General features: G+C 43.3%; 8 protein-coding genes and 1 non-coding gene across 27 annotated transcripts in view; 6 read left to right on the forward strand and 3 right to left on the reverse strand.

Moving 5' to 3' along the window:
- Positions 1-7,387: 7,387 nt before the first annotated feature.
- TRNAV-AAC (transfer RNA valine (anticodon AAC)) lies at positions 7,388-7,460 on the forward strand. Its single transcript has one exon. It is a non-coding gene; the product is annotated as a tRNA-Val (tRNA).
- A 393-nt stretch (positions 7,461-7,853) lies between these two features.
- Positions 7,854-21,070, forward strand: MYNN (myoneurin). Of its 3 annotated transcripts, none has more exons than XM_064457958.1 (9): positions 7,854-7,973; positions 8,579-8,877; positions 10,833-11,635; positions 13,557-13,716; positions 14,399-14,577; positions 14,861-14,944; positions 15,380-15,466; positions 17,213-17,511; positions 19,232-21,070. In XM_064457958.1, exons 2-8 carry the CDS (start codon positions 8,612-8,614, stop codon positions 17,479-17,481), a joined length of 1,848 nt encoding a protein of 615 aa, XP_064314028.1. In that variant the 5' UTR covers positions 7,854-7,973; positions 8,579-8,611; the 3' UTR covers positions 17,482-17,511; positions 19,232-21,070. The 3 variants fall into 3 exon arrangements, with proteins under 3 accessions (XP_064314028.1, XP_064314029.1, XP_064314027.1); XM_064457959.1 differs by having other exon boundaries at positions 17,213-17,503; positions 19,478-21,070; XM_064457957.1 differs by having other exon boundaries at positions 17,213-21,070.
- Positions 14,880-36,272, reverse strand: LRRC34 (leucine rich repeat containing 34). Of its 4 annotated transcripts, XM_064457968.1 has the most exons (12): positions 35,191-36,272; positions 34,462-34,583; positions 33,426-33,550; positions 33,216-33,280; positions 32,360-32,443; positions 30,639-30,767; positions 28,758-28,853; positions 26,932-27,086; positions 26,684-26,839; positions 25,128-25,254; positions 24,652-24,851; positions 14,880-19,560 (listed from the first exon to the last, which is right to left on the reverse strand). In XM_064457968.1, exons 2-12 carry the CDS (start codon positions 34,575-34,577, stop codon positions 19,524-19,526), a joined length of 1,290 nt encoding a protein of 429 aa, XP_064314038.1. In that variant the 5' UTR covers positions 34,578-34,583; positions 35,191-36,272; the 3' UTR covers positions 14,880-19,523. The 4 variants fall into 4 exon arrangements, with proteins under 4 accessions (XP_064314038.1, XP_064314042.1, XP_064314040.1 ...); XM_064457972.1 differs by lacking the exons at positions 33,216-33,280; positions 34,462-34,583; positions 35,191-36,272 and adding an exon at positions 34,062-34,132; XM_064457970.1 differs by lacking the exons at positions 33,216-33,280; positions 34,462-34,583; positions 35,191-36,272 and adding an exon at positions 33,724-33,805.
- On the forward strand, positions 35,127-40,881 carry LRRIQ4 (leucine rich repeats and IQ motif containing 4). Its single transcript, XM_064455886.1, is given in 8 exon segments — positions 35,127-35,145; positions 36,134-36,304; positions 36,307-37,226; positions 38,155-38,328; positions 38,643-38,739; positions 38,742-38,787; positions 39,439-39,688; positions 40,756-40,881. Coding segments are annotated over 8 exon segments (1,803 nt in total).
- A 3,337-nt stretch (positions 40,882-44,218) lies between these two features.
- Positions 44,219-77,229, reverse strand: LRRC31 (leucine rich repeat containing 31). Of its 6 annotated transcripts, none has more exons than XM_064457965.1 (11): positions 77,213-77,229; positions 57,389-57,653; positions 55,438-55,695; positions 54,028-54,177; positions 53,446-53,613; positions 50,795-50,962; positions 49,738-49,905; positions 48,810-48,977; positions 47,570-47,737; positions 46,223-46,390; positions 44,219-45,048 (listed from the first exon to the last, which is right to left on the reverse strand). In XM_064457965.1, the coding sequence occupies exons 2-11, from the start codon at positions 57,399-57,401 to the stop codon at positions 44,729-44,731; spliced, it is 1,749 nt and encodes a 582-aa protein (XP_064314035.1). In that variant the 5' UTR covers positions 57,402-57,653; positions 77,213-77,229; the 3' UTR covers positions 44,219-44,728. The 6 variants fall into 6 exon arrangements, with proteins under 6 accessions (XP_064314035.1, XP_064314032.1, XP_064314033.1 ...); XM_064457962.1 differs by lacking the exon at positions 77,213-77,229 and adding an exon at positions 58,214-58,395; XM_064457963.1 differs by lacking the exon at positions 77,213-77,229 and adding an exon at positions 57,809-57,920.
- SAMD7 (sterile alpha motif domain containing 7) lies at positions 66,746-87,684 on the forward strand. Of its 2 annotated transcripts, XR_010373915.1 has the most exons (10): positions 66,746-66,912; positions 75,093-75,196; positions 75,922-76,048; positions 76,190-76,326; positions 77,439-77,517; positions 79,992-80,671; positions 81,946-82,067; positions 82,860-82,970; positions 83,894-84,398; positions 84,478-87,684. XR_010373915.1 is itself a non-coding variant. In XM_064457967.1 (9 exons), the coding sequence occupies exons 2-9, from the start codon at positions 75,094-75,096 to the stop codon at positions 84,164-84,166; spliced, it is 1,632 nt and encodes a 543-aa protein (XP_064314037.1). In that variant the 5' UTR covers positions 66,746-66,912; position 75,093; the 3' UTR covers positions 84,167-87,684. The 2 variants fall into 2 exon arrangements, 1 of the variants encoding a protein (XP_064314037.1); XM_064457967.1 differs by having other exon boundaries at positions 83,894-87,684.
- A 5,874-nt stretch (positions 87,685-93,558) lies between these two features.
- Positions 93,559-112,899, forward strand: SEC62 (SEC62 homolog, preprotein translocation factor). Of its 2 annotated transcripts, none has more exons than XM_064457973.1 (8): positions 93,559-93,693; positions 101,461-101,569; positions 101,958-102,063; positions 104,328-104,538; positions 106,138-106,230; positions 109,760-109,820; positions 110,727-110,846; positions 111,446-112,899. In XM_064457973.1, the coding sequence occupies exons 1-8, from the start codon at positions 93,658-93,660 to the stop codon at positions 111,910-111,912; spliced, it is 1,203 nt and encodes a 400-aa protein (XP_064314043.1). In that variant the 5' UTR covers positions 93,559-93,657; the 3' UTR covers positions 111,913-112,899. The 2 variants fall into 2 exon arrangements, with proteins under 2 accessions (XP_064314043.1, XP_064314044.1); XM_064457974.1 differs by lacking the exon at positions 93,559-93,693 and adding an exon at positions 96,398-96,510.
- An 11,092-nt stretch (positions 112,900-123,991) lies between these two features.
- GPR160 (G protein-coupled receptor 160) lies at positions 123,992-127,753 on the forward strand. Its single transcript, XM_064457982.1, has 2 exons — positions 123,992-124,146; positions 125,714-127,753. Exon 2 carries the CDS (start codon positions 125,768-125,770, stop codon positions 126,785-126,787), a length of 1,020 nt encoding a protein of 339 aa, XP_064314052.1. The 5' UTR covers positions 123,992-124,146; positions 125,714-125,767; the 3' UTR covers positions 126,788-127,753.
- A 3-nt stretch (positions 127,754-127,756) lies between these two features.
- Positions 127,757-141,187, reverse strand: part of PHC3 (polyhomeotic homolog 3) — a 35,697-nt gene continuing 22,266 nt past the window's right edge. For 4 of the 7 annotated variants that reach the window (XM_064457975.1, XM_064457977.1, XM_064457976.1 and 1 more), the window contains 2 exons: positions 141,140-141,187; positions 127,757-136,617 (listed from right to left, as the gene is read on the reverse strand). The exon at positions 141,140-141,187 is cut by the window's right edge and continues 184 nt beyond it. In XM_064457975.1, the coding sequence (XP_064314045.1) occupies positions 136,463-136,617; positions 141,140-141,187 (203 nt within the window). In that variant the 3' untranslated portion in view covers positions 127,757-136,462. Of the gene's footprint in view, positions 136,618-140,884; positions 140,986-141,139 lie in introns of those variants that run through there. The other 3 variants (XM_064457979.1, XM_064457981.1, XR_010373916.1) reach the window with 2 other exon arrangements.

Raw genomic sequence — 141,187 nt, forward strand, 5'->3', positions numbered from 1 at the left:
GTAGTTCAACGTTAACTCTACTTGCACTGTTCTTACAAAGCCTGCATGCACTGTCACCTCTGCGAACAGCTTTTGGAAATACTTAGCAGAATTTTCAGTAAGTGAAAACACTCCAGCTTTTCTGTCAGTCATTTCAAGCACACAGCAAAGCGTACTTTAAATTTACACAAAAAGTCATACCGACACGTGAATCTACGCTTATTCACTTAAGTTTGTTCATCTTTGCACATAAACCTCTTGATCTGAATTAAATCTTCCTTGCTGTGGTTTGTTGTGCACTGGCACGTCACATACGACCCAAACAATCATGATTGATTTTAAATTAATGCAAGAAAGCTAAAACATAAACTGGAAAGAACTTAACGAGACCAACGCAAGACAAAGTACTGCCGCTTTCATATACAGCAAGTTCTTCAGAGAGCGGAAAAGTGTTCTTGTTGAGATGGGGAAGGGTAACGGTGTTGAGAGGTGACTGAAGGCAGAGTCCAAGGTAGAGCCAGGAGTGGGACACAGCTCAAGACCCCCACACATCACAGAGCACCGCAGGCAGAATAAGTCACAGCTGAGATTTCATACTTGGAAATGTGCGCTTGAAAATGTCGTAATGGGGGAGGTACGCTAATCCCCCCGGGGTCCCCAAATCCATCAGTTCTTGAAACGCCCTCAGAAAAGGGCTATTTGCACAAGCATGGTAGTATTACACCTCCTGCTGTCCCATCAGTCCTGCGGGATCTCCCAAGGGATTTCATCCACATTGTGCTGATTTTTTTTTCTAGGTTCTCCACAGAAAAGGAGTGATTTCCTACCATCCCAAAGGGACAGAAAACTCCAGGGTGTTCAGGAAATAGCACACTAGAAAGATGGCTGTGCAAAAGAAAGGCAACCCCACGCACACGGTTGTACCCAGAAGCCATTTTGTACTGCTAAGGTGATCGAAAGAGCTTTGGACAAAGAGCTTTCCGTGTCCCCAACCTGATAAAACAAATGTCGTATGACTGATCTCAAATGGTGAAAACGTTCACCTCAAGCAGATGCAAGCAAGGCATCCTTCAAAATTCATCACCTGAACATTTGTTAGAGAGCCTCCCAACGACTTGGTGTTAATTTGTGAGCACCTGACACTTGATAACAAGCCACCCAGGACACACAATCCTAACTCCCAAACCATCTGAATGGCAGCCCAGGGTATGAACCTCAATAATATGCTTTCATAATTTTATTGAGCACAAGCACTCCTCTTCTCCCAAGCGCCGTCACCTTTCTCCGTACCACTTTGTGGTAGCATTGATGATAAACAACTCAGCGTGCACAAGCTCCAAACCAACAATCAGCTTTTTAAAAACAAACGAATCTGGAGATATTAACAAGAGCACTTAGTGCTCTGCAGGGGAGAAAATCCGCTTAACACCAAGTGATTCAAGCACGGCGCCGAGGTGGACCTGCTTCCCCAGGACACTGACTACTACTCACCGCCAGCTGGGTTCTGCTTGGAGGAGATTCCCTTGACACACCGAAGCAGCTGCCACTTGCAAACGGTTTTAAGCTCTTCTGGGAAGAAATTGCTGAGAACTTCTCTTTTGATCCCCAAAATGCCACAGTGGCCCATTTTTCGGACTGTTCCACTGGGGCAGGGAAGGCAGCTGCAGGCTGTTCGGAAACAGCAGCAAGCTGTAGCAACAACAGCTACCTTTGTTGTAGTCTCTACAACAATACCATATTGCACAAAGTTTTCCTTGCTACCACAAATAAATAGAAACAAAAGTAGACCATGTTCTCAGTTTCTAAACATTTTTTCTCTGACACATGAATCTCCAGAGCGTACACTTTTTCATGCGTACAGAAACTTGGCAGTTTAAGCTTTTCGCCTCTTTCAGAAGTGACAGCGGGGAAAAAAATCCTATTGTAAATGCCACAGGAACAGATATATTTAGGAAACAAGACTTTTCTCAGGGAAACAAGACACTTGTAAGACAAGGAGAGTTTCAGTTGAAAAAATAGTCTACTAAACACATTAAATGTCTTGCTTTGCATGTTTAGTTGCAAGTCAGAAATGAAGTATTTGATGCTAAGTGAAAGCTGTTGCCCAGAAACGAGATAAAACAATGAAAACACAGAAGTTACTTTGAAGCAGGGAAGATCATTGCCAGTGGCAGAGCCAGCACTAATTTTAGCTAGATTGGGTTTAGGCGACGTTCAGATTCCACTACTGGAAAGGACCTACACATCCTTACATGCGTGATGTCAGGCTCCACCATTTCCACGTATTCTAATGACAGGAGGTTTCCTTCAAACAGAATTTTAAAAAGCAAGTACCTGAGTTAACTCTCACCTTCTGTGGATTGAGGGGGAAAAAAAAAAAAAAAAGAAGGCCACAAGATGGCACTGGTCAAACGCTCAGGAAATCATTGAAGGGTTGGCAAAATGTGAGCGTTGAGTCATGCCCAAGCCCAGTTTCTAGGGCCATGTTTGTCCCCCGGCGAGGCGAGAGCTGCGGTGGGGCAGCGGCAGGCACTCGGCTGCCATCGCACACGGCGCGCACACGCGTGCCAGCGCTTCTGGTATATTATCTCTCAGCGGCTGGTACTGGCTACGGAGGCACGGGAAAGGTTCGGCCTACGGTCAGGACTAGCGGCAGAGGTAACCGTACAGCCCGTTTCCACGACGGTGAGCGGCGCGGGATGGGATCTCCGCCCTGTTTCTTCAAGGAGACGGAGCTGCGGCATGCGTGCGGCGGGCGGGCGGGTTTGCTGCACGGCAGGGCCAAAGCCCCCTCCTCCTCTTCCACACCTCAGCAAAACATTTGTCGCCGGGTCCCAGTACTTGGAGACTTGCATGGGGTATTTTTGCAAATTCAGCTCCCTGCTTCTAAAACCGATGAGTAAAATTCAACGTTTCGAAGTTTCCATCGCCGCAGGGCTCTCTCCCAGATAAGATCAGGGCAGCCCAGCCCTCCCACCGCCCGTCCCCTGGCAGGGATGGAGTTGGGGGGGGGGGGGGGACCCGAAACAAATCTCGGCCGGGACTGACATTTTGAGGCCTCCGGTAGTGTCGGTTTAACCCCCGCGGTCCCCATTCCCCGGCTGGGGCCGCCCGGGCCCGGGCCCGCACCCCGACGCCCGCCCGCCCGCCTCAGCGGGGCCGGGGCCGCCTCACGGCGGCGTGAGGGAAAGTGGGGACTGGGGGGAGGGGAGGGTCCGCCGCGAGCCCCCACCGGCGGGAAGCGCGAGCCGGCGGGGTCGCGCCGCGCGTGTCGGAGCGGCGCCGGCCGCGCGCGCCCCACGGCTGAGGGAAGCGCGGCGGGTTTATCCCGGCGGCGCCGCTCCCGTTTTGCTCTGCTGGGGTCCCCCGCGGGCGCGGGGCCGCCTCCCTCCGTTCCCGGCCGCCGCCGCCGAGGCTGACAGAGACGAGCTCTTCGCGGCGGCAGTGGCGGGGAGCCGGCCGACCGCGGCCTCCTGGGGGGTCGGGCGGCGGCGGCGGGAACCTCCGCGGCGGGTCCCCGGGTGCGGGGGGGACACACGACGGGACACGAGGACCCCAGGGCGGGCCTGGGTGAGGAGCCCCCCTCGCTGACGTTTTTCTTTAATGGCAGACCCCCTTCTTTCCCCCACCCCCACCCCCGGGCTACTCCCCTCGTCCGCTGAAAGTCAGCGAGTAAAACAGCGGACGGGCGCGGGGAGCGCAGCGGCAGCCATTAGGGTTAGTCATTGCAGGGCCTCCCCACCCGCCACGCGACTTGGGGGCGCCCCCGACCGCCTTCTTAAAGCCTCTAGGCCACGCCCGCCGCGTCCCCATTGGTCGGACGGGCACCCTCCTCCTCCGCCATTGGTCGCGGCGGGGAGAGGGGGCGGTAGCGAGAGAGTGGCGGGAGTTTGGAACTCTCGGGCCATTCGTCCGCCGGCCGCACCACGTGCTCCCCGGGCGCGCGCCTGGCCGTGCCCTCCCCTCTCCGCCCCCTGCCCCGCCCCTAGAGCCTGAGCCGCGCCTGGGCCGGGCTTAGGGTTTAGAGTCGGGATTTAGGGTCTGGTGCTTGAGATCTAGGGCCGGCGTTCGGGGCCTGGCGGCTGGATTTAGGGCCCGGGACCGCGTTCAGGCCCTACCCGCCTCAGTCGAGGACCCCTGGGTCAGACCAGGCCCAGACCCCCCCACACACACACACAGTGCCCCCAAAGCGGGGCTGCACCAACACCCCATGCTCTCTTGGAAAAGCGTATTTAGCTCTTCCACCACCTCTCTTTGTGAAGGTGTGCATGTTGTCCTGGTGCAGGGTTCCTGCTCCCCGGTGCGCTTGCCTCGGGCGCCGGTTGCCTCGCCCCTGCTGCGTCATCTTCCTCAGAACAGCCTAGGCATGTTTGCTTTTTGACCCTGAGATTTCCAGGGAGAAGCAAGGCGTTTTCAAGGCTGCACGGTTTTGCAGGTACAACGGAGTATGAAGCAACAGCATAGAGCTCTCCATCTTTCTAACTTTAGTTGTAGGCATACCGTACAGCATTGTCCTGGTAAAGAACCTCCTCACCTACTCAGAAAGACATAGCCGTGGACTAAGAAGGAATTAACCGTGCCAGACATGATTTTTATTGGACTTTCCAAAGGCACAGACTTCCCCCTAGCAGCTAGCTTCCAGGTAGCTGTAATGTCAGGTTCTTTTCTATGAAGCATTAAGTAAAATTTGTTATAAAATTGCATGTACTTTAGAAACATTTTCTGTGCACCCTGTTAGTCTCAGCCTCCCTGTACCCTGTCACGGTACTCTGCATCAACTGGAGGGCACTCAGGGAAGCAAGGAGCTTCTGGCCAAACTGAAAACTTCCTACCAGGAGTAGCACTGACTTCTACCTTAACACCACCTGGGACCATGCAGGCTATCTCCCTGTTTAAGCGTTCAGCTTAATTCCAGGCAAAAGGCTGAAATGACCAGAAAGGACTGGAGTGGAAGTAAGTCCTTATGCCAACATTGTGGTGATGATTCATTCATGATAGAACTGGAGCAGAGCGTGTCAATCCCTGGCGACTCTATGCCAGCACTAGGAGGGGAAAAGAGGGTTTCAGGCCAACAAATCCTTTGTTTCTTGAAGCAGAATTTCATGGCCAGGTGGTAAGTTTTTTCCACCTCACTAGGGCTCTTAGTCATCTCTTCCTCGAGGCTCAGGCCCACATAATTGTTTCTTTTATGCCTTGTACAAGCAGCCCCTCAGCCTTGGTGACTTGTGAAGCTCTGTGAGATCACAGCTGTCCAGGACAAGCCAGAGAACACCACGGGGCAAACAGTAGCCTTCAAAGATCGGTAGCTCTGGGTGCCACTGTAACCGGAGTCCATCACACAGCCTGCGCTGAGGCCTGAAGCGCAGAGAGTGAGCACAGCCTGGATACACACACCGCCGGTACCTCAGCGTGCCCGGGGAAGAGCTCTGCCATTTCTTCTCGGCTAACCAGCGGGTGAAGCGCTGCCTCAGTCAGAATCACTGTCTGCTCGCTACTGTTCATCTTCACATCATTGTCACAGACATGCTTCCACACAGCCTCCCCACCTCCCCCAGATGTGACAGCCCCACGCTTTTCTGGGTCCCTCCAGGAATCAAACAAAACACAGCAGCACTGGACAAGTACTCTTCCACCCCAGTCTTCATGGCAACACCAGCGTCTCCCCTCAGTCCAGGTAGTCTGTCTGGGGACCTCCCAGGTAAAGGACGTTAGGAAAAAGTACTTCATGTATGTTTAATTTATGCGTGTTGTTTTGAAGAAATACTGGAAAGAGATTCAGCCTTTTCGCAGGCCAGGTGACTTCATCAGCTGCGAGAGCTGAGACCATTCAGCTCCTCGGAGAAGGTTATAGCATGTTACCTAAATAGGACCTTCCTTCTCTAATGGTGGTTGTCAAGCTGTGCCTGAACATATTGTTATATCAGTCATAATACATATTCATTAGTTAATTTGTATTTTGGGTTTTATTAGTTTATTTACAGTTATTAACATTTAAACCTCGGGGACCGCTGGAGACCTGGCAGGAACAAAACAGGTGCCATTAATACAACGGGCGAGCGGGCAGAGATGTGGCTGCAATGTCAGCCTTTTCACACCGGCTGCTACAGTTGCGCACAATGGATCTTGTGATCGTGCTGTGCCGCTACGAACACAAGCGCATTCCCACACGTGTCCTTCCACATGGACCTGAGAGATGTTGCAAGCGTGAAAAGAGCTAGTAGGATACTCGGTTTTTTTCTCGAATGCTCTTCTGTGGCACCTCTTTATGCGCACGTCCTTGCAGCTATTAGAAACCTCTGCACGACAGCAGCAGTGTTAGGAAATCTTGCAGCTGCCGCTGCCAAACTGAACAGAACATCGTCGCTGCTCGCTTCCAACTTTCTCCTGCTCCCCATTTCCCTTCCCTGCCACTGCTTTCTTCTGGAGCCTTTCCTCAGTCATTTCTCTTGGCTTTTCTTGCTCCTCCTCCCACCATTTGGGGTCTGACTTGCGTTTCCCTTTGCAAAGGATGGCAAAGCTAAGTTCCCTGATCAGGAGATCCAGATCCAGATCAAGATCAGGCCTTTCAATGCCTGGCGTACTAGAAAATCCAGGGGGATTAGTCACTTCCTCATTCTCCAAGCTCCAGCTGGAGCGAGAGGCCTGCAGAAGAGACGCAGCCTGGTGTAGCACACCCTGCGTTCAGCTCCCGGCTTGCCCGCCCGCTCTCGCCGGCTCTTTGTTGTGCTGCTGCCCTGCGAGGCTGGCAGTGCCAACCCGCTCTCTTCCTCCTCTTTGGCTGGGGCTATCTCATTCCGATTTCTGATAAACCGCCCCGCTTTGTCCCCGCAGGATCCACGGTGCTTTACATCTCTCCTCTGCAACCCTGCCTGGTGCGTCCCGCTCATCCCACCTGCCTTTGCCAGCATGGAAAGATCTTTGTCGCGCTCTGCCCCTCTCCTTTCCCTGGGATTTTCAGCTCCTTTTGTTGGTCTCTTTCTCCCTGTCTGTGCTTCAGTCCCAAAGTCCTTCCGGCCGCTGTAACCACAGCAGGAGGTAGATTTGGCATCGTAAGCGATAAGTGTTTCAGGGTGACACTTTGGTGTGAAATATCGACCGGCGATGCGGCTTTTTATTGACAGGTGTGTTGAGAATCAATCAGAGCATCCAAGGGAAGATCGTAACACTAAGGTTTCTCGGCTGCACCACTGCTGTTCTTCCCGGCGGGTGTGGAGGGGGGCAGTGGGGGACAAACCCGCGGGGGCCGCCCGGGGGCATTCGGGGGGGCTGCCGGCACGGCCAGGCCGCGGCTCTGCTTTAAACAGGCCTGGCGCTTCGGGCGCCGCCGTGACGCAGGACTGACGCCAGAAGGCCGGAGCGGGGCGATACGCCATTAGCAGGGCCGCCGGAAAAAACACTGCTAAGCGGGGTTTCCGTAGTGTAGTGGTTATCACGTTCGCCTAACACGCGAAAGGTCCCCGGTTCGAAACCGGGCGGAAACACCGGCCGCGAGAGGCTTTTTTCCTTCCCCCCTCAAACTCGTTTTTATTCACTACCCGGGGTGCGGGGCGAGGACCGACGCCACGGGAGCTCCGTGACATCACTCCCGCCCGCCGCTGGTGTAACGGGACTCGGGGTAACGCGGCGCGGCGACCTCCCCGCCGAGCGCGACTACATCTCCCGGCATGCACAGTGCCCCGCCACGCCAACGGCCGGCCCTGCCGCCGCGCGCTGCGTCATGGGAGATGTAGTCCGCGCCTCCCCGAGCTACCCGGGGCGCCGTTCGTGGCCCGGCCCTGCCCGTTCCCCGCGGCGGAGCGGATCGCCGGCCCGTTCACGCTCCGCCTCCCGTGCCACCGCTGCCCCCCGACCCCGAGCCGCCCCCCGGGAGCGGGGCACCGGAAGTCTCATCCCGGAAGCGGCGCGCGGGGCGTCATCAGAACATGGCGGCCTGAGGCGAGGACGCTTCTTCCTTCCTCCTCGTCCCGTCCGGTCCCGTCCCGTCCCCGCCGCAGGTGCGTGGCCGCTGCCGCTCCTCTCCTTCTGCCGGCGCGGGGGAGCCCGCGGCGGCCTGCGGGGCGGGCGGGCAGCGCCCGGGCGACATAGGGGTGGCGGGCCCGGGCCCGGGGGAGGCCGCGGCGGGGGTGGCGGGCGCTGCGGGATCGCTCCCGTCCCCTCCCGTCCTTTCCCGTCCCGGGGCGCCCGTGGCCGCAGGGGACTCCCCGCACCCGGGTCGGCCCCTGCCCGGCCCCCGCGGAGCGGAGCTGTGCCCCCGGGGTGGCCACCTGAGCGCCCTCCGGGCCCGGCTGCTCGTCCCTGCAAGGCGCTCCTCGGAGTCCGGTGTTGACGTGACAGCTCGTAGGCTTAGGCGAGCTAATCCTCTGATCCGGGTGGGGAGTTGCGCGTCGGTGCCCTCTGCCCCTCGCTCTGCCTCTAAAATTAGCAGCTCCCCAAGTTCAGACGGATCCACCCATCTCGCTGTACCTCCTACAAAAGCGCCGCTACACAACCCGTTCTGTGGGATTCGAGTGCTGAGGCTTTTGTAGTCGTTAACTTACCCTGCTAGGGGGGAGACAAAGTTAAATCTTGCATGTATATCAGGATTTTTTTGCTTTCCTAGATCGTAACGAAGAGGCTGCAGCTCGTTACCAAAATGCAGTATTCCCATCACTGTGAGCACCTTTTAGAGAGACTGAACAAGCAGCGAGAGGCCGGCTTTCTTTGTGACTGCACCGTGGTTATCGGGGAGTTCCAGTTCAAAGCACACAGAAATGTGCTTGCCTCTTTCAGCGAGTACTTCGGTGCGTTTTACAGAGACACGTCCGACAACAATGTTGTTTTGGATCAGACTCAAGTGAAAGCTGATGGATTCCAAAAACTCCTGGAATTTATTTATACGGGAAATTTAAACCTTGACAGGTAACATATGCTATATTAAAGGGGGAAGGAAAATAGGGAAATAAACTTTGTGTTAAGGCAGTCCTGGGTTTTTTGTTCTTTGTCGTAAGTTCTGGAAGAAAAAATAGCAGTGGGTACGATGCGTATTAACACGTTGAGGATCGCCTGTTTGTATGTTTTTAAAACACCACATGGTACATGCCAAATCAGTATTGTTGTCTGATATTTCACTGATGGATAGTTTCACTCTCCGAGTCTTTCTGTCTGGATTGGAAGGGATTGACAGTCTGATGCAATTACCGGGAGAGGGAAGGCTAAGTGTGTTCTTTCTGAAGTTGCATTATAGAAGTCTGTTTTTTGAGAGAACAGATAGAAACTGTATGTACAGTAGAAACTAAAGCCTGAGGAATGCGCAAGGATAGGCACGATTTAAAAAAAAATAGTAGTTTGTTAGAATTTGCATGATCTGTTACTTAAAATCATACGTCACAGCGTCCAAAAGGAGTCACAGGAAAAGTGTTTCCCCCCTTTACTGTCTTGGTTTTGTGCCCGCTGTGTTGCTCCATGTGGAGCGAGGATTCTTTGCAGTGCTTTTCTTTCTGGGAAAGAAAGGGATTATCCCTCATGAGGGAAGTGTGACTACTTAGGAGTATGTAGGCCAGGATTTTAACTCCTTTCTCAATGTCTGATGTTAAATGCATTTTAAAAAAGCTGTGTTGCTGTTGGCATCTGAAAACTCATATCTGATACTTCAAGTACGTATATTCGGGGTGGTGTTTGTTGGTTTTGGGTGGGTTTTTTTGTTTTTTAAATTAGCTGCAAGTGTTAGCAGGAGCAGAGCTGTGAAATTAACGGTGGACGCTTTGCAAATTCCATATGAGCAGGAGCGTGCAGCATTCTTGGTGTCCACCTGGGACTGCAGTGGGAGGGTTTCTGGATTCATTCTGAGCAGTTGAGATCCCTGAAGGAATAGGAAGGTGAAAGTACGGTTCTTACCCGGGGAGAACTATTTGACAGAAGATGATGCCTGTGGGTCTGCCCTGTACACCCATCATCTTGTTCTGTATCCCTCTGGGCTGCTGCTGCAACTGTCTGCGAATTCTGTTGTCGTCTGTGCTGGTGGGTGCGTGGGTGACACCGGGAGGGCGTGCTTTGAACTCAGGGCTGGTGTCATACACAGTACTAAAACACTTTTATTCATGTACAGGGAGTAACTGGGTCTAATTACTAACTGTTTAATTACATTTACTGCGCAATAGATTGATGGTAAACAACACCATCCCAACCATCTCTCTTTAAAATGCTGTAAATCCATAAATGGATTGATGGTACATATTGCCACCTTTTCTGGACCAATTTTTTCTAAACCATCAAGGCCTCCATTGCAGGAACCGAAAATAGAGCGTAGTAGTTTAATGAGGACTTTCTTGGTGTTCATGTTGTCTGTGAGCAGCTGATACAGAATCAAGACTGTCTGCAAATCGTTTTATAAAACAAGATTAATATCCGCCTCACAGAAACGCTGAGGCAAATGTGCTGCTTGCAAATTACATAAGGCTTTTGGGCAGAAGGATTATAGAGTGATAACTTATGCATTTTTATTCTCCAGTGTTTTATCCCTTTGTGCTGTGATTTCTGAGCTTTTTGGACCGACAACCCTGTGTCTAGCCTCACCACCTTAGAACTGGACTTTTAGCTTAAAATTCTACAAAAGGTCTGTAGCGGAGAGCAAAATGCTTGGTTCTGTGGATCTGCAGACCCCACCAGGCATGGGCCGGCAGATCAGGAGCCAGTGTCGTACTGTCTTATGGCACTGCAGCACTAAGAGATCAGGTCTTGCTGTGCGTGTTCCCAAAGTTACGCTTTCTGACAGTGTAACTTGTCTGTAGCTGTGCCGTCTGTATTTGATCCAGTTGGTACGGAACAAATGCTTGCTTTGTCCAGAATATTGTCACCCAAGTCTTGTTTTCTTGCAGCTGGAATGTTAAAGAAATTCACCAGGCTGCCGACTATCTCAAAGTGGAAGAAGTGGTCACTAAATGCAAAATCAAGATGGAAGACTTTGCTTTTATTGCTAATCCCTCTTCTACAGAGACATCTAGTATCACTGGAAATGTTGAAATGAATCAACAGACTTGCCTTCTGACTCTCCGAGACTACAATAACCGGGAGAAAGCAGATGCTCCTTCTGCAGAGTTGGTTCAACCACAGGCAAAAAAAGCCACTTTGGAAAAGAAATCTCCTCAAACCAAAAAGCGAAAGAAGAATTTCAGCTCCCCCAAAAGCGTCCAGAATAAATCCGTACAATATCAGAACGATGTGACCGAGAATGCATCCATTGAGATGTTTTTAGATGCAAATAAGCTGGCCACCCAGATAACGGAACAGGCTGCCCAGGGCAGCGATAACTCTGAACTGCAGCTGGCGTCTGTAGTGGAAAGCGAAACGCTGGCGGCGCAGGATATCCTAGTTCAGACTATTGCAGCGAAACAGAAACGGGGGAAGCCTCAGCAAAGCTGTGCACTGAAGGAGCACTGTATGTCTAACATCACCAGTGAAAAGAACGCTTACCAGTTGGAGAATTCCGGGGAAGAGCTTGACCAGAAGTACTCCAAAGCTAAGCCGGTGTGCAACACGTGTGGAAAAGTCTTTTCGGAAGCCAGCAGCCTCCGCCGACACATGAGAATACACAAAGGAGTGAAACCATACGTGTGTCAGCTCTGTGGGAAGGCATTCACCCAGTGCAATCAGCTGAAAACTCATGTAAGAACTCACACAGGTAAGCCGTTGGCCTTGTCTTCATGGACTGTGGAGACCTGTAATCGCAGCCCGTGAATACAGGACTAAAAAGATCTTTGCTTTCTGACTTCTTCCTCTACAAGTTTTCTCTGCTGCTAGGACACGTGCGGGGATAGTATCCATATCCTGGTAGCGTGGAATGTTTTGATGTTTTTCAGTACAAAAATCATAGTCTAAATACCCAGAAAGGACTTTATTGGTCTGAACACCTTGATTTCTGGAAAGACTGGGAAGACCTGGCTGTGCTGTAACTCTGTAGAGTGATTAAATGGGATGGAGTGCCAAAAACTATTGCCAGTAAAGCTTGAAAAGGTCACTGTACTTGATATTGAAATTTCTATTGTTTGTGGGTTGTTTCTTTTAAGCATCAAATCCTAATATATGTTTGATAACAGAACTGCGGGGAAAAAAGGAATCTTGTGACAAGTAGGTAACTTCACCCATAGGGCCTTCAAAAAAGGTAGGGGAGGTGGCTGCATTTGGGATTTTATTTAGTAAAATGTGCAGCTGAAACGTATGAGGGTGTTACGATCTCTTCATTCAGTAGCATTACCAGAAGTTTGTGTTGTATCGAGAGCTGCTGAACAAAGCATCAAAGAGAAATCAGTTACGAATGCTTAAACATTAAGACAATGTGGCTGACTTAAAAAGATGATGAAGAGCAAATTGCCAGAGCCCAGGAAGGCGTATGGGGGAAGCACTGTACTTGCTTCTCTTTTCGTATGTTCTTCCCTAGAGGTGGAAGACTTGATGCCGGGTTAGTTGGTTCTTTAGGCTGATCCGGCGTAGCTGCTCTCCTGCTATTGCCTTTGCTGCTGTACTTAGCCCAGGGAGCAGCAGAGGGACCTGGGTTATGTAGTTTTCTTCCTTTTGTGGCTGGCATTCAGAATTCTGAAGTAACAGCGAATCAGATAAAAACATTGTTTGCTTTCGCTCTTTTTCCCCTTTGGAAAACTCTGAGCCGAGGCCAGCAGTGGAGCTCTTTCCAGGAAGCTGTGAAGACGCGAAAGAGGTGAAGTAGGAGGTGTTGAGGTGCAGCTGCAGGAGAACGCCGTGCTCCTTCAGTAACCAAGGGAGAGGATTTCAAACGTTGTCAGGCAGTGACAAACCAAAGATTCGTGTGCGAGATGGAGCTTGTGAGCAGTGTTCAGGGACAGTTTGCTCGTAGGAATGGCAGCTGCGCTTTCTACTTTTGAGGGTGTTGTATTGAGAATTTTTGCATGACGAGGTACGGAATTTCACTGTGTTGGTTGCTAGACGACAGGTTAGATGTCTAACACTTTTATTTTTGAAGTTTTTATGTGCACAATATACTTAAGAATTGTTGAGTTCCTGGTTTGGTTGTGCACTGCCGTAGAAATGCAGAGGCAGGCTCTTCTGTACAGTCATGTAGGGCTGCAGAGCCACGCGATCCGCTGTGTGAGATGGATTGACCACTATTGACTACTAAGAAAACATGAATACGCAGAGAAGTACCTGTAGCGTCCCACATCAGCCACTAACGAGAAATTAGTGAGCACTAGACTGTGCATTGAAGGCTCATTGCTGTTTGGCAAAGGCAGATGATTTACCGGTGGCTCATCCTGAATACTCAGAATCATGGACAGACATCACCAGCAAAAAGTCTGAACATGTAGTAGTAGCATTCTTAAAGTAACGTGGGGGAAATGGCATAATTAAAAATACTAATTATCCTTTTTCTACTAAAGGTAAGGCGTTCAAAAGTAGTCTGTTATCCACTGCATTCCTGGCACATTCCACTTCAGCGGGCTGATGATGGGATGTTCCGAGGTGTTATTTGTAAGCAGTTTTAGAACAGTTACTCAAACTTTGGTCAGGTAATGGGTTGCAAAGCTTTTGTATGCAAATGCAGAGAGCACAAGGGTTTTATTTTTCACTAGGGGAGAAGCCATACAAATGTGAACTCTGCGACAAAGGCTTTGCTCAGAAGTGCCAGTTGGTGTTCCACAGCCGGATGCATCACGGAGAAGAGAAACCATACAAATGTGATGTCTGCAATCTGCAGTTCGCTACTTCAAGCAATCTGAAGATTCATGCCAGGTGGGCAAAAGTGAGATCCTGCAAATGCCTATCCAGGTGTTTGTTTAAACAGAATAATTTACTCCGGTGTGAGTGTGTGTTACATGTTTGCATAATTTGGTCACTTCTAATCCTTTTCTCTTGGGTCTTCTCTCACACTGCATCACAGAATAATTACACCGACGTACTTCTCTTTAGGGAAGCAATTTGCAATTTATGAAAGTTACAGCACGCGCGCTGGTATCCTTACGGCAATGATGCGGGTTTGGTTTGGTGTTAAACTGCTTGTAGCACCAACGGGGAGAGAGTTCCTTGATGGGGAGTGAAGCAGAACAGTTCTTGCCATTCACATGTCTTTGCATGTTTTGGCAGGAGCAGGAATTACATTCCCTTGTTAGGAATCATCATTTTATCTTTCCATGCATGATATGCAGAGCGTGCTGAGTCCTCGGGGCACACGTTACGTGTGCAGGGCCTGTAGTTCGATTTGGCTGCCATTGAAATCGTGGATGTGCCAATTCCCAGAGTGAACAGGCAGTGATGTTCACTCCGTGAGAAACTGCCAACTCCAAACCGAACTCATATTTGTTAGGAATGGGTTTTTTTTTTAGTTCGCAGAACATCAGCACAAGGAACTTTGGGAATAAAGTGCTGTTGCTTCCCTTTCTGCCAGGAGCTCACTGGTGTCTGTGTTCGTTGGCAGGAAGCACAGCGGCGAGAAGCCCTACGTGTGTGATCGGTGTGGGCAGCGGTTTGCTCAGGCCAGCACGCTCACCTACCACGTCCGTCGCCACACGGGGGAGAAACCTTACGTGTGCGACAGTTGTGGGAAAGCCTTTGCCGTCTCAAGTTCTCTCATCACCCATTCCCGAAAACATACAGGTGAGGGGAGACAGAGCGCTGCGGTACCAGAATGGGCCTGGCAAGGGCAGACTGCCAGCTGCGGAGGGGTTGGAGACAGGTACCGACCCCAGTCTAACAATCTCTAGATCGGGAGTTACCCCTGGAGCTGTCATCCGGCTCCTTTCTCGTGTTTTGTTACCTTTGACTCCAGTGTAGGGAGCTCTTTCTCCCATTGGGCGTTACCTCTGTTTCGTTTGGATTTGTTCTTTATGTGTATTCTGGGTTATGTATTGGAATAACAAACTCCTCCTGTTTCCTTTAGGAGAGAAGCCATATATCTGTGGCATTTGTGAAAAGAGTTTTATTTCCTCTGGAGAGCTCAATAAACATTTTCGGTCCCATACAGGTCAGTTTCCAGGCAGGCTGCTTCCTGCGCTATAAATAATATTCTATTCTACCTTTACCCTTTTGCCTTTAAAATACACCATATTGTGCTGTACTTGAAAGTAGCAGAGCTTCTTAATTTATCTATCTCTATGTTAACATAATTTAAAGAAAATATTTGTGAAATCTTGTTTAATTGCCTTTTCAGACTAAAATCTGTTAACAGCATAGGTGCTGATGCATGATCGTGGCTTTACTTCTAATGTTTGGGGGGTTTTGCTTCGTTTTAATCTATTATTCTAGAAACAATTTTATTCTGAGTATGGACACACAGACAAAGTAAGAGTTACAAAGTTGCATTTTAAAATACGACACTGAAATCCATTATCCTACATTTCTAACTGTGTTTTCTTTCCATTTCAAGGTGGTTCTAACTGCCAAACCAATTTTTTTTCAGGTGAAAGACCATTTATCTGTGAAATGTGTGGAAATTCTTATACAGATATTAAAAATCTTAAAAAGCACAAAACAAAAGTTCACACAGGTGAGTTCCTTGTGCAAAGAAAGGTTAAGAAACTACATCAACTGTTTTGTCTTTAGTGCTGATTAACCTTTTTTTCTTTGCTCATCCAGGCCTAAAATTAGAAAATAAAAGATTTTAGAGCCAAAAGCATCTGCTTTAGAGTTACCCAAACCTTTTAAAGCATAAAGTACATGCTTTAAAGTAGATTCAAGACAAATTGTCAGGCATTTGCATTGCTATCGCAGACACGTGTTGAGCAACATAGAAGTGAATTGCTGCTGACAAGAATTTCTGCATGTGAATATTTACTTTCTTGTCTTAGTAACTTGTCAGAGTTCCCACGTGAAGGCATGGTCTGAATTGTAGGAAGTTTTTTACCTCTTCTGAATATGTCAGAGAGGTGTGTCTTTATGAGGGTAATTAACTGAGGTGAACAAGACATACTGATTACAGGAATTACTTTACATCCTGAAGGCACAAATATTTTTAATGTGACAGGGAAAGGGTTTTTTTTTATATATATGCAGTCAATGTCAATCCAAATCTGAGCTGGATTAGCAAATGCAAGATCAGACAGCCAGCAAAACGCTCCCAGCTGTGAATACTGCTCTAAAAAGACTTTCAAATACATTTAATTCCTGTTCTAGAAACCAGATTTTGATTAGGAAGAACTTTGACATATGTTACTTGCCTGTGGTCCAAAGCAGAGGCGTTCAGATAGCCGGCCTCTTTCAGTGCTGGCTCCGTACACCTCGTTATCTGTCCATCCTTAAGTGTATTAACCACCATGCCCTTGCCTCTGTCATGTGGAAAAAGGAGTAGTAGGTGTCTGTGTACGTCTGGACTGGGAGGGAGAGGATGAGAAGGCAAGAGTCACGTGCAGAGGCAGCTTTGAATGTCAGAAGCTCGAGAAGCCCTGTTTAGGCAGGCCCCAGTGCAGCAGGAAGGCGGTGGAAGCAAGGGTGAGGCGAGAGCAGCAGTGCGGGTCGGGAGGGCCTGGCGGAGCCTGAGGGCTGAGCTGGGAGAGCGGCCAAGGCAGGTCAGCTCTCACGGGGAGGGAGAAGGCAGAGAGGAGAGCTTCACTGCTGAAGTAACCCGCTTCAGAGCACACTTTGATAGAGGAAGGGTCAAATACCTGATGTGGCTTAATCAGAAAGCTGTCCAAGAGCGGTGGCAGGCTGCATTCAACCAGGAAGGCCGTGAGGAATCCACTAACAGCGATGTCAGTTAAGAATAGAAAGTAATTTCTCAAGTGACTGGATAAAAACTGTACTAGCTCTGGCTGGAATGGAGATAAAAAAGGTTTTCTTCCAAAGAACTTTATGGGTAAATGATGTATTGTACATTGTTATCTCAGTTAAAAGAGGATGCTTAGATGTGGCTGTGGTTCTTAAGATTTTTCTGGGCTGGAAAGTGTCAAGGAAACTTTCATAATTACATTTTTTCCAAAGCTGCTTCGCTGTGATGTTAAGGATTTGTTATCTTCTGTACCACGTCAAATAGAGATCAGGCTGGAACGCATCATCGGTCCAGTTGTCGTGCTACAAGCAGCAGAGGATGTGATTCTCAGTGCTTACATTGTATTTACAGCTCATTCTGGCTTGGGGGCACGTTGAAGCCATGGATCGCCCAGCTGCCCAGGCAGTCTCTGACACACCAAGTGGTTGTTTTGACAGTCATTTGAAAGGGAATTTTCAGAATTTGCACAGGAGCTTTTGAACATTTCTTTTTTTTTTTTTTTTTTTTTTCCTCTCTCCCTTCCCCCAGGATCTGAAACTCCCCCTGATTCTAACGCACTTGATAATTCTTTCAATGAACAAGAATCCATTCAGAGTCAGAAGAGTCCTTTATCGGAGTCCATAGATGTGAAACCCTCCGAGATGTCTTTAGCACTTCCTCTTCCCATTGGGACTGAAGACCATCAGATGCTGCTTCCCGTGACGGGTGGTCAGTCGCCTTCATCAGAAACATTACTAAGATCTGCTGTGACTGGATATTCAGAACCTCAGTTTATTTTCTTGCAGCAGTTATACTGACAGCACAGCCAGAGCCATCAAGGTAATTTGGTAGTGAACTTGCATACGTTTGGTAAAATGATCATAAGCAAGCAGTCAGGCTTCTTAAATCGGACTCGTTCTTCCCCCCGCCCCGTAAAGACACTTGTAAGGCATTTCCATCGCGCAGTGCTGTCTTTTGGTTTTCGTTGAATTGTGCTCATCTACAATCAAATTTCCATTTGCAATTAACACTGATTTCCAGGAGACGAAACCTTTCCAGCAACACCTGCCTTAAGAATTCTCTGTTAAATATGTTAATGTATTTTGGAGATCTCCTCCCATGTTCCTGCTGATGGGATGTGTCACACAGTCATTTGAGAGCAGACGTTTTAAGCCATATTTGATAGTTTAAGAACATTAACCCAGAGGCGTAAGGGGGAAAATCATCATTTGAATGTACTGGCAAGCTTGTACTCCTGCATGCCAAGGTGATACAACGGTACGTGATGGAAGGTAGGCCGGTGCTCTGGTGAGGTGCTTGCAGAGGATTACTGCTGGCTGCCAGAAGTAACCATCTTCAGCTGAGGTCTGACCAGAGGGAAGGCAAGTTTTGTGTATATTTTCCTGGCAAAGCAGGTAAAGGAGAGTTAATTTTTCCCTGTAGTGGGGGAAGTCAGAGGGTTCTGATGGCATAGATACTACTGGGTATTCTTTCCAACGCATCACTCTTTCCTTTTTTTCTTTCCTTTTTCAAGTGAATCGAGCATTGTTGCATCTTATCCCACATTTATTTTCCCATCCCTAAAATGCCCTGGTTTTGGCACAAACGCCAACATTTGCTCAAAAAGAGAGCTGGAACACGCATGTTGTAGGTGAGATGAAAAGATGCCTTGACATAATTGTGAGGCATGAATCATAGCTTCATAATTCTTTTTTACAGTAGTGCTGCTTCTTGTCCTAGACGGTAGGTGCAGAAGGGGAAATAAATCCTGCCCTTCACTGTGAAAATAATAAGCGAATGCTACGTGAGGGGGCACTAAAGAAGAACACAACAGAGCAGATCGATGCTCTTCCAGGCAAGGTTTTGTTAGAGTATGACCAATTTGGTTTAAGTGAAGGATTTATGTATTGCTTTACCTCTTGTGTCACTTGTCCACAGTAACTGCACACAACTGGTATCTGGCAAGACTCATGTAAAGGTGTGTTTTATTACTACCGACGTAAATTATTAAAAAGCCACATTTTTAGTGTCTTGGTAAGGTCATTAAAGACTAGTTGACAATAGGAGTGCTTTTATACTCCGTTTTGCCAGTTTGTGCCATTAACATAATGTAAGCATTATTGAAGTAATCATCAAATAGTAAGGAAACAGTCATTACTGTACCAACAATGCATTTAAAGATATTATTTGTTGGTCATTTACTTGGTGCTAGCATTTTCTCTCCACTGATGCCTTGTGTCCAGACACTGATAAATAGAAGAGCATGGAGATACCTCTTAACTGGTTCTGTTCTACATGGAGTAATAATTAATCTGCACCTTAATTAAACAGACCTGTGAAAAATTTCTCAGAGGGTTTCATTTAAATATTCTGCAAACAGTCCCTTTACTCCTACAGATTCTCCCTCCCCGCCTCTTCCTGTATGTTTGTACTTGTGAAGTAGGAGACCTTTCGCTTCTTTGTGTTGATCCTCTTAGTGTGTGGCGTGTTTAAAACTCTGCTTCTTGATTGTATTTTATGTTGTAATATACGGCCAATTTGCTGATCAAGTCTCCCACGGACAGCAAGGAGTACAGCCATGTCCACCAGGAACATTATTAACACAAGCATCTCCAACCCCATCTGCTGAAGCTAATTACTGCCACACCTGCCTGACCTTGATGTGCTTTGCTCATCTGTACTACAGCGTTTATGAACAGCTGATGTCCTTCATAATGCTGGCAAAGGACAATGGATGAAGTTCTCCATTTGGTTTTTTTTTTCCCCCCGTTTGTTTGGCATTTCTCCCTTTTCTCTCCCCATTTTCTTTTTTAGCTTCCGTTGCTGATGTAGCACCTGAAGGATTACTTAGGCTTGCCATTTAAGACTGAAGAACCACAAAGATCGGGATCTTGACGCTGTAAAACAAAGCAAACTCTGTGTAGCTTGTCCTGAGATTCCTCTGTACTTTCTCTGAAAATAGAGCAGAAGTCTTGGGATAGACGTAGGCTTAGTCATGAATACCGAAACAAGAACAATACCGTACAATTGATAAATTTCATATTTAAACAGCTTTGGAAGATAGAGTAATGATATGCTGCTCTTATTTGAGGAAAAGTATCTGAAGATTGGCAGATCCAGGATAAATGGCCACAAGAAAGAACTAGCTCTGGAAAACAAAAAAATTTTAAAAATCACATTCCTACAGAGAAAATGCATTCCATAACGATGTTTGTTTGGACTGTTTTTATATTTCTAAAATTATAGCTTATTAATGTATTCTTAGATTTCAGACTTTTTTAAAAAATACAGTGCTTAGATTTATACAGGATTTGTTTAGATACTTATAACAGTAACACTTGCTTTATTAGTCATTTAGTTTTCTTTATAGACAAGATGATAATCATTATTTTTTACAAGACAACAATTTTAACCTTTCTTAATAAAATACACAGGCTCGTAGTTTTATCTTGGAGCAATAATTTAGTGACCTGCACTCTTGAGTCCCCATCTGAGAGTCTTGATTTTTATCCTCATCTTTCATGAAGATATCTCAGCTGCTGAGGTATGATCTCTGTGAACTGTATTCATTTACTAGAATATAGATTTAAAATATATATATATAAAATAAAATTGTAGGTGTGTTCAGGCTGGGTGCTGTAGGACCTGAGGAAGCAGGTCTGTACTGTACCTTTTGCCAGTAGATGCATGGAAGTCGGCTGCCCATCTAATTCCTAGGCTTAAGGATTCTGAGTTTGTTTTGGAGGTACAAGGTTTATAACAGTATTGATAATTTCTGGGAGGGATTAATGTGGGAAGGCATGGAATCTTTTTAGGCAGACATCTCCGTCTTGAGACCTAACTGCAAAATGAAAGAGGGCATTTTAAGAATTCCACTAGCAGTAATTTAGGAAAAAAACAACATGATTTATCACACTGTTGTTTCAGTACCATTTCAGTCAATTTTGCACTGAAGTCAGTGCAAGTTTTGCCTCAATAGGTTATCTGTATCTAGAAATTTCTGAATAGGCTGTTCAAAAATACTTACGCAAGAATAGCTCCTTGTATGACACTTGCTTCCAAATGTGTGCCTAAATGCGGGCACAAAGCACGACAACTTCTCTGAAATCACGTGTTCCAAAAAAAGCTTTCGAGTATGGACAAATCCCATGTTGAGGATTTCAGGCTGTGTTCTTGGAGAGGCTAGCGATAAGCCTTGCAGGATAAAGTTCAGAAAAGGACTAAGAAATTATTCTTTTTGGTTAAATTATTTTTAAAACATCTTTCATGTATATACAATTTTTCCTCTGTGATTTGTACATAGCTCAACTCTCAATTTTATAATCCCCTGGGAAGGGAGGGAGTTGTACATATTTAGCCTGAAGTGTTTTATGTTAGACTTTAATAAACTTTTGTAATTTTCCCTCACCTTGTGTCTCCTGTCTATAACTGCAAGGGGTAGCAACAAAAGGAGGAGGGAAGCAGTCTAACATAACCACCGTCAAAGCACCCTGTCAGAAGGATGCAAGGTAGCCCTTTGCGCAGCACACTGACATGGCAAGGATTACTATGTTTTCTTCTTGGCAGTAAAAGCACCTGATTTTTCTCACAGAAGATATTTTGGGTCTGTTCAAACTAAGCAAAAATGTTATTCTAAATACAATCTAGTATAACTACTCTTAGGTTATTTTTTTTTCCACTTGTTTTGAGGCATTTGGGGGGGTTTGGGTTTTGTTCGGTTGTTTTTACAGGGTGCTTTAAGGATGTACTTTTTATGCCAAAGGAGATATTCAGGGAATTTCTTTATTGGAATTTGTATTGTAACTTATTTTTAGTAGATTAATTTTACAGAGGGTGGCTTGGTGGCTAGAGCACACAGTAGGACGTAAGGGACCTGCGTTGTACTGTTGGCCTGCTGGCTCAGTCATTTTACTCCCCTTTAGATTGGGGCAAAAATGCTGCCTTTCAGCAAGTTACGGTGAGTTCTGGAAGCTGAAACAATGGTTTCCAGAGCAGGACTGTGCTTGCTTTTGCTCCTAGAATAACTTACTGAGAAGACCATGGTGAAAATTTCTAGCCCATGTAAATTCTCTCATTCCAGAAACACAAGGTACATCTTCTAAGAATTTTAAGGTTTGGTTTTCAGAGAGAGGAAAGCAATAAATGTCTCTAGTGGAGACTTCTTTAAGCAAGACAGGTTTCTGCATAAATAATTATTTTAGTTTGCCAGAAGTGTTTATACCTAGTTCGGTAAGAATTACTCTGCAGTCCTTTCTTCAAAGGAATATCGGAGTGAGCTATAACACCTGAGCTATTTTTAGGGATATTGCCGATAACACAGAGTGCTCTTTTGGGCCAAGCATCTTGCTGTTAAACAAGGGTTCAGATAGAGTAAAAATACTTCAAAAACATACGCCAGTGATTTTTAAAGTAGATGCCATTTATACTGTTATATTTTGTGTATGACATTGCTGCCATCTTACCACACGTACTAAGAATAAAACACTGCTGTTGGTAGAGTTGGGGCTGACTTGGTAGATTTGGTTCCCTGTTACCACGGCAGATTAATGAATGTCATTCATACAAGTTAATTAAGGCTTAATTTGGGCAATGAAATTAGCCCAGACTTCAAATAGAGGACAAGGGAAAGAAAGGACAAGGGAAAGACAGAGACATGGAAAAAATACACCTTGGTCTGAATCTTGTAGTGGTTTTTCTGGCATGAAATTCTATCACTAATGTCTCAGTACTGAAAGTACTCTTTTTAGACTAGCAGAGTGTGACCTGCAATGATCCGGAGCAGCAGCACTCAGAACATCAACTTTGACAACACAGGCCTATCTCATTTTTTAAAACCTTATGAATTTTCATAGCATGCAGATTCTTCTCAACAAACACGTTCCTCACCTTGTTCTCATGGCTCTGTTCTTCTGTGCAACAATAGTTAAAATACAAGCTGCTCTCCAGAAGCGGGTTTTCACAGTGTGACCTACGGACTCTGTGCTCAGCAAGATGACCACAGGTTAAGGTGACCCTGTGTGGGCCCCAAAGCTAATTAATTTCTGGTCTCCTGCCCTCACCTTTTGGGTGTTACATCTGTTAAGCTGTTCTGTGAAGAGAACACAGGGGAACCGCTGGCCTGGAGGGTGAAGGAAGCCTGGTCAGCTCTTAAACACTGTCCCTAGCAAGCAAGAGGGGACAGAAGGAGCCTCCATGTCAGCTTGTGCTTAGTAGAACAGACATACCTGCTCGGCAGGCTCACCTCTAAGTCCTTTTAGTGATACTTAGCGCTTTTTGGACCAACAGAGCCTGACTAATTTGTGAGAAGAAACCAAATCGACACTTAGAACAGCTAACAGTACCAGTGTGGTCATTTCAGCTTGGTAAGGGGTATCCATACATCTCCCCATTTCTACGTTACCGCTGTGATAATACAGAATCAGAACCTATCGCTGCTGTTTAGGTTATTACTGTTGAAATTACTTTATCTTTTTCCCCTCATACTTCAATCTTGTAGGTCTTGCCTGCATGCACATACATTCAAGGATTATTCTGTTACTTATTCTACACTAATTTTTAACAGGCACATTTAGACATGCCCAAGATTGCATTAGCGGAAGCCTTTGAGCAAACCTCTGCTGTCCTGTTTGGTGAGTTTTTCTCTGTAGGCGCACAGATCTAGTCACTCCTACAGGTAGGAGCAGGGTGGGTGTACCAAGGAAACAAGCCGAATGATTCCTGAACTTCTAAGAAGCCTGCATCCAAACCATTATACAATGCTGAACCACCATTACATGCATACGTTGTCTTATTCACGTGTAGGAGTTGCCACATGGCTATGATGATATAAATCTTTTTAAACAGTTTAAGAGACAGGAACAAACAATGAAACCAAGTTTGGTTTTTTTCATTTGTAGTACAAGGAACAAGTACATGCCACAAGTTAATCAAAATACCATTTATATAGCAGTAAACTAGGTGCACTAGCTTTAAAGTTCCAGCATTATAGTGGCTTAATGCTTAAGTTCAACTAACTTGGTTAACTAAAAAAAAAGGTGACTCTTGGATACAGACAAAAGCACGCCATTACTAAGTAAAAGGAGAGGGTCCATAGAGCACAGTAGGAACAACTGTGTTTACCTAAATCTCTCAGCTTCAACAAGAACCTTGTTCTGCAGCATAGCTGATTCGCTGTCAAGCAAAGCTGCTGCCCAGCAGCAGTCCTGGGCTTAAGTCCGTTCTGTCTGCCTGGCTGTATTCCAGCCTGCAGAGAGCCAATAACGTTACCTGTGGGTTCTCCCTGCTACGTGGGAAACCTGACTGCAGAGACCACAGCCCAGGAAGGGCAACGACAGCTCTTCCTCTGTGGCTCCCATGTGGAAGAGGACCCTGCGGTCGTGATACTCTATCTGTAGGCTCCGCTGCTCCTCTGAACCAGCCCCTGCATCTTTTTTAAATAAGAAGCACTTTATAAAAATCCTGATCTGAGATGGTCTCCTAAATAGAGCGGAGCAGTTCAGCTACCAGGAGTTCAATTCATGCATCTGCACTGCTGCAGCCTAAACTCTTCACATGACTCTGGTCAGCAGCTGTTCTACTCCCTGTTACTGCTGAGCATACCTAGCATCACTCTTGGTGCGCTGTGCCATGCTCAAAATGCTTTCCTCTGGGTATTTCACTAAATTCATCTGTCATCTGGGAGCCTGGAACCACAGCTAATCATGGTAAGGTGAAGGAGGTAGTGTGCAATACAAATGACTGCAGCAAAATGAATGCATTTTCCTATTAATGGGCTTTTAATAGCTTGGGTATTTTTAGCTACACATTTTAAGGTCACTGGTTCGATATTTTACCTCTAATGACACTTCAAGTGTTTTTAGATTCCTTCTAGACTAAAGATCCTGAAGAAACAACCTGCAGCAAGTCTGATACTGATATAATCTAATTCAGTAGAAATAGGATAGGAAAACTGCAAGGCCATGGAGGCATCCAGCTGCGACCTCACTCACAAGTATTCTGAAACGGCTGCGATTGCCAGACTGGCATTAGCGTCGTTGTTGGTCACCTCCCCACAACTCGGGGTCCAGTAGTAATGCTTCTTCAGGCCGTGGGAGAGCTCAGCAAGGCGAACGTGCCCATCCACTTCATACGGTTCCACGTCTGTACAATTAGGTTTCAAGCGACCCGTCTGAATTAATTCTGAAAATGCCTGAAATGAATAAGAACAATAATCCAACATATAATATTACACGTTTACTGCAGTGAAGGCTCTAGAAGACAACAGACAATAGGCAAGTACTTGACCATTTCAGTATGCTAATGTCCAGTGAGTCCCATTACAGCACCACCGTATTATGTTTTTAAAAAACAAAACGCCAGAGTAAATCAGGATCTTGTTCACAAATTGCTGTAGTCTTCCCCATGATCATAAAAACAAATTAGAACAAACAAAACCCAACCCTATTAGAACAGTTCACCCACTTACCATACAGGTGGCTTCATCAAATTTGTTCCCCCAAATGTAAATATAGGAAAGTTCCACGTTTGTTTTCATTGCATCTGAAAGAGCTACAAGTCCTTTGCCACTTATGTTGTTGCTTACTACTGACAACCTAATGAACAGAGACAATAGTTATGCAAATGTGTGCCAACCACTGATTCACATCTCTTAGTTGAGAGTTTAACTATGATTTATTCTTTATATTATTATATATCATATATCGACATAAAAATGATATTTATTATTAATAATGTAATTATGTATTTGTATCAAGTCCAGTCCTACTACGAAATCTTTTCCAGGTTGCTAAAGCAGTTTGGACTATGGGCTTGTACTATTTCTCAGGCACTTCCCAGACTATTGCAGCCAGCTTGTTCACTATTTAGCTCTTCAGTGTCGGTGACTTAACTGCGTGGTGGCCAGTCTCGTCTCCAACCTGCTTTGAAGGCCGAGCCTTGGCACTTAGCCAAGCTAAGCTTTGATCTTTGTGGAGTGGCAGTTATTTTTATAGTAGTGAACCTGGAAGGCTTTCAGAGGCACCTAGCAGCCGCCACCTCCTCAGTCTGCTACTTAAAACTAATGGTTTCAGGTAACACCTTTGATCAGCTTTTACATCCTGCCGGCGCAGGGTTTAATGCGGGCTACAAAATATACCCTGATGGAGAGATTACAGCTTTTTTGGGTTCACCCGGAAGCCAACTTAAACAGAGGATTTTCGTACATGCTGAAGATCAGAATCAACAAATAGAGTGCCTTATCTCTGCATGGAATCCGATCATCTTACAATTCTGAAGATGTACAGCTCTTGGTTTGTTTTCATTTGTGCACCACAGGGACTTTAAAGGTGCAAAAAGAACTAGTGAGATCTAATTGCCTTCCCCTCTCCTTAGAATGACTGTAAAACCTGTGAGTCACAGGTAAGATGAACCGCTACAAAACTGATTTAAGCGTCAACCCCAAAAACCCCTGAAAAAGAAGAACAAGTGTATGTCAGCTCACACAGCAATGGATACAAGGTGAAAAAAAAAAAAGTACAAGGAAAAGGGGATAAAATGAAATATGAGCCGGCCTGGCAGCGTGGGAAAGTGGACATGAGGCATTAGCACATGAGACTGAGTGGCTTTTCTTGGCCTAGTGTTTTACTCCTTTAGCTCACCTGAAGCTACAGGGGACTTAATTCAGTTACCCAAGCACAGGCCTCCTGTGCCACCTGACCTGCCTGGTCTCCAAGCTGCAGGGCTCTGAAAGGACCCATGGGCCACTGGCCAGCGCCCCAGGCTGCCTCACAGGTCTTGGGGCATCTCCAGTGGCAGGAGGTACCTCTGTTTAGGCAAAGGAATCCCACCCATTCCATCTTTCATGGTTTTTTGTCCTGAGAAAGAAAAATGGACTAAAAAGTTTAGAACTTCCAGACTTTTCCATTTTGACGGTAATGTCAAAGCACACAGTTTTGATGTCCCTTCAGCCACCGCGAAGTCCGAGCTTCTTATACTTTGAGTCGTTAGACCTGCAGTCTCTGGAGGAGTTATGTAAATACTAACGCCTGAAGAGAACTGTTGCACAAAGCCAAGGCTTCGCTCAGGTAGATGGCTCCATCATCTTCTATTCGGTTTGCACTAAGATCTAAGATTTCCAGGGTTTGGTTCCGTTTCAGTAGCTCTCCCAAAAACTTTACACCATCACGGGTTATTTTATTACTGAAAGAGAGATGCAGACATTTTTTTCAAAGGATGCTAAGGAAAATGAGTGCCTAATGTTAGACAGGGCTCTGTCACGTGGTAACTCTTACCAGCTAAGGTCAAGGTATCTCAGGCTGGAGTTTCCGTTCAATGCTTCACACAATCGCTCTACACCGAAGTTTTTCATTTCATGCTTGCACAAATGTAGTTCCACAAGAGAGGAGTTATTTCTCAACATCAGAGCTACATGAACTGTGGTCTCTTCCTAAAAACATACACTCAGTTTTATTAAGCTGTGCTTTAGGGTAAGATACGCTCTTGCTTCAGTAAAAGGGAGATGTACAACTAACAGCAAGATTTGGTCATCTGTAGTGTCCTATTTTGTATATTGCAGCTTTGTATTAAAAATATCTGTTGTTATTATAATGTATTATAAAAGACATATTAAAATAAATAATAGTAATAAGAATTAGAATAAATGGCAGCTTTTTGTATTAAAAATTAAAAATAATAAAAAATTATAAAAATTTAAAAATAGCAACGGGATTCAACACGTTATGATCATGCTGAAAATAAAAAAACCTGAAAAATACCAGAAAGATCTTTGCAGATTTCCAGCACTATATATGTCCCTGCAAATATCAGGAGTGTCAATGTTTAAATCACTATGTCTAATCAGTCCTCCCAGTCATTGCTCTTAAAAAACTGAATGTTTGATTCAGTCTTCACTAACATTTAAAGTATTTTGTCACGGTGCTAATCTATTATTTCATAAAAAGAAACAGGATTGCTATGGAAAAAAATATGTCCTGTCACCAATAACACAAAGTAAGGTCGTTCTGGAGTTGTCACATTTAGTTAAGAAAATAACTGAGTGAATACTGTGAGGCAAAAATAAAGCAACAACCCAGAGGCCTCAAAAAATGATAGAGTTGAAGGTGGGAACGATGGCAAATAGATTCTCCCACAGATATGGACTAGGGTGTTAATGGCCCATATTTTCAATAGCAGTAGTTTACATTTATTTCTAAAACTGGGTTTAGGCAGATCGAGCCCTGTCTTAGCAGAAAAGAAACAACTAAAATCTGTTTAAACTGTTAAATTCACCTTTGGGAATTTAGGAAGATCCAGCCTTCCTGGCAGTTTAATTTCGTTATCCTGTCACTGGGAAAATACTGTGCCTATCACAGACGTCCGACAACTGCTGCTGGCCTGGTGAAGCCACCACCGCCCCCAGCTCTGTGGCCAAGACGCCAGCAGGACCAGTGATGGGCAGGAGCTGCACGCCCGCAAGCAAAAGCCCCACAGCTCTGAGCGCCTGGTCACATCCAGGGGCCTGTGGCGCTGCCCCCAGCAAAAGCTGCCTTGCAGGTTCTCTTTCAGCACTGGATTGTTTTGGTGGGTTTTTGTCTTTGTTTTGGCTAGCAAATGCATCCTAGGTTTTACATTGGCCAGGTTCATTCTTGTTAAATTCATGCTTCAAGTTCACAATGAAACAACAGTGAAGCGTGCCTTTCTTCTCGAGGCTGCGGGCTCTGGCAGTTGCCCATGTATCGCACTGCTCAGATAAACAGCAGTCTTTAGTTCTTCTCCTCATTTCCTGCTAAACAGCGTTTCTCCCTCAGCTTGCTCTCCATGCTGTAACAGCAGACTGAATACTCGGCTCTCCACTACCAAGCCCTCTCCATTAGCCCATTATTTAACAAAATCATAGGTACCAAGGAAGGAATTTTAAAAAAAATTAACCTAGTTAAACAGGGGCGGCCCGTGACTGCACAAAACTTGGCACAGAAAAAGAATATTTCTGCAACCATTTACTTCACTTCATAAGGAAACCCAGAGAGCCATGTAGTTCAGCTGTCCGTAAATACATCAGTACTGACTTTATTTGTGCTTCTCTCTCTGACTAAGCTGACACTACAGTCTACTTACATACCTCTTGGCTGTACAGTAAAGGACGATTTAGGTTTATTGCTTTGACTGATTTGTTCTGAGTCAGGGCTGTTGCTATGGCTGTTAGACACTGCGTACCCTGGAAATGAAAACAAATAAACTCTTTAGAGAAACCTGTCCAACGTGTAGCTCAAGCTACCAAGTTCCTCCGACTTCTTAGAATCAATTGTCAGAAGATCAAAAACACCAAATGAGCTCAGATTGGAAATACTATTATTTCTGCCTCCAGGTACTCTGGAGAGATGCAAGTGCAGCAGGCAAGAGCTTACAGACACAATGTACATTTTCAGATAATACCAATGCCAACTCCCTATGGGATAATAGAGTGGAATTAACTAAAATTACAAATGACCATGAAATTTGGTAACTCAGAAAAAAAGAAAGCAAGAACAATGCATCTCAAAGATACTTGTCCATTTAATTGATCCCATTTTTTGGTTTTTCTAATTTATGGATTAAAATCTGCTTGTGTGTGTTCCCTGAGGTCTTTGGTAAAGGTCTTAGGTAACATTTATCCACTAGGTAAATTGATTCCAAACGTGAATTAACGTGGTACAGAGCAGTGACGGCCCGATCAGGTACAGTATCAGGTACAGGTACAGGCCAGTTCAGATTTTTCTATTTCCTTCTCGTTTGCTCACTAATTTATGTTTACATTATTTTCCAGTTAGGCTGGTCTACTCCCAAAGCTATTTCATTTTAAATCAGTTTTCTATCAACTCCCTAGTGAACATAAACATATTAAGGTTTTAAATAAATCCTACACTGGCTACATTTTCCTTGTTTATGTTTTCATGACGCCCTTCACGGTTTCTGAGAAGTATTCCCCCTTCTAGTTTAGGAGCAAATTCTGTAACTCCAGGAAATAAATATAATAAAATTTTCACCAGACCCCAGCTTGCTCTCTCTCCCTGCCTCCAGGTGACAGTAGTAACAGTTAGGTTACAGTCAAACTTACTCCTTCTGCCCAACATATACTTTATTTAATCTCATGACAGGATCAGCACCCTTACCAGGAAGGTTGAGAGCAGCCCACCTTAATGTCTCGCTTGGTTAGAGCATTCTCCTGGAGGGCAGGATGCAGGACTGAGTTCTCCCAGGCAGGGAGAAGAACCACTACCACCTCCCAGCCCCTCTGATGTGATCACACATGGACACACCATCAGTCAGGTGCTGGGGCCTTGCACCGGGAGGAGGCTGACAGCTCCAGTCGCTACCTCCTGCCGTACCCGGAGGGTTTTAAAAGTCATTTCCTGACTGGAGTGGGAAACACCCTGCTTAGCGCATTGACCCAGTTCTACCCCCCTGACTTTCCCTGTGCACTGTGTAAGAAGTCTCAGCACCCAGCTCTAGGAGGCAGCAAGTTATCCAAGATCAAATTGGGTGCCTTTCTACTCAATTCAGGACTCTTGTGCCTGTGTCCTTTATGGATCGAGCTCTGACAGCAGCAACAGAATTATGGGCCTGGGTGACTTTCAGGCGTTAAAGCATTGCACACTTCAGAAGGAAAAGAACCTCCAGGGAACAAGAAGTAATTTCTTCCATGTGACTTACTACCCAGGACTTAGACAGCATAACAAAACTGAACAGCAGAAACAAACCTTGGAAAATGTGAAATCCAAGCACCTGGATTCCTAGGGACGTCATGGCTCTAATATATCATCAATTATTACTTCGTGGGTGCTTTATGCAACATGCCTTTCCAAGTACGCAGTGCAATATTATATTTTGTGTTACCTCCAGCTATCACAAAACATAAAATCAATGACAAGAGATGGCATTTTCCCCTAACTGACCACTGCAGGACCTTTGTAATACCCCTGAAGGCTTATGTCATTGCTGATAATGTTACTGGGTTACTCACCATATCGCAGTCTCCAAGATCCAGCTTCTCTAAGGTTGAATTAATTTGTAGCATGGAAGCAAAGAACATCCCACCTTTGTCTCCTATTTTGTTTCCAGTCATTCTCAAATACAAGAGAGTTTCATTCCTCTAGACAAAATAAAATAAAAAAAAATCAATTCCTTTTAAGTGGCTTGAAAAACAACACTGTCCTTTTCCTGCGGATCCTGCTGGTTGTCACACAAAGACAAAACATCCCTCCAGGAGAATCATGTCTAAGTGATAACACTGACTGAGCAGTTGGCTCAGGCTCCCCACAGCAGAGTTGAACGTGTGAGACTCAAAGAAAAAGTTAAGTATTTGTAAACTTTGTTTCTCCCAGGTTCACAGATCTCACACTCATGAAAATACCCAGGTAGGTATTTCTGCCTAAACTGGCAGCTGAAATGCAAATTAGATCAAAACTGATGTAAATGTAGTAAGCGTATTTTAAACAAGAATATAATTTGCATTATTTTTTATAGTCTTTTAAATAACATGACCAGTCAAAGCTCAATGAAGCCGGTTGCCTTCAGTAGGACCACTTGGTGCTGAGCCAAACCGGTGTGTAAGTCTTTGCTGGGCTGGAGACTTCACTGGCAATATAAAGTTCTGATCAGAGGTCTAGAAAAGCCAGAATCTTTCCCCTCACCCTCCACAGAATGTCAATGGATATGAAATATCTATTCACTGTTAAAGCCCTAAATGCAATGCAGAGTAGTTTTGTATTTTTAATTCCTCAGTACCACTCAGTAATGACTCATTACCAGAGACTATGATTGATTAAGTGACTCCAAAAGAAGTAGTTCCGTGAGCAGCAGAACTAATGAAGCCTGGTTCCACACGACTTTTATGTCTTCCACATGTCCCCAGTACTGCCTCCCCAGCTGTGGTACCTGGCTACAGCATCTCCTTCCCTCTCCCTCCCTCAATCACACACCCCTTCACCCCCAGACCCCGCCTGGCCGGGCAGGGGGAGCCCACGCTGCCGAGGGCCTGCCTGGCTGGTTGGGTCGCGCCAGCCATCTACTCAGCAAACCCAGCAAATGCTGCCACCGGCCTCCACAAGTAGCTTTGGGGGCTGTTTGTGAGCCCATCTACTGTACAACCTTTGTGTTTTGGAGGCCTGTGAAATTGAGCTGAAATCAGTTCAGAGTTCAAAGACCGTGAAGGAGGAACAAAGTGCTCACCTGAGTCTCATTTCACAAACACAACAAATCTTACACACAAGCCTCATTTCCTTGGGAAACCACATTAAAAGTAACAAACATGTTTTTGTGCTGCTGCTGTAAGGCAAAGTTTTGAAAACATGTCTTAGACATCTTGAATCCAGACAAATATTGTCATTAAGGTACAGGCAAATCTAACACTTTTTTTTTTAAAAAAAAAAAAAAGGAAAAAACACGATGACATTGTATATCCTATAGCATAGCACTTTTCACACAGAAAAATCCAGCTGTGGTAGTTGTGATAATTAAGTGTTAATGGCAGCACAGTGCAACTTCCTCATGTGTGAAATCTGATTTCTGAAGCCCGCCTTAGGAAAACAAGCAATCCCTGTGATACAGCAAAATGCTGAATGGGCTGAAGACAGAGGGCCCTTTCAGCCAGCTCGGATGCTGGCAGGACAGCTAGTACTGCTCATCAAAAGAAAAAATATCAAACTAGATGCCATTGTCCAAATCTCCCAGACAAATACTCACGTGGAGTGCTCTCGCTATCAGCTCTGCTCCACTTGTGCCAATGTCATTAAACATCAGGTTAAGGTACTGCAGAGTGGAGTTTTCCTTAGGAACAAACAAAGCAGAAAGCAATTAGATTTTTTTTGCAGAGCACACCTGCATTTTTCAAAAAGAAGATGCATCATACATGTGCTTAAAACCTCTGTCCTTCACTACATTTCAGGTAGCCCCTGATTTGGAGAAGTAGTTAAAGAAAGAATGCCAAAGTACGTCAGATAATGACAGAAAGGCAGAAAAACGTGTAGTGTGTAGGTCCTCACGGGGCCTACAGAAACCGCATGCTCAGCATGACCAAATGAGGCTGGTGGTCAAGCTCAGATGCAGACCTTGAGGCATTTTGTGAACTTAATGGCCCTCCCTAAGCTCCAGGAACCCAGGCACTGAGTGGCAACTCACCATTTTCCATCTGTGTTCTGGTGCTTACAATGACAGAAAGGCAGCATTAAAGTTTCCTATGCTTAGACCTACAAAAATACTAACAGAGGTGATAAAGTATCTAAAACAAAGGCCCTGGCACACTTGACACTACCATTACCTCCTTTGCTGAATTGAACTGTAAGCCTAAAAGCCCCACGGTTTATTCTACCTTTCTTTTTTAGTGACACCCTAGCCAAATGTCCAATGGTTTTCTACCAGACATTAAAAACCTCCCCAGAGGATAAATTCTGAGATTCCAGTGGGATGGATTTGGATTTGAAAGTCAAAATGAATGGCATTTTGCCAAACCAACGCATTCTTGTCTCCAATTTACCACAAATAAATATTATCATAGCCAAATAAATTACAAACTGCTGAATGATAAACATAATTTTGGCACCTGGAGGAATGTTCCCATGTGCTTTGCTCCAGCATCAGTCAATACATTACACCTAAGATCCAAACCTGGAAAAGATGAAGAATGTGACAGATGTGTATCTACAATGAACTGTTCTCTAAACAAAAAGAAATGAACTAAGGCTGAAATCAAGGCTGCTTATGTTTTCTTATATTAGCACAGCAATGTCAAATGTATATGAAAAAAGCTTACCTGTGACAAATACTGTATCGCGTAAGACAGAGGCAAGAACTCGAAGATCATCATCTGTAACTCTCTGCACAGGCACTAGATGATTATTTCCAGCTATTTTTAACGTGATCCCTTTTGTCCCTCTGCTGTAACATAAAAATATAAGCACATGGGGAGAAAAAAAATGATACAGAAAAATGAATTCTCTCTCCAGATAAGAATCGTATCCATGCCTGCCCTCACTGACGTGTTTGCACGCAGTCAGCTGCTGCCACTACCTTTGGTAACACCATGACAGATGACGTGATTCAAGCTGTACCTCAGCACTGTCCTTTTTTGATATTCTGAAGACAATGCACAGCTGCAAGACCACGCTTAGCACACATGGACAGAAAGCAGGGGGATGCAAGATGAGGCGAAGGCAGATGGAAATACAGGCTATTCTGGAGGTTACCTCATGGTCTCCTTTTTCACTTGCTCCCTTTCCTTTATTTACTCTATCCTGCCCTCAGGATCAAAACCTAACACAAGCCATTTCACTACACTGTATTTTCTCAGTTTTTCTCCCCAAAGGACAATTAACTTTGACCTCAGGAGCATCCATGAGAGGAAGCCCCACCTAACCACATAATGAGAGAGAATTTGGGTAGTTAATACCTTGGCAGGATTCAGAGACAGTTCAGGGAAGCATTACCAGCTGGAGACTAACTGAATGCAGCTGAGGCTTTTTAAACGGGAGAGAGACAAAAGGAAGGGAGTCAGGAGAACTAGACACTGGGTTTGGCTTCTTTAAGGGACACAAAGGCACCATCCTCTACATTTTTCACTTTTTTTGATTTCACTGCTTGTAAAGCTGCCCAGAACGGATATATAGCTACAAACTTCTGCCAAGATAATGTCAAGATGAGTCAAACCAGAACTGCAGCAGTAAATGCTAAATATGATTTGCGTTTAAGCCTGAAACTGCATGAACTTTCTCATTGTTCAATTCGTTGTCCTGCTATCTTGTTTAACGCTTTCAGAAGCATCTGAAATATGCTGATTGTTATTTCCTTACATTTTGTCATTTTTATTGGCTTCTCGAAGCACATCAGCAATGAAAGGGTTTTCAGGTTGACCCAGGTTTTGGCAGGCCCGCACATAGCGCTGGTGGAGATCTGGATGAACTGACATGACCTGCTGGAAAACAAAACAAAGTGTTACCGCATCATTAGGGCAGCCTAGCAACACCACCAGGGACGCAAGATCTTGTTGTGCTGGGCTCTGCATAACAATAAAAATGGGCTTGGTCTGAAAAGGGTTACAACGGTCGGTATGCAACACAAGAATAACAGAGAGATAGGAAAAAATGTGGATTTGTGGATGTGTTTCTGATCCACCATCGCGTTGCAACTGAGCTAACAGAGAATTAATATTCGTACAAGCAGGTCTTTTTTCCCTTTAGAGCTGCTGGGCCCCCCACCTCCGCAGGCCTACCTGAGCCAGCCACACCCGCGTCCTCTCCCCACGTCAACCCACGGTGAGAGGCCCACGGGCGAGCTCTGCCCCACGGCCGAGCCAGGCTGCTCCAAGGTTAATAATGGTTGGAAAAGGAGCCCATTTCCAAGGAGGGCATCCCTGGCCCTCCGCCGAGAGGAGCCAGTGCCCTGGCAGGAGGCACTGCTGCCGCCCCAGCCCGGCGCGGTGCTGAGCCCTCCCCAAGGCGGAGGCCCAGCCGCAGCTATGGTGGCCAGCCTCTGTGGTGAGGTGAGGGCAGTTTTGGCAGCTCACCCCCCGGAGTATTTACCTAGCGGTCTGCCCGTGGTCTCCAAGGAGCCTTTGCAAAAATTTCCGTGGTTACACGGATTAGCAGTTACTTCAAAGGTGCCTGTGCCGGTCCTTTCCACCGAATAAATCCTCCTACCGACTTCCCTTCTAGGCAGGAGGGCGTGGGCTGGGATCACACGCTCTCCTGCCCCACAGCGTGTGGGACTCACACACGAGTCCTGAACTCAGAGCCAATAAAAAAGGAAAATACCCTTGTGCAACATCTGAATTGGACTGGGAAGCCCAGCTCTCCCCACGGTGGTCACTCGGTTCTTCCTCCGTGTCCTGGTGGCACCTGGAAATCACCCATCTCTGGAAACGTGACGTCCTCCCGGCATGGTTATGGCAGCAGAGAAAAGGGCATCAGGTGGAAGGTGACTGACAGCTGCTTCTCAACCTCCGCTTTCTCTCTTATCATTCCTTAAATGCCAGTTGTTTCTTTCATCCAGACGTCAGAGCTCACTTCCTTCCCACCTCTGGCTCTTTCGCTATCAGCAGCAGTACAGCTTCGAGGATTATCAGATATCAGATTCACTGGCATCTCCCTGGCTCAGAAACCACCGGAGAAGGTGCCACCTTTTTACATCAGGACTCTTCCAGTTTTGCAGTCAGCATAGCTGAAGACAGATCTCAGCCAGTGTTTGTAAATATAGGCCTTCAGGATTCAAGGAGGTTACTTCGTCTAGCTGCTCTGACTTCCCAAGGTCACCCTCTGATTTTGGCAGTTGGGGCACTTCAGGATTCAAAGATATGGTCCGGCTGTATGTACTGCAGGATTTGATCTCAACACAAGCAGCTTTTTGCAGGGGTAAAACTTGAGACTAGAACCTGTCCCTAAATGCTGAATTCTGCCAGTATTTATTAGCATAGGAAGATACTATTGATTTTTTAAAATTTTCTTCTCTTCTGAAATTAAAAATAAGGAACAGAGACGGCTGAATCTCGGCAGAGCCAAGAGGCCAGCACAGGGAGCACTCATTGCCCCAAAGCTGACTCTGTTGGTTTTGAGGATAACTGTGGTCAGACTGCACAAGAAATACCAGTGAATGAAGTGCCAGAGGATGAAGCTCTTTCTCCCACATGTGTCACAGACAGGAACCCTCTGTTCTGCGAATGCTCTTGCTGGGGGTCTTGAGTCTAGAATATCTGGAAGACCTGCACATGGAAAAGAACCTGGTTGTAAGCATCCCCAGAGACATCAATCGCTTGAGGCACATGAAGATCCTCTACTTGGATCAGAATCACATACAGGACATACGTGAAAAAACGGGGATGCTGAAATGTCTTCTAATTTTAGATTTAAGTAACAACCCCCTCTCTTGTAGATTGCTGCCGGTTATCAGCAAGTTGCCGTCCCTTTGTCAGCTCAGGCTCTGTAAAACAAACTTGCACGAAATCCCAGTGCAGATCTGTGAATACCTCCATCATGTTGAACTGCTTGGCTTTTCTGACACTAATCTCAGAAGTCTGCCTAAAGAAATAGTGAACCTGACAAAACGCAAGGAAATTTACCTCCAGAAAAATAGATATAAAAGTTTTCCCAAGGAGCTTTGTCATATTGCTAATTTAGAAATAGATCTGGAACAAAATCTAATGAGTCTCATCCCAGAAGAGGTAGGCTTTTTGACAAACTTAGTTAAGCTATTTTTAGCTTTTAATAGCTTACCCTCCATTCCTCCTACACTGCAACACTGCCAGAAGCTGGCTGTGCTGGATCTGGCTCATAATCTCCTGCACAAGCTTCCCCCAGGTTTGAAGAATCTCGCTGAAATGAGAGTACTCAGGCTGTCTGGTAACAGCCTGAAGAAGTTCCCACACCAAATCTGCTGCTGGCCATCCCTTTCCTGTGTTTCTCTGAGGAACACCGGACTGCACGCAGCACCCGAGTCCTTCACCAGATTAACCGGTGTCAGGATACTAGATCTGAGTGAAAATTGCTTTGATGAGATTCCTAAAGGAATATGCACTATGAAAAATCTGGAAATATTGGCCCTGGATGGCAACCACATACGATAGGTATTTGTTCCTTTGTTTTCATTTTTATTTTATTGATACCTCCCTTTTGCAAAATCTAAGTTCTTCATTACAGCTGAGTGCCACTTTTCCCTACTACAGTGAGAAAGCCTGTTCTACCTCGTACGCAGCTGAGCCTTCGTTATTCATTATCACTGACATCTGAGTATTCAGGCAGGGAGAAAAAGCAAGAATGTGGAAACACTGACCTTTGTTTTGAATTGTAAAGATGAAATAATGACTGGAGAGAATGCTTCAGTCTTTTTGTGTCTTTTTTTCTGTGTACACTGGAAAATAAGAGCTGCATTTGTGTAGAATCAAGATATCACAAACTGAAACAGAGCAGAGGGCAATTTAAAAATGAATGTGATATTGTTAATGTCTTTAACACCATTAACATTTGTTGTTCATTTGATAATGAGCAATTATGTACCCTGAAGCTGTGCTATTATAAGTGTAACAGTATTCATGGACATACTCATTTTAGGGCTTAGAATACACCTTCCTTTTTATATAATGCAACGCTTCTTTTCCAAGGAGATTTTCACTTGCGTGATTTTCTTCTTGAAGGTTACATTTACAGAAGTAGTAATTTCTGCAAAAGAATCACTTTCAGATTTTGTTCATTCAAATTACTCTCCCCTGCTCTGTGCATACAAAGGAAATGAAGAAGCAGACTAATGTTTCTGCTAAGAAATAAAATGAACCGCATAAGAAATCTTTCCAGCAGAGGAAACAACATGGAGTTTTTTTGCCAAGATTTCCACCATACTGTGAGGTATAATGTTATATTAATGAGCAGAATATTCTGTGTTCATCCATCAAGAGTAATGCAGCTCCGCAGCATTTCCTTGGAGATTTTTCCCTCAAAACAAATCCCAGGGTTTACTGTTTAATTGACATAATGTATCTTTTTAATGACTGTGTCTAGATACCTGCGGAGGTAAAAGAACTGTCAAATTTGAAAAGCCTTTGCCTGTCTGAAAACCAATTCAGTATCTTTCCAAAGGAAATCTTTCTCCTAGAGTTATTAGAGAGATTATACCTGGGACAAGATAAAGGAATTAAATTCACAAGTCTGCCAGAAGACATCAGCAAATTGCAGGTAGGAGCAATAGAAGGGGGAAGATCTTGGTCTGCTGTGGCATCTGTGGCGCTTCCGTGGATTTCCGCTGCTCCCACATGCAGGACTGAAGGTTCTCCTAATCTCTTTAGGTACATGGTGCGGCATCAGGCTGTCACAATAGGAATAACATCAAAACTCAGTGTTTGAAACTCATGTGCTTGGTAGTCATCCCAATGGTAGCTCAGATTATAAACCTTACTTCCGCACTTACTGATATTCTCTGTACATTGATTATATACCAAGCTAAAGAAAAAGCCTTTAATTATTAAAAGCTATGCGCACATATTTTCCAGAATCTGAAAGAACTGCATACAGAGAATAATTGTCTGAAGTACCTGCCTGCAGCCATCGGCTGACTGACCCACTTGAAAATACTTGACTGTCCCAACAATCTCTTAAACAGCTCCCAGACTCTGTAGGCCAAATACAAGGTGAAAAATAGTCATTGTATTTGTGACCTTAAGGACACAAGTACCAGTAAGTATTTTGGAAGAAGGAGGGAGAGAAACAAGGAAGGAATGCAGTGCATCATTCAGGGCTCATCCTGTAATTGTAAGGGAGCCAAATAGGATAAAAGTTAGGAACTGGGAGGGTGGGGGAAGTGCTGTGCAAAAGCCAATGGACAGGAGGTCCTCCCCCATGACCCACCTCAACCTCAGGAGTCCAAGGAAACGGGTGTTCCCCAGAGCTCAGCTCCAAGCAGACCCCCTGATGTGAGAAGCCCCGCTAGGACAGCACCAGTGACTCCACGGGGGTGGTGCGGAACCAGCTCTCTGGTGGTGCTCCCCAGTGCAGTCGTTCCATCTTTCCCAGTTCATTGCATTTCTGTGTGGCTTAGTTCACTAGCACTGTTGGAGTGCCAATTAGCAGGACTTTTGAAAGCTGGATTTGGCCACCTGGCTGCCAGGTGAATATTCTTCACGTAGTGAAGTAAATGCTTTGCTAGGAAAGCCCAAGTCCCATCCTTCTACATTTGGGAGCAGATACTTTGAATTTTAAGTGCTCTGGTGAGATGTTCGACACACACATTCATTACAGACATTGATGGAAATGTTTGTGCCTCATCCATGTGCTGTTTACTGGGAGCACGCGGGAATGCTCCCCTTCATTCCCGTTGTTTGTGTTTGCTTTTGTGTGTTCGGGTTTGCAAAACCTGCTTGTTCAGAAGAATCACCTCTCCCAGCTGCCCAAGGATTTGGACAGTCTTCACTAGCTGGAACTGGTCCTTGTGGATGGGAACCCTATGACAGACCCTCCGACTGAAATGTGCTGTCAGGGAACATCTGCCAGCTGGGAATACTTATGGGAAAAACGGTGTAAAAAGGCAATGAACTTAAAAGTAGGGGTGTTAAGAAAGCCACCACAATATATATACAAAGCTGTGTTTTTAGTCATAGATTTGTTTGCAGTTAGACAGATTAGTTTGCAGAACAACCTACAGGGTACTCTAAGCAAGATCAAAAATGTCTTAAAGCACTGCTTGCATCAGCTATGCCAGAGTAGTACTTCTGTCACTGATCAAGTTAAGGTAGGATATAGGGAACCATCAGGAAATACAGCACTGGGCATCATTCAGAAACGTTCCAGAAGGTTGTCACTGCCCCGCCAGGTCATAGCAGGCACAGAACAGCCCTTACAGCTTCCAGTGGAAGGGGAATGGTTAGTGTGTCTAAAAACAAGGCAGATCCTCTAATTCAAGGCATTGCTTATAGATGAAACTAACTGCAGGTGGCATTTTCCACTCTTGCTGACTGTATTTTGACTGTAGAGAGTTGAAGATCCATCGTAAAAACACACTGAACAAAACACACTTTTTTGTGTGGTTTTGTTTGGGTTTGTGTTTGGTTGTTTTTTTCCCAAAAGAAATGTTCTTTCTTCCCAAGAAGATCCCACTCCCAAAGATCTCGATCCCAAAAGAACATCAGTCTGTATCACCAATGGACCATGGAATTGCTCAGAAAAACTACAGAGCAAGAAGGAAGGAAAGGCAAATCCTCAGTCTTTGATTCTTCTAAATTATTCCTTTCTTTCTGTAACGTCTGTAATTTCTTTATGAATGAATGTGTTTCTCCCAAACGGCTCTTCTGAACTAAAAGGTGACATTTAAAGATTTGTAGATAATTTACTGCTCTAATCAAAGGGTCTGGAGGACTACAGTGCTAGTGTCCTCCCTGCTAAGAAATTCCTCTTGAAAAACATAACACACAGAGTAAAGGAAAAGCCAGGTGGCCGGCAGTCTATCTTAGCTGCGAACAATGTAGTCTAATACTGAATAAAAGGGGTTTTTTGGAGACCACAATGTGCCTGGCTTTTTGTGTCAAGAATATCCACCAGCAATACTGTTCCACATGACTGTCTGCTTTTACCCTTTCCCTCCAGGTAATCGGATTGTTCTCTCTTTTTCAGATCCAAAGTTTGTGGCATGGGTTGATGAACCAGAAGGCAATTGGACCTTTCTTGACACTTAAGAATCTAATGGAAAAAAAAAAGAAAGAAGGAAAAGAAAGCAAAAGGGAGAAGAGAAGCCTGTAAAAGGATCAGAAGCCAAAACTGGTATTAGGGCACTAAACTGCACAGAGCTCTTTTCACTTACAAGAACAGCAAATGTGAGCAGAGATAAGCGAGTAGGAGACAAGCAGTATTAAAGCATTTGAATCAGGGAGTGTTATAATGAAAACAGGTGATTTTTTGAGTTTTGTTTCTGTGTTTTTGTCAACATTGACTCCAGCTGATTCAGGCAGATTCTGAAGCATTCTTGAGATGTCTCTTTCTGAATGTTCGTTATCTCAAAGCATTAAGGCAGCTGATTAACTGGAAATTATTCTGATCTGTAGGAGTCTGGTACAATGTCATGTTCTTTGTTCTGAATCCCGAAGTTTTTCACACGCAATTCTTAGAAATCTGTTTTCCAGTCAGTGAGGTACAGCCGTACCTAGAGTGAAACAACATTTGTGGCCCCACCTACTATCAGTTATTTAATGAGTTCTACATTCAGAAATTATCAATACCTTGGTTGGAAATAGGGAGGAGGATTCCAGGCAGTCAGAACATAAGCAATCCTACCAGAACCTGCATTACCATCCTGTCTTACAGAGGTGTAAAAAGCTGTTTTATAAGTATCTCTACACTTTTGCAAAACTGTTCACTGATGTTTTGACAATCTGTAGTTATAGTATTTGGCATGACTGCAAGCTGTCAAATCCTTAGCTCATCTCTGAGAGAGCTTGGTGACAGTTTGTAAAACGTCTGTGTACGACAGGCTTATTTGAAAGCAGAGTCTGCAGAACGCAATATTCTGCAATGATTCTGGGTCCTGGCATGCCGTAACACCATTGTTATTCAAAAGAACCATGACAAACGCTTCTTACTATAATCCTAGCATGCCAAATTTATACACAACCATGCCTTTCCACAGCACTTTACAGATAAGTGTTTGTCCCAGGCAACTTGTCTAGTTTTTATTCTGTATTGCTCAGTTACTCCTTAAACCCCTCCAGAGTTTTACTTGTGGCATACATAAAGGTGGGACCGGCCACTGTGGAGATTCAAAATGCACGAGTGGGTAGGAGCAGAACCCTTTACTCAGTTTAACTGGCGGGTTGGAACCGCAGCCCTGCTCTCCCTCGCCTTGTCTGCCTCGGAGAAGCTGGTGGCATCCGGAAGGAGGTGGGAAAGGCAAGGACACCGAGACTCAGCTCTTCTTAGAGCTCCACCTCCAGGTAGTGCTCTCTGGATGCTGCAGCTCGTCTGCTTCTAGGGAATGGATCTTATTTCCATTTGGCTCTTGGATCAATTGATACTGAAATCTCATTAATATGCTTGTTGGCAGGAGAGAGCTGGCAGTGCAGAAAAGTGGGATGTCTCAGTTTTGGTTTTCCATTTTACTACATAACTGATGCTGTTTTGATTATCTGGAGATGTCTCATGAAATTTTTTCACCCAAAGTGAAGGCAAAGAGGAACAGAGAAAAGGATGATTCAGAGACTACTGAGGAGTCAATCACTGGAAGAGAGAGATTCCCTGGAAGATTGGCAGATAGACAGGACATTTAATAGAAGTGATTTAATAAAAGCTTTTTAGTGGCACAATAGGTATGTCAGAATCATGAGAGGGCAAAGGACTGAGAAGGGGATCACGAACAGCAAGTGGAGAGGTTGCTAGCCGTGAGTCTGTACTGTGCTCTGGAGCTGAGAATGAGGAACCCAGCTGTGACAAAGCAAGAAACCCCAAGACTGAAGTCCAGTTCAGCCAGTAAGATCACAACAGATACCGGACATTAAATATGGGCCAGCTGCTTTACTGAATTAGAGAGAGAGGTTCAAGTGGGAAAGGAGTGATTCAGAGAAATTCTGGAGGTCTTCCAGAACAGACGAAGGACCAATTTCCCAGTTGGACCAAAGGCAGGTTTGAGGAGGAAAGTCACAGGAAGGCAAGTAATTAAGAGAAGAGGTTGTTGTGCTGCTGTTAGAGATGATGGTACTTCCACATCAGAATAACTCTCCTGGCTTGAGTCACTGCTTGAAAGACTCTCTTGTTACCCCTGTATGAAACAGGGGCTCTTTGCTTCATTTCAGAGGTTGAGGATCTCTGTAGAAAATAACCGATCCCACACTGCAGCAATACCCTGCTACCTCTGACAAAGACACTCCAGTTCATCTCACATTTCTCAGAGCTGGGGGAGCCAAGTGCACTTTTCAAGTGGAACTGAAACTGGAAGCAGGAAGTCCATAGAGACCCTCACAGGAATTCATGGATTAAACGATCAAGAGGTATCAGCACAGCATGGTCAGCTGCTGGTTATAACCCTGACCCCAGCTGGAAGGGTCATCCAGACTGAAAGCTGAATATTGATCTGCTTCTGCATGGGAGAGGTCCTAGCTAGTTAGGAAAGCACCACTGAATGATCCTGTTGTGCCTCTCCTCCAGGAGATTGCTGCAGCATGTAGATATACTCAGGGCTAATTGAGCAGTACTTTATCCCTCAAGCTGCCTCAGGATTTCTCTAAGACTCCTCACTCAGTGGGCAGATCTAATATCTTTACTTCCTAAAATACCTTACCAATGAATAATCCCCCTGCAGTCTTTGAGCTCACGTGTGGGTTAACATGCTCCATGACATGAGTGACTAAGACAGAATTCGGCTCTGTGTAAGCAAATACAATAAAATGCCAAAACCAAAATTATCAGATGAAAAAAGGAGGAGCCGCTTACATGTCCTGAGTTGGTGCTTTTTCTAACAAGTCTTGGGCACAGAGCAGGGTGCTCTGCTCTTAGCTAGAAGCTGCCCTGTGGCTTTGAATAATAGATTTTGCTTATTTTCTTCATCTTTAGGGTAAGGATAAGAACACTGTCTACGTCTCAAGGTATTGTGAAGGTTAATGGATTAATCCTGAATGCAGGAAGCATGAAGGCACTGCAGGGACTCCCACTGGCTTTCATATGCTCTAGATTGGACTCTTGGATCTGGAAGTTTGGTTTTGTACTGCATGTCATAAAAGGGTCCATACAGAAAGCACAGTCTGGGTAAGGCTGAAACAGCTCAGGATGAGAAGGAGCATCTCTGAAGTATCCTGAAGTCTTTGCATAGCCTTATCCAGAACGCTTACGGATTGCTCTGTATCCAAAATCCTTGCTAAGGTAGCAGGACGTATCTCTGGTTTAACCTACCACAGCATTTCCCTTGCCCCTGAGACCTGCCAAGACACCAATCAACTGTTTCTTACCTTGATTTTTATGCTGATTCTGTACACAGGACTTGTTTACACTATGGGATAGCATCAAGGGCCAGAGCAGAGGCAGAACAGCTCCTTCTGTATTTTCCTTACTGGACTAATACATAATCCTGAGTTGTTGGGATGCTTTCCAAATGTCACAATTATGTAGATTTAATGCAGTCACAAAGAGGCAAAAGTTTTGGGAGAGGAGAAACTAAAATCTAAAACATAGAGGTTTCAAGTATTTTCACATCAGAGGCACTTTCCTTATATACACGAGGCCAGATTCACGTTGCCCACCGACCTGCACAGCACACAGCCCGGCCACTTCCCTCCATGGGCAAACCTGCAGTGTGTCCATCTGAAATCATCACTGCTCTTTGGACACTAGTCATTGCTGTATTCACAACATGAAGATTAAGCATATATAGTAGTGTCAGCCTAGCAGTGTAGGCATGGCCCAGAGAATCTGAAAGATATGTTATTAAATTGTATCATCTATTCATGTAGAAAGTTAAATAACAGCTTTACATAATTATGGAACTATCTCAAGAGCTCTCATGAGATGAGATTATGAAAAACTGGGCAGCCTTCTAAGCCAGAGATACATAATACTTGGTTCATGTGCTGCTTGTGAAAGGTCTTCCAGAAACCTTCAACCTCCATCAACAGTCAAAACGAATGTCTCGTTTGTTGTCTTGATTAAAGCTTTCCAGTTGTTTCCGCTGCGATTCTGAAAGGACCCATCTTTGCATGCCCAGCTCTGCCAAGGCAGGCAGCTTTGTCAGTGATGCTAACAACTCGCTGAACCACATCCCACAGTCACGGCAGGACGATGGGCGAAGACTGACGTCCAGCTCTGAGAGTTCTTTGAATCCCGCTAAGCCTTGACAGAAAACGACCCACCCTTCGTCAGAAATGTTGTTATTATAACTCAAATCCAGCTTCTGTAATCTGGCTAGATGGCCGTCCTGCGTCAGTAATGCTGCAAGAAATGAGAGACACAAACACAACTAATACGTCCTGGCAATTGCTTTAAAAGCTTTCTAAATAATACCCTATTATTTAAGGCCTTTCAGCAGTCACACAGCAAGATTCAATTCCTCAGCAACATAAAATCACTCACTGTTGATCTCAGAAAGTTCGCTCTACCACAGCTGAAGGAGTGTACAACATTTAAAACACAGGCAATTCAAAGGGAACAGAACCGTGCGGTTAAAATTATGTGAAAAGCTTTGAGTCAGTTGGAAGTAGGTTATATCAAGTGCCAATTAAAATAGGCAGACAGGCTTTACAGGGAGATTTAGAGAGAGGAAAGAAAAACTAGATGAGGTTGCATGATTACAACAGCCTCCTCTCACTGTGGGAGGGTAATGGGCCTTATATACCCTAAAGGGAACTGGGATCCTTAATGGATGATGGGCAAAGGAGACACCCATCAAGGGTGATGTTTGTAAAGTCAAAAATATTCAGGCTTCATCTCACCAGCCTTCAGATTACAGGGCCTTAATAGCTGTCACACAGCTACTGCCAGTCTTAGACACTCAAAACCTGTGAGTCAGGCCCACAGAATCACAAGGATGATTATAAAATAAACTGGTTTTAAAAGGATCCTAAAATTTATTCCTTCATTGGGTTCCTATTTTCCAGTATTTCTCAGCAGCTGCTAAGAGGTGGGCTAAAAATATTTCTGGTTTAATTCTCCCGTAGTAGTTTGACTCGAGAAGCACACCTAATGGGCTGAGAGCTGGTAGTGCCTGTATTACCGGCTGCCAGAATGTACATTTCCCATAAATTACTGAACCCAAAACCAGCAACTGAGCAAAATAAAACTCCTCACAGGCAGCTTTAAATATCCGATATGAAAAACAGACATAAAACCTACATTTGTCTAAGTGTTTTCTTTTTGTATTAATATATAAAACTCTGCTAAAATGATTCTTTGCATGTTTAGCCTGTTCAGGTTTTGCACTGTGCATGTATATGACACACAGCCTTCAGCAAAATGAAAACCCTTCCTGGGAAAAATACTGCTGTATTTTCCATCTTTTCATTTGATTTATACAAAAACATGCTCAGCACATAGAACAAGTCCCTTCTGAATTGTGGTCTAAATGCCCTGGCTCCTTGACTGCTAGTAAATACCATGTTATACATACTTAGAAGTGCCAAATCTTCAGCCACCAAGTTGCAGCTGCTCAGTCTTAACACTTGAATCTCCGTTGCAAGCTTTAGTGCTCCCAAAAGCAGCTTTAGGTTCCCACCAACGCACTTATTCCAAGAAAGGTCTAATATCTCCAGTTCAGGAAGGTGAAGGGCAGCCTCAGCTGAAAAGATTAAGACCGGCAACTTCTGCTTAGTAAGAGAAAACAACATGGCCTCAAAAGACACCTCACCGGCAAGTCACCTGTAAATAGGCTCCTAACAGGCTGCTTACTTGTGCTTAGAATGACTTATCTTATCTTAATAAAAGTCAGAAAAAAATATTTCCTGTGCTCTTTAAAGAATATAAGAAGGGCCTTCCTATAGAATCTTTGAGGACTCTCTGGAGGGGTTTCTTGTCTTTCTCTTTATGTTATTGGCTTAACCTTGTCCCACTGAAGTCAATTCAATATAACAGCTTGTTTTAAACCATTTCATATCAATTTAAAGACAGCATTTTTTTTCTGTGAACTCACCATGCAAGGTGAAATGCTCTGTATCTTTTGACAACACCAATTTCCATGATGTCACTCTTACATAATTGCAATGATATAAATATAGTAGTGTTCGTGCAGGGACCTCAGACTAGTTTAGCTTGCTGCTGCTTCTGCTGCAGGCAGACAAGTTTTACTATAGGTCGCAATGTCACTAGTAAACAGTACAAAATATAAGTGGACAATGCACAGTAACTAAGAGATCCCTCTGTACTTAGATTTCATGTGCCATATGGAATACCTAGCAAAGGGACAGTGTGGCTGCTAATCCACTGAGATTCGCAATAAGTAGGCAAAAGAGGCTGAATTTACATATCCTGTGTTAAACTGGACTTGCCTTCATGGCCTTGCAATATCTTTTCCGCTACTGCAGTCATTGCCTCAGCTCCTCCGCTGCCCCATGCTTAACTCTATCCCAGAAAGCTTCTACTGAAACTTTCACCCACAGTGAGGTGAAAAACATTTAGTGAAAACTTTACCCTGCTAAACTGCAAGTGCAGTGTTACGGCCAAACACTAATTACAGCATAACATGAAATCATGTTTTGTTTTGTCTTCCAAAATTAGGGAAGCTCACTATCAGACAAAGGACTAAAAGGACTTCATCCAGTCAGGTATAACGGAGGAAGACACACAATGGTCCTCCCTTGCAACCAGGTACCATGAAGTACAGGCTTCACTACAGGCTTTTTCACTCAGGACCTGTGGTATAATGTAACCACAATCTCTGGAGTTCGGCCAGAAGAGAATGAAGTGCTTTGTCCCACAAGGATACACAGAGAACAGACACACTTGAAAAAAACATTCCTACCTAGTGATGAAAATGACTCTTTGCTCAAACCACAATTGCTGAAGGCCACAGATTTCAACTTTGGTAAAAACCTGAGCCTGCCCAGAAGAGGATCAGATGAGATTCCTACATTTGTATTCGAGGATAAATTCAGCTCTTGAAGACTGGATAGTAAAGGTATCATCTGGGCTGTGAAAACATGAAATATTTATTAGACAGTCACCGATCCAGAACAAATATGTAGTTGTATATTTGCCTGACATAATTTCTTTATAAACCAAGGCCAAGTTTTTACACTCAAATTTATGGTGAGCAATGTTTTACTCCATAAATAGCCTTGTCATTTTCAGTAGGAATGCTTAAGAAATTAGGTCTTACATACTGTGTGGAAGGTTGTCAGAACACAGCTTCCTGTTGAAATTTGCTAGGTGAAGTAGGGAATTTAACATTAAATGAGAGTGGGGTTATTTCCAAATGTCGTCATTGCTAACTGAAACTCCTTTATATTAATGTGATTATTCTCTATGGGTCAAGAAATTAAAAATAAGTCATGATTACTAATGGTCAACATTTCCCTATGCTTCAGCGGCAGCTTTTCAAATTATCTTCTTTATCATGGAAAGTAAGACGTGGGCAGTAAAGGATATTTTGTTGTTGTTGTTGTTCTCCAGAGTAAAAACCAATATAAAAAAGTTATGATAATGCACACAGAAAAACAAACTGTCTCATTGATTGAATAGGAGATATATTTTTCTTCCTAATAGTATTTATGAGTTGGATCAATTCAACCTGGAGACTGCAGTCTTCAGCTTTGCTATAAAACAGAGAGCAGCAGCAGTGCAAGATCTCCTGACATCACTCTCCACTTGACTTAAAGTTCACCAAGGGTGTTTTAGGCAGTTACGCACCTTGGATCCACGTCAATTTATACTAGAGGGGAACTGTCTCTGGATATTCCCAAAATTACTGATTATCAAAAAAAGCAGTGCTTGGTGGCGGTTCCTACATTCACATCATGGGTCTGAATCATGGCGGATTCAGGTTCCACATGGGATCAGGCACTATGAGATTTCCTTTGATACAGCGAAACACCATTCCATATTGACAGAGGAAGCTAACCTCCACACTGCACTTTCAGAGCTGCCTAATGAAAATATACTGAGATCTGCTAGACTAGGTTAGGCAGAATCTCTTACGCCTTTGAGATATTTTCAGAAGTCAAAACCTACATTCTTAATGGATTTCCTCAACCTGTTCTTACACAAAACGGTCATGTCCTCTTCTGTTACACAGCACTGGTGGAGATCAAGGACTTCGAGATTCTTCAAGCTGGCCAGATGAGCTGTTGAGTCTTTAAAGCCACCACCAATCTCTTTGTTACATGATATGTCTAGTTTTCTTAGCTCAGCAAGGTGTTGTAAAGCAGTGCCTGAAATGGGAAAGGAAGCATGCTGGTCACCAGCTGCTACAATAGCACAGGTCACAGCTTTAGTGTTTATTTATTTTAACATCAAAGTTTGCACAAGGTATTGAAGCTTAGGCTCAGCTTCAGTGTATAATCACAGCAGACATACAGTAATATTGCAAAGCCTCCCTATCTATGCAATTCCATTCTTCTCTAAAAGAGCAGGTGAAGGTGAGGCCAGCTCATCCCCCAGATCCATTCAATCCTCAGACTTTTGCAGAAATGACTACTGGATGTGCTAATTAGTGCGATTAATTAATTGTTTCATGGGTAAGACCTCCACTAGGGAGACACAGATAATAAGCCCATTTCATATGGCTTCACTGGACACTCATTAAGTGACAATGGTGAATTTGGATTCCCCTCTGAGAGTAGTATTAGCTTGTTAAAAGTTAGCTAGCCTGTCTGTGCCCTTGCCTATGTTCCATCTGGGGAGAGAGGAAGCATTTCCAGAGAGCCATTAATCTACCCTAAGATGTGTCTCAGATAAATGGTGTGGAGGGTGACTCTCCCCACTGACTTTCACATGCTTGAGCTCAGGGAAGATAAATGCTACTCCTGCTGAAAGTCTCTGTAGTCTTTTATCAATCCTCAAACAGCAAATAACGATTGCCCATTAATACTGCCAAACCATCAGCAAAATCCCACCTCATTGCCTTTCTTAAATGGTTTTCAGATGTACAATTTATTCGGAATGAAAGTCTTTCTGAACATAAAGTCTAACCTAAGCCCTGGAGGCTGTCTTGCGTTAATCCACACATATGCAAGTTTAACTCTTTCAAGCCTGGCACATTTTTCAGATCCTGAGCAATAACCTTCATGCTGCCACCGATGTGTTTGTTGATAGAGATATCTAATACTTCGAGGTCTGGGATCACATGTAGAATTTCAGCTGGGGAAAAAAAAAACCAAAAACAACAGAAAACCAGAATTGGTGATTGTCTGGAATATATACAGATGAACCCGAGAAAAATATAGCACCATGACAAACAGGAAGAGGTAAGCTGAGTTTGCCTATATGTGTGGTTTAGGTTTACTAAGTTCCTGTTCCACCTAAAAAATACAGCAAAACAAGGATTGGATAGTAATCAAGAATATCAGTGAAAAAGCTGTATGAAAATAAAGATGAATAAAATACAAGGACAGTTCGAAAAATACAGGGGAATAAAAAGCAGGAATACAAAAAGAAATTAAAATTTCTAATGGAAAGATATAGGACTGTATGCTGTATATGGCCATCTCCTGCAGTGGAGACCAGAGCACAGGGGCTTCTCTTTAGGGAGAAAGCATCTTTTAAAACACAGATTCAGATCAAAAGACCATATAAGATTAAGCTATGGTGAGAGGAAAGAGGGGAGGGGTGATCAGCGGTTGCCAACTCAGCCTAAATTCCCATCCCTTAGGCCTTCTTTCATATCCCATGGCTAACTACATGTTCTGCTGCTTAATTTTAAGCAATCAGTGTTGGAAATTCTGGCACACATGACTTGCTCAGGGTCTCAAAGGATCCAGCAACCCTGGACCACTGAGGCAGCCAGACTGTGGTTTAGACCTAGCTATTATTCTTCTCACGCCTACCTCACATGATTAGAGAGAACAACTTTCTTCTTGGAAGAGAGTGCATTATATCCCAATCCTGTGTGGTAAATACTATTATACTGCAGAGCCTGAAATAAATTAACTTTCAACCAATATTGAGCTCAATACAGCCATAATCTAAGTCAAACAAGTTACATTTTTGTGAAGCCAGTCTCTCAGTCCCGCTATGTGGATACACATACCAAGGGATTCTCCGTCCTTTGCTGTCAGGTTACAGTCTGTAATTTTCAGAAGTTTCATCTTGCATCCTTTCTGGAGTTTTTTTGTCAGGAGTGATAGTTTTCCACCTATGTTACTGTTCCATGATAAATCCAGTTCTTCAAGTTGAGGAACAATTTCAAATGCCTCTCCTGTAACAGAAGCCTAAGATGATTCATTCTAGGTGTCAATTTCAGTGCAAGACAAAAATACAGGGTTTGAATATATTAAGGGGGAAGGTCAGCCACTTAATTCTCAAATTATCATATTTTATAGGACTCTCCAGGAAAATTGGTGTATGCCATGAATCGTTGCTACTGCAGCAATGTTGTATGAATTCTCATCTTGTCTAAGGAGCAATATAGATCACAAGTCATTGTCACAGCACACACAGACTGCTCGGCCATCATTGTAGACCTGTGCCAGGACCCAGAAAGTCTAGTCTACAGGGAAATCAATACAAGTGACAAGCCTGAATTTACTGTCCTGTATAGTTCTGTTCTATTTTAGTTGGCAAACTTCTGATGTCCTCTGCACTGTGTCCACAGGTCATTCTGGAGGAGGAGGTAAAAGAAATCCTCTCACAGCTATTTCTGAGACTTAAAAGCTCCACTTCTGACAGGAATTTCTGACCCACTGCATAAGGAAACAAGAGGAGCATTGTTTTGACCCAAAGTAGCTTTCCCAAGATTTCAAGGCACATAGTCCTGCTTTTGATTACATTTAGAAGAATCAGCCTTTTCCAGGCTTGACGCACCTTCCAATGCAAACTGTGTTGGTGCTTCTTTGTAATACTAACATCCCACTGCAAAATCCAGCTTCCTAACCTCCTTTGTAGAGGAGGGAGGCAGATGTATATTTACATAAACTCATTCCCAAGAAAGATCAATCAATCAGACCACATGCAAATGCAATTTCAAAGTGTCACACAAAAATTTTTGATCTAAGGTCTCGTCATCCATCTAATAAATGAGAATTGTATTTTAATAATAAAATCCTTTCATGCCTTTGTGTTTTCATAATTAAATCTTCACAAAAGATTTATAACGGAAAAATAATTATTTCTCTTGTTTTAAGTGAATATCCAGGTTTGAGAGAAAACGACATGTCTTAATTTTTATTTTTGCATTTATTTTAAATTATTGCCTCAGTCTTGAATAGTGAGCAATGCACTACAGTTAGGAAGTGGTTTTGCCTCTGCAGTGTAGCCTGTTTGTTTGACATGGGGACTATCATTCCAGACACATTTTCCACCAGAAGATAAATAAAGGACTATAACTCCAGGAGTGGTTTCGTACCACCTCTCACACTCACAGCTCTGAGCAATCACACAAGAGAAGTTGATGTTATGGTTATAGTTGAGGCACTGATTTCTGAAAAGAATGCAGAGTCCACAAGTGGCCACATTTCCACAGATAGATGTGGACAGTATGGACAGGCAGTATGGAACTAAATACGCATGCTGTTTTCAAAATCGTAGGCAAAACCAATGCAAACTGGCTATTGCTATGCCACATGTCAAGGGCATCACATTTTGACTGTAAATTTGAGTTCTATGATCAGTTTTGTGTCTGTCTCAGCAGAGGCCAAGCCAGAAGGGGGAAGGAAACAGCACAGAAGAACCAGGCAGAATAAATCAATTGGAAACATAACCAATAAAACTCAAGAGGAAAAAAAGTATTACAAAAGGGGTTGAAAAAGAATGAAATGAATTTGAAGAAACCTGATAGAAGATGAAACAAAGATTTTAGCCTCATTAGCAACAGACCAATTATTTTCACCAGCTTTTGTAGAGATGCATTTTTTGTCCCCAACAGGTAGCATGACCCACTTTTGAGCTACCACCATACATATAACTTTATTTCTGAACATTTCCTGCAAAAAGCCTGGATATGAATGACATAAAAATCCAGCTTTATAACTCAGACCTGTTTTTAGAACTTGCAGAATATGCAGCAGTTTGTAGAATGCCTAGTTGACTGAGTCTACCCTTCTTTTAGATACGTATCACAGGCTCGCCCCAGAGTAAACTCCAGGCCCAGAGGTAAGTGACTCAGCGTGAGAACCTGAGTGTGTAACACCACCTTTCAAACCATTAGATCTCATGGTTTGCAGAAAGCAGGGTTGCAGGCACTCCAAGCAAAGAAGCATGCAGAGGAATAAGCTTCTCCCAGACTTGAGGAAACAAGTTATAAAGTTCCAAAGCAGCACCGGTTTTAAGTCTCCTCCAAAAGACCATCCATCTTTTTGTGCAGGCACTGCATCTGTCCTGCAGCATCAAGACCTGAGCCGACCCTATTATGACTAACTCAGTGTGTTTCAGTTCTTCTGTCTACCATTAGATACGAAAGCCAGCCAAAAAAAATTCTAATCTAAATTGAAAACATGCTTTCCTGCAAAATAGGACTGAATTCAGTTCCCTTCTGAATGTGAAACCTTTATGCCCTGAGGTATGAACTCAGCAGAGCTGCTCAAATGTATAAGGTCACTCATAAGCCCAAGTTCTTTCTACTGTTTCGCAGCAGGAGTTTACACTGCCCAGTGTGGAAGCAGCAGGGGTAGGATGTAGGAAGAGATGAGTTGGATTACAGTAGACCCAAGCTGTCTGGAAGTAAATGCAAATGAAATCCTGTACCTAAGGAGGTGATATCCTCAGCTGTCAGCCTGCAGTTGTTAAGTCGAAGGACTTTTAACAGGTTCACATGATGAAGATGAACAGCGAGAGCTTTCAAAGTCCCACCAACACAACCATTCCAGGACAGGCTGATCTCTTCCAGCTCTGGGACAAATGGCAGTAAAGAAGCTGTAAAAAAAAAAAAAAAAAAAAAAAGAAAAGAAAAGAAAAAGCATATTGTGTTTGTATGTTATCTGCACAGCCTGGACATCAATATGTCTTATACAGAGATGCTTTCTACAACCAAGATAGCATTATAAAGCCATGACAATTTGTACCTCAGTTTTCTTATCCGTAGTTTGAGTGTAAGGACCTTCATTTGCTTCACAGATCTGTGTGATTTTTATATTTTTATAGATATATATTACATAATTTATATAATTTATAATTAACATTTCTCAGGGACCTGGGACCGCCAGATGAAATGTTAAATAAAGCCAGGCCTGTATAGAAGAAAGGGAAGGGAAAAGAGGAGAGTGAGTAATAGGCAAATAAGAATTAAGGAAATGTATGAAGTGACTAGTTGAATAAAATTGTATTTACCCAGCTCTGTTACATCTGCTGCACTTAATGCACAATTATTTAGATCCAGATTCTTGCTGTTGGGCTTCTTTCCCAACTTCTGCATGAACTGGTTAAATCTCTGCTCACCAGATGGTGACTCCGCTTCAGAAATGAGATGTGAAAGTCCATCTGAGTAACAAAGAAATAGGGCCCTGGTTACCTCTGCTACGAAGACAATGTGTAAAACCTGTCTGTGGCTGTTGGTTGAAGACTTTAGGAAATTAACTACATCTGCCAGTAAACTGGGCTCTAGTTTTGATCAATATGGACCAATAACCTGAGTGATAAGATCACTAGAGACCAGATGACTACAAAGCTCCTGATGCAGAGTGAGAAAAGAATCTCCTGTTGCATATCTCCATGCTACCTTATGCCAGTGACTTTGGACATTTGCACCACCAGTTCAAGGACATGAAATTCGTGCAAAACTCTGAACTGCAGCTATTCTGTGTGCGCAAGTCATATAACCACCTCTGTGTGCCTGCACTGTAACCACACCACTACAATATAGTCCTTGCTGTGGCCCTGCAATTTTGTGGTGAACCTGCTGCTTCCTTCATGACAGCCTGTGCTCACTTTCATACATTGTCCGTGTAAAGCAGTTCCTGCTTTTCTTGGCTTTGCAAAGGAACCCCCACTTACCTTCTTCTTCCACGCAGTTTGTACAGCAAGGGAAATTGCATTTACATTCATTGCTAAACCCTTTAACAAATTAGTAATTCCATCTAATGCCCATAGCTGGAAAAAAAGCAGCCAAAAATGACACAAAATAGCAATCCCACTCTCAGTACCTGTCCCCTCATTGTTTCCCCAAACCTACCCAAAACTCTTAAGACACAGGATGGGGTCTAAGCCTCACTTTCCAGCTCCTTTTTAAAAATAGACTCTTTGTGTGGATGTAAAGAGTATTCTTGTGTGTGCCAAATAACATACATGATTAATTTCCACTCCCTTCCCCCCCCCTCACCAGTGTCGAGTGGTAGGAAACATCTGCTCTTGTTGTCTTCAGGTTGCTTTAGCAGCAGGGCAGACAGAGACCGATCTTAAATACAACAAGCCAAGCTACTGCGCAAAGCTGGGCTTTGAAGCCAAATAAGCTCTGCAACTAATGAGCTGACTCCAGCAGTGACCTCTCACATTGGAGATCAAGAGAGAGGTCACCCAAAAGCTCTATCCCTCCTCAGCAATATGGATCTCACTCCTTGCTTGGCACCTATCAAATTAGGGGGTACATCCTTGGTAACATTCCAGTCAGAAGCAAATCCTGGCTAAAGGATAAACTATGGGCAGCAAAGTACAGCATTTTGGCTAGTGAGAAAAACAACTGATTTTCTATGAAATTAAAATATATACATATGCACATGTACTTCATTGTTGTACCAGCATTACCTTCTACAGAGAGATCCTGCTTCTCACTCTGATCATAAGCTCCAGAGTTGTTTATTTCTGTTTCTTCAATTTCCCTTCTGTCCTTGCCTTCAGATTTCCCAAAGTCAAAGCCCTTGAAGAATTTTTTGATGGCTGAAGGCTGCTCTTCTTTTTTTCCAGGAAAGGATCTCCTTTCTTGGAACTGTTTTATAACAAAGTCAAATGGGGAACTCTCTGAGATGTCCTCTTCGTGCTTATTCTGGCAGCTCTGAATGTCACCTGTCAGGGGATCAGCAGACATAGAAGGCATTAGTTTTAGTAACATTTATTCTTGCTTACCCTCTTTCATAATGGCAGATGCACTGAGAATTTCCTACCATTCCCTCTGCACTTATATCAGAAAAGCACTGTTTAGTGGACCAGACTCTGAACTCAGTCCTCCTCCTTCAAATGGAACTAACTAGTAATGCTCAGTCTTTGAATTGCAGAGCCAGTGGTCCCAGTTCTCAAGGATACAGGTATCACTCTCTGCTGCCTTGTTAATGCAGACTGCTCCTAGGGCCACCCCATTTGGCCACTGAGCGCTGAGGGGCTAACCTGCTGCTTCCCCTGTCACTTAATTCCTGGGTTCAGTTCAGCGTCTTGTGGCCACATTAAAGAAGCAAGGCTGAGATGTCTCTGTTCTGAGGGGAAACCAGGTTAAGTTTGGCACCAAAGTGATTCTTCATGCCAAAGACCAGTCCAGCCGCCAGGAAGGTGAGAGGAGGAGGCTTGCAGCAGGGAGTACAAGGACATCCTTGCCTGAACAATGTCGCAGACTCCCAAGTTCAGGGTGGAACACACAAATGAAATGCCATTAACCTTAGAGCAAAGCTGAAGTGATAGTGCAGAAAACAACCAGATATCATAGCTATGAACACTGGGAGTGTGCCAATGCTGGAAGGAAACAAGCCCCCAGATAGCTTGTTTGGAACAGCTCAGTACTATAGTGCCTCAGTTTCCGTGGCTAATTCAGAGGTAAATTAAAGTTTGACTTTATAACGAATTATACACATTCTTTCCTTATTGCTGTTTATACTACACAAGCTGTAGTATCATCTGATGATTCTGAAGGTGCTTCCTTTTTCTCTAAACTATAATTTTATCCTTTTTCTTTAGTTTTAATTCTAGCATTCTCCCACAAACACATGCTTTTAACTGTGCAATCAGTCAAAAAAACTGAGCAGACATTCGTTGACTTTTGCTTTGTGAGGACTATGTGGAAAAGGTATGTATCAGGTACTACTGTGTGCCATTGGCTGCCGGGGGAATGACCTGTGCTCAGACCTTGATCCTGTAACAGACCAGAACTCATGAATGGATTTCTGTGCTCACACAGACTCCCCCTTTCCCAGTATGGACCCCACACAGAACTCATTCCACAATTCTCCAATATCCACAGAGCACATGAACTCAATCATTTTAATAATAATCTGTTATATATAAAGTTGCTGGCATCAATTTTCCAAAAAAGAGAAACCTGTGAAGAAGTATCAGTAACTCTATGCATTTCACATATAGTTCTCATATTATTATAGCAAAAGCCAGGTCAGGGGGAAAATGTCAAAGTAAAACAAATGTAGTTTTTATATGCACATATGTTTCTTTTTGTGTGTGTGTATATGTAGATGTGGGTATTTATACTGATGTATCTACACATAGGTATGTAAATTTTCTTACTGTGTTGGAAGTTATCTGCCATGATGCAAGTGTTCAAGGGCAGAGCACTTACAATTACGAAAAGCTGATGCATTGTTTAGTGTTGCTCTTAACAGCTTGCCACAGGTGTATTTCTCGTGAGTAAAGTACTAAAATTATACAACACAATGTACACAGCTGCACAGGCACAGTTACTGAGCTGCAAAGCAATGCTGGTTACTCTGGCTGTATTCTCATGCTGTAGAATAGTATTATTTTAAATGAAGAAACATACCTGTCTCTTCCATTGGTACACCTGGGGATCTGTTTCACCTTGTACAGCAATTTCAGGGCTTGTAGGAGAAGTGAGCCATGACATGCAAACAAAATCCCACTTCTTTCCCTAACAGGGCTTTCCACGTTGTTTTCTTTCAAGAGTTTCTATCTCCGTCAGTTTGATAGCAGCAGCTCTGCACAAGTGGTTTGTGGGCTCTTTCCTGATGGCTCTATTCCTCTGCACTGTCTCCCAACGTCAGCCTGCTGTCCCTGGCCTCTCTTTCCTGGAGGGGGATGAGAAGACCATTTAAATGCTCTGATCATGTCCCAGCTTATAGCACTCACAAGGCAGAAATCAGGAAGTGGCAGCACAGCCTTCGATACTGCGCTAACCACTGCTTGTCCCCGAAACAGCTGTTGTTAGAAGAGGCTGAGTCACCTTGTAGATCAGGTTACAAGACTACCTGAAGAAAAGCTCTTTGTTTTCCCACCCCTTTTGTCCATACTGGTCAGAAATACTGCTGGAGGCTGAGCGAAGCTGTGCTGCCAGCAGGATGTTGCATAATTCAGTAAAAGAAAGGAATACAGAGGACTAATGCACTCCTGTTCATTTTAGGGCAATAGGAGATATGGGAGGACAGGTCCTGCTGTGTACAACCTGCTTGTAGGCAACAGCATGATACAACTTTACGACGCGATCATTTGATACATCGTATACATACACTGAACTTCCCTATACCGTTTTTTGTCTCTCTGGCTGCCCTAGAATCTGGTTTTCATGATGGTGAATGTTACTATTTCTAGCTTAAACATACCCATGGCTGTTTATCTTGAATCTATTTACCTTTGATGATTCTTTTTAATGTATGAGGTCTTCACTTTTGTAGGCTAAACTAACCAAACTCTTCTTGTCTCCCCTCATGTGGCAAACTCTCCATTTCCCTTATCATTTCCTGCTCACTTTTGTCTGCACCCACTGCAATATAATTTATACTTCCTCAAATACATGGGACCATCCACCAATATGTATACACTAAAGACATACGCAAACTGGAGTGTGTTTGGTGGGGAATGATAAAGCTGGTCAACAAAACTAACAATTCCTTTGAAAGCAGCTGAGCAGACACCAGCCGTGAGGGCAGGCTTGACTCAGTGTGTCAACACACAATGATTCAGTCAGGGTGGAATGAGGCACAGGTGCTGCTAGGATAAGATTAAGAGAAGAAAAACTTAAAGTGAACATCAGGAAAATCCTCCTGCCCGTGAGAAGTACCATGCTGGGAAACATTTACAGTAGGAAAAAATGCACAAAAACACTGCGATGAACCATCTCTCCCTGCAGGAAAGGAGGGCACAGTTCTATCCCCAAACAGAAAGGATCTCTAAGTTGGTTTTAGGGTTTTCTGACACCAGGAGTGGCTGTCCTGTTCCTGTTTCTGAAACTAGCCTCTCTCTACAGACCTGTATCCCCACTGGGAAAGATCACCTCCCTCTGTGCTAATTCACTTCACACGTTCAGGCATCTCAGCCACGCAGAAGGTCTGAGAGATCAGCCACCCCAAGCATTTCTGTCTGTAAGGAACTCATTCAATTTGACAGCTCCTTTCCAATTTACTTGTTGTGCTTAACAGTGGAGTGGCCAGGGATGAAACAGAGACAAGGGCCACGAACATGTGCCACGCTCTGCTGGTCCAAGACACTCGATGCCCACTGCAGTTCAATGAGAGCACAGAATGGGAATATCTGATAATCTCCCCTCCCTGGAGCTGGGGAAATCCCTAAGCATGTTAAGCACCGATTACAGTGGTTAGGCTGGACTAACTTGAATGCTCTGACATCAGTGTGTTAGGCAATGTGTTGCCCATTCAGAAATTCTTTCCCCGCTTTAGGCTGTTGAATGATAGTGAAAATACCTCGTGGCACCATGACGGCATCCCTGTAATCCAGTGAGAAGGCAAATGTAGTTTTGCAGTGACCTAGTTTTGTCTTCCTAGAAAGCAAATCTTTACCTTTCTTTGCAGCAGCTATGTGGGAAAAGGGGACAGCAGGGTTATCCCAAAGCAAAGCAGGATAACTAGAGTAAGGCAGCTGCACCGGGCTGAAAATATGAGCATTACTTTGCAATAGCCTAAGCTGTGCCGTGGAAATGCAATATATCATGACGGCCAGGCCCAGCCATGTCCCTGTTAAATGCTAGACTGGGCCTTGCTGCAACAGTTGCTGCCTCCTACATGGCATACTTTGGAACACGTGTCCTGCTCCTGCCTTGCGGACCCATGCGTCTGCTTCTTGCAGTACATCTTGGACAGCACAGGGCAGGCTTAGCTTTTGGAGTTTAAAAATAATAAACGCCTTCCCCTTTCTATCCAGTTAAATGGCTTGTGACCATCTGCCGAGCGCTCAGTGTCACACTTGTTTATATCTACTCTTCTCTCTGTGTAGATCTGGGGCAAGGCTAGCAGCAGAACCAATTTTGGAACAAAATAGTTAAAGTTGCATCCCACACAGCATCCACTGGTGAGAGATTAATGTGGATTTTTGTACTTTGCCTCATTGTGACTCCTTAATCCGGCATATATTCCAAAGAAATAATGCCATTAGAGGATTAGTGCTACAAGTTCATTTGAAAAAAAGGATTTGCAAACATTGAAATCCTATATTCTATGTACTTAATCACTGAGTATCATTTTGGGGATTTCCTCTCCCATTAGTAGTGTCTCTTTCAATGAAAACAAAGTGAAGTAGCAACTCTGTTTTGGATGGCCTTTATTGTTCATTAAAGGAAAACAAACCCCCAAGCATCTTGTTAAAATAATACACACTAAACACACTGGACTAAACCCATCCTTGCTGTCATACAATTGTTGCAGTTATACCAGGGAGGCACTTGGCCCAATATTTATCTAGAATTTAATGATTCTGGATATTCATCTGCTAGGGATTTTTAATATTCTGAGTCCTGTAGCATGCAGTAATAACAGAGTGACCCTTGTTTATTCTAAGGCAATTTCCTTCCCCAGCTTCGTTCATACCCAGTGAAGCCACTGTTCTCTCTGTGGGAGAGGATGGAATCACTGCCACATTATTCTTTCTCCCTGTCCTTAGCACACATCTCTGCTGCTCTGTGTCCTCTTTCCACGTAACTGTCACTGCCTGCGGTAGCCTCCGTGGGCTCCTCTTGCTTAGCTCGATTTGTTGCAGGCTAGGTGTAGTGGGCAGTTGCATGGGCCAAGAAATTGCTGGGAGTGGAAAAATGCTTACTGCCCCATTGCCGGCTTTGCCAGATCCGGGTGACTTGCTCTTGGGCTGTGCTGACTCAGAATACATGTGCCAGGAGCTGCTGCCAGATGCGGGCAGGGGAAGGGTGGCCTGCTCCAGTACCAGGTTCACTGCCCTCATCTTTCTGAGCCACATACATCAAACCGTGCCCTCCACAGCAATCTCCGTCCTCTCTCTCCTGCTCTGTCCCTTCCCTTCATCCTCTGACTTTGACCCCATTCTGACCCCTTATTACTGAGGCAGCAAAATTCAGCCTTGCCTGCACAGCTGAGAAGCCTTCAGCTGCCACTGATGGTATGCTGCTAGCGCCACAATATCTGTGTCATCCACTAATTTGATGTTGACTCTCTTCACACCCAGACAATTCACAGAGCAGCAGGGACCAGCTTCAGGGCCAGACAAAAATCTTCAGACGAGACTGCACACACTAGAATGGCTAGAAGGACCATTCCCCGAGGATCAATTAATAGATGCAGTTGCACTCACTAGTGGGAAGGGCTCTGCAGAGCCTCGGATAGGAAATGTAGCTTGGGCTTCCAGGTAGGGCTCAGCAGCATGCTGCCATCTGGATAAACACTTTTTTCCATATATTCTTATACTCCTAGAAATACTGTGCAACACTGACACTTCTCTGGGGCAAACTCATTCCAGACTTCCCTGCACTGAGACCACTGTGCATGCCTGAGGATTCAATTGGGTCCAAAGTATCCAAATATCCTCATCATTTCCCACAAAATAAAATATTTGACCTTCTGATTTAAATAGCCCATCAGCCTACAGTAGTTCCTCAGACAGCTGTTTAAAATACATTTCACTGGGTTATGAAAACTATATCCAACCCCCTCATTCCTTATTTATGTACGACCACAGACTGATCACAGGGGGCATTTGAAAAGGCACTGAGAACTTACAAAACCAGCTAAAACCTTGGGTTCAGAAGTGCGTACACCTCAGAGCATCCTTAAGCAGCCCCCTAAACTCAGTGAGACTTTGCATGGCTGGAAAGGCTGAGGAAGATTTTGACATTTCACTGTTTTTACACCTTAAAACATAACAAAAAGTAAAGTTATGAAACTCTGGTGCTAGCGTGCAAAGTGGGCTCTGCCTGACCTGAGGGTGCTGCACACTTGGCAGGACAATCTTGCAGGTGCATGTGCTGGATGAACTGGCCGTGAGCAGAGGTCTCTGATAGCCCCTGTTGCCATTGATTTATTATTGCTGTAAGAATTTCAACCTTGCATATGCCAGCATGAGCTGCTAAACGCAAACTGCAGAATTCTAAAGCATGTTCTTTTTCTCAAAGCCAGAATTTACCTTACCTACTATGAAACAAGAGCAATGCTAAGTAGATTTTTCCAACTTCTATTTCATATTGAACACGCATTTTGATTTCCATAAAAAGCACGATTAAAAGATCCATCACAGCAGATATTTTTAACACTCTGATATCGAGTTACTCTTTTTGAAATAGAACTACACAAATACAAACTTAATGTTTCATTCTCTATTACAATATACCAGTCTGTCGGAGAAGATTTTCAGGGCTGGAAAATGCTTTTTGGTTGAACTTATGCCAGGAATAATCTCCTTTCAGTTAATCATTTACATGAATGGGTAATCTGCAGAGTTCATGCAAGGCCTGCAAACTATATTAATTACTAGAAACCTAATTAGAAATCAACAGAGTCAAAGGATCAGTGTTACTCCCATACGGTACCATCTGGTACAATGGGTCTGCATAGTTCAGCAAAACTCCCCATTGCATTCTGTGGAACTTCAACCTGAACACGTGTTGCCAGAGAGAGCGAGTTTATGCTGATACTTGAGGTAGTTCTAAAGCATTTTTAGGGTCATCCTAAATGACAACATCTGGGTCCCTGTATTTCTACCTGTTATTTCAAAAGTTAGTTCAAAAATCGGTATTTACTAAGAGTTTTCTTTTTGAATGCAATACCAATGCAGTCATAATTTGTCTTTCCACATCCAAAAATGCACTAAATCCATACATGGGTTAATGAAAAATCCCCCAACAAGCAAATATGAAAACATGTCTGCCTCTGCCATAAAATGGTTTAATTAAAGATAAGCATGTGTATTGTCATTTGCTTTGTTAATTACTACTCCAAGGTAAAAAGGCACATCCAGAGTGGAAAAGGTGAAATTCCATAGGTGACACAAACATGGCAGAGCATGGCTTCCCTTACCTCTGGTGTGCATGCATGGAAATGGTAATATAATTTTACCAACTGATTTTCTCTCTCAGCATGCGGCCAGTTTGAAAGTCTTGACCAAAACATTTCAGTCCTGTTTGAGACAATCCTAGCCAAATAAAAAATCAGGTCTTTGAAAACTCAACTTGTGTGCTTTTAAATCCAGACCTTTCCAATCATTTTGATTCAGGGGCACATAAAATACAGTCTTCTTTTAAGATACAGTGTTTGGTCAATTTAACTTTCAAAGGAACTTAATGGTTAGCCATACTTCATCCCTTAGATTCACTCATTGGCTTTTGGAACTGACATCAGCCATGCTAAGTAAAATTCAGCAGCTTTAGTTTTGCCCCTGTTTGGGTCCAGTTCTCTCTGGTTAATTCCCAGATTTCCACTGGGAATGAGACAGCTGTGTAATCCACCTAGTCTCTCCAAACTTCTCTCAAGAGCTGCGGTAACTGTAATGCTTTTCCATTGAACAGCCAATTGTGTTACCACCTGTAACCTTTCCAGTGAGTATTTGCTGATCTTGTCAGTGTGTATTTAGTACAGATGAACACCAAAGTTGGGCACTTCCCTCTTCAGAGTGTCCTGCAGCTCAGGAAGGAACTAGAGCACCTACCCTGCAACCAAGCAAAGGGCTGAAGATTGGAAAAAAAATTTAACTCCCAAGGAGTGCTACAGCTTAAAGGACATTCTGCATTCCCAGACATCAGAGGATGACAGTGACACTGACACACAGCTTTGCCCCTTCCCTTCTCTAGTTATTTTTCAATTTCTTGTGAGTGGACCCAAAGTCAACATCCCGTGTGTTTCTAAGCCAGCTGTGCCACCATAGACTCTGGTGACTGTTTCCAATCCCAGGACTCAAGGACACCACTTCTTGTTCAAGCTCATTCTTGGGATTTGCAGCCTACCAGTCCCAGACTTCCCAACTCATCTGTCAGACCACCCTTTCCTTACCTATGCTGCCAGTTGTGGGCATGCTACTCTTCTAGTTTAAACTTTTTTGGGGAAACATGGAAGAAAGTGAGGTTTAGCTAAAGAATTTAATATGTCTGAACATAGATTTCAATTTGGAAAAAGACAGGGTGATCTGTGATAAAGAAGCTGTTTGCCAAGTTCTGTATCAGTGCAGCTCATTTCATGACACAGAAATAAGTCTCCACTGAAGTGTATCTTGCTTCAGTGAAGTTCATAAGGAGAAGAAATAAGGGTCATCACTCTTTCACAGATTCCTCACTTATGAAAGTGTTTAGAAACAGTGGGTTAAAACCTGCTTAGACTCTAGTTTAGCAGGTTCTCTACCTATACAAACCCATTCCAGCATTGTATTTTGGCAAACAACATAATTCTTGAACTGGTAATAAAATTGACTATTACAATTTTTTGCCTTCCATTTTTGAAGACCATACATCCCATCAGCTGAGCCATGTCTGTCATTGATTTTGTCAAAAGGGAACAAAGGAAGTTCTGACCCAAATCAGTGCCAACAAAACATCTAGTGACAATGGTAAGACTATATCTACCTTAGTGCATGGAGCTGATTCCACACTGACAACCCATTTTGGTACTTCACAAATTGTGAAAGATGTCAAGTGACTGAAATTAATTGAGAAAGAGAGTCTCCTCATTCTTAATTCCGCTTTAGGATAGCACATAAATTCTTTTGACTCCTTGTGGTCTATGAAGTTATGCTCTCTTGGGGCATCCTATACAGGATGGGTCAAATCCCAGTTTTGAGACTTCCGCACTGCTTGCCATAGAGGTAACCCCAGGCAGTAGGTCTGGGTAAGAATGTACAGAAGGTGATGTGGACTCCAGCTCCATCTTTCACATTAGTATATATCTGGTGTCAGTAGTTCAGACTACAAACAGCAGATACTGGGTAGGAGCTGTCAGGCTACAGTTATCCCCTTTGCACAGAGGAATCTTGAGTGTCAGCATTTCCCCACGCTCAGACTCCTCACTGCAAAGGGGATAAAATGTGACTACGCTGTCCTAAACCATCTTAGCTAACAGTGACAGACCAAGGCCCAGATCAATCTGATATATTCTACATTACTTTGTCCTATTCATAACTCATCTCTTATGTCCCTCTCTCTCCCTCCTTTGCTGCTCTGCCATTTTTCCTGCTGGTGAAGATGACCAGGAGAAACAGGACTGCTGAGAGACACGCAGCCCACTGCACGATTCAGAAATACACCCCTGCCTGACGCCTGTGAAATCCCGTCACAAACAACTAGATCTTCTCCAGAGAGGGACCATTAAAGCATCTTTATGAATTGTGGTCGTCGCACTTCACTACGGCACACAGCAATCCTGCGTCTGTGCCAGAAACCAAAGGCTGGATGCCAGGGGTCTTGCATAGTAGTGCTCTCTCTCCAAACTTCCCCCATTAGTAAAATGGGAAAAAATTATATATCCTTATTATATTGCTGGTTTTGTTTCTGCCTCAGGAAGTAATTTTTCCTAGTATTAAACTTCTTGTGGTTTTCCTGAAACGTGATTCACATGGACTAAAACATCTGATGAAAAATGGATGCTGATGCAAGACTTTGCCTTTAATTTATTCGGGCAACCCTACATCTTACAGAGCATTTGCTTCAGCCTCAGCCAATCTTGAAAAATCCCAGCAGAGGAACTTTCTTCAAGACTCTATCTACTCATTACATTTCGAGTCACAGGCTTCTGCAGGCAGTTACAGACTGAGCAGACTGAACACAAGCTGAAAATTATCTTTAAGCCTAGAACGCTCCTTCAATTCCTTGTCTGCCCAAACGTCCAAAGATTTGGACAAGCACATGAAAATTATTCTCAGGTTATTTTAGCTGGTCTCTAGTTATTTTTCTTTAAAGGAAGTCCTGAAATTACTCTTAAAACTTGTATTGGATTATTTTTTAAAAACAATTATTCTGGGTGTAATTTTCTTGTTTATAAAGAAGGTCCAGACAAAAACAAAATAGCCATGATAGTATTTACAACAAAAGTCTTTAGTCACTTTTAAAAAACTTAAAAAAAATAATCCCACCTTAGATACTATATATGTATTTTGTGTTACGTTATAAAAAGAAGTTTGTTTTCTGTAAGGACGTGCTGAACTATAGCAGAATTACATCCCTTTATGAATGGTAATGCTTCTCTGGGAGCAATTTTCAGTAGGAATAGGTTCATTTTCTCCAAGTTTAGGCACTGCATTAGCATCTGAGGGAGGACGAGGGGCAATTTTTTGCTGTTGCAGCAAGCATTTGATGAACTTTCGGCAGGTAAACAAGGGATTAACGAACATCAGCCCTGACATCCCCTCAGCTGACATGGATATTAGAAGAAACTAACCACTCCCTGACATTTTAAAATCACCATTTACTAGGCATTCATTCTGAGAGTTAACTCACTGACAGTGAGAATTAAAGAGTAAATGGCCGGCTTGAGCAGTATAACCATCTGATCCCTGTGTTAGCCTCACAATATGCTTAACAGGATTTCCATCTTCTAGTTCCCCCCAATCCAATTGGATACACAGTTCTGGGTAACACTGTTCTGGGGTAGCTGCTTCCAATGGTCAGGAGTATGGCCTTTCTAAAAATCAGTATAAATAGGTAACACACCGCATGAGAGCTAGGCAATTGTTAACCTTCTCTCGTATTTCTTGTTGGAACAGGAAGATTTTAAGTGAATGCATCAAGCATCTTAAAAGCTAACAACAGCTTAGCAGGTTAAATGTGAAATAGGTTTATCAGATCAGCGTAGTGCTCTTCTGGTAATTATGTTTTTACAGCCTGGTTAGGGGATGGTATTGGAGAAGGGCTTGTGATGTCAGAGTGGGTAGGGCTTAGAAGCAGGGATGAGGGCTAATCAAGATAAGTTCAATTTGTATTTAAGGTAAAGTCAGCGTTAGTTAAGGCAGTTTTTGACATGTTAATCTTGATGTGTTTTAAAAGCTGCCAATCACATTACTGAGGCAGCTTGAAAGGAAGACATACAGTGAAGGCACATACTCTTGGATGTTCATGGTGTCTTCATTTCACCCAAAACTAAGGTCTTCACAATAGATGTAAGTATACATGAAATAAAATTTAAAAGTGCTAGTTTTTAATGTAAATGGCGATGCAACATCTGCTAAGCAATACCAAGAGGTGTATGATTTTTCAGATTTTGATAGGAAAGACTTCTCTCCCGATAGAAGCGGCACAAATCAAAGCAGACTTTTTCACGGTGTTCTTTAAGAGCAGCACCGGGCTGCAGAGAGTAAAGTTAGGAATACGCAGGGGGTGATACAGAAAAAGTAAAGTATGTGATGAACTATGTTCTGATTTGTCAGCAATCTGCTACGCGTTTTCTTACGGGCAAATATTCCTGCGTATTCAGGTGGAAACATTGTACTTTTTATGACATAAGCTTGATCATTTTGGAAGCTTTTAAAGGTCTGTTTCACAAATGGAGGATTTTACTCTGGGAAGGCTTGTCATTGCATATTCAGGATATTTCTAGAAAACTCTGGACACAGATTGAGTTGCTTAATGTACATGCACAAATGTTTCACTGGCTTGTCTAAACGTATCAAAAGATTCTTAAAAGCTAACTGGTTAAAGTACAATAGAAAAACCTCAATATTTTACAGACACTTCCCAGAGCAGTGGATTTTCTAAATAAGTGTGCAGTCAGAATTAATCAAGGCTATCATCACACAGATATATTTGGCTGGTTTAGTCTGATGCACCTATAGTAGATTTATGTAATTAAAATTTTGCCTGTGAGCCCAGCCATTGCAACAAACCCCAGTGCTAGCAGCTTTGTGGAACACCAAAGTATGCAGTATGATATATTTTGTTCCTTACATCTTGTTAGTATCCGACTGTGTGGGCAGAATTGACTGTAGACTGAGAAGGGCTTGGGCACTATTACTTTGCCTTCAGAGCTAAAATTTCAAGTTCTTCAGTTACAGAATATGTGACTTTCTGTATCTCCCTGGTGCCCCAGAGATACAGAAAGAGTGAGAGAGAGATATAATCCTGACTCAAGTGATTTTATCATGGTCTGATCCTGGAAACCAGAGCTGGAAATGTTCGGTCTGCTCAAGATACTGATTTCTGAGTCTGTTTACAGGAACAGGTGCGCAATTTCACATGTTAATCTCACAAGGGGAAAGAGTTTGTATTAAAACTTGACTTCATTTATGAGTTTGGAAAATAACAGTGGTTTTTGCATCTGATATCAGTGACTGACATATATTTTAACATATCTGCAAATATTTTTTAGGATGAGTGCGTGCTGCCTTTTGCTTTGTAATAAAGCAAGATAACCTGAAATGATTAATGACAAAAACCCGCACCATCTTGTTTTACCTTAATGGTGTAAGACACATCAAATGCAGTTCTCTGTTTTATGAGGGGATTTTGGGAAGTCCAAGGGATAGTGCTGCAATATTTAATACCCTAATTGAAGAGGGAAGGTACTGAGGATTCAGTACAAGTTTTCTGGATTCAAACTCACAGTTAGCCAGTGAAATTAGAGAGTTGTTAAATAAAAATAGTTTTAAACAGCCCTTCTAAAACCTCTTTCCACTACTGGATTTCTTTTGGCACTGGGAGTGTTGTCATTTGCACTAGTATTTCATGTTAAAGTGAGACACAAATCCCACTAAAATCCAACTGCATTTCATTTGGAAATACCAGCCTTGCTCTCCAATCGTCAGAAAGCTTTTCATCCGAAGACTTCAATTTCCAGTATTTAAAACATAAACAATAAAAGAACTTTTTTATGCTGTAGAAGTAAAAATGACTAAAAAGTAGAAAATACAGAGTTTAGTTTCCCTTTAACTGATCCCACTTGTGCCACATCTTGCAATCTTTAGGCTTCTGAAAGAATCAAAGCCAAGAGGATAATGTTTCAAATGTCATCCCTAATTATGAAATAAATCCACAAGGAAAACAAATTACATCATGCTTGTATCTCAGCATATATAACTGATGTAATAGAGAGACGTGTCCTTTGTAAACAGCTTCTCCATGCGCCAGTTTGTCAGGATACGGGGGGTGTACAATGTTACACACACATGTGTGCACACACACACTTGCTCTGCTATGACCACTGTTTTCATTAGTTCTTGATTAGTTATTTTACTCAGTTTTTTAAAAAGCATAGTTAAAGAACTCAGCACACCCAAAGGCTCCAGCTGGGATCATGCTGCTACAAATACGAATGAATAATATTAGCACTGTGGTTCTGCAGAAATCGTTCCTGTGGTTACAGCACCGAGCTGAGACAGAGAAGTGCTAAGCACAATTCGCACCTCAGCCGCTTACTGTCCTGTATCTCCATGCCTCCAAGGCCATATCAAAACAGCAGGACTGCTTCTTTCTCCTCCACCATCTGTCTGTCTCACCTAGTAGGCTTTGAGAGCTCTTGCTGTGTGTTTGTGCTCAGCACAGTGCATCTCCACCTTTGGTTTTAGTCAACACATTAAGCTGACTGTTGCCTTAGCAGCACAAAGGAATAACAGCTTCCCTGTGCCCCCGGCCATTCCAGCGGGACAAGATGAATGAACTCCTATTATGAGCCTAACTTAGTTCCTGGAGGATTGAATTTGCCAATACTAGGCCTTAATTTCTTCCCGAGACCAGTATGCTTAAAAGAAATACGAGTGACTTGCTGCTTGCAATCTTAACAATTAGATATCTCAAAAATGGTGAAATACCCATGTCTTCACTTCAGTGCTAAGGCATGCAACACAAACACTACTGGCTGACACATGCAGTATAAATATAGTTATTTTCCTTTCTTTAGGGAATGTATCGTTCTCAATCCAGTTTTAGGATTACACTCTAATCTCAGTCTCTGAGCAGTCTGTGCCCACGTATCTAGGATTAGAATTTAGCCCTACAGCCTCTCCAATGGTACCTCACCCCAATTAAGAAGACATATTTCATGCTCCAGTATGACATAATGTTGGTAAAATTGCTTTCTTTCTTTCCAAAAGTCATTTATTTTGCTGACTGTGGGTTCTTGGATAAGTACAGTCTCTAGTTTTATGACCCTTGGCAGAGGTTTAGGGCAAGAACCCTTGATACAGCAGTTAATAACATTAAAGTATTAATAATATTGGAATATTTATATATTTTTAAAAACAGCATCTGATTTCTCAAGTAATCAGGAGAGGTTTTTCTAAAAAGGGGGCCAATGGGAACGAAAACAAGACTACGCATGAGTTTCTTCATCTATTTCACTCCTAAGCATGTATAAATGTTTATATTACATGTTTAGCTGATTTCTCTGACACAGATTTACCTCAGCATTCTAAACAATACTCAGCTTCTCCCAGACAATCTGTGGATCCACTGCAAAGGTACACTGAACATTGCTTTAAAAAAATGCTAAATCTATGTGTTTGAGATAAATAAAAGCAGTATTAGTTAATGAAAGTCTCTAACAACTCTATATTATATGTAAGACCATACATTTTGCCAATGCAATTAATGATACAGACACAGAGACCGCTTTAGACGTTTTGAAGCTGCGCATAGCATGATTAGATTTGCAAATGCTTCTGGTTCATGAAGTTCGTGTCTTGCCACTTCTCATCTAATAAATTGAGACAGAATTAGTACTGGGTGAGTGGTTCTGCCTGCTGCCAAGAAGGGTTTGCTAAGGGTAAGACTCTAAAGGTGGAGATTAACTTGTCTTCATCCCTGTAATGTGCTGTACAGCCAGGATTTGTGCAATAGGATCAGAGAAGAGCCATATATGAATGTAACACTGGACAGCTGGTGTGTATGAATTTATATGAACCCTGATGCAAGATTCTGAGCTGTTCTCAAATCCCAGCTAATATATGTATCAGAGGTAGACTTTCCCTGTTCCCTCAGAGATCTTTTTTGGCTGATGTTGGTTTCTAATACACTAGTTGTTATGAAAATAGTATGAACCTTAAGTACCCTAAATTTGACCTGCAAGGCAGAACCCCACCTAAGTAACCAAAAAAGGTGGTTTTCCAAATGGAATAACATAGATTAGTCAAGTTCAGTATCTCCTCCTGACACAGTTACATACAAGTCTTTATATTAGGTTATTAAACTATTTATCCTACCTGATCAATGCAATACCTCCCTGAACAGGAAATTCAGGGAAACAAACATATACATACGTAATGTGTCCTTTAAGCAAAATTTAAACTGTACTGATATTCTGACATTCATCTTGGGAAAGTAGATTAGAATTCTGATGGAAATAACATCTCAACATTTTTACCATGAATACCAGAGTTATTTTTATGTATCTAAGAAGAAATCCAAGGTAAGTTAGCTAGGAGTGACTGGCACACCAACGAAAAAAACCAGAATGGCTTCATGAAGCAATTCCAGTGAAAACCTTAAGGAATCAAACCCTCTTTTTAGCTCACGTTGGTTCAAAAACTGGGTCAGTGGAAGCAGTAAGCTACAGCTTTAGTGGAGGAAGATGCCAATGAACTTCCAAGTCACATTATTCCATGTTTTTTTCAATACTTCGTCTTTTCCATGTCAAACCAACAGACCACCTAGTCTACCTTTGGAAGGATAAGTTGCTTATGTGATGCTCTGTGAATCTTGGTTACCTAATGGATAAAAATCTATCAGTAAATAGGGATGAACTCCACTGTGGATACTGCTGTATTCGGTACCCTACATTCAGTAAAAATGTCAGCATTTAAAAGAAAACCTCGCTTTTTAAAAGAAAAATTTTAAGAAAGTCCTTAAATAGTTTCTGCTTCAACTCTGAAAGGAGACTATGTGAGAGACTACCTGTCCACAGACAGTGTAACATACGTCACATCCAACACAAAATCCAGACTGGTTTTGGGAATTGCACAGACTATACAGAGAACACCACAGCACTGGTTTCTAACCACAGTTACTGCCACTTGGTTGTTGATAGATGTCTGTCAGAACAGGCAGGGTATATGGGATCCCATGTGGAGGTGGTGGATTTGGGTCAGAATAGCTGGGTCTTTTCCCACTAGTTTTTCCACGTTTCTACACTTTAAAGTTGTTTCAAATAATTTTAGTCACAGGTGTGATTTTAGAGGGGAGCACAGAAGTTGTAGGGAGGCCTGATAAAGAAAAAGCGTCTTTCACTTGTATGTCTCTTTCCCACAAAGGGACAGCTTCCCCAGAATAAAGTGCATTCACAGCTATGATTTTAACAGGGGATTGAAGCATTCTAGCAGTTCCTAAAAAGCAAAAGTACTACAGCTGGTCAGTTATCTGAGAGAAAAAACTTTTCCAATGTTAATACTAGGGGTTTTTTTTTCTGATTTACTGGAATAAAAATGTTAAAACCTCCTGTTCTTTCCATTATGTCTATCTGGACCTCTGCTGGTTGCTTTGCACCTTCACATTCTCTAGTGAGATGCACAAGGCAAAGGCCAGGCTGTAAGGAGGTTAGCATGGAGTTTAAAACTGCAGCTTTGTTTTCCAGAGTATTTAATACACAGCCACTCATCCGTGAAAGGAAACCACCTAAAAGGCTCACTGGACCAATATGGTATGGCAAATACCATCAACCCAGTTGCCATCTATTTTTTTGAGCTGCTGTAAAGTTTAGTTCAGCACTAAATCGCTTTAGTACTGAGCTTTAAAATGCTTTAGCAGCTCAGAAGCACTTTGGCAGCTCAAATGCTCTTCATGAAGCACCAGGCATCCTAAACCGCTTTAAGTCTAAAGTATCCTAAAAAAAAAGGCAAATGGAAACACGTCCAGCGGCACATGTTCAGATACACATGTCAAGAACAAAGGACATGGTGCTGTTCCTGGATTCGACAGGCTTGTCTGCTTCCAGGAAGACCTGAATCTTGGCCAACACACAATCTAGCATTTACAACATTTACAAATATAAAGAACTTTGTTTTGAGGGAACACCAAGTGTTTGTGTAAGTATAGCTTTGGTCCAAGTATAGCCTCCACTCTCACCCTTAATGGCTGAAATGACTAACTTGCCTACGCTTTGGAAAACTAATTCTGAGGCTGAAACCAAGTATTTTCACTATACCAAGGAAATGGTAAATTCCTGAATCATGTGAGTTAGATTGGTAGCTTTCCCTTAAAACTTTCTGTAACTCTTCAATAGGTCAATGGCAATAAAAGGAGTTATAATGATTTCTCTAATTTATAAACGTTTTGAGTAACAAAAGATAGGATTTGGCTTCCATCGCATTTTGGATAATGAACAGTTTTTAAAGTTTGGTTCTGTTTTGGAGAAGGACTGGCTGCGAAAAGAGGAATTTTAGTTGTTCCCACTTACTATTTCTAAGGAATTTCTGTATCCTAGGCAGCTGGTTTAAAGGTAAATAAAGCACTTGGCAATTGGATCTGTCTTGTACTCATAACAATGCTAACTTCTCAAGCTGCGTTTGATCTCACTGATACTTGTGCAACACCACTGCCTTTGCAGTGGTCACATATGCACAGCTTGTCCCACAGTTGGGTTTTATCATGCCAACACCATTAATCACAGGCATTGACTTTGTAAGGCTAGAAGCAGGAGCAATGTAGTATAAAAATGAAAACGTATTTTGGCCTGCAAAGTAAGCAAGTTTGGCATAAATGTGAAAAAACAGGAGAAAGACCTCAGCAAAAGGTATCTAGGGTTCTCAGAGAAAGCTGGCATTTTAACATAATAGCATTATCACAACATGCTGAAGGCAAATTGACAAGTAAGCCATAACAAGTCAAACCGTCCAAAGCTGTGGCCATTTGTGCTTCACAGATCACATCTTTGTGGAGTGATTGTTAACATGAACTCAGCAGTTGTCAGCACTCAGCTGAAATGGAAGGTAGCTGCCATGAGGGAATATGTCAGCCATGGCTTCCCTGCCACGGGACTCACCTCCCCAGTGAGAGCCAGCAGAGAGGAATCTGCTGCCCTTCACAGCAGTCAGTCTCCTGTTTCTTAGGTCTCGTTTCTCAATGATTCCCGTGTGCTGGATTTCACGGGAAGGTTCAGAAAGGTGTAATTCACTTGAGCTCTCTCTGACTTTAGTAGATTCTCTGTACTTCTCTCTTTGTATTGCTGAGGTGTTCCTCACTCTTATCTATATCAAATACCAGCTGAACTCTCTACAGGATGAGAACACTTAAGGGTTATATCTTCCATCTTTCAGAAGAGAGAAAGAATACATTTTGTCAGAGCTAATGGGGAAGAAAATGCAACTCCTTAACTTCAACTCACTTAAAAAAAAATTCATTCATTTGCTGTGCAAATCTAGTTTGAAATGAACATACAGATACCCTTGCTGCCTTTAAGCTAGGCTGCTCCCTCTGCCAACTCCTCAATTTAAAGCCTCCCACACAGGATAGCTTTCCAAGATCCAGACTGTGGGTTACAGGACTAATTTCCTTTATGACCTATCTGCACAAATAATCCTGCTGTAGATCATTCCCCCAAAATCCTGAGCAGGGCATACTGCAGTTACTCATTCCTCTGGTATCAGATCATTTGTAATCTAGTCACCTGCTTCTTTGGACAGACTTAGAAATGCTGACGCAATCCACCTCAGTGACACTACAGCTATTCAACTATGCATTTGTAGCATATTAGTTTTTAGCCTAGATTTCTATTCTTCATCTGGCTTTATTTACCTGTACATATATGGATAATTAATCTGAGCCTAGCTGGTTTAATCACTGTTTTCATCACTACAAAGCATGTTCTTTTACTTTTTTTACCTCATTTGGCAGTCCTAAGGGGCTGATGTCATTTGGAACAGCTTATTTCTACCATTTCTCTCCATCTGTTTAACTTAGTTTACAGTAGACAGGGGTCCAAACTATTACAATTCCCAAGTTAAACCAAAGATACCTGCTTTCCTGAGTATGAAGCACATGTCACTGTTCTCAGGGCTGCTGTGATACACCAGGGGCTGCAGGAAAGACTTTGGCTTAATTACATCCTTCCAAGCAGCTGATGTTTCCCAAAATCCTGACTTCCCTTGCATAGTAATACCCAAGGACACTGCACAACCCAGTATAAACAAGGGCAACATTTGCATTGTCCTGAAAACTGTAAGTTTCTATATGGTAACCAATACAATCCACAAGTACTGAAGGGTACAGCTGTGACTGGTAGAAGGACTACCTGCTTATCTGAGAAATAACTTGTGTAGCCTGCTCTGTTTCTTACATTGCTGAATGCCTTATTCTTTTCTTTGGGCCTGCCGATTCAGTTCCTCACAATAGAAAAGTTGTTGCTATCTCCTTGCAGCATGACTCCACGAGATCACATGAGAAAAATGTCTATCCTGGGGGAACAAGGAACACTAGAAGAAAAGCACTTATACCGATTAGCAAGTGGCATGGCAGCAGGAGGTAAGCAGGAAGAAACCTAACTGTGCATTTCATTATAGGATTGCTAATACCTGCACAAGGTACATGAAACAGCAACAGGTTTAACATTTTTAAAGGGTATCTCAAATTTGTCTTAGGAGTAACTGGAGAAACATTTCTCTTAAGGTAATTAAAAGTTAACATGGGGGATTCTTGGCATTCGGAATTTGACCAAGAGATGTTAAGCATCTGGGGAGTCAAGGTCACACAGGAACTCAGCAACAAAAGCCACAGCTGGGCATTATGATGTTCTGGCTCACCACTGCAGGCTCTTCATTCTAGAGCTGCTGCCTCACGACAAGGCAGGCTCCAGCTAATAAGATTTTTCTAAAAATAAAACTGTATTAGAAATGAAAACTCTCAAGCAGAGAACCTAACATTCATGGCTATTCTCTTCTGTTTAACAGGGATATATGAATTATTGTTGATTGCAAATTGCCCTTTGGTACCCTTGACTGTGCAAATCCTGTTTATTTTTGCTGCAGTTTGTATAAAACCACATTATTTAAACAACACGGCTAAGGTGGCAGTAGAAAATTCTTCTTTTTTAGTTGCTTCTGTTAAAAAAAAGCATGATTCACTAACTCACACTAAAATGTTGGCACTTGAGGGAAAAAACCCTATTTTTTCTGGTAAAGTTAGAAAGTGATTCTCTCTGTGGTGTAATTTACTACATTGACAACAGAACTATATATGCTTTGTGTCAGAACTGCGGCAGCGGCAAGAGATGCTAATGAGAAATCAGTTGATGGCAGTAAACCCTCAGCTAATGGGGGCAGGCCAGCAGAGAATGCAGGCGATTCCCTCCCAGTTTGAGCCTCGACTGGTAGACAGGTATTTTGCACTGTTTCTCTATTATAACACTGCAGTTAAAGCATAACTGTGTACGTGCTGTACCTGAGTATATAAAGATCTTAGATTATTCTTAAATAAACAACGTCCTTTGCATACCTGAATGTATTTTCTCCCTGTCAGGGATCTATTACCTTCAACTGAAATGATGGCATCAGCTGACCCAAGACAAATCCATATAGCGTCCCACCTTGGGCCCACAGTCCCACAGCATGCAAACATGCCGAACATTTTGTCCAGCCGCGTTTACCCAGGCCCAGGTAACGAAGCATTGCCTGCATCCTGAAAAGCGATAGAATGTAAACAAGAAAGCAGACTGCACCTACTAGTTTTTCATAGGTTTATCAGTAGCATCAATAATGGTTTATTTTCTTTGGAAAAACAGTCTCACTAAAAGGAGGCAGTCTGCCTACAGGGATTCTAAACTGTGCCAGCTTAAATCTAAACACATCCATTTTAGCTTTGTTAAATACGCTGTTTTCAAAATCATTTGCATGTTGGTGTTCTCTCTTTTTCCTTTTGTATTTTCCAAGCATTTTCACACCTTAACAGAAGGCTGTAGCTAAACAAGTGAGTCCAATCAACAACACTTTTTTCTACATTTAACTCTTGCTCATGTATGAGCATTGGCTGTTTTAAAAGACTATTGATCATATTCTTTAATTATAATATCACATGCCAATTTACTCATGTAGGGCAACTACAAGTCCTTTTAACAAAGGCTTAAAATTACAGGGCGCAGCTCTAAGGAGAAGGCTGGACGTCACAGCATGGCATTACAGCTGTGGCACGCATGTCATGCTCCATAGAAATTTACATATCACTGTAAACAAAGAGGTCATGTCTTAAGGCTCCTTTGAGATGAGTGAATAAATTCTCAATGCCACATAGATCTACAAACAGGAATTTCTGGCTGCAGCTTTTTCCCCCCTAATGGGAATCTCTTATTTGATATGTACTCAGGAGGAAGCGTCATTTAAAATTACATGGCATCTAGGCTGAAAACAGTCTTGAAGGAGCAGGTTTGCTTTGCTTAACCATTGATTGTTATTTTCTGAGCAGCTACATGTACTTCAAAGACATAAGTCACCAAATAAAACCACCCTGCTGTCTCTTGCCTTTATGGATAATGGCAGGTATACGTACCTACAGACCTGATCCTGCAAACACCTAGGCTTCACATTTCCACCTCATATTCCCACCAAAACAAGGAACACAAATAGGAAAAACTTGAAGTCATATCAGCTTCCTGGCAAAGCACATAGGTCAAGCCCTAAAAAGCTTTTTAAAGTATCTCTGCATTGCTTTGGGGTTTGGGTATTTGCTTGAGGAAACAAGTGAATTTTAAGTATTCTTTTCCCTTCGCTTTAAGGCTATAGCTTTCTGCAACCAGAATCCATGGAAGCTGTGGCCAGAAGACAGGAATTGGTTCAAAAGCAAAACATTGCCAGGTAATCAACAGCAAACTTTGCCCTGAGGTACATGCCAGGATTAGGGCAGCAGAGGCAGATGGAAGTGATTAAGTCACAGACTTTTTGTGGGGGTTTTATTTACAGTGACTGAGACACTTTTTCAAATCCCCCAGAGAAGCAGAGGGTCCTCAATTATCTCTGTAAATCTGAAGCTACTGAACTTTCTGCTTGCCCCTATTCTACTTTTAGCCTTAAAATAATATAATGAAACAAACAAGCCACAAACTTCAGCCCCAGCCTTTGAACTCTGGATCCAAACACCCTGAAGTTACAAAAAGTCAGAAGTAAATTTAAGCTTTACAGCTGTGTGCTATCACACACACGTTTTAAGCCTCTGCAGCTGGGCCCTTGGGATGATTAGCTGTATCTCCACCCTACCAGGGTGGACAGCTTTCCCAGTTTAATCGAATAGTCTGAACATCAGGGTGACTATGGAGAGTCCATAGCACACTCATTTCAGTGTAAGTAGTAGCTGGTTAAACAGGCACCAGTGCCCCCTCACAGCCACACCATTTCCATAGAGGAACTCTAACTTCAACCATGCCTGCACTGGGCTTCAGCACAGTAAGACTAAGAGCAAAGAACAGATAAATTCTAAGTAAGCATCTCAAGAGAATTATGACAGAAGCATTTTGAGCTCTTCAGTCAGCAAAGCTTGATTACTGAACTCCTCCAAGCACAAGATTTGCATCAGCAATGCATTTTGTATAGCTCCTGCCACAGGCAAAAACCCTGAGGAAAAACAAGTAAAAGAGCTAGCAGCAAGCAGAGCCAGCACATCTTCCCTCAGCCACAATAGAACTAGTCCTGCCTGGTCAGGCTTTTCCCCTCAACCCACCAAACCTAGGAAAACCCCAATACAAAAGACTTCAGCCTAAATCCACAAGATAACCTTTTGCCCCAGTCTTTTGCTGTCCTGGAAACTCCTGCTTGCTTCACGCTGCTTTCTGCAGCACACATCACATTTAGAAATACGCTGCCTCTTTTCACCCTTTATAGAAACCAAGTGTTGGCAATCTCCTACACTTGCTGCAGCTGTCCTGCTGAGCACCCGGGACCAAATCCTAGTTCTCCAAGGGACTCTGTCTCATACCAAAGCTCAGCAGTCCCCCACCTCCTGGTCCTCAGAGGAGCAGACTATCTTATCTGGAGGAGAGGTCAGGAATGTAATGCTCTTTACTGTTTACCTCCACTTCAAAAGTTGGGTGTGAGTCATGACAACTGGGCAAGATGTACAAGGACATGGTACATACACAAAACACTTCCACTGGATCTCTGAAAACAGAAAGTTAATAATTCAGAGGTTGTTGCAAAGATGAAAGAAGGGCAGAGAAAAAGCCCTGAAAGTTACGGAGTAATCAACTAATTCCTCCTCACAGCCATCATCTGAATAAATACCTTTTGCCCAAACTATTTTCCTGACAGTTTTACATTAACGAGAAGTCTCCTGAAAGTCAGACTGTCTCTGACCTCTTATCTTCATTGCAGTGTTAAGAAAGCTATCTTCATGCACTTTAAAGACTAGGTTGCCTTCACAAGCCCTTTTCCAAAGAAGAATGTGGAAGTCCCACTGAGAGCTCCTCAAAGCAAGGGAGGCAGGCTGAACCATTTCTGGTTTGTGTCTGGCAGATTGGCTCACTTCTCCCGCCTCTCAGCACCAGCTGATGCAGCGGAGTCCAGGAGCTACAGCTTTCTGTTTGACCTCTAGTTTGGCTCCAGGGAAAGCTGATTCCAGCAAAGGTTGGTACAATGGAGACACGCTACTCCTTGTACTCTCCATATCTCACTGGTAAGCCCTCCAACCCACCACGGGCAGGAATCTGGCACAGACCCTGGAGTGCTGGCTTTGTCCACCAGGAGGGAGACAGTTGGACACAGACCACCAGGATCTCACCCTTTCACATTCTCAGGAGCCAGGCACGACGGAGAGTCACTCAGGAGACTTACTTATATTAGCTTACTCTGAATGTATGCACAGGTTCCATAGATAATATAATTCTAGCTCTTTATTATTTACAATATCACTGCCATTTTCCAGTTTTCAGTATAATTTTCTGATTGGTAATGTAAATCACTTATTTTCTTTAGTCTTTGACCCTTAAGACCCCAGAGACAATTCTCCAAATCCCAAGTGAGCATAATCAGTATAATAATGCCTGGATTGCCAATATACAAATAACACTTTTTTGTCTGAAATATTACCCAGAGGCATCACATGGAAGATACATTTTCTCTTCTTTTTAGTTTAATATATGTATCTGGCAGCACATTAAATGTAGCCAGGTTTGCCATTCCATCTGCAGTTTGTGACCTCTCACACACAGCAATATAGGGGAGGGAGAAGAAAAGCAGTACTCTTACCTATTCAACTATCCGAGTTTTAACCTGCCACCAAAAAAGGGTGATGAAGGAACTGAGCTGCCCTAACTGCTTGTGCTCTGTGTGTCTCTTAGAATGGAAATGGAGATGAGTGCTATTTTTCAGCAAAAAGAAATGGAGAAAGCTCATCGGAAAGGGCTACTGGGCCTGGAAGCACCCTTCCTTTACCATGGGATCCCAGCTAGTCCCATTGCTTTCCGTGGCAGGCACAGGCTACCTGAAGGCCACCTTCCCAGCGATTTATACGTTCATCGTACCACCCTAGATGAAATTCACGGCAACACTATGCTCATGGCAACCAGCCCATACCCTCCAGTCAGCACTTTGCAAAGGGAGAGGGGACGACGACCAGGGAGAAGAGCTGGAAACCACAAAACTGCAGACTGTAGTGCCAATGGCACAAAGAACCAAGCTGACGACAAACCTACAGACCCTGCTTCAGCTGCAGCAGATGATGAGAAAGAAGACAAGAAAGAAGCAGAGGTGGAGACCCCAAACAAACACGAACAAAGCAAAAACCAGAGTGAGCCATCTGCAGTTGCAAAAAACTGTAAAGAGTTTGAACAAGGCTTGAGAAAAAACTGTGCTACTCATGAAATATCTGCTGAAACCAACAGCTGCAGCAACACAAATGAGAAGGAATCTAATAGCTCCTGTGCTGCTTTTGATGACAAGTACATGTACCCTTCTGCAATCCCATTCTCAGCATTACCATATGGATTTCCAGTACCCAGCAACCCATTGCTACCTTCAGGTTTGTGAAGTCTCTGCATTACAGTTAGAGTGGCATGTTGTTATTATTTATTTGTATTGATTTGCTCTCTTATTTATTCCTTCTGTTTTAAGCAATTTTTTAGTATGATAGAGTCATGGCAACTTAATGTAGAATTCATATGCTGCAAATAGTAATAACTTGGTAAATCCAAGTCAGCAAAGGTAAAGAGTGGTTTTCTCTGCATGCAAACTGCTGCCTGCTGGCATAATGGAGGTTTCAGCATCTTAGGTAGCAGTGCCTTTCTTTGCAGGACAATGCAATTGCATAGCAAAAAGGCACAAAGCAGTCTCCTAACCATTTCAATGCTCTGTGCCATGCACTGTATTGCTGTAGGATGTCATCCTGTGTTTATATCAGTCCCTGGGGACAACACACTTGTCACCCCTAAGCTGTCAAATTAGCAGCACTTTGAAGTTCTCCTCAGTTCTGTTCAGCATTTTACACCCTCTCCTCTCCTTCTGGTGGTCAGGGGGAAACGTAGCAGCACACAATATACTGATCATAACCCCTCTGTGTGTCAAACAGGACAAGGAATCCTCTTAGAAGCTGCACTCATTTCAGAACAAACTTATTCCTGAGACTTGACCTCCCCAAGAATCATTGTTTCTTTGGTGCTGCAGCTCTTGTTAAATGCACCAGTGCCAGTAGATGAGCCCTGCAAAACTTTCCATTACCTGAAATGAGAACAGGTTGGGGTGTTTGCCCAGGATCATCTAACAAAGACATACTGTATCGCTGAAAAATATATAATGCACATCAAGTATTCCATTCTTGTCTGCCAAAGGAATTTTAAAATAATCAAAATTTCTGAATGAAATTGTGTGCTACCCTCTCTCTTCTGCCCATAACGTTTCTATGTGTCCTTCTAACTCACAGTAGGCACTACGGGCTAGAAAAGGCTTGATTCTGTTCAATTAGTCAAGTTAAAATAACAGTAAAGTCTAAAGAATCAAAAGCATTGGATAATGTACGCATCAGAGAAAACACTGCAGTATGATTTGTAGGTGGAGTGCCTGGTATGGACAGTGCCAGCAGTGGACAAAAGAAGCCACTAGAAGAAACCCCTCCAGAATCAGCTACTCCTGGCTCTTTGGTGGTTTTGGTGTCTAGGACTCCTGTATCTGTCTGTGGCTAAACACTGCTGTTAATCTATTAGGTTTGGAGACATGTAAAAATTCTCATGTTGACAGTAATTTCCTATTGATTTGCCAGCAAAGTCGTACAACCATAACATTTGTGTTTCTTCCACAAAGGAGCACATGGCCTGATCCTGAATGGAGAAAACATTTCTTCCATTGAAGACATTCGCAAGTGGACCGTTGATGATGTATACAACTTCATCATTACCCTCCCAGGCTGTTCAGATTATGCCCAGGTGATTATAAACATTCATCACATTTTCAGGTCTTTAGGACCATCTAGATTTCAAGGTCATCAAACAGACGTAAATGCTAGCGATTAACTGGCTGCCACAAAGTTAAAAAAGTATTCACTGTGCTTCAAAATCTGAAGCCACTTGCTTCTTAAAGGGAAAGGCAGTCCATGCTGTGAGAGGTTACCTATGCTTCTGCTGCAACCTGGAGCCATTGGTCATGACACATACCAGGAGGACCAGCAGCAAAACATCAGCATAAGAAAAGCATCTCAATTTTTTCACTTCACATGCCTTGCACAATTTTTATGCAGATTAAAGCAACTTTGCATTTTTAGATATTGGTATAACCCACCTACTGCCCCGAGCTCTTATAAGTATCATTCTATTTGAAAAATGGAAAGCAAAATTAAAAATGCAAGAAAAGAGGTTGAAATCTTGTATATTCCTGGTAAAGCCTTAATGAAATCAACACTATTCTTTCACTGGTAGCTGGCCGCTCACTTCCTAAGGGGGAAAAAAAAAAAGTAAGTAACCCTCAAACATTACAAAGTTCCCACTTGCCAAGAACAAGTAGAGAAGCTACAGGCAATTGTGCTGATACCCACACACCTAAACAAGGGACTCACGCTGCAGTTAGGAGATAACTATGAAGAAGTAACACTAACATTATTATTTCCTCCTTTTCTTGTCTATGCCTCAGGATTAAGCATAAAAAATAACCAGGATTAAGCATAAAAAATAACAAGTGAAGTTTGTTTTAGCACACTGTGATATGTTCTATTGTTTCATAAGATATTTAAAGACCATGCTATTGATGGAGAAACCCTCCCACTGCTAACAGAGGAACATCTCCTGGATACAATGGGAATAAAACTCGGACCAGCATTAAAAATCCGCTCTCAGGTATGATCATTAAATGTCTGCCAAAATGGCAAGTCACAAAGATGTGAAAGAGTCAGGAGCTAACAGGATGAATTTTTACAGACTGAAACACGTTTTTTCTCACTGAGAAGGTAACTACCACAATATTAGGAGAAAAGAGATTACTCCAGCTTTCGCTTCTCTGAATGTTACAACAGTATGTAGAGAGACACTAAGGGGAGGCTCGGACTGACAGTTTGAGAGACACTTGAAGTGGAGACAGGATACAACACTGGAGACTAGGCTGAGGTTGGAAATGGGGCAGACATGTTTGACAAATAAACTCAGTTTCACTCTGCTTTTCCCTTCCCAGCTGGTAAGAACTGCTCTGATACATACTTGCTTTTGCTCCAACCTGGCTTTTAAAACATAAAGTAGAGGTTTCTACATCCTTTCCGGGAATATAATCTCATACGTTTCACAGACAGGCTGTCCCTCTATGTTTAAAGTTTTCTGCTCTCAATTTCATCAAGTAATATCAACTCTCTGTGTGTTTCTTTGTTGCCTGGTTCTCTTCCTTGTCTTTAACCCCTTGCTCTCTCTCACTCTTCTCTCATAAAACCACCTTCCCTGCTCCTGGCTGGCACTTTGCCTCCCCTGTGTCCCTTGGGTGCCCCAGCACCCGGAGAGCAAGAGGAGCCTGCTGTCAGGTCCAGCAGACGGGGCTGTTTCCCCAGCTAAGCATTGCCAAGCTCCTTCCACAAGAACGTGGGCCTAGAAAAATATGAGAGGGGGAGAATGGAAGAGGTTTTTTTTCACTTTGCTGACCACTGATAATCCTTCGAGATGGCTGGGATCTCCTGGATGTCCCTGGCATTACTTACACGACAGTCAGCCTTGGTGTTTAATAGCTTTAACACTATCTCAAGAAGCAATTGCTGCAATTGTGGTTTTTGTCTTTAAAGGTGTCTCGACGTCTGGGCAATGTGTTTTATATGATGAACCTTCCTCTGTCCATGCCCCTGCCTCCTGCCGCAGGCAAACCCCCCGAGCAGCCCTCCGACATAGCCTCCCCTCTTCACTGCAACAGCAGTGGCGATACGCTGGATAGCCCCTGCTCTCAGGACCCAGAAACTTCAAAAGCAGTGGAACAGATCGTTTCAGAAAGCAGGGAAAATCCATGTGACACAGCTGGATCTCAGGCTGACTTCCAGATGATCACTTTTCAGAAAAGTTGAGCTGAGTCCAGGACATAAAATGTCTTTAATAATACAGGAACCTCTAGTTACAAAGTGTTCAAGAAGATAGCTACAGTCTGAAACCTCTGTATGACTGCGGCTGAATGAAGTAAGCTGCAAACGCAGCATGAGGAAGTACAGTATCTGAAAAGCATCTAAAAAATGCAACTACAAGTTAGTGCAATTACTTTCAAGTGCAATTCATTGAAAAGAATACCAGTACAGTTAACAGGTAAATTTAATTTTTCATTAAAGCCCAGCGTGTTCACTGAAATCTGTCAGAGACTCAGAGTGCGCTGTCTGTCTTACAGTGTGTTCCTGCTGAGAAACTACAAGGAAAAGTTACAGCTTCCACACATAGCTGACTTCTGCTTCTGTCAAACAAAATTTATACAGAAAATTTACATGGAATTCTGTGAGAGAGTATGGAATTGCCTGCAGAATATACAGAAATATACCCTGACCCAGCAAATTGAGTTAATTCCATTGCTGTTCTAGAACTATGCCTTTCTAAGTGCCTGGGAAGGGTATACAGTGTATAGATGAGATCTGCGGATTAAACCCTGAACATGAAAATACTGTGTGTAACAGCGATTTTAATTATTTCGAGGCATTCTTATCAACAGGGTTTGAATTCGCTCTGCGTGATTGCACAGCTGAGCTGAGCCGAGCTGAGGACAGGAGGCAGCATCAGCAGACTCTGCCACGAAGACCAGTCACTGGGGCAGCAACGTTCCTGCAAGCAGCAGTTTTAAAGCCACCCGGCTCCTGCCAGCCTCTGCCGCAGCACCCTTCCCCTCAGCTCACCTGGGCAAGCCATGGAAAGCCCTTCACGCAGCAGCACGTTCAGTGTTCTTCAGTTTGGACGACGCCATCAATTTTAGCCTGAAATCTCCCTTTTCTCTGCAAAAATATTGTCTCTCCTCACTTCTGCTACTGCTGATACATAACCTCACAGCAAACAAGAACCACAAAATAGAGTTTTTAGCTAGGGATAAATCCCCAGCATTTTATTATGATTGCTGTGTGAATTACCTTTGTTCCCTCTTTAGGGGTTTGGCCACACACCAGTCTTCTGCTTAGGCTTTGGAAGTCAGTACACTACAGTGCCATCTCCTACTCTCCTCCTTGCAAGAACACTTCCTTACTCCAATGGACACACAAATAGTTTTGATAAAATTAATTTCTGTAAATCGAGGATTGATAGATGTGGATCTGCTCTATTTTGCTACTTTAGATTCCCTCCCCTTAGTTTAGCTGTGTGGCCTCAGATACTTAAAAACCAAGAGGTACACTGCTGTCTGAACAGTGAGTGACTGAACACAGGGGGAGAGGGAGTATTCCCCTATTTTAGACTGTGAGCACCTGTTCTTTAGCCTGAGATAAATTATTTTATATCTTTGGTATATTTGTGCACTAGATAATGTGCTTAGATGTTTTCAACAGCAACTTAAGTAGTTCACCTTACTATACTGTCCGAACTTTGCAGCCTTGAGAAGAAGGGCAAATATCTATGATATTCCTTTCTGACCTTTACATCTGTGATCTGGTGAAATAACAGGAGTTTTGCCCAAGATTATGTTTTATGCATCACCTGTGGTTTTTTCATATATGGAACTGTTTACTGAATACTCACTAGTGTTCAAAACAAGCAAAATTAAAACCCAATGCTAGAAAGTTTAAATATAACTCCATAAGACTCTTTAAAAGATGTACAACAGCAATATTAATCTTGTACTGGCAATTAGTTTGCTGTTCACTTTTTCTCAATTAATTTCAAAAAGTGTTAACCTCTGTTCTCTTAATTAACTTTTCTACATTTTTTCATGGCTTTAAAACTTAGTAAGGCAGCTTGGAGAGTTTCATGTTGAATTTGGTAATGTGAATGTTTACTTTTTCAGATTTTGGGTGAAACACAATTGTCAATGTAAAAAAAACATATTCTATTTGAAACACTTTTACCTGTTATTTTCATGTGTAACATTTCGGATTAATTACACAAGAAAAAACTGTTTTACAGTAGATTTAACTATTGTGATTTTATGTAGATTGTTCATATATCATGAGGGAAAAAGAAAATATTTTTATATAGTAAAAGTGTTCATTAAAATAAAAAAACCCAAGGACACCAATTCTGTTTAGCAACTGAAACGATTTCTAACTTTTTTTTTTTGTACAATTGACGATCATGTTGACAATGCCACTTATATAATTAAACCCAGTTGCTGAATTGGCTCTCAAATGGCATCCTACCTCCTCATTGCATGAAATGTTTGACTTAATCCACATGAGACCTTCTCCACCCTAGAAGAGGAATCTCTGATACTTTTCCAGGTCAATGAGGCCACGAGATGTCGCTGCAAAGCTACGGGAGGTTATCTACCAACCCACCAAAGTGAAATGCTGCACACCTGAAGTACAGGAGGCCTGTTAAGAGCAAGAGTATGAAAACTGAAACTTGTTTTTCTCAAGTAACAGCAGAAGAGCTTGACGTGAAATCCCATACAATAGGGAAGAAAGATTGAATTCTGGTTCTGAAGAGTGTGACTGTTCTTGTAAATGGCTCAGAGGTGAACAACGCCGAAAGCAGAGAAAGCTCGGATGCAAACTTTGCAGACTGGTACTACTTCTGCAATTAAAAAAAACATACGCTACTCTGCACATACTGGACTATTCTTCCCAAAATGACAAAAAGGATGACTTCATGGCTTCCTGTACTGGGGGAGAGATGTGCCAGAGCAGCCAAAATGCAATAAGGCCTGGACTGCATACAGCGTAGAGTGAAATAGGAAGGAAAGGGATTTACCCAAACAGACAAAACCGATTCTATTTCTAATGAAGGAAATACCACTGGTAATGAATGTTTCCTCTCCTACAAATGCTTCACAGAGAATGAAAAAAAAAATAAAAGGTAAAAATTTTAAAAAGACATAGAATCAGTAGACAGACCCATATTTTCAGATCTCGATGGTTTTCAGAAATTATGTTTATATGTAAACATTGAGGCCATACTGATTCTCAGCAGCTATGTGTTCTTTTGACTTTTAATGCTTATTCCAGCTGCAAAGGGGAGTAGCTAGCAATCACAAGCACGTAAGAAAGCTGGCAGAACTGTGCTACTGAATGACTTTCTGGTATCTATGCCACCACTGCATTCATTTTTTCTGCTATGCTACTAAAATCACAATGAGATGCAGATGATGTATTTTAATATATGTGGCATCATTATAAACGTTTCACTTAACATCCATTGCTGTATTAGTCTGTAATAGTGATACAGTTAACGAAGAAGAGAATGTTTTTTTATGAGACATTGTGAAGTATCTGATTTTCCCTTTATCTACATTAAAGGTGTAGACTCCTAGGGACAGGGACTTTCATTTCTTGTTTTTATAGGGCCAAGGTTAAAGACCAGATAAATAAAAAAGCATAGCAAACATGTAACAAAATGGTTCTGTACTATAACTGATTTAGGGAAGTCCTGAAAAGGAAGAAATGGCTTGTCCTTCCTATCACAACCTGTGTTTCTGACCTCATGATTGCTGGAGATGATGATGATGTGGAATACCTATACATATGGACCTAAACAGATAATTCTCTGCTCAATTCCTCAGGTGAAAAATCTCTTAAAAATGCAATGAATATACAACAGTTTGGCAGAATTCCAACCTGGTCCTCCAAGTCAGGCAGTCATTCTAATCTAACACATGAAAACAAGAACAGGCAGCTAGGTCCACAAGGTGATGGTATTTCAAACTGACTTATATCCATATATGGACTTACAAAACTTGGTATTCTAAGACCTTATACAATCATGAATCCTCCACAAAATACATTTCATAATGTCAATTTATCCTTTGAGTGGGAAACAGAAAAAAACAATCACCTCCAGTTTTTAAAATCACCTCTAATTTTTAAATCTAAGTAGACACTTCTCATATTTTAGACTTTCCAAATCCCTAATGTAATGTCAATTGGTTGTGTAGTGTTTTGAGTCACCTTCAACATCAGATGTTTTACAGAAAAGCACCCAAAACTAGATACAGCTCTTGCTTTGGTACCTTGCTCTGATAATGGCATAACAAATGTCCTACATAAGCCCTTTATTGTTCACTGGAAAATAACAAGTCAGCTCTGTGAGGCTGAGTGTTCATCAGGGTTCAGCTACCCATGAAGCCTGGTTTTGGCTAAGCCCTTCATGTTATAATAAATAGCTATATTGCTATTGCAGTTTCAGTGTAATAAGAACACACGATATGGTAAGGGGAAAACTCACCTCCCCTTTTTCTTTTGTTTGGGGTTTTTTGGAGGGGCGGGCAGTTGCTTTCTGCCTTTGCATTTGCATATCTCTTTTCTTTCTTTGGGAAGGCTTTGCTCCTACTATCACCTACGTTGAGACCACAAGAATTATTCTGTTGACTTGGACTTTATGCAGTCTTTCCTTTGTCCCAGTGCCAAGTTTACCTAAGTCTGTATTCTTCCAGACAGACATTAGTTCTGCTACTATCCACACGTTCTTCTCGAACCGACAATTTCTCTGTTGGTGAGGATGCCAAGTCTTTTACCCAGTCTGTAGAAAAGCAGAACCTATTGTCTGGGTTGTACAGAGAGTGACAGTATTTTTTCTTACAGCACAGCAAAGACACAAATAGATGTTTTGCTTTTTCAAAATTTAAAAACACATATATCTGGCATCTGCGTGTATGAACTACTGAAATAAAAATCAATCAACCAAAACAGCAAACAAAAAAAGCACTGCTGACCAAGGGGAAAAAAAGAAAGCATCAAGCCAACCTGGTTTTCATCTTTGCTGATTACCTTTCAGTTTACAAACAGCTGTGCGGGACAGGAGTGCTGCTCACTCTGTGATTCATGGGCCTCCAGCAGTCTGTAAACAGCCTGCACTGAAAGATGGTCTGTAAAGCAATCACCAGCTTCTGGTTGAATCTGTAAGTTGGAGAGATGTAAACTTGAGAATCACGTTTTTATAAAACAAATATTCTTAACTCAAACACTTGTAGTCATAACAACAAATGTATGATGCTATAAAATAATTAGAATTTCTTTTTTCTAGTGCTATATACTTAAATATTACCATTCTTCTCCCCCCGCCACTGCCAAAAAAACAGAGATACAAGCAAGCCTTTTTTATTATTATTTTTCCCCCCAAACCTCATCTGGTTCTTCAAAAAATTGATTTCCATTGAACATATTTATGTGTCCAGGTACGGCCCCACTGACTCCAGCATGGTCTGCTGGACTAGCAGAACTTATGGTGGTCTTTAGGAAGACCTATATGTCACTCCACATCAGGGGAGTCAGGTCTTTAATATTAGAGTTCACCAGTTATTGCTAAAATAGAAATATATTCTTGCAATGAGCAAAGCTTGTATTTGAAATAGATGAAATTAATTACAAAAGGACCAGAATCAGGGGAAATGAATTCTTAGTTCAACTATGGTTTTTGTAAGTTATATGTATCAAATAATTCTGAGTTGTATAGAAATGAAAAGGAACTTGCAAGAGTGGAAGTATTTAAGAAGCTTCTTAGTGAAAGATAATTCTGGGGATTTGTCTAATGAATCTTTGTTGTTCTGCTAAATTAAAAGCTAAGTGGCTAACTAAATATTTATAAGCTTCTGAGGTGGAAGTGACTCAGGATACGTCCACACTGGAGTGTGCTTCTGAGTAATGACTCATGTGTTTGTGGGTGGATTTTAGCTAAACCTGCCTTGACAGTATGTGTTCCTGTACAGTACAGGGCCCACATTCCTTGCATTTTGAACCCATATTCAGTGCTGAAGCTGACTGGATTAAAGAGGGGGTCATTCCAGAGCCTGCATGCTACCATCTGTGGATGATCTAGGAAATGGCTCCTAACATATGGCTGGGGAATTTGCTTACCCTCCTTGGATCCCTCTGTGGAAGCTCTTTCCTTCCTTCCTACCTTCCCTCTTGCCTGCCTATATAATATTGGAATAGGTCCAAAGGCCAAAAAAATTACCCAAGGGTTGGAGCCCCTCTGCTGCGAGGACAGGCTGAGGCAGTTGGGGTTCAGCCTGGAGAAGAGAACGCTGCAGGGAGACCTTATTGTGGCCTTCCAGTACTTAAAGGGGGACTACAGGAAGGGGGCGACCTCCTTGGCAAGGCCTGTTGTGACAGGACAAGGGCTGATGGTTTTAAACTAAAAGAGGTTTAGACTGGATATAAGGAAAATTTTTTTTACGATGAGGGTGGTGAAACCCTGGCCCAGGTTGCCCAGAGAGGTGGTTGATGCCCCATCCCTGGAAACACCCAAGGCCAGGCTGGACGGGGCTCTGAGCAATCTGGTTTCATTAAAGATGTCCCTGCTCACTGCAGGGGGGTTGGACTAGATGACCTCTAAAGGTCCCTTCCAACTCAAACTATTCTATGTTTCTGTGATAATAGTTGAGGTAGTTGTGATTTGTGTTCTCCCCTCTCTTCCCCGAAAGCCAGAAGGATTAACCAGGGATCCAGTGGATAAGGTTCTTATAAGTGAATGGTTTGTTCAGCAGAACAGGTACTTGGACAGACTTCTATCGTCACTTCAGTTTCTGTATTGCAGATGGCAGGGTGACTCCAGAGACAATTTGTGTCATGCTTGCCAGTAATTCAATTGCCAACATGTAGCCTTGCGCTTCTGGTGCATATTAACTATGCCGTAGTGGTAACACCGAATCATCTCATGGACCCAGCATGACTGACACTGAGCCCCAAACAATGAGATTACCAATAGCACAAATGCCGATAAATTGTCAGGAATAAGTGAATGTAAGGGTGTAAGAAAATATGTACCAGCAAGAGTAGAACATCACTTAACTCGGTGTCTTGCCTCAGAGGCCAAGAGACGATACATAAAGCAGAGTAGAAGAACAAAGCAAACATGTCAGAATGCTCCCTTTATCACCGGGGACGTCTCACACAGATAAAAAAGGTGATTTTTATATTTAATATAGCTCACAATGCGTTTTTGTTTCATTGATGTCTCCAGCTGTTTTTTGAACTAAGCTTCCAGCATCCATACTGCAGTATTAGATCACGCTGTTGGGATAAACAGGAGGAGGAGGAGGGAAAAGAGGCTAATGAAATGCAATCAGTTTGGCTTCGGTTGAAAAAGGAAACCACTCCACTTGCATGCAATATCCTTCACAACAGTAATTTAAGTGGTCATGATTCTGAAACCCCACTCTAATCAAAATGGCCGTTGGCACTTAGGGGGCTCTGACTTTACTGCACGGTCTGAAACACTTCTTGCATTCTGCCCTGCAGTTAACATAGACGCTAACCTTAAATGCAAGCAGTTTAAGCCATCCACTCTCTGGCTTTCCTGAGATTCAGCCACTTCCTTCTCTCCTGTTCTCCTGTGGCACTGATGGCTGCAAATAATCTTGTTCTGTGTAAGATTCAGTCTTGATAGGCTCCGTTGTGCTCCATAATGGCAGGAAGTTTACCATCCAGTGTCTCACACTGGAGGACTCATTCCCTGGCCCACCTTTCCACAGTCCTTTCCACAGATCTGCTTAAAGTGATCAGTTTGCTCCCTGCGCTGCACCTCAGTCTGCTGCTGCATGTCCAGCTGTCCTGGGATGAGCTCCTGCAAGTTAGCATTTCTCAAACTTCAGATGAATTAAAAGTTCTGTGGAAAAGAAAAAAATAAAGATTAACCAGAAATCCAGGGTGGTTTTCTGGCAGCAAATAGCTTGGTGTACTGCAGATAGCGTACCATGCCAAAAAAAAATGCAAAAGGAACAGCTAAGCATTAAATATGGGTTTATGAATCAGCAGTAGATTCCAAGATGCAGAAGGCATATGGGAAGTAAGGTCTTAAAAGTAGAGGTACAGAGGGATGATGATCTAGAATGAGACCCATGCTGTGGCGATTGCACTCCTCACGGTGAGCAGACAGGTGCGTGGTTCCAAGCAGCCTCTCCCATGGAGCAGGGAGGATTTTCCCAGCTGAAGTTCAGCTTGTGCCTATGCAGGGATAGCCGAGAGGCTCTGAGCTACGCTGTGCTAAAACCCTTCCTGCAGGCATTGTGTATTATTACCAAGCTGTATGTTACAGATGGCTAAAAATTCTGCTAGAAATAGCCTCCATTTCAGATATGCTTTTACATTACTGTAAGTTAAGCACAAGGAATAACTGTTAAAATGATTGCCAACTTAAAAAATGTACTTTTTGAATAAATGCAGTTTGCCTACTCTTACCAAGGCTTTGTTTTGTTGTAATCATAAAAACTTTAATTCCCTATACCTACAATTTTATCTTTTGAATAACTTTTATAGTTCATTCGCTCTGCAGTCAGTCAGCTTAATTTGTAACTTGTATAGATTTCTGCCCAGCAACAGCAAGATGAAAACATTCAAAAGAAAAAGACGTTGTACCAGAAAAAAAAAAAAACCCCCACACAAAAACTGGCATGGTGACTCAGGGGCAAATATACCACTGGAAATAATTTTAGGTTCTTAACTACCTAGTTTTCAATCTGAGAGGTTCCAAAATCATAGGAACAGGAAGGGGCAACAAGATTTGAAAGGGCTGGACAAGACAATACAGCACTGCAGGCACTTTTCCATCCCAAAGTGCCAGGGTGTGGTTTGGAAACAGGGAGCCAGGATAAACCATTATATGCTTTGCTAACTTGAGTGACCTCACGGCAAAAGCATGCGGGACAACCTCTGCCAAAAGGCTGTTTCAGTCTCTATAGGTTGCTTTCTAAACCTAATTCTGTAGGTATATCAGAAGGGAGCCATCAGGGCGTGTTTAAGTAGGTAACAACTAACGAAGGCCTGCTGTATCAAGTGTCTTTAAGGCCTAACGTCCCATTTAGGAGTATCAAAACTAAACATACAGAATTTTACTGCTGAAGAGCTGGAGCACCTTTATTCCAGCGGGATGGGCTACTTCTTCCGACACCCCTGGTGGCCGACGGGCACCCCGGCTTTGCCCAGCCTGCGGCTGGAGCGCTGCCTCCTGCCTCGGGTGGGCTCCGACGTGCAGCCACCCGCGAGGGCACCGAAATACCGATTTGGGAGATGGACTTTCGACGCCGAGGCCTGAGCACCGCTGGGTGAAGCCCGGGCACAGGAGCAGGAGAAGCTGCATCTCCCCCACCCCGAGCGGGGAGGTTTCTCATTAACCAACACGCTGTTGTGGGGCCTGACAGCCCGGCGGGGGCCCAGCTCGGCCCGGGGGCGGCCCGCCAGAACAGGAACCCGGAGTGGGGTATCTCGGAGACCAGCGCCGCCCGGCGAGAGGGCTGAGGGGAGCCGAGGGAGCTGAAGGGAGCCGAGGCAGGCTGACGGTCCGAGGAGAGGCGGGCCCTACGCCGCCGGCGGTCGCGGCGAGGGACCGAGGGGGCGCGGCCTTCCCGCCCCTCCGCTGGCTCCCGCCGCCTCTCGCGAGGCCGCCGCCGCTTCCCCCCCGCTCCCCCTCGGCCCACGTCACCGGCGGAGCAGACGGGGACAACATGGCGGAGCGGCGGAGGCACAGGAAGCGGATCCAGGTAGCCGAGCCTCTCTCTCCCTGCCCGGCCCGCGCCCCCTCCCCCGGCGGTAGCGCTCCCTCCCCGTCCTTAGGGTGGCCCGGCCGACCCGCAGAGGGGCTTTCCCCCCGCTTGACTCCGCGGCCTCCCCGCCCCGACGCCGTGCCGTTGTGAGGAGGAGGAGGCGGCGGCGGCGGCGGGTGGTGGTGGTGGTGCCGCCGCCGCCGTCCGCCCGGGCAAGCCGGCGGTGAGGGAAGCGCCCTCCTCTCGGCCGCCGCTGGGGCGGCGGGAACCCCGCTCCGGAGCTTGGTGAAAGCCCGGGCTGGCACTAGGGCGAGGGGGGGCCCAGATTTTCCTCAGAATTTTCTAGCAAATTCATAAATACTGAGGAAAAACTGGAGCCCCGCTACGCGGCGATGGAGAAACGGGGGTAGGAGCTAGTCCGGCAGCGGCGGAGGGGCTGAGGGGCGGCCGGCGGGACAGCCCAGCCCGGCCGGTTCGTCCTCCCGGGGTCTGCGCCTTCAAATACATCGCATCGATGGCCAGAGAGGGGGATTCGGAGCTGTGATCTGTTTTTAATCGCCATGTTATACTTGGGATCTCACCCGTTACCGATGTCGCACAGTAGCTCACTGAAGTGAGGACAGCAGTCAGGACACCCAGGTGAGCAGCCAGCTTAGCCTAGAGCTGACACCCAGCCGGTCTGCTCCAGTGATTCAGAAGCAAAAGGCATGGGACAGGCGGTATAAGCTTCTTAAAAACAAACGTGTCCCCAGCCGGCAAATGATGTGGCAAGAAAAAGATATTTAGGTTTAGAAAATGTAAACAAACAATCGCGTCTAAAAATAGACCTAATCAGCTTTGAGATGATGTTAGAACGTAGTGAGAATTATGCGGTATCTATTAGAGGTAAAATGAAGGTATTTCCACTTACCTGGATGTCTGTATTTCTCAGACGTCTAACCTTAACAGTGAGTTTTACAGAGTTTTTAATGCATGTTTTGGGCATAGTTACAGCATCGGTTACCATAATGCCTGTTACGCATTATTAACCCTAAGCCTGAATAGCATTTGGTTAAGTGGAGGTAATACTCATGAGAGAAATCATAGAGCCATTCAACAACGTACACTTCAACTGTGGTCCTTCTGCTCGGTTGCCCTCTCTCCTTTCCCTCCCTTTCCCTTCCCCCAAAGAGATGGAAATGTCTCCACACTTGTAATGGTTCCTTTTCCCCCCTTTAATTCAAATTACAGGGGCGGGGGGGGGCAGAATGCCAAGAATAATTAACCAGAATCTTGTTAAGCAAGCCTTATCAATTACAGACATTCAATGAATTATCATAAAACATGGCAGAATTATTCTCTTTTCATCATCATTGTAGACTGTCCCTTACCAAGGGCAACAACAGCTCAATAAAGCATCCATAAAAACCAAATTAAATGTAATTTAATGTTTTGTATAATACCCAAGGCCGTGGTCTTGCGGGCACTTAAGCACATGCTTAATTTCCAGCCTCTTAGCAGTAAAAGTATTTCCCGGATTGTTGGTAATTAAATCATGTCTGGGTGTTAACACTTAAGGTTTAAGATTGTGGCCTAAATTTGTGATATAATTATACAGATAAAAGTCTGTTGCGCCTTCGTAGTTGCCCAGTGTATGTCAATAACAATGGGGAGACAGAGCGAACAAAGAATACTGTTGAATGCCCAGAGGGTTTTCTTAATTGGTCAGTGAAAAAAAACAACGTGGGGTTTGGTTTTTTTGGTGGTTGGTTTTGGGGGATTTTTAAGCTTTTTGAACTTTATTGGCATAGTTACAGTATGATTATAATATTTCAGGGTAATGCTGCAAGTTTCTTCATTTCAAGTGACGTGTGAGATGTTTATTTTTAGGTGTTTCAAGTGCTTTAGAAATGTGTACTCACTTTAGGGTGATGTGTTCCCCTTAATAAAGAGACTGTTTATTGCACTGTGTACAACTGACATTTGAATACCCAGTGGTCATGAAGTAGAGCTGTATTTCTTGACAAGAGTATGGGTCTTAGCAGGAGATGGTCTATTTAGCTATGGAAGAGGCTGATGTGATAGAGTTCAATGACAAATATGTACATAAACTGGGTTCTGAATAATTTTTATAGGGTCTTATGTCTGTCATCAAGTTTGGAATCACAGCAGTTGCTAGCTAAACGTGAGATGAGACATGAAAAAAGTCTCAGTAAAATAGTTCAAAGTCCTTTCTATGTTTTCCGTCAGAAGTGATGGCAGGAAGGATGTGTTTTATAGAATGCATTTTCATGAAAAGATGCATTGCCCAATCTGTATTGCATACTTAGACTCTTCCTCTGGCAACAAGCTGAAAGTTACGGAAGTTGCCGAAATCTTGACTTCAGAAATTTGAATAAAGACGTTTTAGAGGTAAAGTTTCCAAAGTGTCATTCCTGACGGTAATTTGACTGTAATTAACGTGGTGTTAATTAGACATGCAGTAGTGAAAAGAGGGTGGTCAATAGGATGCAGGCTGCTCGAGCACCCCCATGATTCAAATTTCTGAAATCAAGAATGCCTGCTGTGTATAAAGGAATTATTAAAAGAAAACCAACATATGTTGTCTAGTGGCTAGTTCAGTATATTTTCTTTAGACTGAAGATCAGGGCTGTCTTTGAGTGCCTGTTACTGCAGCAACCCAACTGAAGCTATTTCATCTCTTGGGGAAAAAAATAGGGTTCTATCCACATCCTGAAATATTCACTTAAACACAGAATCTTCAGAGTTGGTTACTTTGACAAGCATTCAGTGGGTAACACGTGGCAATCCGTTGGCAGGTCTGCCATTTGACTGGTAAGTAGGCATTAAGTTTTAATTACATTGGCTGGATTCCATTGTGCACGGTTTTATTCTGCCCATATGAAGTTTTGTTTATCTTTTTGTTGCCCTTAATAGCACTTGCATAGCACCTTAGTGCTGCATCCTCTGCTCTAGAAACGGTAATGCATATAAATACTGCTTTTATAAATAGAACAGTCCTTAGGCAAATGTCTCACTGCAAATTGATGGCTGAGGTGGCATCAATGCCGTGTACGTGCCATTAATGATATGTATCTTCCTTGTTGACTTCTTTTTTCCTTTTGAATCAATGGATTCAAGCTTTGAGATTCTCCTGATGAAGGATATCTACTAGGCAGTATTAACCGTTGTAGCCTACAGTTCTGCTGTGTCTTGATTTGGGCTCTGCTAGAAGGAAAATGTGCAGCAGCTGCATTGCTGCTTCCCGTGCTACAGGTTGTTGTGAATGAGTATGGGGAAAGGATCTGCAGAAATTACAATGCAGTGGTTTTCTAGTAACACAGACTTCAATCCAGCTTGCCTGTTTGTCTTTATTTTCTCAAAAATTGTAGTAAAACTGAGTGGGATGATAACAAAGAATGGCTAAATAACTACTTTGAAAGTGAGTGGAATCAGGTGATAGAGGAGGAAGAAACAAAGATAATGGGAGGGGAACTGCAGAAAAATAGGAATTAAAAGTAGCAGCCCCACTAGTCAGTAAAACCAGAATTGCTGTCTCTTGAAAATCTGAGTTATGTTTTTGGAGGTGGGAAGGGAAAAAGTCGAAACACCTGGCCTAGGCTTAGAAGGGGACTGAAGCTGGCATGTTTTGGCTTCAAAGTACCGTACATTGGTCCTTTGGCATGAGTTTTAGAACTCTATGTTTACAGCTCTTGCTCAAAAAAATCAGCAATGGCTGAAAAGAAAGAAGGAAGAAATACTTTGTTTTTATAGGATGTGTATAGGGGAAAAAAAACCTGTTAAATCTTTTTCTGTGAAGAAAAGTTAATGTCTTGTGGCTAGCACACAGCCACGATAATCCTGAAGAACTGGTTTCTCTGCATGGCTCCGCCACGTTTCTTTTAGGAGACCTCAGGCAATGCATGTACTGGTCATCAGTGCAGGAGTTGGACAATTTTATATTTATTAGTCACTGAAGAAAATACAGATGGAGTCCTAAGAGCAAGTCCTTGGACCCTATATGTGTTTGTTTCCCCCCTACCCACTCCCACCTGGTGATCTGTCTAATTAGGCTAATTTGTGTGGCTTTGTCTGTCCTACTGCACCTTGATTTGTTTTAGGCAAAGTATAAATGCTTCAGCAGGATGGGTGAGGAGTACCTGCTCTCCTGTCACAGAACATCATCTACTCTAAGGTCCTGAGAGTCACGAGGGAAAGGAAGAAGATAATCTTGCGATTCAGAAGATTCAAAGAATTTTTATGATCCTTTTAAAACAGAGGAACATAAATCTTTGTAATGCGTTTGTCTGCACCTGAAATAGCTGGTCTTGTTAGTGATATTCTATTCTGATTTTCCAGAAACCTTGTTTACATTACGCTTTTGTGGAAGGAAATCATCCTGTCTTGGGTCGTGCCTGTCTTCTCCCAACTGTGATGCAAAGGGGAAAAAAAAAAGAGTGAAATTTCAAACCACAAATACGCTCTGGCTTTTTGACATCCATTGAGTAGTTCCAGGAGTAAGAGAACCTGAATAAGTCATACTTAGGTAGAGATGAGAGGGAGAAGGGAGCTCATGGGCACGCTAGTTTAGTAGCTCAGTTCAGATGTTTTTATTTTTAATGGATACAGGCCTCTCTGCTGTTGCAGTTCCAGTTGGAGGCTGAATTAACTGGGAACTACATCAGTGTATTGAAGGAAGTTTGGAATGCACTGTGCTATACTTCGATTTGGGACATAATGGTAAAAAAATAATTTGGTTAGGGTTTTCCTTTCACTTCAGTCCCAGCGTTGTTGTATGAATTCATACAGGGCAGAATTTTGATAGGAGTGCTTTAGAATTAGTCTTAAAAAATGGAAAATGTCAGTGCCTTCGAGTAAGTAGGTAGGCTGAGCACTGCTTCTCCTGTCTGCCTGTAGATGGAGTTCTTCTGTCTAGATAAATAAGAATTTGGGTTTGATTTGCTTTTTAATGGCATTCTTCCAGAGTTTGTAAATTGTCAGGGATCATAAATCTCTAAATTTTACATGCTGTCTAGTGACAACATGCATTTTTTGATGTATAAAATCAAAGTAGATGCAAGGGTCTGAACCAAAATCTAGAGCAGAAGTATTTGGAAGCTTGGCACTATCCCATTTTTTATTATTTGAAAACAGTTTAATCATAGAATTTTACTTGAGAAGACAGTTTATAACATCTACAACATCTCATTGCCTGAGATGTTTCTTGAATCTGTCTGTCTTTTATAGGAAAGCAAACTTAAAATATCAGGAAGGTTCCAAATGCTGTTTAAGGCTGTGTCATCTGTTTTAAAGCTTCATAATTTATTGAGAACTACCCCTTGATTCGTTTGTGTAATCTTTTCTCCTAAATGTATAAGAAGGCTTAAAATGCCTGGGTTTTGGCTATTTTTACAACTGAACATGAAGATCAGTTGAACTGCATCTTTAAAAAGTTGTGCTTAGGACGCTGAAATTTTCAGGGCTTTTGTGGATTTCACTTTATGATGAAATGAAATAATATTTTTTGTCAGTCATCTGTTTTAATATTTTAACAGAAGCCTGTCTCTGCAAATAAAGGGATGAAAATGGGATGAAAAATGAGGATTAAATTGCAGGGGAAACTGTCTCAGAATAAGCTCAGTTCAACTGTGGCAGTCTTTCTCATAGGGAACCCTTTTTTTGTTTGGGTTGTTATGAAACTCCCACAGAAAAGGACAAAGCAGTAGATAGTAAAGAGCAATTTAAAAAAAAATTCCCTGGTGCCATCACGTGACCCATCAGGATCGTAAATGTTTTGGGAAGGAAAAAAACCCAGTCCTAGCAGAGGAATTAACATTGATGCCAATATCTGTAGCTTCTCTGACTGTTTTACGGTCTGTGCTGTGAAGGACTACATTTGTCCTGGGAGGAGTTGTTCCAAGTTTAATTTGCTGGTAGGAGATACCAGAAAAGCATTGTTGTGAAACTCAGTTGCTGCACATGGTTACCACTCCCTGTGGCACCTGAGCGCGTGTGCCATACGGTAACGATGGTGCGCATTCGCTCCTTTTCCTTAAATGCTTTTAACTCATTTTGTTGCTATTAAAGCAACTCTGTTTTGGTACCAAAGTGGGTAGTGTCGTCAGTGATTTACAATTACTGGTATAACTGTACCATATAAGAGGACATCAAACTACAGTACATAAATTACGTGCATACGTGTGCTGTCAGTTAGTAAATAGTTTTCCATGACTTACACAGATTTTTAAAATTGCGGGGGAAAAAAAAAAGGATTGAACATGGAGAAAGAGTTAATCTAGATGAGGATTATCTGGATTGATTTAGGCACATGTTTTTAAAACGGTCTAACGCGTGAGTATGAGAGCATATTTCTGCATACATATAAAGAATTAGGCTTTACGATATGTCAATAAGCTCAGAACTAACAAACTGCGGAGTGCTTTTGATCATTTGGATATCTTATGTCTATATTATTCTCTTCAAAATTGTCCTCAGATAGGAAAAGCGATGATCCCATCTAGAAGGATAAATCATTAGCCAGCTGATTTTGAAAGTTAGCTGTGCAAACTGTTGAAAATTAACAGCTCTCACCATCTGAAGTTTTTATTCTGGTTTAAAAACATCTATTTGACCTTGTGTTTCCACTTAACATGCTTCTTGCAATATTATGATTCTACATCTTAAAAGCAGTAATGGAGGTGGTATATGTTTATTGACCTTTAAAAACATTATGTCTTTGAATTCTATATATTCCAGTAAATCACCAATCTGTTTTATGGCTTCTCTAATCTATTTCTTCAGTCAGCATGAGAAGAATAGGTAGAGAAAAGGTACTGGCGGTCTGAAAAGATGTTGTGGTGTTTCTCTGTTATTGATCTGCGAGTAGCGGGGAGATGTGAAAAATTAAGCCTTACTGATTGAAAGCGCTCTTACAGAAAGGAATTTTTGAGGAAGTTTGCATGAGTCAGTGTAATATGCCAAATGTTTGTTTCAGATACTTTTTTGTGAAGCAGGAACATTAGAGAGATCTTCCTTTCCTGTTACTAGTGTTGGATCTTAATTTCAAATAATCAAAAATGCCCATCTCCATCTTTCCATCTTACAAATCTTTGAATTCTGCTACCTCTCTGCAAGTTGGTAAATGTACAGAATTCATAGAAGCGTGCAGACCACAGGCTCCCTGTTCCTAAATCAGCTGTTTTGTTGTTAGTGTACTTCATCCTGCTGTGCTTCTAACAGATGTTCCTAGTCTCTAGGATGGAAGAACCTCCTCAGTGGAACTCTGCAGTGTCATTAAGTCATGCAGTGGGACTGACATTTTCTAGCCAAGCCTTCCAACTTCTTTTCACCATGGTTTTCTACTTGTTCACATGAAATTTAGGCTGCTTTGTACCCTGTCGATACGCCTGCATCGCTGTCGTTTCATACGTGCTCATTCTTCACTCTGTTGTTTCTCTTTGCGCTCAGCTTCACAGCTGTTTTCATCCACGCTTGTGTGCTGTAAGCAGCTTTCCATGCGCCCAGTGCTCTTCTCTTAGTTCCTCCTTTAAATTGCTGTTTTTACAGAGCTGTTACAGGAATGCTTTTTTTTTTTAGCTTTTTATGTAGACGGAAAGTTCTTGGGAAAAATTACTTGACCTATTTTTGTATCTTTTACATTTCATTTGTTACTTAGATATTGCCATAAAATAATGAGGACTTTGCAAAGTCTGATTTTTGAGCCCAGATGAGTGTCTTTCCTATGTGTTTAAAAACTGTATTAATTTTGCCCTTTTGCTCCTGTAGGAGGTCGGTGAGCCATTCAAAGAGGAGAAGGCTGTTGCTAAATACTTACGCTTCAACTGTCCGACAAAATCCACCAACATGATGGGCCACCGAGTTGATTATTTTATTGGTAGGGTTACTTTTAACCAGGGCATGAAAATTTCTGCTTCCAATATTGTGTGTGGGGCGGGGGCTGTTTTGCTTTTATTGTTAGTGCTTTATCTAGTAAGTACTGATCTTACAGTTGAGTTTTGAAAACTCATCTAGGCATTAGGTAGCTATAGAATTAATCTTATCACCCTGAAGTAAACACAATAAACTTTTTGCTTTATGATTTAAAGGTGTGTAGTTGTCAAGAGAGCTGTATTTCAGTGTAGCAGCTGGTCTTTAAAGGTTGGGGGGATGTGGAACGTCACCAGAACTGACTGACTGGTTGGTGTGGTTCAAGGAATGTAGGCTAAATGTTAAAATAAATGTCATTAATCTGGATGCGTTTTTAATTCCCTTTTTCCCTCTAGCCTCAAAAGCTGTGGATTGCCTCCTGGATTCTAAATGGGCAAAGGCAAAGAAAGGAGAAGAGGCTTTATTTACAACCCGAGAGTCTGTAGTTGATTACTGCAACAGGTATGACCTAGCCTAACTCATCAGTTTTATTAAGGAGAGTAGTTGTCAAGATGTCATAGTTACTCAGGAACCAATTTCACTTAGGCTTCGCACACTCTAAAACGTTTGTGGTTGTACATAAAAAATAATGATTGTATTTTTATTGTTTGAGGGTGGAAACAATGAAGTTTTATCATCTTTGTTCTCAAGACTCTCTCATGCTCGTTATGCTGCTTGGGGCAGAAAGATGAACAAAACAATTTTCCTAAAGAGTTATTTTAAGTCAGCAGGGTCAGAGCACTCAAATCTCTCCTTCCTGTGGACCTAGTCTGCCGTTGTGGCAGAAGCTGGACTTTGAGGTTCAGTTTATGCCTCTCAGAGGGTATGCCCCTGCCGCTTAGAGTACTCCAAGCGCTTTGTTTAGATGAATGGCATATTCTGACTATACCTCATTTGGGGCAGACATGCAGGGTTTAGAGGGTTGTCTACACTTGGAGAGTGTAAACTCTGCGAAAGCTACTTAGAAATCAAGAATATGGCTGATATTTAGTCTGGTTTTTTCTGGCCTCTTTCAGATAGCTGTGCAGCAAGGTGAAATTCTTCCCCCAAGTTCCAGGGCTGAGGCAGGGTTGATTCTGTGTTTGAACTTCAATCCTGTTGCTGATTTCTTCGGGAAGGTTTAGAAAAAGCGTTACTTTGATGTGAGCAGAAAAGTTTTCCCTTCCAGAGTCTTTGGACTGGGGTAGAAGTCTGTGTGTTTGTTCTTCAGTTACTAAAGCATTGGATGGGTCGAGAGTTGGTTAAGCCCTTCAGCTCCAGCCACGTAAAGAATCCCTGCGTAGCGTGCAAAGACAGTCAGTTCAACCCTCTGTTCTCCGCAGTGATTTTTATCCCTGGTGTCATTTCGTGCCCTGATGGTCCTTTTGGCACCATACCATCTCTGCAGTTTGGTTTCTCTTGCTCGCTTCTATATTGCTAATAATGCTACAGCCACCTTTAGTCACTGAAGCAGTTTTCAGAGTTTTAAACGTTAGCACTGACTGCTTCCATTGCCTTTTGGAAGGGATGGCGGAATATCGTAATACAAAAATAATCCCTTCGGTATAAGAAGTTACCTAGGCTCTGATTCGTATTAAAAACAAGTACCTTAACTCTCTTGGTGTGGCTATTGCTTGTTTTACGTGCCCTATCAAACAAAAGCCAAATATCAGATCCTGCTCCTTCATCCTGTGTCAATTGCATCGATCAGTTGCATATTTAAAACAAGTTACTACCTGAATTCATAGCGCTGCTCACGTAGGTGAGGTCTCCTGGTACACTCACTTATTGATCTAAGTTCACTACGTTTTCTTTTGAGGAGTTTCGTTCACCAATCAGCTCCATTAATAATGCTTTGTTCAGCAGATCTGTAGCGGGTTAACAAGTGGGGAATCAGCCAGCAATCTGGACTTCATTAGTTACATCAGGGTCTGCCCCGCTTCAGGATCTGGCTGTTGGCTGCGCTGACAGCACGGCTCCATGCGCTGAACAGCAGGTCTTGCACAGTCCCGGCTTTTTATATTCCATCAGAGGCAGAGGGAGCTCCTGCAAGCGAAAGGTCCTGGTCCTGCAGGCCAGACCTCTCCTGTGGACCTGTGCCCCCTAAACTTCCAGCTGTGAAGTAAAGTAGTTTCTTCACAAAAGAAAATCACAAACCAAGTGATTTTCTGTTGCTAGAAAGAGAATCTGCGTCAACAATTGTCTGAAGGAAGGTTTTTTACATACCTGCAATTGTCTGTAGGTGGCATGAACGGAATGCGTGCGTGTGCGCCGGAGTTCCAAGGGCGCGATTTTATTCATCACGCACCTCTTACCAAGGAACTTGATAATCCGTATGCCCGCTTTCTTAGTTTTACTATGAAATACTTCAACATGAACTTGAAAATAAATAGTGGTTGGAGTTGCATTAATGGGAAAGATAATGAAATTGACCTGGTGGCTTCCTCCATCCTACGTCTTGTGTATTCATTTATATCTACGCAAAATGCTGCCACAGAAAAGTATGGGTTTTACGTGGTTTTGAACAGATGAATGAAAAAGCAAAGCGAGAGGTGAGACCCAGGATAACTAAGTCTGGTGTATTTATTTGCAAATAGAGCAGATGACGGTGACCTCTGTCGTTCAGTCGTTCTATTAATGATTATACTAGATAGATAATCTAGAATGGTATCTAATAAAATAATTGACTGTAAACATTATTATCGCAGCCACACTTAAATGTATCATTTCACTTTTTTTATTTTAAGACTCCTGAAAAAGCAGTTCTTTCATCGAGCATTAAAAGTGATGAAAATGAAACCTGACAAGGATACAAAGAAAGAAAAGGAAAAGGGAAAGACCGAGAGTGGGAAAGAAGAGGAGAAAAAGAGCAAGAAGGAAAGTGGCAAAGATGAAAAAACTAAGAAGGAGAAAGAAAAGGAAAAGAAAAAGGATGGTGAAAAAGAGGAGTGTAAGAAGGTAAGAGAAGAGTTTGTCTCTTCTATCTGTAGAAGAGACAGAGAATACGTGAACTGATTGTTAAGATTACAATGGCTTAAAAGTACGGCTGGTTGTTCTAAAATGTGACATACCTTTTTTTGCTTGTGTTTATCTCTAAAATAAGTTTCCTTTTTTTTTTATTTTGATCTATAATCAAAAAAGAGGCTTCAGTTGGGCCTCTGTGTACCACATCTCCTTCTAATGAGGGCTGAGTTAATAAAAACCGACTACTTCTCTTCAGCTGCAGCAGGCAATGATGCCTTGTACGAGTGTACGTTAGCGTAGAGTGACACACGTGCGTGGGACCTGACATCTCCAAACGGTGCAGCTGCACGTGTGAAACAAACAGTTTTGCAATGTTTGGTAATAAGAATGTTTGGAATGTAGTATTTGATACTTGGCGCTTGGGAACGGCTCTGTAATAGTGGGCTGTTTTTCTCTGCCAGCTCCATTACTAATGTGCATCATGCCTAGTTTTCACAGACTTCTGATTCACTTCATAAAGTTCAGACTATTATCACTGTACAGAGTTTCATGTGCTTTTGCACGTTTTCATTCCTGATTAATTTTATTAGCAGAACAGAATTCCTAAGTTGAAATGTTAGGAATCTGCAGGAGAAACTTGATGAAGGGATGTGGTTTTTCTTCTGCGTGTATGGTGGGATGATTCCAGTGACAGTTCGTAAGACAGTGCTCAAAAGTTATTCCCAGGCAGACACTCCTAAGTGAAATAACAGCACATTTAGTGAAAGGTGTAGTCCGTGTACTGAGGTCTAGATCTCAGAAGGAAGCTACATGGCTAATAAAAGAATTAAAAACAAAACCACCTTGCTGGCAGTCTGAACATAGAAATCAGTATAAAATTCCCTGGCTCTTGAGGGCCTTTAGAAGGCTCATTATGAAAGTCATGAGCTCCTCCAGTTCCCCATCATCTGGAGAGTTACGTTATTAAATGTAATGTTGATTTTAAACTAATCATTATTTATTGAACTGATATTTTAGGGGATTATATAAGCCAGTCAGTAGTAACTGGAACAACAAGGCAGGACAAAAATCAGAAAGTTAATTTCAAACAAAGAAATAAGCAAAGAGAAGGAGACAGAGAGGAGGAAGCACAAGGTGCAAAAATGGATTGAGGGGGATAGAGAATAAACAGGCAGAAACTGATTTTGAAAGGATGTCTCTGTGGTAAATAGGGCAGCACAGCGCCAAAGAATTCTAATAAAGTTAGTGATTCTGAAGTGTTGCACCCTGTTCTATTTCTTTCTTTTCTGTTCTTTCAGACTTTGTGTTAATATCAGTGGAGCTTTGCCATGCGTCTGCAGACATAATGTAATCCTGAAGTCATAGTCTACTCCTTAGACACTAACTAAAAATAAAATTTCTCTTTCCTCACAATTTTCCTTTATTTTTGAGGTACCCAGTTGGTAATAAATGAGAAGAGGAGGAAATAAAGCATCTTTACTTAAAAAAAAAAGTGTGAATATGGTCTTAAGTTTGTGAAAAGTTATCGGACTTAATATATTAAAACACTAGAAATTAAAATCCTCTTCATTTTTTTTTTTTTCTTGTCCTCAGGATGAGACCCCAGGAACACCCAAGAAAAAGGAGACAAAGAGGAAATTTAAACTTGAGCCACACGAAGACCAGGTTTTCCTGGATGGAAATGAGGTAGGATTTATGGGTACTTTTTGACTTGCAGGGTCAATGTACTATTGTCAGATAATAGGTTAATTTGCTGGATTTCTGCAAACTCTTGACAGGCTGAATGAAAAGTTAATGGCAATGTGATGGTTGATCTTGAAACAACAACTGTTTAGATAGTTGCAAGGAAGTGGGATGGAAATAAATGTAGGAGAGTAACTTAAAAAATCGAAAAGAAAGCTTAATTGCCACTAGATTACATGTCAGCAGCCATGAGGTGAAGTGCATGCCCTCAGGGAGTAGCGGGGTGTTGGAGGGGGCTGCCCGCAGCGGCCCTTGCAGCCACTGTGCTCAGAGGCTTTCAAGAGCAGACTGGGTAAAGCCCAGCCAGGTACAGCCCCGAGTAACCCAGGCTGGCCTCGCCGCTGCCCCTGCTTTGAACAGGAGGGTGGTGGACTAGAGGCTTCCTGAGGTCCCTTCCAGCCCAAAGTGTCCTGTGGCCATTGTCATGCTGGAATATTTCTAAACAAGAGACAAGCCTTTTAGAATATGATGGGTGATCACAAGAGGGGAAGTAAAAAATATCTGGCATCCAGAGGCTGCCTGACTTTGTCATCTGAGCAGAGAGGTGGCACTTAGGCATTCCTGAATTCTCGTCCTGACTTTCCACTGAAACCGTGGTCTTAAATACTTCCCTGTACCTTGCTTTCTGGGAAGACAAAGTATTAATACTTTAACAGCGCTGTAATGTAGAGAGTCGTATTTGTGCTTTCAAGATTTGGGATAAATGGTAAGTCGTTACTTCAGGAAAATTACCCTGCGCTGGAATCTCCCCCAAGATTCTTGTACACCTTTGGTTATAAAACATACATGGCAGCGACTGCTGCAAATAAAGCACTTGTGTGGAAAACATACTTCCTTCATGCATCTTTATTTCACTCTTCTCAGTCAGTTCTTCACAACCTGCCTTCTTGCTGTGTTTCATCCCACCTCATCCAGCGTAACACCCACCTCTGACCCCGCCCGTCGTCTCTCAACATGGGGTAACCAGCTGGCATGCAGCATTCTCAGTTGGGCGCAGTACTGGATTGCAGTATAACAGTGCTTACTCCTTGTCTTAACGTTGCTTCCTTTTTTGTTTATTAACGAGCCAGCATTTTTTTAAGAACTGCAACTCCCAACATCTTTCTTCAGCAGTAGCTCATTCAGAGCCAGTCCTTGTGTATTTACATGAGAGATGGTTTTTTTTAGCTTTTCTTCCTTATTCTGCGCTTACAAACACTGAATATTACACACTGCCTCGTTGCCCAGTCACCTGTCATGATCATCAGTTTGTTTGGGCTCACAGAACAGTTGACTGGCAGCAGGGTTACACCTGCATATAGCCAGTCAACTTTCACACCCTGTGAGAAGCAGAATCACACAATCCCAGACTGGCGGGGGTTGGAAGATGCCTTCAGGAGCTCACCCCGTCCCACCCCTGCTTGAGCAGGCACCCCCAGAGCAGGGGCACAAGGCCGTGTCCAGGCGGGGTGTGAATGTCTCCAGGGAAGGGACCCCACAGCCTCTCTGGGCAGCCTGTGCCCCTGCTCTGGCACCCGCACAGGGAAGGGGTTTGTCCTTATATTCAGGTAGAACTTCCTGTGTTCCAACCTTTGCCCATTGCCCCTTGTCCTGTCATTGGGCACTATTGAAAAGAGTCTAGTCCCATCATCCTGACACCCACCCTTTAGATATTCATAGGTATTGATGAAATCCCCCCTCAGTCTTCTCTTCTTGAGGCTGAACAAACCCAGCTGTCTCAGCCTTTCCTCAGATGGGAGATGCTCCAGTCCTCTGATCGTCTTCATAGCTCTCCATTGGACTTGCTCAAGGAACTCCACATCCTTCATAAACTGGGGGGCCCAAAACTGGACACAGCACTCCAAATGTGGTCTCACCAGGGCAGAGTAGAGGGGGAGGATAACCTCCCTCAACCTGCTGGCCACGTGCCTTTTAATGCAGCCCAGGATACCGTTGGCCTCCTTGGCCACAAGGGCACAGTGCTGGCTCAGGGTCAGCCTGCTGTCCACCAGCACTCCCAGGTCCTTCTCAGCAGAGCTGCTTTCCAGTAGTTCAGCCCCCAACCTCTACTGGTGCATGGGGTTGTTCCTCCCCAGGGCCAGGACCTTGTACTTGCTCTTGCTGAATTCCGTGAGGTTCCCCTGGGCCCAGCTCTCCAGCCTGTCCAGGACTTGTTGGATGGCAGCACAGCCTTCTGGTGTATCAGCCGCTCCTCCCAGCTTGGGATCATCAGTGAACTTGCTGAGCTTACACTCTATTCCCATCATCCAGGTCATTGATAAATATGTTGAACAGGACTGGACCCAGCACAGACATCTGGGGAACATCACTAGTGACAGGCCTCCAGCCAGACTCTGCCCCATTGATCACAACCCTCTGAATTCTGTTGTTGAGCCAGTTCTATATTAAATACTTGTTGCATCACAGTGAAAAACTATTACTGCCTCTGAGGTGTCCTCCTGTTAGTTCATATCAGCTCATCTGCTGTGAGGGTTGCTGGTTTCTAGTAATCAGAAGCTTCTTTCCACAGTTAACAATAGTTAAGGTTCAAACTGTTTCATTTGGTAAGAAAAAAAGCATTCTGATTTTACTAGTTCAGCGAATTCTGCACTTTACCAAGAAGCTTTTTTAATAAGGCTGAGCAAATCTGACTCAAAGGGATCCCCTGTTCTTGCACAGACATTGGTAACAGGGCGCTGTGGAACAGAGGGTACACCTGAGGCCATCAAATGGGACTTAAGCTGAGCTGAGTGTTTCAGCTGGTTGCTTTGTTCCACACATTCAGTCTGGTTTTTTTCTCTTAATGGGAAGAATCTCTTCAAACCTAGAAGTACTTTTTTTGTTTCCACTCAGTGAACCTGAGAAGTTTTTTCTTCACAGAAGTTTTTTGGCTTTGTGCTGAACAACACTAACAAATAAAGAAAGATAAAACCAAACCTTGATTCAGTGGTATTTCTGAATCTGTCATTTCCCCATCAGTTTTACTGTCTGATTGTTTTCCCCAGGATGTTACATCACCCGTAAGTTACCCTGGGTACAACTTCTTTCATGAAGTAATTCTTTGAGAGTTCCAGGCTGAGATTTCCACTGGTTTTCTTCCACAGCTTGGAAACTCCTTCCCTGCCTTCTGCCCCTCCCAGCTGGAAGCCATTGCAACAGCCAGCGCCCTGCCCGGGCAGCGCGGTGTCCCTGGGCCTCCCACCACGAGGCTGGGATTATGACCGCCAGGTAGCCGAGGCAGGCGTGCGGCCCGTGGCTGCCTCCTTTCGCACCCCTTTCACTGGCAGAAACCTGCCTCAGGTCCTGTTCAAAGCGTAGCCCAGCCTAGGGCGCAGGGCCCCTGCCCCCTCCTCTGCCCTGGTGCGTTCCTGACCGCAGGGCCGTTTGTCAGCAGCAGGCGTTGGAGCATGGCAGCCAGCAATTGGACGAGGGAATGACATCATTTAACAGAGAGCTTGTTTTCCAGGTGTAAACTAGATTATTTCTGTTGTAGGTGTATGTGTGGATCTACGACCCTGTTCACTTTAAAACTTTTGCTATGGGACTTGTACTTGGTAAGTAAGAGTAGATATTAGCGGGCACACCGTAAACATAGGCATGGCATCCACAGGCCTGTCTGTCCTTGGGGAGCTTTGTCTTTTTTCTGGACAGAGATTTTGCTCCTCAGGTTCAGCATGGCTTGATACCAGCCAGTGTTTAAAACAAACCAAAGCAAACCGGAAACGTGCTTTGCAAATGTCTGAACTTACACAGGCTGGCAAGCTGGTTTGTTTCCATTGCTTTAAGCTAATGAGGAAGTTGCCCAGTAGGCAAGTCTGGTGGGTTGTATAAAAATGTGGAAGGTGTTAAAGGAATTATTTTGAACTATGGATGGTACCTTTCTGACCCTAGAACTTGTATTCGCGTAGGATAAGCCCAATCTGTTAATCCTGGTTTTTTGATCTAAATTAGTATTGATGTTAACTGCCACCAGTGAGCTAATGGATCTTTGGACTGCTGGTCTAACACCCTTGACCTGTACCTTCCAGCTTCCTCTCCCCGGGAGAACCACCTTTCCTGAGAAACCCTGTCATCCCTTGCGGCCATATCCAGGCCTGTGGCCAGTCCTCGGGGCCCCCACGCTCTCCCCCAGCTCCCTGCGCCCAGGTCCTGCTGCGCTGGTTATCGGCAGCTCCCTGCTCCCCATTTGCTCGTGCCCTCTGTTCTGAGCTGCTCCCTGGGCTCCCTTCTAAGTGCAGCGACTTCCAGTTGCTGAGTGTGGCCCTCGGTCTGTCCCTACCTGGCGAGAGAGTAGGAGCGGTGGGACTAGACAGGGTTTCAGTCAAGGCCTAAAATACTATCAGTAACTCATACTATGCTAAGCCAGTACCTTGAATTAAACAGTAAGCCTAGAACCTTTATACACCTACCAGGAAATCTAATCGTGCTTCTCATGCTTTTCTTTGTATCTTTGTGTTTAGTGATCGCTGTTATAGCTGCAACTCTGTTCCCGCTCTGGCCAGCAGAAATGCGTGTTGGTGTTTATTACCTCAGCGTGTGCGCAGGCTGTTTCGTCGCCAGTATCCTCCTTCTTGCCGTTGGTAAGTGTCATCTTTGCTTTATCAGCAGGTGAAGTCTAAAAGGGCGGAGGCACAGCCGGCTTCTTAACCACCGCCCGAGATATGTCGCTGCCTCACTTCCCGGGACGCTGCTCTTAGCAGTAGCCGGGCTGATTCCACCTCTCCATTTCCCCCGTGGCCACTGGGTGTCAGGGCTGTGCCGCAGAAGGAAGGAAAGCTCGAGCTTGCGACACCTGTGGGTGTTTCCTGTAGGGTGGCGATTTGTTTATGGCCTCCGTTTAAAAAAAAAAAAAAAAGAAGAAAGGCAAAACAAGCCCAAGAACTGTCTATAAGAACAGGTTCAGTAGTGAGAGCGGTGTAACCAGGATTGTAAAGCTTTCTTTGGCTTGTACTTCTGTAGCAGAGGGGATACAGAGCTAAATCGGAGACAAAATAATGGGGTGGGGGAGACGTGGTGGGAACAAACAGTTCCACAGGGCTACCGCAGAATGAGAGATTTTCCCTCCAGGTCAGCCCTGTCCCCGACTTTGGGTGCCTGTTAGGAGCAGAAAGCTCTTACACCGCGGTTGTACCATGTGGATGTTTACCATAAAACCCCCAAATTTCCCTTTTTTACACAGCTCGCTGCATCCTTTTCCTTATCATCTGGCTCATCACTGGAGGAAGGCATCACTTCTGGTTCCTGCCAAATCTTACAGCAGACGTGGGATTCATTGACTCCTTCAGGCCCCTGTACACACACGAATACAAAGGACCAAAAGCAGACTTAAAGAAAGAGGAGAAATCAGAATCCAAAAAGCAGCAAAAATACGACAGCGAGGAGAAATCAGATAGCGAGAAGAAGGAAGATGACGACGGGAAAACAGAAGCAACGAGGAACTCGGGAACGGACGGCTCAGGAGGAGAGCGACATTCAGACACTGACAGTGACAGGCGTGAAGACGACCGGTCCCAGCACAGTAGTGGAAATGGAAACGACTTTGAAATGATCACAAAAGAGGAACTGGAACAGCAAACAGATGAAGGGGATTGTGAGGAGGAAGAGGAGGAAGATACTGAAAGTAGGCCTTCACATGAAAAATCATAACTCACTGTGGTTTTGGGACTAAGTATGTGCAAATGGTTGGATTTTCTTTGTTGGCTGATCACCAAAACATAGCCCATGCCGTAGCATCTTTGTGTGCTGAAATATACGTGTTACCAAACAGTTTTATATCCAGTTCCTTCCTTTTTTTTTTTTTTTTCCTAACCGTTAACTTCATGACTTGGTACTACGTTAATCATTAATATCCATTTACGGAAGTTTTATCAATCTGACAAGTTTTCTATTGATCGATAGATTGCCCAGCTCGTCCTCAAACATACTGAAAAACGTAGTTTTCTGGTACTTGCATAACCGGTCAATTAGTTCAGCTTCTCCAACTTGCTTTTGTAAAACAGGTGAAAGTTGAATGACCAAATCTCAGATTATTCCTAGTTATGCTCATTCGATAGCTAGTTAGGTAAAGCCCTCCTTAGCTCACAGCTTTCTTGATATTTTTCTTGATTTTATTTTCAAAAGATTGTGAAGGCTTTCCTAAGAGAACTAGTTTTAGTCGAAGTATTTTGCTGAAAATGTAAAAAGCTGGTAGCGCTGAATTTGGCCGCGGCGTTCTCTCTTTCTCCAGACCGTGTGCCAGCAACTGAGGAAATCCAAACTGGTTTTGTACATCTGGTTCAGAGAAAGATGTCATCTCCGGCAGGCGAGGGAAGCAGCACGGTTTGGAAATGATGGCTGTTTTCTTCCTCCTGCTCCGTCGTAATTAAAAAAATAAAAACAAATGTATTCTGTACATAATTTACAAATAAAGCAAACCATTTACTTTAACTGCTACTTATTATTTAGGGATTTGATCCAGCGTTCAGGTTGTATTATTAAAGCCATTTTGTGGTGTATCTATCGGAGAAATGCAAGTCAAGAGGACCTCACGGAATATTTGTGTATGGTTGGTAGCTGTTCCACAAGAGCTTTAGTTTTGTGCCAACATTCCATGTATTTGAGTAAATTGATCTTTATTAAATGAAAGCAAACAACCATAGCTGTACGTATGCCTTCATGTTAAAACTTCCTGTAGTCTGGAACTGGAGCAGGTTTTAAACTGAAGCGGCAGGAGAGCATTCGGCTGATAGAAACACAGGGAGCTCAAGGCTGGTACGGAGCGACCGTTAGTGGTCGCTTCGTCGGTATCTCGGAGCCGCCTGTGCGGTTTGTGCCACTCCCCGCTCTCTGCGGGCGCCCGGAGGCCCTATGCTCTCTTTTGGTTAACTCGGCACTGAAGTTCAGACCTGGCGTCGTCGCTCCGGACGACTGTGACAGTAACTGTAGATGCGATTGTTTCCCGAACCTGCTCAGAGAAGCTAAGGGTAAGCCTGATGTTTTAATTAAGAGAACTTTTTTTTTCCCCTATCCTAAATTGCTTCCCCTTCCTTCCGGCATCGGTGTTTCGGATGATTGTGCAAATACATGCATCGTAATGGGTGCGTTGGTATGGGTTCATGGATATGGTGTGTTTGCTGCGTAAATCTGAGCGTGTACCCTGTAAGGAAACAGATAAATTGGATCACTTTTTTTATTCATAGAGCAAAAAATTAAAGGACCCATGACCTTAACAGATAAACTTCTGGACACGTGCGTGTTATCACCGACGAAATTAGCTAGCGAAGTCCTGTCGCTGTCTTCGTGCCTTGCCGAGGTACGCCGGGTGCGATGGTGAAGCACCTTGACCGGCCGCTGCCTTTCCTCCCGTTTGGCAGCTGGTTCCACTCTCCGCTCGCACCAGGCTGGCCGCCCCCGGCCTCGCGTTTCGCTTCTAGCGCTGGGGACGGAGCTGCCTGCCTTTCCGTGCAAGAACGTTCAGCTCGCTGGCGACGTGGCCAGCAGGGATTCACGGCGGGCAGCTCAGCCACTGCTGGTTTTTGAAGAAATTAATGCAGTGAAATAACATCTTGAGGGCCTTGCTGAGAAAATAAAGTTGAAATGGTCAAATCATAAATACTTGAGGAACGTTGCCATCTGCCTGCCCTTAGGTGGATGTGCGCGATAAGCCAGCGCTACACACCTGTGGCCTAGGGATGAGGGTCTGGATCTCAAAATTAACTAGCAAAAAGCTGTACCATCACCCCCCTGGGGTTCCGCGCCCACACAGCTGTAGGCTCTGAACGAGCCTTAAACCCTTCCGCCTGATGTGCAGCGAGCAGCTCTGCATCTGCCTAAGCAGCAGTGGGAAGAGGTCCTGCTGGAGCTGTTCGGGGGCTGAGGAAAGGCCGTCGTGACCCCTTCCTGTAATCCAGCGTTTTCTCCAACTGTTCCCCAAGTACTTCAGAGTTATTTTGGAATGAGATAATGAGAGGAGTAATTACAACATGCCAGTAATAGTAAAAGTGAGTGGACTTACGGTATCCTGACAAACGCTTCCAGTCACAGAGAGGAAATGAGAAGGGGACTTGGCCAGGTTTAGTTACTTGCCAGGTCACTTTTATACCAGATATTTCAAAGTTGGGAACAAGTATCCACATACAGATATTCAGTGGAAATTTATTTCAGCAACTAGGCTATTAACATGTCCTTCCTGCAATAAAATTTTATAGTGGTCCTACTAATAACTCCTCCCTTATTCTTTGACAAACTTGCTTTTTTCTTTATCTGTAGAAATGTTACAGCACTAGCAGGGATGCTTGTATCAGTGGTGATCAGCAATTTTCTAATAGCGAAGTACCTTTGTAGCAGCTGCTGCTCAGGGGGAGCGTTTACTTTCACCTGCTATCTAGCACGTAGCAGATTTTTCTGATTTTTTTAAAAATACATATATTTTATAGGAGAGAGAGAGAGATTGCTCATTTAGGCCTGGTTCAGTTTCTGTCTGAAATCAATACCGATGGGGTTCACAGAGCATCACACAGCATGATGGGCCGACAAAGGAAAATGGAGAATGTCTCTGTTCCTGAATCAACTCTTCAAATTACACTTCAACCCAGCCTTGCCTTCCCTTTGTTAGAGGAGGAGAAAGGTTGACAGAAGCATCTGCCTTATGTAAACATTAAACGTGGAATTGTGGAAAATATCGCAGCCCAGCTTAGCCCCTTATTTTCCTTCCTGCCACCACCTGCATTTCTCTTGGCACGTAACACCCCGCGACGCTAAGCCGTGGCCGCCTCGCAGGGCTGCTCTCCAGCAGCTCTCGGAATATAATTCTTTCCTAATAGGGTCACAATGACGGCAAAGTCGTATTCAAACCTCACAGTTGGCATCAAAAGCACTGAGCAACAGAGAAACATCCTCTTCCAGCTGCAGTTGTTTTACTGGCAGCAGCTGGAAGTCCCCGTCAGAATCCCTCTTGGATTTGTTGGCAGGTTCAGTCCAAGTGAGCTCGGTTTACAGAGTAAACCCTTCCCATCCTCCTCGCTGCCGTGCCCTGCCCTTTTCCTCCCTCGCACCGTTGCTGAGCTGCTGACCCCTTGCTAGACCCGCGCTGCAAACCTCAGCAATTTATGCCTAAACACCACCCGGAAAAGAGACCACTGTAGAAGAGTCCCGTATCGGTACCTACTGCCTCCTCCCCCGGAGGTGCCGCAGCGAGGACAGACGACCAGCCTCCCCATCACCGGGTGTTCCAGCACCTAAGCGAGCTCCCCGTCCCTGTGGGCCTGCCTGCAGACGCCACAGCCCAGCAGTTCGTAACGGGGACCTGGCCTTCCCCTCCTTCCCGTCCCCAAAATCTTCCTTATTCTGACCTAGGTGCCCTGCGTTGCCATTAGTTTGGGGTAAAAGACAGGAATTTCAAGTACTGCTACGTCCTGCCTTCCACAGAGCAGGCATGGGCCCCACTCCGGGCAAGGCATGGGGCACAGCCGGCACGTGCCCTGCTCTGAAGGAGCTCACGTCTTCAGCTCCAGGCTCTAGGAAACCTTTGATATTGGCACCGGGGAGGAGCTGGGTCTGCAAGCCAGAGGTGCAGGATTTATATACATCGCATCCCATGGCGACAGTGACTTTAAAACGTGCTGTATATATTTCTTTGAGTTCTAGAAAGCTTGTATTCACCTTACTTCCTTACATTTGAGTCTGAATTCTTCATGGAATTTTCTGGGATAAATTCAGAGTAGATCCAAAAATTTGTAACGTCTGAAAAAAACGGGACCAGAGACAGAGTCTGGTGGTGATTCCCCTGCTCACACTGGGCAGTCAAAGGGCAGGCTCCTGGAGGAGAGGCTCAGGGTCTGCGCCTCCTCGTGCGCGCGCCCTGCCCGTAGGAGCAGCTCTTCAGTCCCCAGCTGTTGTGGGAAGGGAGGGCGCCGTCGCTTTACTGCTTGGCTGACATTTCATCCAACTACTTCTCATTTTTCAAACTAAAGCAAAAATGCATGTTTGCATCATGCAAGTTTGAGCAAAATTCTTTCTTATGCTATTTTTACCAAAAAGTCTTTATCAAAGATTTTCCAGTATCCAAACCCATGATGATACAACTTCTTAGTGGTTTTAATGTAAGATCTACCCTGTTCAGTATTTAGCATGGAGATTATTGCTTTTAATTAATTAATTAATTAATTTTAAATTAGGAAACTCATTTGCAGGTGACACCGAGTTGGGCAGGAGTGTTGATCTGCTGGAGGGCAGGAAGGCTCTGCAGAGGGACCTGGGCAGGCTGGATCGATGGGCCGAGGCCAACTGTAGGGGGTTTAACAAGGCCAAGGGCCAGGTCCTGCCCCTGGGTCAGCGCCCCAGGCCTGGGGCAGAGGGGCTGGGAAGTGCCCGGCGGAGAAGGCCCTGGGGGTGCTGGCTGACAGCCGGCTGGGCATGAGCCAGCAGTGCCCGGGTGGCCAAGGAGGCCACCAGCCCCCGGGCTTGTGTCAGCCCTGGTGTGGCCAGCAGGGGCCGGGCAGGGATGGGGCCCCTGTGCTCGGCCCTGGGGAGGCCCCACCTCGAATGCTGGGCTCAGGTTTGGGCCCCTCGGGACAAGAAGGGCCTTGAGGGGCTGGAGCGTGTCCAGAGAAGGGCAGCGGGGCTGGGGCAGGGTCTGGAGCACAAGTGTGCTGGGGGGCGGCTGAGGGGGCTGGGGGGGTTTAGCCTGGAGAAGGGGGGGCTGAGGGGAGCCCTTCTCGCTCTCTGCAGCTGCCTGAGAGGGGCAGGAGTGAGGTGGTGGTCAGCCTTTTCTCCCAAGTAACAAGCAATAGGATGAGAGGAAATGGCCTTAAGCTGCGTCAGGGGAGGTTTAGATTAGGAAAATGTCTTCACTGCCAGAGCGGTCAGGCCCTGGCACAGGCTGCCCAGAGAGGTGGGGGAGTCACCAGCCCTGGGGGTGTTCAAACAATATGTAGACGTGGCACGTGGGGACATGGTGGTGTTGGGCTGGCGGTTGGACTTGGTGGTCCTAGAGGTCTTTTCCAACCTTAATGATTCTGTGATTCTGTGAACTCTTGCTAGGAACTCCAGTCTATTCTGTGAAAGAGGCTCCACCCTCTATAGCTGTGCGATAGACAGTGACTTTTAAATACAGAAGAGACAGAGAGATCAATTCTGTCAGGGACCTTTAGAGAGAGTGATGCTATTTATCTTGAATAAGGTCAACCCCCAGCTCGCTCCAGGGGACTCCTCAGGCTTCCTGGGTATTTTGTCTAATACAAAGGGTTGACTGATTTGATTCTTAACCACTCTGATCAATCCCTCGCTATAAAATCAGAATAATACAGTAGATCTTTACCTGCTTTAGCACTGCACTGTAAGGGTTTATAAACTGGTGTTTGCAAAGCACTTAGATGGAAGACCTGGTCTATAAACAGAGGTTTACAAGTCATAGGTACTTGACTATGGAGCATGGGTTATTACTGATTCTGATCAACTACTTCAAAGGGAGTTGGACGAGAGTGGTATGAAACGGCCCAAGGCTCTGCCGGACACCAACACGGCGCTGTAGCTCTCTCACTTAGAGCGTACGGAGAAGGACAGAACAATCCTGTCAGTGTAAATGAACTGAAGCTGAAGCAGCTGCCGAATGTTTTCAATAGACTTCCTGGTAATGGCTGGTACAATTTCATTAGGGCTTCTCATTTTATTTAATAAAACATTGGATGATTTTATTTGTAATACAGCAACAGGTGCAGGAAAACAAAAGGCGCATTTCCTGGTTGTGTCCACAAAGAGTCCATTTCTTACTGGCTGACACAGTAGGCATTCGTTTTGCCATGCGTATTTTTTTTTTTTGATGTGAAAATAATGATCACTCAGAAAAATAATTGTTTTGTGATAAAATACTTTTGAGATAGGAGTTAGTTTAGAGTCAGTAAAAGCACTATGCAAATGGTTTCAGTGCAAGTTAAAGTAAAGAGAGGGCTAACAGTACTTGGTAAACACTGATTGTGCATTAGATAGAGATCAAAGTACTCTCTGCAGGTGGTAGCTACCATCAATCCTCATCATGTAAAACAGAAACCAAACACAAAGAAAGGCTACGCTTATGATCCCTGAAAGTACTCTGTTGCCTGGATCCAGTACAGGATGTAGGTGCTCACGAGACACTCTTGCAGTCTACCCTTACTAGTCAATAAATGAAACACAGAATTGCCCTGAGCGACTCTCTCTCACCTTAACAGTAAATTCTTATTTTCTCTTTCCGGCATATGAGTCTTCAACCAATAATTAAGAACGGCTGTTTGCTGGGAATCAGATGACGTAGTTTTGAATTGTTCAGCTTGAGGGTGGGATTGAAATTACACTTTCCTCTCCCTTTTTAGCTTACTTCTAAATGAAAGTGCCACCGCAGAATTTGTTTAAAATTGCAGCCTACCAGGACATACTAATATGTTAAAAGGTTACAGAATATTACTGTCTCTGGTTCGGTTTTTGTGAGCAACATAATCAGAGTAAGATCTCACCTTGCACTCTGTGCGTCAGTCCTGACATTTTTAGTTTCTTGCCACAGTGACCAGCAAGCCATGAATTGGGTTGTATAAAATACTGGTTCATGTAGTGTAGTTTTCAGAACCTCACACTTCCTGTCCTCTTCCAGTTCTTTGAAAAAGTCTTTGTGTCAAAGGTGAGAAAAAAAAAACAAAACAAAGAAAAAAAGACGACCGCAATGTCATCATGAGCACAGGGAGAGGTTACACCTTGAACAGTGAAAGCGTGCTGCAGTTACACCAATCAAGGAACTGCTACTGCTGAAAAATGCATCAAGGCTGGTTCAGCTATGTACTGCATTTACTAGATCTTCACTGAATAAGCAGAGTTAGAATTCTATAACAAGATGTCCTCAAATTAAAATTACCATGGAAATATTTACAGTTTTTTCTCAGCAAGAACTGCCTAAGAACAAACCTGTGACTTTAAGATGAGTACCTCAAATGATTCAAATCAAGATCCAAATGCACATTGTGCTTTTAGAAGATTCCTGAAAATGAAATGAAAATGTCTCGTAAATGGGACACTGGTCAAGCATTTTCTTCTTTAAAAAGTAAAGTTAGTTAAATATTTCAGTAGTTAAATATTTTATTGAAAAGTTTAAACCTTCATAAACACCACACTGTCCTTCTGAGACATGCAGCCTTTCAGGAACAGCAACTCCACAGCCTCTTGCTCATCAGCCATTGCACAACTCTGGTTGCTAATCCTGTGCTGACGAAGCATAAACTCTACCAGGGCATTAAACTTGCTCAGCTGGGCGACACCCAGTTAAAGGCCCAGCCAGGGCACAGAAAAGGGTGCAGGAAAGGCTGCACCAGACTGGAACTCATCTCCACATACAAATACATTCCTGAGATGACATTCCGCTCTCACCGCTGTCTACTGCCAGCTCTGCTCACCGCTGCTATGTCCGTTCATCTCCAAACTGAGTCACAGCCCAGCTCCTTGCTCAGGATATTGCTTTTCGTAATAATTTCTCCAGGAGTCTGCTTCGCTGTGTATAGCTTTCCCCACATGCGACACCAAAAAGCATAAATAAGCATTGGATCTCCCTCTCTTTCTCCCACATGGTTTGAGGTGTCCAAGATGTCAACATAAGACTTCTTGAAATACACAAAGGTGAGGCTTAAATTTATTCCTTCTGGTCAATTGAATAAAGGGGCAGATGGCGACCAGCTTCTCAAGCACGGCACATCCCAAACAGGAAGGACTGGGGAAAAGTAAAGATGCAGTTCTAACTACATAGGAAGCATACCCTATACTCCTTTGTGCAATGGTAAATAAGTTGTATTCGTTACCTACACCTCCCTCTGCCTGATGGAAACCTCCTGGCCCTAAATCAGGCAGCACCGAGGGTGAAGCAGAAGCAACATGCAGAAACTCTGCTCTTGCCCATTGGTCTTTCTAAGTGACTTCAGGAGCCACTGTGAACTGTGGGGCTGTGGTTCTGAGCTCCCTCACAGAGGGGCGGAGAGGGGAGAGACCAATCCCTGTTCTGTGAGGTCACTAACTTTGCTCACTCTTTCTTTCAGAAACTGATCAAGTTAGATTTGAGATTACAGGGTTCTTTTTTATTGTTCCTTTCCCCTTTGTCCTAAAATGTTACACTTACAGTTAGGTTTAATAACAGAACCCAAAATATGAGCAAACAGCAGCAGGAAACGGTCTTGAAGAAGGAAGGAAGCATCTGTGCAAACATCTTGCAACTACAGGAGACATAGAACCACAGCACGGTCATCTGAAGAATACACAACCAGCTTTTGCAAGAGATTTGCTGTTTCATTTCATGCACCCTCCCCCTGGAGGAAGCATTCTTCTGCCGTATTTTGACACACAGCTGCCTGCATGCAAATATAAATTAATTTCTCAAACCTTTCTATAGCTGCACATGAATATAAATGCAGCCTCTTTAATGAAGCAGGATGGGCTCAAGGCATTATTTATAGAGTGTAGAATTTGTAGGGTACCTGCAAGTTTTCCAGTGAGGCTGCAAACAGAGCCGATACTAAAGAAGGGCGGGCCCTTATTCAATACTGAGTGCAAGTGGCTCCTAACGCAGCGAGAAGGACCTGCCGATGCTGAGCAATGCATGTGATTTCGAGGGCATCCCATCTTGCATTATCATTTCTCTGAAAACCAGGGAGATGAGGTGCAGTGTTCAGGAGCAGAAAACAATCACTTGAGAGCAATCAGGGAGTAATAATCAAACTTTCGAACAAGCAGCACAGCGGGACTCGGTGGAGGGAAAGGGAAGCCAAGAAGTAGCCCCAACGTTGACTCAGGACGTGACTTGGACAGCACTGCACTCCTGCGGGCCACGCTGAGGAGCCCGCTCGGAGGGCTCGCAGAGCACGGAGCTGCCATTCTGTGCTGCATACTGTGGAGGTCACACCCTCATTAGGATTTTTAGAAGCAGAAACAAAATTTTTAAACCCTTTCCTTCCCCTCCTGGTTGCTCATTTCCACCATCCAGCTATCTCCCGACTTAGGCCAGCACAGCAGTTTCTGCAGTCATAAAGCAAGCCGTGATCAGAAACAAACAAAAACATCAGAAAGACACCATCGAAGCCACTTGCTAGCTACCACGGGAAAAACTGAGGCTTTACTTTGGGTTAGAACTGAGGAGAAGAAAAGTAGCTACTCTTGAGGGCATTACCGTTCAGGTACTTGCGAGTGGGACCAGGCTGTGGGCTGGGTGCTCAGAATGTAAAATACCCATCTCAGGTGTAAACACATTTTCTTATCATATTGCAATTAGTGCCACGGTCCTAGTAGGAACCATTTGGGTAAGTAAATATTGCCAGTGTGAATGCTGTTTGAAGTTACTCTGAGCTCTCGCTTTTTTCAGACTGTAATACCAATCATCTTGGTTTTCCACAAAAAAAAACCAACTTTTTTTTTTTTCCCCCTGAGGTTAGTTAATCCTTGAGATGAACCAGAGAAGAAATTAAAAAAAAATAAATAAAAAAGCTCTACTTACATCTGAGTTTAATTCCAGAGAGTTAGTTGCTTTCCAAAGAGGTCCTGCCAGCCACCTGATACTTTTGTATACACAGATCACACATGGGTTTGCAATCTACCCTGCAAGAAAGACAATAAAAAATGTTTCCCTCCCAATGGGCACTACTCATGCTAAAACTATAGCTGCTGTGTTTTCAACAATGGAAGTTTAGACCCAACAACAGACAGGTTAAACTGAGTAACAACAACAAATCCAAAAAGCACCCAAGGGTTTAGCTCTCCTCATTAGGTCCAGAAATCAGGTGTTCTGTAAATTTCTCAGGCGGTCCAACATGCAGGAAGCATTTCAGAGATGTCATTTATTCCTGCTAGCACCTAATTTTTGAGAAAGGCAGGACATTAAACACTATCTTTTCCCAGATCGTCTAGTGCAGTGACTCACACTAGCAACTGCTGCTCAGTAAACCAGTTTGGACGAGAATCCCGGGATGAGCAGCCTTGCTGTCTGTGGAGGCAGAGGAGCAGCAGTACTGGTCTCTGGACCGGTCAGCACCGAACTCGCAGGCTTCCAAGCCTTCAAGCCTCTCATGGGATTTATCATGGGATTTATCCCTGAATTACCAAAAAGATACAGGCTAAAAAATAAAGATGATGTAGCGTTACAGCTAGATCACGTACATGCAGCAATCAGGGAAACCACTGCCAATTAACCTCAGAAGCACAGCTCAGGTCCCTCAGCAAGACATTCCTGCGGTGGGATGTGCTCCCATCCTGCACATGTTGGTAGATGGGAATTAAAACAACAAATGGAAAACTAAATTAGTACTTTGATCTGGAAGAGGCGAGAAGCTGCTACTGTGAGCTTTTTAATTCCATTAAGTAGATGAGTAGGTTTTATATATACTTTCAGGATTATCTACTTTAATTCTTCATTACCTTAAAGCAAATCATGGGTATTCCCTAACCTCCCTCCTAGACCTCTCTTAATTGTTAAGAATCTCTGAGGAAAACAGAATTGAGGCATTGGTAAAAAAATCTTTTTGCCAAGATAATAGTCACAGTAAAATATTCCTTGATATTTACTGTATAGCCCTTTAACTATATCATTACCAGAATGTAGTTGCCAGTCAAATTCTTTCACAGTTCCTCTGTGAAAGAGAATAAATCTACAGTACTGAGGGGTTGAACAGTATGTGTTGTATTTCAAAACCAGAAGCGCTCTATTAAAATGTTACATCACGTTAAAAATTTGAACCGTGTTGCAAATACAGCATTGGCTGAATTCTGCAATATTCACATTTGTTTGATGGCTTAATTGATGATAAAAGTAGTGATGCGCTGCAAAAAGGTGATTTAGACGCATACTGTGTGCAGGGCAGGAAGGGTAACGTGCATGTGGAAGCCCACAAATCCAGGGCGTTTCACTTGCAGTCGCGGCCCAAGGACGGCGACAGACCTGCGCTGAGAGTTCTTCCAGCTGTGAGACCAGTAAGGAAACAGAAATTAGATCTTCCAAAGCCTGCTGGGTACTTCCAGGGACATCTCCGGGAGGGGATCAGCATCCCCGCTCGTTGTGACTTACTCTGCGAGCGGGAAACTGGGGACCTTTTACCAACGGGGCAGAGTCCCAGAGCCAACCCGGCTGTGTAAACCACACAGTGTGCCAACACAGGGCTTTGTAAACGGAATATCTTGTGGTCGCTGCCCCACAAACCCACCGCGGCCAGCAAGAGAGGGTGACGGCTCGCCAGCCCCGAGGGCTCTCACCGACACCCGCCGAAGCACCCGCAGCGGACCGCCATCGTCCCGCCGCCTTTATTCCACACACGCGTCACATATTTACAACAGAAAAATGTTTATCCTTCACGTACGTAGTGATTTCGGCGGCCCCACGCGGGCCACACTGCTCTGCCCTCGCTGCTCAGGTAATGACAGGCGTTCACTTCCCGCGCCGGGAGCCGTTTCGCTTCCCTCAGTCACAGCGGGCGTGTGTGGAGGAAGGGATTAAACACAACCTATTTAGCGCAGTTCCTCAAAGTGGTTATTTTTCCCTCAGCGTGAGCCCCTCACCGCCCTGCCCCGCCAGCTCGCCGTGAGGAAGGGGCCATCCCGACCGCGGCGGCGGGAAACTGGCGGGCGCCGCAACGCCGCCTCAGCGGGCGCCGAGCGGTCGGCTGGGCTGGGCTGGGCTGGGCTGGGCAGGGCTGGGCTCAGCTGGGCTGGGCTCGGGGCGGGCCCGGCCCCGACTCCCGCGGGGCGGCGAGCGCTTCCCTTCCCTTCCTTCCCCATCCCGCCCGGGTCCCCGTGAGATGCGGCGGGGCGGAGATGGCCGCCGCCTGAGGCGGCCGCGGCGGGGCGGGAAGCCGGGGAAGGTCCCCGCAGCGGAGGCCGAGGAGGAGCGCGGAGGACCGGCGGCCGCAGCAGGTGAGGTGAGTGCCTGGAGGAGAAGGGGAGGGGCGGGAAGCCACGGCCGGGTCCCCTCAGGGCGCCCGCCGCCTCCCTCAGCCCGGCGGGGAAGAGCAGGAACCCCGGCGGGGAACCCTCCCGGGGACGGGGGACAGCCCCGGGCTGCTGGCAGAGGGGTGTCGGGGCAAGCCTGTGCCCCCCGAGAGCGGGCACAAGCCCTCCCGCTGCCCGCAGGGTGAGCGCCCTTCCAGCAGCGGTGCTACCGCCGCCTCCGCTCCTCTGCCCCGGTCTTTGCACAGCAGAGGGAAAGCCTGACCTGCGTACAGGTGGTTTGGCGCGATAACAACACAAACGGATTTGAGGGATCGCTTATGAACTATGACCCTGCCCTGCCTGCAGGATTCCTCTTCCTTGTATGCAAGTGCAGCATCCAATATGCGAAGACGAGATACACCAGGAAGGCTGTTTTAAGTTGTACTGTAAAATGTGTTCGGTTTTAGAGGATGAAACGTACAGATGAACAGTGATGCAGCCAGGAAGGCTCATAACTGAGGTCAGCGGTAGCTAGTGGGTACCTCTCAAGCTGTACTGCCAGTTACTTCTGGTTGTTTCTCCCATTCTGCTCTTCAGGAGGCACCAGCTCAGATGTTCACAAACGCTGGCAAGCTAGTGCTAAGATGTAGGCATCTAAATACAAGTGAATCCCTGTTAACAGTGATCCTAACAGGCAATTCCTTTTTACAGCTGCCTTGGCTTTTCTTAGCTTTTCTCTGCAGGCGCTGAGAATGCTGACACCATCCTGCTTCTTTAGGAAACAGGGAAGAAAAGCGTGTACAGCTTTGTGTAATATGTCTTGCTCACATATGTGAAGCCATCCTGTGCTCATTTTCCTTGGGAATTAACACACAGAAAAGAGTTATCATATGGAAACTTATGGAAGTCCAAGAGGAAAAAACAGCATATTGAGGTGTCTATCATTGTAGTACTTATGTTGCTAAAGGATGAACAAAAAAGCCCAATCGACTAGTGAAGTGTGCGCGCTTTGGATTGCCTCAGAGTTCCAGGATTGTAGCACCAAAAAAGGATGAGTTGGGCTGATGCTTCTTCTGCTTCCAGGCTATTTCTGCAGTCTCAATTCCATACAGATTCTATGAGCATAATGAACTGTGAGGCCATACTGTAACATCTCTTCTGTCTTGTATGATTTCTGTACTGTGTGCTTGTCCAGTTTCTTCAAAACACGTAGGAGCTCTGAAATATCCATCCCTCTGTCCAGCTGGACAGAAGGACTCCCATGCTTTCTGAAGGAAAGGAACACAGCCAACCTTATTTCCTAAGCCTTTCCTTCGGACAGTAGCTGGAAAAGAAACTTAGGTCTAGACTGTCCTTTCAACTCTCAAGAACACAATTCGAAGAACATAAAATGTAGGCACTTCCTGACAATTTAATGACATGTTAGTGAAGCTATTTACTCTTAATTAAGGAGCCTGGAAAATTCAGGTGTAAATTTGATAGTTTCCATGATTAACTAATTGGTAGAGGTATCCAGAAATAAATGTTTACAAACTTTTTTTTTTCTTTTCAGATATGAAGCAATGTGCCCTGTGATACTTACTTTGCTGGTTCTCACCATTGGAGGATGGCTGCCATCCTCTGTGAAAATTGTTCTGGTCAGTACCACTACACCCAGGTCAACAAACCTCTTGAAATCAGCTGCATGCTGCTCCTGATTATACTTGGAAAAGTGTTCCTTAATTTCTTCATGTTGCAAGTTAAGCCAAAAAAAGTGAAAGTTACTTTTATGGGATACTTCTGTGCCTCACTAGCACTTCTCGATTTCACACTTCTGCTGAGCATCTCGTTCATTTTCTATTTTGAGGACTTTGCACTCTGGGGCGTGCGATTTACAAAGTACCACATTTGCCTGTTCACTCAGATCATTTCTCTTACCTACGGTATTTTGCATTACCCGGTGTATCTTGTGGCTGGTCTGGATTATTACATGACTATCGCCCAAACCTCTCAATTTCCTAAAAGAGCTCAAAGATTACTTTATTTATTTGCTGTGGTTATTATATGGATTTCAGGGTTTTTTTGTATTCTGAAAGTTCCCGCTATCTATGAAGAACTAGAAAAGCAGAACCGTTTTTCTCCTTATCAGTGTCCTCTCTATGCCAGCGTGCAGAGCTACTCAGTCTCCTGTGCCATGGTGCTGCTGATAGGCGCAGCTCTCCTGGCTTGTTGGAAGGAGGTCGTCGCCATGCTGCTGTCTGTCAGGGTAGTTTCCTTTGCCAGCCAGCCCGTTCTGATGTTCTCCTACGTGCCTAACGACAACAGCACTTGCTTTAAGCGGCAGCTCCTGACCAGGCTCCTCATCTGTTTTCTTGGCACGTGGGCACCTTTTGTTCTTCTTCAAATTATCATTTTGGTTCCCGGTGCTCAGATTCCAGCCTACATGGAGATGAACGTCCCCTGGCTGTACTTCATCAACAGCTTTCTCATCGCAGTAGCATACTGGTGTCGATGTCACCGTGTTGAACTGACGGAGGAGATGTGGTCTACAGATCCATTTGTCACCTGGAAATTCTGCTTTATGCCATTTAACAATGAAAACACCGAGCCAGCTGATAAGCCAGGCACAGTCATTGTAATCTGTTAACGAGCTGCTAAGACTGCCGGTCAGTGCTGCGCGAGGGAGGCGCGTCGTACTCTGACGTTCTGTGCCCGTGTCCTTACAGATAACGCGAGGAAACATCTCCAGAGCTACAACCCATGGAAAACAGTCCAACGTCCACCACTACTGCGATGAATATTGCACCAGCGCGTGGGACGTTGTGTGCTTCCCCACCGGGTTCCGGTGGGCAGTAAGCACCTGCCAGTTCAGAGAGCCTTAACTGGAAAGAACAGGTTTAAGAAAAGACCACTACTTACAAAATGCAAGTTTTCAGTTAAACCTTACGTTTATTACTAGAATTTTACACTTGCTTTAAATGGAATGATCTCAGGTTTTATACTACAAAATGCAATAAAAAGTCTTGAGCTGGAGCCCTTTTAACATATACGTACACGTGTTAACCTGCTGTCAAAGGTTCAAAGAACTTCTGCGGTTTTTGAAGTGTATTTTCTTGTTGAAGTGTGACTTTTTGTCAGTTGGATTTCAGTTACGGGTTGTTGTCTGTTTAAAGAGAAACAAATTGTTTTAGTTAACATAAAGCTGCAACTCCTACAGAAATACAAACTTTGTTTACCTAGTACAAGAACAGTACAAGATGTGCAACTTCTGCAACTACAGGAAAGGTGATGTTTCATTCTTTCTTTGCTACCGCTCCTCTACTGTCTATATGTACATATTAAAAATTAAATGATTACAGCCAGAGCAAGAAGCAACAAGGTTGGTTGCTCTACATAAATACCTGCCCAAGGTTAAAGAATGGTTTAAATTAAAATATAATTTATTTTGAAGCCAATATTACTTTAAAATAGTTAAATTTGAAGTGGGACTGCTTCAGTAGGGGAAGAATTAGTCAGGCTTCTAACAACACCACTCTCAATTTTCAAATTCTTACAGTTTCATGAAGGTCTTGATTTAATTTTGTAGAAGAGAAATAAACAATACACAACCACAGCAGACAAATGGAAGTAGCATTTATTTCTGAAGCACTGAACTCACAATACAATGTTGTACTGAAATAGAAACTATATAAGTAAATGATGCTGCAGGTTGGTTAATCACTCACCCAGACCCACAGGGCGCAATGATACCGCACAAGAATACTCATTAAGAAAAATCTGCAGATAACAAAAGGTGCAATTACAAGCAAGTTTAAGCAGCATAGTATAAGGTGCTTTGTTTCAGCGTTGGTATGATGAATTTACCCATTAACAGACAGATGAAAAATTTCACTTCTACAGATCATAACAAATGAATCTAAAATTCATTCACATGCTAGTTGGTAATAGGAAAGTGCTTTTTCAAAAAAATGATTCACAAAGATCATATTTTTACATAGTTCACTGTGTGCTCTTCAACTGCAAAATTAAATTTTGGGGTTTTGATTTACATTATCATATATCAATTATAGACATAGATTTAATTGCAGGATTTAATGCTACGTGGGCTAAAATTTCTTATAAAAGAATATTCCAGTATTTCACTCCATAAGAATACACAATCACATCTCAGTCATATATTAATCTCACATTTCTGCAGTAAAGCAAAGTCGAATTATCGTTCTGATTTGTTACTTCACCTCACCTAGTGCTTCGTTCACCCACAGCCTGTGGTACGTTTCTTTGAGGTTTCAGGGATGGAATCAAAAGGACATGCGCATTTTTTAGCTGTAGAAAATGGTTTGGGGAAGTTGGGTTAAAAAGGCCATCAAAAGGAAAGTAAATCATCAAAAACTGAATTTTAAAACTAGTGCAATAAGAGGAGGCAATGCTTAGCAACATCGTTGGAAACGTTTGGCACCACAAATTATTTCATCCTTTATGCTGGAAAATATATTTTGGGGAAATTCTAGTTCCATGTTAAAAGTAGGAAAGCACATACGACGTTAACTTGAAAAAACAACCTTAAGCAACCACTCCCTGCTCTCTCAAATTGTAATTGCTGCTATTTAGCGCTTGGGATGCTCTAGGATAAATCGTGTCTAATCACTTTTTTTTTGACACAGCATTTCTTCAGGTTTTATATAAACCGGACACCCACTGAAACGGGGTTGGCAAAACATTTACAAAACTTAATTCCATTTAAAAACCAGCAAATATCGCAAATATAGTAATGCGCCAGGCATTTCAGAAGATCAGGAAGTCAGTAATCCCTACAGACTCGGCAGGCAAGGGAGAGCTCCTAATTTAAAATCCATTTCACACCAGATGAAGGCAAAGCTATTTTCAAGAACATACACTTCAGATGCTTCTGTTTCGTGTGGTTGTCTCGCCCTTCTGATTCATTAACATATACAGAACTGGAAGTGCAAGAAGTTGGGTAAGGCTGCTGATGTATTTGATTTATCAGCGCGGTTCAGCTCCTCAACCCATAATTACATTTTACACAACCCCATCAATCCTGACGTGGCAGAACTCCCGCAGTTGCTGCAGTGCTTCTAAAGCCATTTTAAGTTTTTAAAACTTTTAAGTTTTTACAGGGAAGCCACAACATGTGGCCAAAATGAGTATTAACATACCGATGTTACACCACTGTGTTACTGGCAAATACGTTCTTCCCTGCTCTCTGGGGAGAAGCGCCCAGGAGCACCAACCACCAGGCTCTCGCTACGCCCACCAAGAAGGTAGCGGTGGCTCTGCGGGTCTTCGCGTAGCATCCCGCCGGGGCGTCTGAGCCTGCCAAGTGACTGTTTTAAAGTACGTTAATCGTGGTGTTTAAAAATACATTAATAGCGGCTCTCTGTGTAAGCCCACTTTTATTCTTGCCTTTCTATGGAGGGAGACACCAGTTGTGGAGGGACCTTTATCCCGCTGCCCTCCTGACGACTACGTCCCTTCCTCCGTGTGTCTCCTTTTAGCTGGTGCTTCTAGGAAGTCCCAGCAATGAACCCCGAGTCCAGCCACATAACCGTAACCCACCGCTCTCCAGAACAGGATTACAGTTTCACTGCCACACGGAAAGAGGAGAGGAGCCGTGCTAGGGAGGTGCTAATCCCTGAAATAGTAAGAACCACAGCCAGCTAATGCTGTCTCTCCTCTGTATGCTACTTCTCGTGTTGTGCCAGCAACTCACGACCTTACACCATTCAAACGCTTTGCAGTCTTTGATTCTTATAGGATTGTTTGATATTAACAGTAACAGCGGCTGAAGTGTTAACCCTTTATGAGAAACTTTAGTACTTCCCTCATAAAAATAATCCTGTAAAAATTTAGTGAGATATTTTATGTATTTTCAGCTCTAAATAGAAGCATTTGGCACTTGTTCATAAAACCCTTCACTCTTTACTCACTTCTTTCCCGATCAGTACTGCTTTGCTAACACTGTAACCCAAAGACTACTTAAAAAGGAAGTTGGGTGTGCGGAATATCTCATTGTTCTTTCCAACATTGACCTTGCAAGAAGCTGCCAGAGGATGGCAACATCCTGGCCACCAAGATGCTGGCCGGGCAGCGGAGGACAACACGAGTCTTCCCACGGGTTGACCAGACTTTGCCCACAAAGCAGATACGCCTCATGAATCAATTGTATTTGTGCTTCTGGCCTAATCCTATCGTCAGCAAGGATATCCTGATTTAGTACTTATGAACAATACTATCAACAACCCTACGTACCAACACGGTGCTTTTTATGCACAATTAAAATGCTCCTCAAGTGCTATGCATTGCACTGAACCGATATTTATGATCGCTACTCTATGAAGGTACAACTGTGCTCAAATTTTAAGTCTTTCTAGATGGAAAACATCTCTTCAGATCTCCTTTTTCTAGCTCCTTCCTGTGCCCAGTTTGGACAATTCAGCAGGAAGCTAACACATGCTGGAAGTTTATAGTTCTTGAACTTGAAATGTGTTCATAACAGCAGCTCCCGGAACTGTGCTTTGGAAAAGTTAGATCAAGTTAGATCTAGAAACTAGACTATAAGCTTACTACGTATCTTCAATTACAAGCATATTCACATCTTTGAATTTTGTTTCTTCCTTAGCTGTAAGAGATCAGTAAATAACACGCACGACCTTCAAGCGAATGAGCAGGTGTGCCTGAGCTTTAATGCAGAGGTGACACAAACCCACGCAGCGGGTTAGGATGGGGGCCTTCAACACATGTGGAAGTGCTGACCGTGAGACCCAGGGGACAAGTAGGACACAAAATGTTCCAGCCCACGCAGCTGACACCCAACAGGGCAAGAAGCACATTTAGAAACCTATATGGAGAAGGAAATGGCACTTGAGGGAGCTCCTCCGAAGTTACAAAGATGGTAAAACCGAATGTGCCCGATTCTTACGGGTTAGGGTAATGTGCACTAACTGCTTTTGTATTCAGTCCGTGTCCCAGGCTCTGGCTGCAGGTACAGGCTGTCCGTCAGCTCTTAGGCTTATTAGGGACAGCTTTTTGAAAAAAAGAAATTAGACGTAGCATTTACGCAGCAGGCACTTCTCTGTATCGTAACTCCCACCTCTTTTTTAAATGTCACTATTTGCAAAGCCATCCAGCGGATATAACTACATAGAAACGACAGGGTCTAAATGAATTCTCACTACTAAAGGCAAATTCCTTTAGAATGAACTTACTTTAGGCTTGGCGTAAATGAACTAAGCATTAAATGAGTTTAAATTTCTTCCTCCTCACAATATTTCCTCTCTGAAACTACAGCTCGCTGCAAGAGTGACTTAAAAATTAATGAGCAATTATCAGCACCTTATTTTGAAATTATGCATTTATAGCTCTGTTCATACCTGTTCCACTGAGCATTCAACAGGAACAGTACATTTAAAACCAAATACTTTGAAACGTTAGTTTCTCTCCATCTCTAATAAACTAAGTTGGGTGAACATTAAAGAAAAAGCATCCTAGATTGATTCTTTTGCAGAGTCATTATCTGCAGCCTAGAACAATTGACGAGTAAAAGTCTGGCTAGTGAGTGACAACTGTACATCTAAATCTGTGCTAAGAGGAACCCTCTATGCAATACTGGTGAAGATATAACCCTGCAAGCTTTTATACATATGCTTAATTTTAATATGAACAGTCTCAACACAAATCAGAAGAACTACTCATGTTACAAACCATGTGGATGTCTAATTATTTGCAAAACCAGGGCTCACAGTACAGCTGCCACTGAATTCTTCGATCACTTAGAGCTATACATTTGTTAACGGGTAAGAAATTCCTTAAGCTACTGAGCTGTAAGCTTCAGGATTGATATTGTGATGCTAAAATGAGAGCAGTCATCTGAAACAGGCCTTAGTTTTCACCAGGATGCCAGGCAGTGACACACTAAACCCGTAGTGTTTATACTACATAAACTTGCATTCAAGCTACAGTTAAGAAATGGTTTTATACCTGAACGTTTCCTTACAGCTAAGATTGAGACAAAGCGATCCAAAAGCAGTCGTAAACTTGCTCAAATACTTATTTTTATCCTATTTCTTTCCTCTCGCTGCCATATCTGCAGTTATGATGGCCTCCATCTGTTCTGTCCACAAGTGGGAATCCAGCCTTTTGATTTGTCCAAAAAGAAGTTAGGGGGAAGAAAGAAAACCTGCTTTCACAGGGAAGAATAAGGAAATGGATGCCTGCAGGACATGAACCTTCTATCAGAGACACCTCACTGACACACATCTAGCAAAGGTTGTACCCTCCATCAGGAACCTCATTTCTGGAAAAAAGTATGATGGATTAATGGGAGAAGAATGGATTTACAGAGCAGTCTGTTTAAAAAGCCTTCAAACATTCTCTGGTGATCCAAGACAACTGACAGTTTAACTTGACAAGATGGTTATTTTTCATTCCCTATACAAGCAAGGTGATAAAGTCTTACGAATGTGCCAAACGTGAAGTAATACGGGTTGGCTGGGAGAAGTTAGCAATTCATTTGCAATACTTGTTTTTGAATGAGGAGCAGCCGAAAGCTCCCAGAGCACTTTCATCAGCAGAGGTGGCCGAGCTTCCTTGCTGGAGTTCTCGAAGATGCAAAGCAGGGTTGATGAGTGATACGAGCCAGATTAATCAGGCGAGTCTGCATAACCCATTTTGACCATTCAGGTGCATTTCTTTAAAACCTCAAATAAACCCTGAAGCTGAGACAAGTTTAATAGTTATAATTCTATCAGAAGAAATCTTGACAGTCACATTCAGCAAGAGGGTTCTGCCCTGAGCTAATGCTGCAGTTTGCATTAAGGAGTAGGGTAGGGTGGAGACCAGTGGAGGAAAAACAAGGGAAAAAGCCACCCGACATACCTCCCTTTTGAGCTAAGAACCTATGGTATCTGTATTCCTTTCTATAGGAACTGAAATATTGCAGGGATTACCGCGAGACGTAGCCCACAGTGGCAGCAGTCTGAACACAGAATACAAAACCCCAGGAAATACAGATAATGAAAAGGTTTTCTTGCAGACCCATCCAGTGGGAGCAGGTATTAAAAACCAGCCAATTAAAATCTGCAATACTTCCTCTTTTGCATGAGGGTCTAGCTTCATTTGTGGGGAAAGCCATGGAAAACAGTAGCATAAGCCTGGGAAAACCTCATTGATCTGAACAGAAACAAGCTGCTGGTATGCAAAATGGTTCTGGATGAATATTACTCTAAGTACTATATTGCTTTTTTGAGTAAATTCAAAAATATTCAAAAAAGTCAGCTTCTGAAGCAGACTTTAGTTGCACTTGGAAGTTTTCCAGCCTACTTTCACATACAGGTGTGATTGTTTTTTAAAACTGATTTTACTGACACAGCTATACCAGCAAACACTCCAATACACGTGCATTTCTGCCAGTATAGGTCAGTATCGCTGTGTCTGCTTTTAAGTTCCTGCTTAATGCCAAAATCAGCGAGGGAGAAAAAACTTTCAATATGCATGAGGCCCACATTCTTAGTTGCTGCATTCATGAATATTTAAAGCATAAGTCACTATCTGTGGCTCTCCCAAAACCACAGAAAATGTAGTGTACCAGAACCACCAGAACAGACGTGCGTTAATCAGGTCTGCTCTGAGCTCCTGGCATCTGTCGGCGATTATGCCCGGGAGCCGTATATAAACACTAGCTGTAGAAGTTCTCCTGAAAGCTGTCTAACAAAGCAAAATGAAAACAACCGTGAAATTCTCATGCATGTAACAACACTGTGATTAACTGCAGGTCTAAATGAGGCTCAGAACGTAAGTCCACATTTTGAAATACGCCTTTAGCCATTATCAAATCACATTTACGTATACCTACTTTTTACATTGCCAAAGAACAGTACAATCAGAAGACAGATTAAAAATGTGAATTTTTCATATAAAAATAATAAAACTTTAAGACAAAAGCCAAAGGATAAATATCTAAGATCTCTTTAGTCTTCAATTAGCTCATCAAAACAGAACGCATCCTTTAGAACTTATGTTACAGATATGCTACACAGTGTATCTTACAGAAATGCTACAAATGGGAACCTACTGTCTCCATCATTTGAACATCTTTCAAATGAACATTGCCAAACGTTGAACCTTCAGCTAAGAAGTTTATTTGACAACAGTAACTGAAGACAGAAAAAACAAATTAAAAAGTGCTCAGCAACTTCCCTCCAAAGTAAATCCAGACATCGATTAATTCCCTAAAGCCTTTGGTGCTGTTTGGATAAGGGCTCTTGCCACATACCAGCACGTAACAGCAATGGATCGTCCTAACTTGGAGCTTCAGTGGTTAATAAAAATATTAGCAACATCTGCTATTAGTAAGCTCAAACAGTTGTAATTAAAAACAATGATTCTAATACTGATCTCTGGAAGATAATGGTAGAAAGTCTGTTAATAGAAACAAAGCAATAATCTAATTAAAGGAAAATGAAGCACAGATTCTTCTGTAATCCCAATTTACTCTTTAAGGTGATCTGTTAAATAATATACAAATTAATCTACCTGCCATAAACCTTCCTTTCAGCCAGTGTACGCGCATTGACTCCTTGTGATCTAGGTCAGCAGTTCTCAAACTTTAGATCAGTCCCTCTTCTTTTCAGGAATACTTTAGGGTCCCCCTGAATATCTCCCTACACAATCGTATTATGCATTAATTTGCATAAAATACAAAATACATTATTTGCATACAAATACACATATTTAATTCAAATATACACAACAACTCTATCAGCACACATACCCTTCTTTCCCTATACAAGAGCTTAGGGGTCTAGGTCGGTACACAAGGGGAGTGGAGCTGCAAAGGGAGGGAATGGGATGTACAAAATACATCCACGAACATCCGTACATGGGTGGTGGGGAAGTGAAGGCCGAGAAGGCGCTGCTGCCTCAGAGCCCAAGCAGCTTCTGAGAGTGTCAGTAACTGGGGAAACACGTATTTGTTCCGCACAGAGGGCGGGAGAGGGAAGACAGAGGGAGGCACTAAAATTGCACCGCCTGGGTCTGCTCCATCTAAGTCAAAATCTCCTGCCAGGGGGACAAAGCAGGGCCCCTGGAGACTTCTCCCAGAGTTGCCCAGAGGTGGCACTTCTCCTTCCCACCTGCAGCTCCTCCAGGCTCCCTCACTGCAGTAGCAGCAGCTGCTCCTACACCGAGGTCACTGAGCAACTCACCATGCTCCTTCCTCAGGCTACTGCAAGCCTGGCTCACACTAGCCAGTGGACAAATAAAAGGTGCTTGGAAGCTTCCAGTGAGGCAATGGGAATGCACTACAGGGAAAGACAAGTTAGATGAGGTATAAAGAAAAAGAGCATCTGAGCTATGCCATTCTTTCTCTACCTCCAGTCTTTAAAGTACACTTGCCACAACATGAGCTAGTTCTGGCTGCAGTTTCCAGCCCCTCACACCCCGGCATTTAGGAACCTGAAGCCTGGGTGTTCTCACACCTTCTCAGGATCCACTCTGAACCCCCATTTGAGAACTGCTGGTCTAGTTTAACTAGCAGCATGCGAAACTACAAACCTAACAACTTAATGCCCTCTTAGTGCATAGCAGCATACAAAGAGTAAAGTAACATGTGCTTCAGTTACCTCTGGCAAGAGTGTCATGCCATTGCGTTTCAGTAGCCTGATGATGAGGATTTCGATGAGACATCTACATGGTTTATAGTATTTCCAGACTTCAAGAAAATACTACAGTGGCAGAGATGAGGGTAAGCCTACACAAGGAAAACAGGCTGCCAACCTACCCCTCACAAACGATTTGCTCAAGACTAAAAGAAACTCAGAGAGCACAACTAAATGCATAGCATTTTACTGTTATTAGTGCTTCCACAGGGTCTGTGGACACTTCTGTTATTTCAGTCCAAAACCTGCTGTATGTGGGGAAAAATTCTTTCAGAATACAGCAACACAATTCAAATTTCAAATGGCATTTAGACTGGGGTGGGTGCTGAGGTGTAAATCTTAAACGTATAAGATAAAGTACATGTTGGGGAATATTTAACCTATCACAGCATATTTCACTTTTTGTTTTTCCATGAACTCCCACTTTAACTCAAAGTATTCCTCAGGCTTTACCATGAACTATTAATTGCTGGAAACTACAGAGGACTACCTGGTATAATCAAAGGAACATTTTAAAGTCTTTATGTGGGGAAAACCCCATATATTTAACAAAACATCGCAGTAATACTCATGCCACAGTGAAGATGTTGGCGTATTACTGTCAGTTCTGTCACTGAGAAACTGTTGTTTAACTTCATGTTCACCCCCTAGGATTCCTTCAACGAATTGATACGTGCACAGATTTTCAATGCAGGTCCAAGCTTAATATTCATTGCACTCATAAGGTGATCCTCCTTCAACAAGAGGAGAGCTTGTCCATCAATTTCTTGTGCTCTAAATTCATCCGCTATATCTTGACAACCTACAAGGCAACAGGAAAAAAAAAAGAATTACTGGGTTAGAAACGTGCATTCTTAAATGAAATGACTCTGCCCATGCTAGAGCTTTTCAGCTACATAATTTCCATGCCTGCCCCTTTAGCCTGTGCAACCTAGGGTATATGAAAGAGTTCAATATTACGATAGCAACTTCTGAGATAATCTGAAAGTAATTTTTACCACAGCCTCTAATGACACTGAGAGTTACTCACTGGAAATTCCAAGTCCTAGCAAAGACAGCTTTCTCATTTCATTAAGAGGAACGGTCGCCATTATCTCACAATTGGAAGAGACTGGCAATATACCACTGAAATAGCAATCAAGAGCATAATTCAAGTGGGTTCTTTCCTTCAATAAAAAGATATGCATATTCAATTGCTATGAACAACTCAATGAGAAAATTCACTTAGCTACAATTTCCAATGGGTGTAAATTCCATCTGTTACCACCACTGGGTTAAATAAACAGAATTTTAATTTACAGGCATTAGCGTAACTGTCTCATGAAGACATTTATCATCAGTTACGTGAGTGAATATTCTACACACAGCAGCAAGTCACTTCACAAGTGCAACTTTAAACTAGCTGATTTTTTTTTTTTTAATTATAAACTCTTTTTCTGAACATGAAATAATGCGGTCTTGAGTTACTGACGCCTACAGCGTGACAAAAGGGACTCTTCATGGGTTGGACTGTCCCAAGTAACTGAGGGCCCCTTTCCACTCAAGAACACTGTGGAAACAAAAGGTTCCTCAAAAGATGTTCTGGACATCTGTTAAGCAGAAACAGTCAGTTACGCCTGGCTGTGTGGCAGCTCTGTTACACAGACAAATGTCTTCCAACATGAATAAGAGCACTCATTGTCAGTTGTTTATTTGAAGGTTCTTCCCCCACAGCCACGTTTTCCCTGTTTTTAATATATTTGTGTTCTCAATCCAGTGGTCTTTCATCTCTCTCAGAGCCTTTGAGCCACATTGTAATTTGTGCTCCTCCTCCCATTCCTGATTCTAATTATTCCTTGGTTAAGCCTATTTTTTGGCAGTTCTATATTTTCCCCTTTTCTAAAGGTATACTATTACAGAGATATGAAAATACTGTGGAGAACAACTGTTCCACCCCAGATGAGAGCAACTAATTTCATGTCCTCTTCTGTGTTCAGATTTCAATTCTATAAAGAAGTCTAATTTCCTGATGGATTTACAAATGTGTAAGAGACAAATAGAAAGGAACCGTGGAAGGAAGTATCGACATCAAACCTGAATTCATTTGGACTATTACTGTGTAGCGGTAACACTGAAGGTTGGAAAAGGTTAGCTTTCCCCAAAGAATAAAGCCCAATTTTTTTTTTCCCTTAATGATTTGTTAAGCAGACCTCATGTAACAATTATCTGCCACTTTATTAAGGAAAGGAAAAAAGATGAAAAGGTAATTTGAAAAGAGAAGGATCATCTTATGGAATTTTATTGTAGCCTCCAGTTTCAGGCTAAACCTCTGTAGTTTAGGTTACAACTCTATAAACTACAAACCCAAAAAGTAAACCAGCTACTCTGCAGCAGCTGACTAACTTTTAATCAAGACCAAGGACTATTTTGCATAGCATTTAAAATAATGCAGCTTTAATACATGAGAAACGCCCAGTTCTTGGGCATTATTTATTGTAACAAGAAGTTAGAGTGGTATCCTTTGGAAGAAAAAAAAAAAACAGATTAGTTTGTCACAAACGGTATTTATATAGCCACTAAAGCCATTAAAATGCTTTATCACTTGCATGTATTCCATAACATTTACTTTTAATATTTCTGGTACAGTAACGCACTAGTGCAGCCCAGCTACAAACTGTACCACCATCAATAAGAGAACATTCTTCAGGAGCCCAGAGTTGTCATAGAGCTCCTGGAACAGTCCTGCCAATTCCAGCTACAAAGTGAACATAACACTGACAGTAACATAAAGAAAAATCTTAAGATAACTGACCATTCTCAGGAGGATCTAGCAGCCCTACCATCGTCACAAAGGTCTTTATTTATGAGCTGACCACAGACAACACATCCGTAAGTCACGTACTAAGTTATTTCTGTGAAAGGTATCACAGACTTAGAGACCCGAGCATGGTGATTGCCAGACCACGGCATTGACAAAGAATCTGAGAGATCAAGAGTAGTTTTTGCATTTAGGAACAAAAGTTTTCCTATTGAAATAGATAATTGGTGGTTGTTGCAGGCTTTTTTTCTTTAAGCAGGACTTGAAGCCTTTCCATGCAACTTTTCTAAAATACCTTTTCTCAAAGGCATTTTGGAAAAGCAAAGGATGAAAGTTAAATGTATTTCAGTTCCGTCATCCAAGCACTTCTGGGTATTCTTAAGCACTTTTGCAATTGTTTATTGTGCAATAACTTAGCTAAAGAAAGGATGGGAAGCGGGTAAATGGGGGAAACCTATTGGGGGTCCCAATGGGGAAAATGGGGAAAGACCATTAATCTCGCAGCTGAAGAAAGAAAGGAGGAACAGCTCTGCTGGGGCTGAAACTGTTGCTGTCTCTTCCCCCCAAAGGAAATAAGTAACAGTAGAAGTGACCTACAATCTTCATTTCTCCACAAGACTCCGGAGGAATTCAGGAAAAGCCTGACAAGGACACTTGACTCTGCAGTTGGATCTCAGCTCCAGGCTCTACGCAGAAAGATGTAAATCAAAACAGATGCCCCTAATGTTTATGAAAAGCTGACAAACCACTGTCTCCTACAGCACGGCAGATGGTCTGCATGGACTGCACCAAGTAGCTATTGCAAAATAGCGTAATGAAAGTCAATTGTGTTGTTTCTTGTTTTATTCAACTCCGACAGCATATGAAAAAATATTTTTTCAAGAGAGTGGCTTGAGAATATATTGTACAGAATAAACACCCAAATTGCCAAAAAATCGGAATGTAGCTCTGTTAACAATAAAAAATCTGGCAAGTTGTGAATATAATTTTAAATACCTACTGAACTTTTTAAAAAAGTATTTGAGAAGCTAGGCCTTAATATAGATGGGAATGAGTAATTATAATAAATTTTCATTAAATGCAGAAAACAGAAAGTTTGTTTAAAAATCGAAGATTACTTTGTTTATAGAACACAAAAATCCCCAGATCCAGCAGCTGGTGAAATATTCTACAAGTAACGTTTTCCAAACAGAAACCACATTTTAAGAATATTTTTGTTTCCATACTTGCAAGTGAATTGTGTTTATGTGGTACTTTTAAGTTTTCTAGGACAGGAATATCTTTTATTCTTCTGCAGAACCTCGGATCGGGAAGTTATTGAATTAACTAGAACCTCAAATCTGTAACAATAGTAACTCAGAGCAGCAGCGATATAGTCAAATTCTGGTAACACAGATAACGTGAATGGCCACGTCTTAAACCTAAGGAGCTTTGTTTGTTTTTACAGACATGACTGCAGGTTCCCAGAAGCAGATAGTATAACTTAATCGCAATTTATAAACTGTCAGAAGAAAGGTACTTCAGGGATGATTTTGCTCATTTAAGACATCCCTTACTCAACTCTTTGCTTCACCTACTTCATACAAAATAAACTGTCGAAACCCATGTGTATGACTTAGCAATGAAGATACACTCCTTACAGGTTATTAGCCTAATGGGATATACAGAAAAACGGTTTAGCATTTCTAAACTAGAAAATTAGGAACAAACTTAACCTGGGTTTCAATGTTTTGACATGAGTTACATGGGTAAGCAACAAAAATTCTTGTCTGACTGCTACTTTGGAGACGGGCCTTGTTACCAAAAGGATTACAGTATCCCATCCAATGGAATGGCAGCCTTGGGAAAGGGGAGGGTGTGAAACTTTAAAGCTTATGAGAGTTAGGAAATGATAAATAAATGTCAAATAACCTGATGATGATATAAAGGTAACTGTGAATCCTGAGCTAAACAAAAGGTTTGCAAATAAGGCAAAACAAGGTTATTTTTTTCTGAGAACAGACTGCGTCTACCAGTATACAGAGTCTATATGCAGCAGTTCTCTACACTTCAGTTACTGAGCAAAGCTCTGCAAACCAAAGTTTAGCTTTATAGAAGAAACTCATTTATTCTTTTCTAATGACTTATATCAGGACAGGTCTTTCAAATCGTGTTTCAGTTGTGTAAAGGGAAAGAACTCCCTCCCTGCTGCTTCTACTGGATAAGCAGCAAATAAGGAGGGAAGAGAAGAAAAATGTAAAAGGGAGGAAGTGTGTCTGATCTCTCTACTGACCTCTTGAGAGAAGTCAGACTGAAGGGAGGAACAGCTCTAATCTCCATCAGCTGGGATGCAACAGCAGAAGTGGGACTAGTTCTATCAACACGGGATTTGTGCTGAAGGAACAAGAGGAAACAAATCACATTCCATTTTCTATCACCAACCAACGAGTACACTAGTGCTGTAACAACATCACCTCCTCATCACACCAATGCTAAAAAGCAAGGAGCTTAACTGCTAAGAAAAACTTGAAGAATTTATTGCACATACCAGGCAAAGAATGTATGAAGGCCCAAACTTCATCAACAGTCCATACTG

Source organism: Phalacrocorax carbo, chromosome 7, assembly GCF_963921805.1.
Source record: "Phalacrocorax carbo chromosome 7, bPhaCar2.1, whole genome shotgun sequence".
Taxonomy (NCBI): domain Eukaryota; kingdom Metazoa; phylum Chordata; class Aves; order Suliformes; family Phalacrocoracidae; genus Phalacrocorax; species Phalacrocorax carbo.

Bases quoted from the DNA above. Each gene is read 5' to 3' on its own strand.
- MYNN (XM_064457957.1), top strand. From the start codon at position 8,612: ATGCAGTATTCCCATCACTGTGAGCACCTTTTAGAGAGACTGAACAAG. The intron at 14,945-15,379 runs GTCAGTTTCCAG...ATTTTTTTTCAG, and splicing joins ACATTTTCGGTCCCATACAG to GTGAAAGACCATTTATCTGT. The intron at 15,467-17,212 runs GTGAGTTCCTTG...CCCTTCCCCCAG, and splicing joins CAAAACAAAAGTTCACACAG to GATCTGAAACTCCCCCTGAT.
- LRRC34 (XM_064457968.1), bottom strand. From the start codon at position 34,577: ATGTCAGTTCATCCAGATCTCCACCAGCGCTATGTGCGGGCCTGCCAA. The intron at 28,854-30,638 runs GTGAGTAACCCA...TTTCATTTCCAG, and splicing joins ATCTTGGAGACTGCGATATG to GGTACGCAGTGTCTAACAGC. The intron at 27,087-28,757 runs GTATGTAAGTAG...GTATGTTTTTAG, and splicing joins CTTTACTGTACAGCCAAGAG to GAAGAGACCACAGTTCATGT.
- LRRC31 (XM_064457960.1), bottom strand. From the start codon at position 55,741: ATGTTACTAAAACTAATGCCTTCTATGTCTGCTGATCCCCTGACAGGT. The intron at 48,978-49,737 runs GTTAGACTTTAT...TTCCCATTTCAG, and splicing joins AGACAGCCTCCAGGGCTTAG to GCACTGCTTTACAACACCTT. The intron at 45,049-46,222 runs GTATGTATAACA...CATTTCTTGCAG, and splicing joins TGAAGATTTGGCACTTCTAA to CATTACTGACGCAGGACGGC.
- SAMD7 (XM_064457967.1), top strand. From the start codon at position 75,094: ATGACTCCACGAGATCACATGAGAAAAATGTCTATCCTGGGGGAACAA. The intron at 76,327-77,438 runs GTAACGAAGCAT...CTTCGCTTTAAG, and splicing joins CCGCGTTTACCCAGGCCCAG to GCTATAGCTTTCTGCAACCA. The intron at 77,518-79,991 runs GTAATCAACAGC...TGTGTCTCTTAG, and splicing joins CAAAAGCAAAACATTGCCAG to AATGGAAATGGAGATGAGTG.
- SEC62 (XM_064457973.1), top strand. From the start codon at position 93,658: ATGGCGGAGCGGCGGAGGCACAGGAAGCGGATCCAG. The intron at 104,539-106,137 runs GTAAGAGAAGAG...TCTTGTCCTCAG, and splicing joins AAAAAGAGGAGTGTAAGAAG to GATGAGACCCCAGGAACACC. The intron at 110,847-111,445 runs GTAAGTGTCATC...TTTTTTACACAG, and splicing joins TATCCTCCTTCTTGCCGTTG to CTCGCTGCATCCTTTTCCTT.
- GPR160 (XM_064457982.1), top strand. From the start codon at position 125,768: ATGGCTGCCATCCTCTGTGAAAATTGTTCTGGTCAGTACCACTACACC.